Source organism: Microtus pennsylvanicus, chromosome 5, assembly GCF_037038515.1.
Source record: "Microtus pennsylvanicus isolate mMicPen1 chromosome 5, mMicPen1.hap1, whole genome shotgun sequence".
Classification (NCBI taxonomy): Eukaryota; Metazoa; Chordata; class Mammalia; order Rodentia; family Cricetidae; genus Microtus; species Microtus pennsylvanicus.
Window position 1 is genome coordinate 130,961,725 of NC_134583.1, and position 144,179 is coordinate 131,105,903.

Here is a 144,179-nt window from a genome sequence, read left to right on the forward strand (position 1 = left end):
TTTCAAAATATCTATGTTGGATTAGTTCAGCAGCATTTATAAGCAAATATCTTTTAGCAGCTGTTGCTCCTTCCTCAGCATTCAAACAATTCAAAGAGAGCATTATAGCATACAGTATCAAAATTCTCTGTCTATTTTCCATCTTTGTACAGCTTTGTTTTAACCTCTATTTCATTTATTTTTACTTTTAACTTTTTGCTTTTTGAGACAGGTTCTCTGTATCTTTGACCTAGAATAACTCTCTAGACCAGGCTGTCCTTGAACTCTCAGAGATCTGCCTGTGTCTGCCTTCCAGGCATGGGGATTAAAGGTGTACACTACTACACCTTGAACTCACAGAGATCTGTTTGTCTCTGCCTTCTAGGCACTGGGATTAAAGGCGTGTGCTACCACACCTTGAAGTCACAGAGGTCAATCTCCCTCTGCCTCCCAAGGGTTGGGATTAAAGGTGTGTACTACCACACACAACTACTCTCTTTCTTCCTTATTTTTGTTTTTTACTTTAAGAATTTTAACTTTTAGTCTGCATATATTTTAACACTGTAAATCATTTAAAATTTTTCTTTGTCTTTGATGCTCTCTTTACTGTATCTCTGTTTTTCTGACCACATGAGTCTTTAATGTACCAAGCAATATCAGTAGGACTAAAGCCGTGGCTTTGCCGGCTAGATGTAGCCCATTCCTTAGCTTTCCAGCCTCGTGGCTGAGGTACTGGCTGTAGCCATGTTTATAGCCACAACTCTATGGCGTTTCAAGGTCCCTGCCAGCCAGTGAGCTTCAGCAGCCTGTGCTTGCAAACCACACTAACCGCCTGCGTAAAAGAGTCAGAGTTTGCCCTGGCAAGATAGCCCAGAAAGCCGGCATTTTTAAACGGCGCAGCTTTTTTCCTGCTACGGCTGAAAACTGAAAAGCATGCGTTCAGCTTTTCATCAACACTGTTTAAGTGTTTTGTGGCAGGACCTCTTAATGAGCTGCAGGGTTTTGCAGCTAAAGCTGAGTCAGGAAAGCCTCTCTTAGATGAGAGCACTTGCTTGCCTCTAGCAAGCAGAGCAGACCCAAGAAATTGCCACAAGAAACATGCTTTACTCTATTCTTTTCCAAGCTTTCTCAGGCTTTCTGTGGACTCAGTTACCCACACATCTGGGCGGCCACTTCCCTCTCCTCGCTTTCTTCACTTCCTGCTCCGCCGGCGACTAGACTCCCTTCCTGGTTGCATAGAGGGCTGTTGTCTGGGACTGCGATCTGTAAGTTTTTTCCCCTTTAAATAAATACCACCCTATTAATCATAATTCCAAACTGGTGTGGCATTGTTTGTGACTTACGCCTTCAGTTGGCACCCAACATTTGGTGTTAGGACCTCTTCTTCCCCCGCTCAGCTGCCGGCCACGAGTTCGGCTTGGCGTGAGCCTCCCTTTCTCAGCCGCTGCCTTGTTGGTGGTGGCCTTGTGGCCTGTGTCTTGTGCGTGGAGCCAGCAGCTTAATACTTCCAGTCCCCACGCACCCTATCGTCTGCCTCCCCACGTGGATTTCAACTCCACATGCCTGCGTAGTATCTGCCCACGTGGTTTGCTCTTTTCTGAGTCGTTTTTAAATCTCCCTTGCAAGCACAGCTCTTAAGTGGCGCAAACCAGAGCATGTGGTTGCTGAAAGCTGCAACCCCTCAGGGTGACTTTGTCACATGGAGGCATAAGCGGCTTCCAGGTTGCTCTTCTCCACCCACCTGTGTTTTAACCTATGAGGGCCAGCCAAGCAGTTTCTTTATTTTTTTAACCAATGACCTTCCTCCATCATTCTGGCTTCACTGTATAGTCACCTAAGATCTTTAAATGTATTTATTTCAAGGAAGGGAAAACAATAAATTCTAGCAATGTTCTGAGATACCTGTGGTGCTCACACCAACAGTGACTTTAAGTCTATAAGTCACTACATTCTTTTGGGCTTGGGATAATTGAAGCAATAGTAGGGTTGTCTTTTATTTTCCATTAGTTGCAAGAGTAATTTCCATAACTAATACACCGCCAGAGGCAAATTCAGATCATAAGTCTAGTTTCAACTAGCTTGATATCCACAGCAAGACAGATCAATCAGAGTTATGGATTTTTAAATACTGGGAAAGAGCTCATTGAATTCCTATTCCAACATACTTAGTTTATGGATTGTATAATTTAGCATCTGCAATGGATTATAAAAGGACAAGCTAACTGATTGCAAGCTGTGTAGCAAGGTCACACATTTCTTGACTTGAAGTATGAGTGATTTTTGCACTACTCCATGTTTCTTCAGTAATGTATTAATAATCTGTTAGTGATTTTTGAGAAATGACCATGAGTTCAGAGTTATGAGCTCTTTTTGTAGATACAATAAATATCAGCTATTCAACTATTTATTTGCTATACCCTATTGCTTTGATCTTTGTATGTGTGAGAAATTATAAGATAGGCATATAAGGCATTGTTCCCATTCTCAGAGTTTACATTCAATAACACAAGGACAAAGATTCTACCGAATATCTACTAGACATTTCCCAGCCAGTTGAAGGCAGAAAAGGAGAGCCTCAGATTAGCAGCAAACTAGTCTGGCAATCAGGTAGAATTGATATCTGTCTCCCCTACCTACTACCACTTGACTAATCATGAAGTCCACGTGTGAGCATCAGAGAATCGTCTTGGCATCCTCGTTCTCTTCACCATAAACTTTAGCTCATGTATGCTTCTATGTAGAAAAGTTTCAACTAAGTCTTTTAGTACTTACTACTAAATCTGATTATTATTATTATTATTATTCACTGAATTAATGTAGCTATCATTATCTACATGATGATATATGTCTATGCTTAGTATCTTGAAACATATTGGATAAGACACTATATGGTCATAGATGCCAAGGGGTACTAAAGTTTCAGTTGTGGACTTTAGAATTTGCAGTTGTCAGCCTGAGGGGTATCTTTTTGCAAACACAGTTTGTGTGGTCCAAAAGCAATAGTCTTTTAAACATCCTAATTAACTTCCAAAACTTCAAACTTAGGATACTTTATGTGAAAGTCTGTATTTCTTTCTTTTATCACAACTCAGAAAATCTGACAGTGTATGGGGCTGCATGTCAGAAGGGGAGCATAAGTCAAAGACGGGTAATATCTGACAAGTTCAGAAAGATCCACCCAACCTCTGTGCCACCAGCCCTATCCAGTAAGATCTTTGTCTGACTTCTGCAGGTTCTGAAGTTTGGGAACTCAAATAAACACTTAAACTTAACAAAGATACTCTTAAGATTCCCCACTTTCAGAATACACTGACATATTTTAGGCACACACACGGGGGTTGGGGGGACAGTCTCCCCTTAGTCACGTGTTTAGGAAGTGTGTTAGTAAATCCTCAGCCACCTAGAATACAATGACCCATCCATGATACTAGAAATGCAACAAGAGAAAAACAAGTTCAAACTGTTTTAATTAAATGTTGCCCAAATATACTTGACAGCAAAAAATAAATAAATAAATTCCAAAGACTTGATGACACTATCTGTATGAGTGTTTTTTGAAAGATGGGAAATATCAGAATAGATTTTAAAGAATTTGTGTATTATACTCGAAGTGACTCTGCATGCTCCCAGAGAGACAGAGAGAGCCATCAACCCAGATACTAATCCTGCCCACAAATATCCTGGCGCAATAGTGGCACAAAAATCATGGAACTAACCAATCACTCTATGATTGGATTTAAGTCCCACCCCACAACATGAAGCCGCTGTCTGACACTGCAACCAAACGCTGTTATTCTAATAAAGAAACACAGCAATAAAATAACTCCTAACAGTGTTCTACTGAGCCCATAGGTCAGTATCTTGCTCAGACACTACCAGAGAAGCTTCCTACTGCAGTAGAAAGGAACTGAGACCAAAGAACCATAACTGGACAATGTTCAGGTAGTGAGAAATTTTGGAACAAATAGTTCTAAATGAGATCTTTACCAAACCCCTTTCTTCAGGACTCAGGTGTTGGTGAAGGTTGCTTGTTCATTTCCCAGCTGCCCAGACCCAAAATAATCACTCAGAAACTGTATTAATTACAATGCTCCTTGGTCTATTAGCTTATGCATATTTCTAGCTAACGCTTACATCTTAAATCAACTCACCTCTATCAATCTGTACATCACCACGAGGTTGTGGCCTACCAACAAGGTTCTAGCATCTGTCTCCTCTGGCAGCTACATGTTGTCCCTCTGGCTCCATCTACTTTCTCTCTACATCTCTGTTCTGAGTCCTGCCTGACTTTGCTCTGTTAAGCCATTGGCCGAAAGCAGATTTTTTTATTAACCAATGGCAATAAAACATATTTACAGCATACAGAGGGGAATCCCACATCACCTTCCCTTTTCTGTCTAAATAAGGAAAGGTTTTAACTTTATAACATTATACTTTTATATAACATATAAACATATAAAATTACATATAATAGAAACAGGTATCAAGCAAAAATTACAGTTACAATATTTATATCTACTTTATCTCTTATCAAAACTAAAGAAAACTATAACTATCTATTCTTCAACTCCATCAAAGACCTAAGAAGGGAGACAATATTACCTAAGTAAACAGAAAGTGCATTGTAAGCAACTTCCAAAACTCTAGAATTGACAGAGACATCTCACTGCCTGGATAGTCACCCAAAGTACTTCTGTAACATTGGAGCATCCATTTCAGCATACAGGCCTGTAGTATCTGACAGAATGTTCTATGAAGCAGGAAATTTTTAAAGACAGTTTTACCTATATTGGCAGTTTGCTGGTCACTTTCTTCTGTACCATACAGAATGTCTGGCAGACTCTTTCATGAAGCAGGAACCCCAAAGGACTGTCTCATCTTTAGGCAAGTTCAGCAGTCATTTTCCTGTGGGTCCTGCATGTCCAGTTCACACAGCATGCCATCAAGCAGTCCAGACAAGAGCAGTCAGTTTCTTGCCCAAATGGCTAACAAACTCCATAAGGAGCCTCTTCAGTGCCCATCATTTTCTTGAAGTAGATTAGTGCTGCCAGGAGCAGATGTGTTCCATTTTCATGAAAAAAATTCCTAAGTTTTTAAAACATTTTAAGTGCCATATTCTGTTAGTCTTTTAAAGGTTTGGAGAATAACTGTCCACCTGAAATATATCTTTGTACATCTGAAAAAACCCAACTAACATGACTATAACTCAACTATTATAGATGATTATCTATTAACCTGTATTTCTTAATTATACATTACATTTTTAAATGAGCTACACAAACACAATACCTTAATCAATAGCAGAAATATACATATAGCAAATTGACCTTAAATTTGTATTAGTAAACCAAGATCCATACCAATGCAAGGTATTCATCTTTATAGCATATCCCCCTTTGAATGTAAATAAACATTTATAAATAATCATTTAGAAAATTTGGACATAGTTCTCTCCAAATTGCTTCCTGCTTTTTGTTGGGCAAAGTATTTTCTTTTGGGAGGATTCACAGAGACCTTTCAGGGGGTCTTGATCCATCAAACCACATTAGTCTAGAAGGAATCCACAAGTTCTCATCCTCTGTGTAAACAAAAGCAGAACCCCTTTCTTAAAGAAACATATTCTTAGACCCAAATTTAAAATCAAGACACCTTTAAAACACATATGTTGATTAAGCTTAGCAGTCCATACAATGAAATGTCTGTCTGTACTTAGCTCATTCACAGCCAAAAAATTCAAAGAAAACACAATAATATACATAATCCAGATTCTGTGTATAGCCCATCTCTATGTGGCTTATTTTTCTTTACTCTGTCTCTTTAAAGACTTTACATTTTTTCAAACCATTTACTTCTTTTTATAACTATTTCTTCTCTCTCCCAAGCCTTCATACATTTGTCCAACACTGTGACCCATTTAGAGGTCTTTTCCATCTGGATGTGTTGTAATCCTTTTCTGACCAGGATCGCTTCCTTTTTTTAATTTTTATTTATTTATTAAAGATTTCTGTCTCTTCCGCGCCACCGCCTCCCATTTCCTTCCCCCTCCCCCAGTCGAGCCCCCTCCCTCGTCAGCCCAAGGAGCAGGAGGACCGCTTCTTAAAATGCTAAGTGGACATGGCTAGGAACAACTCCATGGCACTGCCTGTTGGCTCCACCCAGTCCAACATAGCAGAGGCATGTTCACTACCTCTGAGAGCACATTGCCCCAGCTCCATTAAGCAATTTGTAATAACCACATGCTGCTCACAGACCCCATTTAAGTGCTTAGCCTCCTGAAAGAGCCAGAGTTATTCCTGGAAGTCACTGTTTCAAAACCACATGGTTTTTTGCCAGTAATGCTGAGTCAGGAAGACCTCTCAAGATGTTGGCAAGGTTCCAGCATCTGTCTCCTCTGATGGCTACATGGCATCCCTCTGACTCTGCCTACTTTCTCTCTATATCTCTGTTGGGAGTTCCCACCTGGCTTTACTCTGGTAAGCCCTTGGCCAAAAGCAGATTTTTATTAACCAATGGCAATAAAACACATTTACAGCATACAGAAAGGACTCCCACATCACTCAGTGAGATGGGGATGAGGGGCCAGAAAGATTGAAAGAGCCAAAGGAGATGTATGGCACCAAGAAAACAGTGTCTTCCAGACACAATAGGACTGATACGCATATGAACTCACAGAGACTGTGGCAGCACACACAGGGCATATACAAATTCAAGCCAGATGGGATGTCAATGCTGAGAGGGGGAAGTAGACATAGTCTCTCATCCCCATCCAAGAAGCTATCTGCAATTGATACATACTTGTAAAGGAAAAAATTAGTTTTCTCCAATGTTATCTCAGTGGGTATATTAACTACACCTAAAGGTAGATTCCATGCCTAGCAGTATCTAGCCAACACAAAATTAACCCAATGGTATTTTTGCAGACTTTTTATCTCATATTGCTTTGTTTTCTGATGATGTACTTTTCTGAGTGCACATTTTGGTGTGTGAGTGTTTCTTGTGTCTTTTCCTTAGGTTTTGTTTTGTTTTGTTTTTGTTTTAATTCTGGTAGGTTTGTTTGCCTGTTCGGAAACAAACGAGATATTTATGAGAATATCTTTAGCGATCTCATAAATAATTTAACTTAATAAAAAGGATGCCATGGGGAATTAAGCCAAATAAATATCTGGCTACCATTTCTTAAGTAAAGCAATTACATGACAGTGATGTTCAGAAAGCAAAAGTTCTACCACTTAAAACAGAAATTGTTTTGATCTGTTTACTGCGTCTCTCCTCTTTCTCCATATGCTGTTCTGTGATGAGTGTGTGCAGAGTCTCCTTTTTCAAAAATTAGATGGGAAGATCCTTGGGCTGATGGTCCAATTTCTTTGGCAAACTCCTCTCAGGCTTATCTGTAAATATTCATTTAAATGGCCCAGCAGATGTCTCTTGTTTACTGACTTCCGTCTCTATGAGGAAATCTGCAGTGTGGTACGGCATGGCCCAGTGACTCACCAAGTATTTGTAAATGCCAACAATTTCCCTCTCTGTTAGTTTGAATCTATTATTTTATGAATGTTGTTTTATTCATATTTATTTATGAATAGATATTGGAGAAAATTAGGATTACACATAAAAGAAAGGCAACTTTTTATTTCTTAAAATTCTTTGAAAGTTTTATAGATTTATAATATTGTATTGTTCATATCACCTCACAAAGACCTGCCCCAAACTCCCTCTACCACTTCCCATTCCATTTCCCTCTCAAAGAAACATCACCTTTTGTTGTTGTTTTGTTACTAATAAACCCTTGGAAGAAAGGAAATTTTAAAAATCAGTTTGAGGTGTTATAAAGGAATAGTATTTTGAAATGTGCCCTACTCATTTACAGAGATATGAAACCTATGTATTCAGTATACCCATACAACATACATATGCTGAAATACAGATTCACCTTATATAATATCAGCTTTACCTTACAATTTAATAATTCTATAATAATTAAATTTATAATGCACTTTTCATCTTTATTTCATATAAATGCCCACCAATAGTAGACTGGATAAAGTGATTTGTTACTATATATGTGTATATATATGTGGGGGGGGTGTATAGTGTGGATACTGCATGTATTAGTACGAGAGGGTTCACCTCCTATTTAACTCACCAAGAAGCTGGTGATTAGTGAGACAAGAGATGTGCAACTGTCCCTTATGCAATAATTCCACTATGTTCAGTGAAATTAGGATCTGTGCTGTGACCAACGAGAATAAAATCCCCTTTTGCATGTTAATCCATGCCACACAGGATATTCAGCTCATTTTCAAATGAGAACATGTACATGCAGGAGTGATGTGGCCATAGACTCAGCTCATTTTCAGATCAGCAGGGCCCTGACCTCCCATGATGCTCCTGATATTGTGCTGTTCATAGCAGCAAAAGGCTACGCTCAGATGGTCTTTTCTTGCCTCCTGAGGCACTGCAAGAGCAGGCTAGGCCGGTAACATAAAGGGGAGGTGGCTGTGGCTGTGGCAAAATTGGTAATCATGGTGTTGATGAACCTGGTGGCAGTAGCAAACCATCAATAAAGGGGCTGAAAGGCTCTAGAAGGCAAATGGGAGCAGAACTGTAGAAAATCGAGGTAGTTGAGATAGCAAAGGATCGAGGAAGGTAAAGGGGGACAGAAAACCAAGAGTGTAGACGTGAAAAGCAGTAAAGAGCTGACACGGAAATGCAGCCCGTCAACAGGAGAGCTCTAAGGAGCTGCCGGTACCCGAGTCCCATCCTCTCCTCCTGGACATCAGAGCTACTGTTTTTCAGGATTTTGGATTCCAAGACTTCACACTAGCAGTACCGTGAATTGTCATCCTCCAAATAAGCTACACAGCCAGCTTCCCTGATAGTCTACCAAACAGACGGCATATCAAGGGACATGTCATCTGCTGCAGGAAGGTTACAGCTAAAGCCTAACTGCCTACTGGGGCGTGGCCTCATGGACTATTGACCCAGATGCCAAAGCGTGTCTGGCCCCTTCCTTCCTCTCTCTGCTTGCCCCTGGGCCCCGTTTTGGCTATTCGGTTTGCTTTGGATCTGATGCTCGTCCATTGTTCAAGCAGAACATCCTGACTTTGTAAGTCTACCCCTTAATAAACACCAATTTGTTTTCTTAGTTCTGAGCTAGTGTGAGATTCCTTTTTTGTTAAGCATCCGATCATTTCCGTCTTCAATCATCTGTCATCATACGTACAAATTCCAGTCCCTGTGTTTGAGAGTGTGTACTGTTGGAATTATTCTCTTGAGAACCTAACTCAGATGTGACTTTCTTTTCCTTTATTGAAAATAGTTTTCTGTCTCACATAAGGCCTGATTAGTATTTCCTTTCCTTCTGCTCCTTCAACTTCCTCCTTCCCTCCCTGCCCATCCACCCACTTTTTATCTCTCATTAGAAAACAAACAATATTCTATGAGATAAAAGTAATATACAATACAATAAGATAAAACAAAAACTAATACAGAGAATAGGAAATACAGTGAAATAGAATGAAAACAGCACACTCAAGAATCATTAAAAACACTAAACTGGAAAACATAATGAATATGCAAAAAAAACCTGTAAGAGAAAATGAATTATATACAAATGTATATTTATATGTACATATATATATAAAATAAAAGCAAAATTGAGATAAAATTAAAGCCAAAGGGGGAGAAAAAGTCCCAACAGAACATATGAGATGAGAATCCCAAGTGATGCCATTGAGTTCATGTTCTGTTGGGCATCTAATGCAGGGCACACAGCCTATCTATCTAATGCAGGGCACACAGCCTATCTAATGCAGGGCACACAGCCTATCTAATGCAGGGCACACAGCCTATCTAATGCAGGGCACACAGCCTATCTGCCGCGCACTGCGGCCCCAGTCTGCGCTCTATGTGCTAGACCCCAGTTCGAGAGCTTCAGGAAAGGAGCGGGAGGTTGAGTTTACAGACGCAGAGACAGACTGACACACGGACCTCCAAACGTTGGTTCAGAAAGCCCACTTTAATTAACACCATGTAGACTTAAATACACTGCAGTCAATGGTCAACGGGTGATAATCCCATCTTCTGATCCTCTAACTAGGCACAGCTTCTAGTAACTTATATTAGAAGGTTCTAGGAGGGAAAAGCAGCTAAAAGCCAGGACTCAATTAGTCCCAACATCTCCCCTCTAAATTTTTTATAAAACAGAAGACCCTCCTGTCTTAGGTCATCTCAGAAGAGTAAACCCTTACCCGTCTTAGGGAGGCCCCTTCCCTGTCTTAGGTCATCTCAGAAGAGTAAACCCTTACCCGTCTTAGGGAGGCCCCTTCCCTGTCTTAGGTCATCTCAGAAGAGTAAACCCTTACCCGTCTTAGGAAGGCCCCTTCCCTGTCTTAGGCGGGCACTCAGAAGTTGCCCGTATATGGAGGAGTCTTCATTGTTGGTGCAGTATTTGCAACCAAACCTGGAGTACTTTCAAGTTACTGGCTAACAGGCTCAGAAGGACTTGCTAAGTGACCATATGCTGCATTCTCATGGGTTGTCTGATCTTACACAGAATTCAGAAATGAATGCCCATGGCAACAGGCGTTAAGATTGCCAGCAATAGGGTCCCAAATTGCCACTGGACCCAGCCTCCCATTTGGGCTATGGTATTCAACCATCCCTTTGGCTAAACAGTTACAATCTGGTGTGCTAATTGTAACATTTCAAGGGCTATTCAAGTAGCCATTGAGTTGTTTCACCACATAAGAGGCATTAGCAATATTAACAGATGTGAACTAGACATTTGTTGTACTAGCCGTAAGTCCACCTGCTTTTGCAATAGGGCAGTCTCTTGATTTAAATTCAAAAGTCCAAATTTAATGTGGACGCTCAGGCCATTCTGAGTCTGGAGAGCATCGTTGACTTGTCTCGCCAGTTTATCCACGGTGTCCAACACGTGTAATAGCTAATCTTGTCAGCTTGGTGGGATTTGAATCTCCATAGAAACACACCTGAGGGTGTGTCTGTGGGCATGCTCCCAGAAAGGATTAACTGAGGTGGGATGACCCACCCTGATTGTGGGGAGCATCGTGCCCTAGGCTGGGATTCTAGGCTGGAGAAGATGAAAGAGGAAGTTGACTACCGCCAGCCTTCTCTCTCTGCCTATCAGTGCAGTGTGAGCAGCCAGCCACCTCATGCTCCTCTTGTCAAATAATGAGGCAAAACCAGCCTTCCTTCAATGGTTGCCTTGGCCAGGGATTTTTGCCGCAGCAATAAGAAAGTAACTAATATGCTGCATTATTCATTCCTTTATAATCCGTGCATTGTGAAAGCTCACTGCAGCTGGGCGTGAGGGATGCAGCACAGAGCACCTTGTAAGCCTTTCGGATGGTGTTCAACTGATCTGCGTCGTTCTTATGCTGGTAGATGCAAGAGTGTCTATGTTTACTAGACAATAAGCTGCACCTTTAAGGTGACTGCATTTCATTACAAATATATTAGTTGACTTTATTCCCAAAAAAAACACATAATTATCAACTACCAGGACAATAATCTTTTCCCCCCTTCAATTTGTTATTTATCTGTTTAGTTTTTAGACACAAACTCTCATAGTCCAGCCAAGGCTAGCATCCAACTTGCCACAATCCTGCTTCAGACTTCTTAGTGTGGAAATAACAGGCATGCATCACCATAACCCTCCTGACCTTCAAATTAATTCTCATTTCTTGTGTGGTAGTTGTCCTCCCTGAAGACAGTGTGTTACCCCCAATAAAGTCTCACCAACATGACTGCTTAACTGGGAGCTGAATAAGGAAGACACCAACAGACATGCCAAATGGAGAGGGATGACCATAATACCACAGCCCTGCACAATGAACTACACACAGCTAAGGAACACAGAAAGTGAGAGGGATGGTGTCCTCCAGGGAACAGTACACCAACGGGTTGGCCAACACCAGATGCTCAGCCCTGAAAACACACATGCAACTAACATTCTATAGACCAAGGAGGGGTTATAAGGGAGGGCTTGAAGGGAAGAAAGAGAAGATAAAAATGTGAGTAATTTACTTGCCAACATAACCAGCATCTTTTCCTGATGTCTGCAACCAGGGAGGCCTGCTTTTTGGCATCTCTTGAGGAGGCACCCATCATTAAATTTATTAGAATTGTGTAATAAAAGCTAGGAAATTGCACGCTGCATCCCCAGAGCTGTTACATCGCAATTCTGCCACATAAGCCTAGCAGTTGTCAACATTCATTAAACTGCTAAAACCCAGGCTTGCGTCTAAACGGCAGGTAGTTGCTCATAGGTGCCAACACAGGTCTAGCAATTATAAAACCAATTACTAAGATCAAAAAGGAAATATAGAATAAATATTCTGCCTGCAATTTTTTTTCACTAACTTCTTATCAAGAGGTAAATAGCTTAGCTGGCATCTACTAAGAGGTTATACAGTGCTGGAAAGGATTTTTACCAGAACATTTTAGACTTAAATTTATCAGAAATGTTGAGAAACAAAGCAGCCAAGAAGGAGTATGTGTAACAAGGAAAGCTGTTTTATTACTAAAGAATTCCATAGAACTCAGCTGTGCCATAATGCTCAACAAAGAGCACAATCCCAACCAGACTATGCAGAACAAAGAAAGGGGATTTAAGCCTACACACCAAGTGGAGTGGAGGAAGTGGGAGGAACCAGTTTCAACTTTATTTAAAAATCATGACCTTTAGAGTCAGAAGGAATTCTGGGGTCTGGTGTGGCACAATTCTGTATTCTGTCAATTATGTTTAAAATAAATGCTGATTGGCCAGTAGCCAGGCAAAAAGTATAGGTGGGACAACCAGACAGGAAGTAGAGGCGGGGCAATGAGAACATGTGTATTCTGGGAAGAAGGAAGCTCTTTTCCCAGTCCTGTCCAGACACTGAAGAAGGAAGATGTGACCTGCCCCACCAAAAAAGGTACCAAGCCATGTGGCTAATGTATACTAGAAAAATGGGTTAATATGAGTTATAAGAGCTAATACGAAGCCCGAGCTAATGGACCAATCAGTTTATAACTTATGGAGACCTCTGTGTGGTTTTCTTTGGGATTTACTGGCTGTGGGAACTGGGCAGGACAGAAACCCCAACAAGCAGGCCCTCATGTTACAGGGGTCATCTAGCTCTTTGATTCCCTACACTAAAGGAATGAGTTGGTGATGTCTGTGTGAACAATAGGATGGAAGCTAAGTCCATGCGTGCTGAATAACCACGGTGACCCGCAGGAGCCACGAGTGTACTGATTACTAGGCAGTGTCCTCTCCCTGGACACCCTCGTCAGCAGAACCCCTTCCCCTTGTCTTCCTAGGACTTCTTTATTCCCTGAATCCTGGTGAAGAGGACCACAGAGAAGGTCCTGGCCATCCACAAGGACCTTCTGCACTGTTTCCATGCTCCTCTGAGGTTTGAAGTATGGGTGTAGAAGAACCAAAGCTTAGGAATGAAAGAAAACATTTTGAAAGGGAGATTTTATTTCAAAGCATCGCTCTCTCTCTCTTCTGTGTTCTATTTAAATGGCAACAACTGCTCCCTTTTTACTCAAATAAGATGGGATTTTCCCCCATAAGCAGATAGGAGGCTTAGGATCTCGGAGACCTGGATGGAAAGACACAAGCTTCATGCATAAGGAGGATTTTTTGTGATTCCTTACTTACATTCTCTCTGTCCGCTTTATGAATTATGAATTATTAGGTCAGAATTATGAATTTTATATGTGTAAACTCACCACCAGGTGCCTCACTGTTTGTCATTTCATCTCCTCTTTTGCAACAGCTCCGTGGTGTTTCTTCTGTGCTGAGAAAAGCCAGCGGTATTTGCTATTCCAAGGGGGGGGGGGGAGACAGAATTCTCTACAGAGAACACAGCCTGAAAAGTCTGCCCGTGTTGGTTGGTGGAAGAGCTTGTTTGCAGAGCTTCATAGCAAAGAGAGTGGGAACACCCTGTCCAAGGCTCTACTACTCTTTAACAGGGAAGGGAGGGGAAGGGAAAAGGACAATTCTCCTTCCATAACATGACTCTCCCTGATGGGAAGTGGCCAGGATTTCCCAAACACACTGAACTTCCTTTCTAAATGGAATGCTTCCTGATCTTCCAAATGGATACTCGCAGCAAATCATCTCTGTTATTCTTGATTTTGAACAGCATCTCTTTGGACAAACCATTTCTACACAATAGCAAATTGCAGTAGTTATGATCATCATAATAGCATCACAAGAATAATCAAACGCTATTGAAACAAAAATGATCCCATCTAAGCTAGGCTTCAGCTACCGTGTTGTGCATTTGAGTTTATGCACATTTGTGATTGATGGTGAAATTTGTGCCCCTTTATGGCTCCTCAGCTGTTATGATAGACTGGCCTCTACAATCTCACTTTGTTTGGCAATTTATCTACCCTGTTCTTATCCTCCATTTGGAAGGAAGGAAACAGCATTCTTGCTGTAACCCGAGCATAAGCAAACTAAGAGCTAAGTCATAATGTGCTAATTGATAATTCTATTGGATCTGTCCTTAACTAACAAAAGCAGACTGGACTTTTGCAAACAACCTTCATGCAGCAATCAGTTCAGCCCCTTTATCAACTTCCTGGATTTGACTGCATGCTGCCTTCTCTTTCGTCCATGTGGGTTGCCTCAAACTGGTTACTCTGGTAGCTCTCAGATTCTTAAAGGGAAACAGTGCATTTCCTTTGCTACATAGAAGCTTTTTAGTTCTATGAGTTTTATTTGTTGAATGGAATCCTATTCAGAAAGTCCTTTCCAACCCTTACCTTCTGTAGACACTGCCTCTGTTTTCTTTGAGCAGGTTCAGCATTTCTGGTCTCACAATTAGGTCTTTGGTCAGCTTGGAGTCTATTTTACAGGTGCATGTGTCTCCTTGCATTCTTCTCTATGTGGCTATGCAGTTTTCCCAGCAACATTTTTTGATGATTCTGGTTTTTCCAGTGTTTGTTTTTGGCATCTTTGTCAAATCTCAGATGGCCATAATTATGTGCACTCATGTTTGCATTTTCTATTTTGTTCCAATAACCGACATGTCTATTTTGGCGCCAGTACCATACTGGTTTTATTACTATAGCTCTGTAATAGATATATCTTAAAATATGATAGAGTAATTCCTCCAACACTGTTCTTTTTGTTCAGGATTTCTTTGACTATTATAGTCCCATATGAATTTTAGGATATTTTTCTCTATGTGAAGGACATCATGGGAATTTTGATTGGGATGGCCTGGAATCTGTAAATTGTTTTGGGTAGTGTAGTGATTTGAATGAGAATGGTCCCTATAGGTTCATATATTTAAATGTTTAGTTCCCAGTTAGAATAGTTTTGGAAGGATCAGGAGGTGTAACCTTGTTGGAGAAGATGTGGTCTTGTTGGAGGAGGCATGTCACTGGGGGTGCCTAGAATCTCTCTCTCTCTCTCTCTCTCTCTCTCTCTCTCTCTCTCTCTCTCTCTCTCTCCTGCCTGAAGATCAGATTATAAAGCTCTTAGATGCTGCTCCAGTGCCATGGATGTCTGCTTCACACCACAGTGATCATGGAGTACCCCTCTGAAACTGTAAGCAAGTTCTCAGCTAAATGCTTTCTTTCATAAGAGCTGTTGTGGTCATGGTGTCTCTTCGCCTAAATGGAACAGTGACTAAGACAAGTCAGATGGTCATTTGGGTCTAGAGTCTCAAGAAAATCACCACACAATCTAAACTATGTCAGCAAGGCAAAGCGTTTCACTTCTTCATCAGAGTATGTTACCATGCTTAAGCTAACAAGCAAGCACACACAGCAGTGCTTCTGTTGAGTTTTGGTTCCAGTTCAAAGGGTTCCTGTGCCTCACTCTAAGTGCTCGGAGCTTGGCCTCATATTTTTGCATGATTAGATAATACAGGGCAGTGTGATTTCAAAATTGGAACATTTATTTTGAATACAAGAAGCACTAACCCTGAAGAAATTTTAATTTCTTCCAAGTAGCTTCTTTACTATTATTAATGAAATATCTCATTCAACCCTTTGGTAGAAAAGGTAGTGTTTTCATTCCCCAAGGAAACAATCTTGCTGGAAGGAGGGTGCCACAAGACTTTGCAAATGGCATCATATGTGCATGTCAAGGTGCAATGAGAACTTTCCCAGCTCAACTCCCAGTGGCACCAATCGCGCAGCACTCATTTGAAAGCTAATTGTTTCTCCATGATTGATTTTGTCCTTGGCAGCCCTGGTCCCCCTGTGTAATGCCAGCCACCGGTCACGTCTCACTGGCACTGAACAAGGGTGCAGGGCATGCAAACCAAACTTAAGGAGTGACCTTATGTCCAGGCTTGTGCCCGAAGCCACAAGGCTGTAAGGCTAAGAGAAAAGAGTTCCCTGTGCTAAGAGTGAGTTTAACAGTGTAATCCCCACAGAGGACAGCAGCTGATAGGGTAGCTGACACCCAGAGCCTTTCAGGCAAGTCAAGCTTGAGATTTGATTGGCGTCTGACATTTTCTCCTGTGACCAAGAGTCTGGATTCCGAGGGAAAATGCAAATTGGGCTGGACAGAGAAGCTTCAAACTAGAGCCTAGTCCCTCAAAGGTGAGGAGTCCAGAAGATGCCATGGCTAGGCCAAACATCCCAGCCACCTGGGGCAACTGGAGAACTTCAGTATCTTGCATTGCTTTGGGGGCATCTGGGGAACGGCTGTTTTCTAGCTTTCCTTGGTGGCTCAGGAGGGAAGCTTTGGAGGTGTTTTTCTGTCCTTATGCAGTGTTAGTTGATTATCCCACTGAATATTAGTATGGTCTGATAACATCTACTGAGAAAGACAGCTAAATCTGAGTAATTAATACCAAGGAACACAGCAAGCAATCAAGACAGGCACATTGTGTAAAAAAGAAACTATGACATGGAACCAAAAGAGAAACTGACCAATCGGAATAGATGCAGAGATATGGACAGGATGCTGAGTTCAGTAGGAAGAGCTTTAAAAACAGCAACCGTTAGAGACAAAATATAGAAAATTCCTCACTTAGCTGTATAAAATGGGAAGAAGGAAAAAAAAGGACAGGACAGAGGGAGAAAAGGTGGAAAGAAAGAGAGAAGGAAGGAGAAAAAGCGGGAGGGAAGAAGGAAAAGAAAAAGAGAATTGATGGTCAGAGAAAAGCCAATGACAAGAGAGTAAACTCAAACCCAATTAAAGGCAAGTGGAATAAATATTCTAATTAAATGGAGGAAGTTGTCCAGCTGGGTAGAAATTAAATTGAAAATAATCACATAGTACATGGCAAATATCTAATTTGACGAAGGTAACTGGTAAGAAAAGTTAAGTACTGGGAGACGGATCGTAACTTTTGTCTGGAGCCAAATAATGTTGGGTCATGTTGTCAAATCCTGTATTTATTATGAGTATTTTTATGCCATCTGTGTGCAAATAAATAGCCCAGCCTATGAGACTGGATGCGTGTTCGGAAGACAGGAAGAAAGCAGATTTACTCTGCAGAATGTTTCACGCTATCAAAGCAAATTCCTCTCCCGCCGTGGGATACTTGCCTCCCTTACACTGAATAAAACAGCTTTGACCAGGTATTTGGCTAGCCAGGCTCCCGGTGTGTAAACAAGCCAGGGAGTTACAAGAAGTTGTACTACATTCTACGACTCTTTCCTTTAAAAATGAAAATATGCTTTAAGAGTGAAGAAAGAAATAAGCATGGTCATCAGTTGTCATTAAATCAATGGAGAAATTAAAGCCATCCTTACTCAAACTACAGTTCTTGGAAGACGGTGAGCACCCTTTTTATTATTATCATCACCATGGTTGTTATTTCATTTTTATTGGCCGCTGTGTATGAAGGTTCCAGAGTTAAAAGCACAGTGAGATATAGAAAAGATATTGCTTTTGCCTGGGTTTCATGAAGCCGATATCAATCTTTTATTTCATAAACCTCAGGCTGCTTATTGCTTTAAATGAAGGCTTGGGTGCATTAGCCATGGCCAGGACAGGAACACGTCAGAGAACTCGCAGCGACAATACACAGTGGGGCTAGGAGAGAACTGATGTCCCTCCCGTGCCCAAGGAATCGAACACAAAAGAGGTCACAAAGCCACCAGACTTGGAGAGGCATCTGAGCTCAGCTGACTCAGGAATGACTCCAAGTAACAGTTTTTGCTGTCGTCTTCAGCTAGAGGAAGAAAGGACGGATGATTTGACTGAGCAGGACAAGATGTGGTAGAAGTGGGGTTCGATGTGCCCAGACTTCAAATCTAACACGAAGCATTTTGCAAATGAATCCCTAAAGTTACCTCTGGCTTAGAACTGTAAGGTCTGAGTTCACACCTATCAAGAGCAAATATCAAGAGTATTTGAAAATGTTTTTCAAAACACAATTGTCTTAGAACTAATCGTGAGAGGTGAACAGAGCACAGTTAAGTAAACTGAGGTATAACTGTACTGAAGAAAGTAATCAGCTAAGCAAGAAAATGATCTTGTCTGCTTGTCTTTGGTTTTTAATCGTAGGCTATTCCAAAGGGGAGGTGACAACAAACACTGGCAGGTATGTGGGAGAAAAGGAATTCCTATACACTGGCGGTGGGGTACGAACTCGTACAGCCTGTGTGGAAATCATCCTAGAGGTCCCTCCACAAACTCAAACTCCCACATGGTCCAGTTTTACCACTCAGGTTGCATAACAAAAGGAACCTGAGACAGCCTGCCACAGAGATGCCGCACAGCCGTGCTTACCACAACACTGTTCACAGTAACTAGCAAGATACAGAACCAGCCTAGGTATCTGTGAACAGACGAATGGACTAAGACGGTCTGGTGTGTTACACAGTGGGATTTTATTCTGCTATGAAGAAGGATGAAAGAGACTAGAAAGATGGTCCAGAGGTTAAGAGCATGTACCGCTCTTTTAGAGGAATCAGTTCAGCTTCCAGCACCCACATTGTGCAGCTTACAATCACCTGCAACTCCAGTTTTAGGGGTTCTTACTTACTCCTAAATCTGGACTATATAGGAACCTACATACACATAGAACACATGTAGACAACCAGGAAAACACACATATATACAACCAAATTTGTAAAAAGAACTAAATTGTTCATTTACAGAAAAATGTATGGAACCAGAGCCATCATGCTGAATGAAATAAGCCAGGTGCAGATAGCTGAGCTGGTGATGCTGGCCCTGTAACCAAAGACTCTGAAGGACAGTGCATGGGGATCACAGGCTTTCTGGGGTCACACAGGGAACCCAAGGGAATCCTGGAAAATTCAGTGAAGCTCTGTCTCAAAACAAAAAGTAAAAGAGAAGGTTGAAGACAGAGTGAGAGAGTGCTTCTCTTTGGGCAAGACCTTACTTTCAGTTCCTAGTACTGAGAGAAGAAGAAAAAGAAGATAGATATGCACCATACTCTCATTCTGAAATAAGACGGAGAGAGAGAGAGAGAGAGAGAGAGAGAGAGAGAGAGAGAGAGAGAGAGAGAGAAGAAGAAGAAGAAGAAGAAGAAGAAGAAGAAGAAGAAGAAGAAGAAGAAGAAGAAGAAGAAGAAGAAGAAGAAAGGGGACCACATGGGTAGAAAAAGAGAGAAATTGTCTAAAGGGAGGAGGAAGGGAGACTAAGTGAAGATAATGGGAGGGAAAAAGACAGACAAATGTCGCATATGTATATAAACCTGTATTTATTTATATAAAAATGAAAGTAGATTGGGAACAATTAAGGAAGAGGAAAAGGTACCAGCAGGGAGGAGTAAGGGTGACAAGAGGAGTGGCAGCCTGGCAGACAGGAGCAAAGTGCAATGCTACACGAGTGTACGACACACCATAAAGAATTCAAAAGCTAAGGGCTGACAAGGTGGCTCCATCAGGAAAGGCACTGTCTGCCGGGACTGCTGACTGGAGTTTGACTCATGGAACCCACGTGTTCACAGCAGAAAACTGACTCCCACAAGTGGTCCTCTGCCTGCTACACATACACTTCATCCTATGCACATAGACACACAAACACAGGCAAACAAATACGTGCATGTACATACATACATACATAGATGTGGAAATTTTTCCATTAATTTTAAAATAAACAGATCATAAGACAAGCCACTGGCATACATGCCATTAGTGTCTGAGACAAGAACAAGCTTTTATGTTGCTAGACATTTGGATCATTCCTCCATGGTCTACAAAAAAACGGATTAAAATCTTCAGCTTCTCAGACCCCAGTAACCTGCCTTGTCTGGCCTGCAGGCTAAAGCCCACCACCGTCTTTCATGCACTGTGTGCCCAGGCAGACCACGGACAGTCCTTGTCGTCCCTGCACCCCATTTGCTGGCTGTGCACTTCCTCAGCCCCTTTCTTTAGTCATTCTTGTGCCTCGTTCTTCATAGCCACACATCTCCACAATTCCAGGAAACATGCTCCTCTCCCTCTCCTGCATTTTTCATTTCTCTGTTATTGTTGGCTTGCCTTGTCTCCTCTCTTTTTAAAATTTTTATCACATTTATTTATTTGTATGTATGTGTGTGCACACGTATGTGAGTGTGCATGCCATGGCATGCATGTGGAAGTCAGAGAACAGCATAAGTGTGTCCATCCTCTCCTTCTGCCATGGGAGTCCCAGAGGTTGAAGACCTCTCCCCTCTTAAATCATACCTTTTATAGTGGTCTGAATGAAAATGGCCCTCATAGGCTCATAGGGTGCAGCACTATTAGGAGGTGTGGCCTTGTTGGAGTAGGTGTGGCTTGGTCGGAGGAGGTGTGGTCTGGTCTGAGGAGGTGTGGCCTGGTCGGAGGAGGCGTGACCTGGTCGGAGGAGGCGTGGCCTGGTCGAAGGAGGTGTGGCCTGGTTGGAGGAGGTGTGGCCTGGTTGGAGGAAATGTATCACAGGTTTTGAGGTTCAAGTGCTCAAGCCAGGCCCAGTGATTTAGTCTCTTTTCCTGCTACCCACAATCCGGATGTGGAACTCTCAGCTGCCTCTCCAGCACCATGTCTGCCTGCATGCTGCCATGCTTCCCACCATGAAGATAATAGACTAAATTGCTGAACTATATAAGTCAGTCCAATTACATATCATCTTTTATAAGAGTTGCCAAGGTCATGGTATCTCTTCAGAGAAATAGAAATCCTAAGACACCTTCTTTCAAGGTTTTCTAATGCAGACTTCCACAAAACATAGATGTAAAGAACCTAACCAGTTTTTGCATTTTGGTCTTGCCAAGATCTTCCTGGCATCTCAAACTGGGCATTAAGTAACTCATTACATAACGCACGATAATGCTTATTGAATTATTTAGCTTTTTTTAAGATGTATCATTTTAGTGTGTCTGTGAGGCAGAGGCTAGAAAGGGGCATCAGGTTCCAATAGAGCCACCCACTTGGGTGTTGAGAGCCCAGCTCAGATCCTCTGAAAGAACAGCGAGTCATCTTAACCACTGAGCACCTCTCCAGCCCCTATTCAGGCTTTCTCTATTTTTATTTCAAAACTACTTCTACATTAAAACTCATTTCCATGCTGCATTCGCTGTGGGGCGACAGTATCCCAAACAAATTAGTGAAAAGGCTGGGGACTCGTAACTATTTTAACGGGATTTTCTTCTAACAAATGGGTACACTGAAGACCGAGACCCAGGATCCCATTGCTCAGTTCTGAAATCCATAGCAAGAGCTTTGATCTTGGAAACAGAATTTGTCTGTGCTCTATGGAATTCCCACAGTTGGATATTTTAAGCCCTGGATGAAAACATGCTAAACTTGAAGGAGTCTTTTTCATGTCAATGCATCAAACCCTTACTCAGTCAACTACTATAACACACGCCTAATCATGGCACATGTTCAAGGCCCTGAAATATTTATGATACAATTCCTGAGAGACGGTGTGCTGTATATTGAGTATACAATCAGAGACATCTGGATACAATGACTCAAATTGATGCTCTCAAAATATCATGCCGGTACAAACAGATTTTCCTTTAAAAACAGCTCATCTCTAGAATTCGACTCCCATTCTGAAAGATGATGTTCTCTGGGTATATCTTAAGCAACATGAATAAATCAAGACTAGCGCTCTTTCCCCAGCCACCAAAGCACATTCTGCCTCGCGGCTGTACCACTCCTGAACATGGGAGACTATCCTCACTGCTCCTAACATTTAGAATTATCCTATAAAAGGCCAGGTCTAAGTACATATTTGCTAAATGAAATAAAAATTCTCAGTCAGATTCCCTGGGGTTCTGAACGGCTCCTTGTTGCTGTTTTGATGTCTCATAGGAAGCACCGGCTACAGCAGGAAGTTTGGAAGCCTTGAGAAACCACGGTACTTGGTGGTAGACAGGATTTAAGTGGGACAAAAGCCTTCCTTTGTCAGAGCCTGGGACTGCTTCGCTAACTTTATTTTTTTTCTTTTGGCTTTGCCCCTTTAAACCATGTCACCTCTGCAATTCTGTCTTTTTTCCCACGATCCACCCTTAACCTTTTGTGTGGCTTTTTTCCTCACTTTGTGTAGTGTAACCAGCATGCAAGCGAATGCCCAATAAGTTTTTTTTTAAGGAACAGAAAGTTTGTGAAACTTTGCTACCCTGCCATGTGTGTTAAGAGATTAAAAATGTGAGGAAAACAAGCATGACCTCTGACCTGTTGAGGTTAAAGGTCTAGTGGAGAAGGTGAAGCATCTAAAATCACCACAGAGCTGACACCAGGATGCCGCAAGTGCTAAGAAGCAGCTCATGTTGTGAGCTATGGTGAAATATTACCTTAGCTATGTAAAGATGTGTTACATTTGTTTATGCTGCATTTGTTTAACGATATAAAGATAAGTTGTTTTGCCTGCCTAAGGCACCTGATTGGTCTAATTAAAAGCTAAACAGTCAATAGCTGGGCAGAAGGCAGAGAGGTGGGGCTGGCAGACAGAATACGAGGGAGAGATCTAGGCTCAGGAGAGAGAGGAGAGGAAAATGAGGGAGAAAAAGAAGGGGGATCCCCAAGGTCAGCCAGGTAGCTGCCAGACAGAGACATGGAGTAGGGTGCACAGAATGAAAGGTAGAAAGCCCTGAGGCAAAACACAGAAGAAGAGAAACAGGTTAAGGTAAAGGACAAAACTAGGCAGAAATGAGCATAAGCTAAGACTGAGCATTCATCATTAATAATGTCTCCGTCATGATTTGGGACCTGGTTGGTGGTCTAAAAGAAAGCCTGCTACAGTGGGCAGATATGATCAGGGTTCTGTGCTGACCAGAAAGGAGGGCTTCCTTGATCAAGTGAAGCTTCCGCGCTGACTTTAAGCGTGAGTGTGAGGTGACAAGAGACAGAGAAGAGCAAACAAGGCAGAACAGGTGGCCCAGGAAGGTGACAGTGGGAAGAAACCCAGGAATTACCCTAGGTCAAGGACTGCGTAAGCCTGAGGCTCAGGAACAACTGCGGACGAGGGCTGGAAAGATTCTAAGAGCCAGAGGTCCCGAGTACTTACAGTTATAGATAGTGTCCCCTCGGCACAACAGGGAAAATACACCCATGAAATCCCAATGACATGGTTGCCTGAACAAGGCCAGCATAGTGACACCGCCAGCTGGTACACCAGGAAAACGCTACATGGTCCTGTCCCCATGTAAAGAGCTGCGAGTAGCCAGTAGCTGCTGGGAGAGGGGCGGTCAGTGTGATCTAAGGACAGGTTCCCACTTGAGTTACCCAGGTCCGCGGGATCAACAAACAATGACAAACAGACTCAGTTGTATATACATGTTCGCATATGTGTAAATGCATGTGCACACATGTATAGACATCCAACAATAATAAAGGAGATATTATGAATGTGGGAAGGAACATAAGGGGAGCTTGAGGGGGGAAGTGATGGATGTGATATAGATACAGCGTTCATAAAGGAAGTTCTCAAAAAATAAAATTCATAATAAGTGTTTTTAAAGATGGGTATGGAGTCAGTGAACGGATGGAGGAAAGTCTAGAGAGGAAAGCCAGCTTCGGGCCACACGGACCTCTACCTCCCTTCCAGAACATCAGTTTACGAGACACAGAATCATTGTAGGAGTTTAAGCAGAGACTTGACATAACTGGATTTGGGTTTCCAAACCACTATGAAAAATTAGTGGTGGGGGGGGCGGGAAGTGACGCCAGAGCTGCCTGGTGAGAGGGGGCAATAGTAGCCAGAAGGTTAACGACAATGTACTTTCTCTGTATGTTCCCCTCACGCTGCTAAAAAGGCACATCTGTCTCTAAGGGAACAGGATCACCACATTTAAAATCAGCTCCGAGAAGGTGCCAGGCAACCCCCCTCCTGTACCAGCCTTTGGGCGGGCAGAGGTTCTATCTTTATAACAAGACAATAAAAGAAAGATCATCCGCTCCAGTCTCAGAAAATACATTCCTCATGTTCAATCAGAGATCATCATAATAATAACATGAATGGAGGATTTGGGGAGGAAGGAACAAGTCCACCGAAACTCTCTGATTGTGGCTGACAATGGGGGCTGACTGAGAAACCATTGATAAAGACACTGAGACTTTTTTTTATGGCATGTTCTGGCTTTTGGGGACCCTAGTCTATATGGATGCACAGCTCCCTGGGCCTGGATGTAGCTAGCGGGGAGGGCCTTGGACTTCCCACAGGGCAGGATTCCCTGCCCTCTCTCAAGCAGGGTGGGAGAGGGAGGAGGGGGTGCCAAGCATCGCGCCCCCATGTCTGCGCTCGGTGCGCTATTACTCAGTTCGCGAGCTTCGGGCAAGGGGGTTGGAGGTTAAAATACACAGACACACACAGACAGAGAGACAGCGACACGGGTCATCCTTGAATTCCCCAAGAATGCCCCCTTTATTGTGTTCAGGGGCAGATTATATAGAGATAGCCACGCCCCAGCCAAACCCACCAGAAACCACTCTCCTGCCATCAGGAACTCCTGAAGATCTCGTGCTCAGAGCAGCTGTAGGCACTCAGATCAGGGGATTACAAGAAATTCAGGATCTGGGGTCTCACTGCTCCCTACAGGAGGTGTGAGGGAGCTGGAGGGGATTGGGAGGAGGGAAGGAAGTGTAAATAATTGAATGGAAAAATTAAAAAAAAAAATAAGTTCACCGAAGCTGCATCACCGGGTGCAGAGAGAGGCAAACCAGAATGACATCGGCTACACTGTTGGGATCTAGACGCAGAAAGTTTAAAAGGTCTGCTCTGGAATTTACTCTCTGGTCTACGGGTAACAGGGAGACACAATGTGTTTCAGAGCAAGAGAGTGGCATGATCGCAAAAGCCCAGATGCTTGGAACACAGAAAATGGATTCAGAAGGGAAGACGCTCATAGCAGGGATGACGGTGTGAGAGCATTTCAGTGTATCAGAAGGAAGACACCAAAGCATGAACAGCTAGGGCAGCTGCAGAAGAGAAAAAAATGAACCCCACATTCTTCAAGAAGAGAGTGGATCTTTAAGGAGTTGATTCAGGGCACTGAGAAGCAGGAACAGCAACAGCATTGGGTGTACACTGGATTCTACAAGACACTGGCTTAGCCCATGCAACCCTCAGGAGCACACTATGAAGCCAGCCTATCCCTGGCAAGGGTCATCACAAAGACACCAATTGTGTTGTGCAAAGACTTCAAGAGGTGACACACCATGCCCAAGTACAGTCAACTGATAAGGACAGTATCTGCCACTACAGTGCTTTGAGCTAGGCTGCCTGTCACATAGGCCCACCCTCCTTAGCATAAAGCAAAGCAAATCTCCAAGACCAGAAATCCAAGGGACCCCCACAGTTTAAGTTAGCAGAAGACTGATAAGATGAAGGGGCTGACCAAGACGAAATAAGTTGGTTGGCTTGCATTCAGTTCACTAGGACCCGTGCAAAAAGGCTAAGTTGCACATGCTAGTAGGATGTGAGGAGATAGGGATCCTGCAATACACGGACCAACCCGTCTAGCTGAAGCAGTGGGTTCCAGGTACAATGAGAGACTCTGTCTCAAATAAAGAATAAAGAGATGGGGAGGACAATATTGATCCCTAGTCTCTACATTCATACATGTTCACCCAAATTACACACGGGTACATGTGTGTTCCAACACATGCGTGCGTGCACGTACGCGCGCACACATGCACACACACACACACACAAAGGGGGGGCTAGAAGGCATCCAATAACAAGGTCAAATCTGTGGAAATCTCTTAGGTCAAGATCAAGAAGGGGGCTTCTGAAGGGTGTAGGAGTGGGGACCACCCTGTTTACTGAGTACTCTCGCTGCTCCTGGAGCCTAGTCAAACAGTTGAAGTCTTCCTCGGCACCCTGAAGCAGCCCTAGCAGAAAGCTGCAGTGTTGTTCCTTGGATTCCAGATAAAGAAACTGAGCTTGAGTTTATCTATAGATAAGGATTTGAACTCAAATCTCTGCTATCAGAGTCTGATCAGTTAACCAATAAATCCAACACGGGAATCAGCACACATGAGAAAAAGAAGAGACCCTGTGAATGGCTGCCTGGATGAGCAAAAAGCTTAAAATCCAAATCAGCACAGTACTCTAGAGGCAGAGGCAGGAAGATCTCTATGAGTTTGAGGCCAGCCAGGTCTGCAAGAGCTAGTTTCAGGAGACTCCAAAGCTACAGAGAAACCCTGACTCAAAAAAAAAAAAAAACCCAGAAGATGAAATGGAAGCTATAAGGTTATTACTAACTGTGGTGGTTGAATAAGAATGCCCCCCAACAGGCTCATCTGTTTGAATGCTTAGCCATGAGGGAACGGCACTATTGGAAAGGATTAGAAGAATTGGGAGATGTAGTCTTGTTGGAAGAAGTGTATCACTGGGGGTGGGCTTTGAGGTTTCAAAACTCTGGCAGGCATAGGCTCTCTCTCTCTCTCTCTCTCTCTCTCTCTCTCTCTCTCTCTCTCCTCTCTCTCTCTCTCTCTCTCTCTCTCTCTCTCTCTCTCTCTCTGCTTGCTCGTCAGGATATAGCTCTCTGCTACTTCTCTTGCACAATCCTGAAAATGGATTAAGTCTCTGAAACTATAAGCAAGCCCTCAATTAAATGTGACCCATTAATATAGTTCCTCATGCTATGGTGACTGCAACCATAAAATTATTTTTTGTTGCTACTTCATAAGTGCAATTTTGCTACTCTTATGAATCATAATGTGAATATCTGGCATTCGGGATATCTGACACGTGACACCTGTGAAAGGGTTCTTCAGCCCCCAAAGGGTTTGCAACCCGCAGATTGAGAACTGCTGCACTAGAAGAGCTGGCGGGAAAGTAAATAAATAAATCCTAAGGTGGTATAAAATAGTAATGGTGACAAGAGCTAGGTGGTAGTGAATGGGGTAGAAGGTGAGAAGGGTTGGGGAAGATGAAGATGGACTCAGTGTCATGGAAAAGCTTGTCGATGTCAACAGTCACCTCAGAGGGGCAAGATCTGCTAAACTTGAACAAGGTAGCATCTTGCACACCATCCAGCCCCAGTGTAGGCGCTTTGCGAATAACTGCTGACTCACTCACTAGGACCAGAGAAGGGATTTTTTTTTCCAAAAGGAAAAGATGTAAAGCATATTTGTAGTGACACAAACAGGACAGGCTCCAACGCTACAGAGAAACCCTGTCTCGGAATAAATAAATAAAATAAATAAATAAATAAATTTTTAAAAAAGGACTCTCCTGGAAGGAAAGATTAAAGATGCAAATGTCAGAGTAATTCATAGAACAAGGAGGGTTGGGAAGCCTCAAGAAGGCAAGGGGATGGAGAGCCTTCCTTGAAGAAGGGAAGAAGTCTCTCCTCCTAAAGAAACAGTGAAAACTCAGCACTCATAAGAGGATTCACAGATGGGAAGAGGAGAGAGAATGGGGAGCCTCAGGCTGGTGACGGTGTCAGCAGCAACCATTCCAAATTTTCCAAGTGACTTCCCGAGCTCCCGTCTCCCACGAATCCTTTACTAGAACAGTCTCCAGCTATGTGTCTACCCAAAGACTAGAAGCCCCTGAGCTAAGCCACAGACATGAGATCTATCTCCAGGTTGGCCACTGTCTTATGTTGACTTAGAAAGAGGACATCCCTAAGCAAGCTTTCTCATAAGACTTTCTTTTGGGACCTCCAGCTCCCTTAATAATGACATGGGGACTTATTAATTATGAAAGCTTGGCCTTAGCTTCCATTTGTTCCCAGCTGGCTCTTATAACTTAAATTACCCTACTTCTATTAATCTACATCCTGCCACGTGGCTTTTACCTCTTTCCCATTCTTTACGTCAGACTTGCTCTAGATCTCACTTGCATCTCCCTGCCTCTCTTCTTCTCAGAGTTCCTCTCTCTCCCCAGAAATCCTGCCTATTCTCTTCTGCACAGCTATTGGCCATTCAGCTCCTTATTAAACCAATCAGAAGACACCTTAGACAGAGACACATCTTTACAGTGTACAAGAGATTAACCCACAACACATTCCCCTCCCAGGGGCTCAGAGCCTCCTCTGTGAAGAACTAAGCACCCAGATCAGATAACAGTGTGCACCCAGTAACTCAGAAGGAGTTACTGCCACCTTTCTGCCTTCCACTTAACAGGCACAAGAGTCATCCAACAACATAAATAACTTGCCTTTGAGTCGCCTCATAAGATATCATGTCTTAGCTCTTTAATTTTAAAGTCACTGGGAACTTTACATTTTTCATTAATGAGCCATGTTTTGCAAGGCGGTGAGAAGCATTTCTGCCAATTAGCATTAGGTCGTGTGTGTGTGTGTGTGTGTGTGTGTGTGTGTGTGTGTGTGTGTGTGTGTGATCTAAATCTGTACTTGTACCGCAGGTGGGTTATTCATATGGACTTTGTCAGTCCACTGTGCTCACTCTTTGCCATCGACCTGTCGAGGGACAACTAGAATATCAACACCTGCTCTCCCTTGACCCAGCCGTGGCAAATCCAATTTCCTTCATAACAGTATCACCCAGAGTGCCACCTCTGCTTGCCAGGCCTTGCAGCCAAGTTTGAAAATGGCAGTTGCCTGCGTGAGACTGGCACCCATGATGTGGGGTGAGGGGTATATACTGCCTCTTGGATTCCAGCCCAGTCCCCAGAGTCAGACTGCCAGCTGAAATTCCTGGCTCCGTCGTTTCCTGGCTGTGCAACCTTGAACACGTCATGTCTTTCCTCTCGCCTCTAACTTCTCGCTGTGTGAAATTGGATGGTGGTTAACACTCACCTCACTGGAGTTTTAAAATGATCAGATGAAACTGGAGTGTGTTTTAAAGGACCTGGATTCTTGGGAGGTATTCAGCAAGGTAAATGACTGCTAAGGTTCTGCTTTTTGTATGCGCACTTTTGTAGAGAGCGCAGGGGAGGAGGCCAAGGCCACATGGAAGGTGAGCCAGCTTAACACCCACAAGCTTGGTACCTCTGCCACAGAATCCCACAGTCATCTGAGGAGTATTGAGCAGGAGACCAAAGCCGATGTCACGCAGGAAGGAGAATTTGGATGTCCAGGCTGTTTCTTAGCATGGACACCATATCAGGAGAACCAGGGTGGCAGAATCAACTCAGAATTGACTCAGCATTCAACCTGACAAAGGATGGACATGGTCCTGGGATGATCTTTCTGTACGCTGTGAATATGTATTCCTCTCATTGGTTAACAATAAAAGCTGTTTGACCAATAACCATACAGGATAAGGTTAGGTAGAAAAATCAAAATGAGAACTCAGAAGCGGAGGGGCAGAGTAGGGAGAGATGTAAGCCAACTGCTCAAGAAGCAAGATGCCAACAGACCGGTAAAGTCATGGCCACATGACAATACATAGATTAATAGAAATGGGTTAACTCAAATGTAAGAGCTAGTTAGTAATAAGTTTGAACTATAGGCCAAGTATCTTGTAATTAATATTAAGTTTCTGAGTGATTATTCAGAAGTACCTGCGGGATGGAGAGGGACAGAGAAACCCCCATTTACCCTGGGGCCTGGTTGGAAACAGTTCTAAAGACAGACAGCCAGCTCAGGAAACTCATTTGGGGACTAAAGAGGTAGGAATAGGGGAAGCAGACAGACCGGGAATGTCATGACAACAAGACCAAGGTTAAAGCCGGTGACTGACCGTAGAACACAGGCCACCCGTAGGGTTGCTGAGTTTCCAGCAAAGGATTATGACCTTGTTGGTTCTGAACACAAGCACACTAAACTAGCAGGACTACCCAAGACTACGGAGCAAAAAGCACACCAGGAAAACGCAGAAAATGATTCTGCAGCTCCCTAGCTGCACTGGAGAGACGGCCAGGGGCTAAGAGCCCTTGCTGCTCTTCTCGAAGCCAAGTTCAGTCCCAGCACACCTGTCTGGCAGCTCACAGATGCCTGTACCTCCCTCTCCAAGGGACCCAGCGCCCTCTTCTGGCTTCCAAGGGTACTGTGCATCTTTATGTAAAGAGGAGAGAGCACAACAGAAGAGAGCCCTCAGCCCTCTTCTTCTCATTGTAGGGAATAGAGTCCAGCCCCGGTGTCCCAGTTCAGATAGAAAGGGACAAAGGAGTCTCAGAGGAAAAGAGAAAGGTGATATTGTTGGTGATGACAATAAAAAGGACAGGGAGCAATGCTACCCTGACTTTCCATCATGGTGACCATTGTACACAGAGTCAGAGGTGGTCAGTCTGTCCTCCCAGCTAAACGGACGCACCTGTTACTGTGGCAATTCTAAGTAAGCCACGTGCAGTGAATGTCAGTGTGGTAGAGCACCAAGACCCAACCAGGACACACTAGAGAGGTTCTGCACATGCCTCCCAGTGACGATTTACATCATAAGCCCTGTGCTACAGCTGACACACAATGAGAGAGGCCCAACGCGGTGCGCAGCTCGGTTCCATCACACTCGCTGAAAGGCCCTTCTGAGCCGGCACTTCCGTCCAGCTTATTAAATGAACTCCTCTCAACCCGCCTACAGTCACGGGCTGCGCACAGTGAGCTCTCGAGGGACACTGAGTGGCAGCCATGTGGCAGCCCCAGTGTCAGAGATTTCCTGGGGTCTTCCCGGGGTCCCACCGAGTATCTGTAATTCACCTCTTTCCCGGCAGGCTAGTGGTGTCTGCTCGCTGCAAAGAACCACACTGCCACCTGCTGGCAAAACAGGAAGGTGGCCCTGGGATGCTATGGGATGTCCTGGAAATTCCCGGTGCCTGTCTCTTGGGATGGTATCCTGAGCCCTGGTGGTCTACCGGCTGTTGTGGGAAAACCCTGTCTATTCCCTTTGGTTTCCCCTGCTTTTTCTCTTCTTCTTCTCTTGTTGAGAAAAGTGCGTCCTCCACCACCCCACCTGGGATCGGGGAGCATGACGGTGGTAAGAGCCAGACGCCTTGGTCCCCCCCCACACATCTCACCTCTTCCCAACGAGATTCACTACAGAACTTAACACCAGGTCACAGCACCCAGAAGGGCATAGTTGGATGCTCCATTATGAGAGTTTCTATGGTTGTTTCGCATGTCAATAATCAGAACGTATTTTACAGTCGTGATGATGCCGGGTGAAAACCTTTGACATCTGAAGACGCCAAGCAAGCACTACTGTATTGGTCAATAGTTGGATGGCACAGTACGTGAATTGCATCTCAGCAATGCCGCGGTAAGATTTTTGTAAATGTCTCAGGTTGGGCTGAAAGACGGGGTGACACAAAGCTTTACTATGCAGCAACGTGATCTACAGGTGCTTTCTCCTTGGGCCCTCACAATCAAACAGGAGGTGGGACCAGCAGTCTGTATAGGGAACAGGGACCCAAAGGTTTGTGCCGCCCAACAACACGACGGGGCTCAGATACAGTGAGGTCTGCCCTGGAATATGTGTTCCTAACCACTGTAATTCTCTCTTGTTTTGTGTTACTTCTAGAACAAAAAAACTGAGATCAAATTTTCTCTAGTAAGGGAAAAAAAACAAAGCCTTCTCTTTTGAGTTTAAGAAAAAATATACTGGGACTAAGTGCTGGGAGAGTTGACAACTCTCCTTAGAAACTCCTTAGAAATGGCTGACTCGATGATTAATCAGGAAATAGACTATACAAGTAAATCTGAAAGCATGGTGTAATACCAGGAATGAGGCAAGGGACACAGAAAGCAATGGAAAGAGGATAACGAAAGATGGAACAATTTGAGAAATAAAATAAAGTAATGTAAATTACCCTCCAAAATACAAACTATCAACAGGTCTATGTGGAAATGAAAAAAAAAATGTAAGAAAAGAGATAAGGCCAAGAGGTGGTGGCACACACCTTTAAACCCAGGACTTGGAAGGCAGATGCAGACTGGTCTATGTGAATTCAAGGCCATCCTGGTCTATAAGAGCTAATGCCAGGACAGACAAGGCTATACAGAGAAATCCTGTTTTGAAAAACCAAAAGAGAGACGGGGGAGAGAGATCTCCCATGTGGAATATTTTCAAACGAGTTCTGTAGATACTCACTCTTCAAGAAGGCTAGTTGTAACTCTGCATTCAAGTCTGGTCTACACGTAGTGACTTATTTCAAAAGAATATAATACCGAGGAGGGAATTAACTGTACAGTGAAGAAATGAGCAAACCCTCCTCAGTCCGATGGCCAAGGCCCACACCAACAGTGACAGGCTGCCTTGCTGCTGTGTCCCTTTGATCTGATATTGTAAAATGGGTACTTTATCTTTGTGGAAAATACAGAACCACAGGTCAATCATATTAAAATCTCAACATAGGTACGGTCCACAGAATAGCTGGTCTGTATTCTTCAGAACTGTCAATATCGTCAAAACAACGAGAGAAGATGTCACAACCTACAGGGACATGACAGCTGGGTGCTGATTTTTGTCACCCCGATATGAGATGGCATCACATGGGAAGAGCGGGAACTCAAGGCACTGCTGCATCAGATTGCCCTGTGGGCAGCCTGGGTGATGTTTTCTTGCTTGATGATATGTAGAAGGACCTAGTCCAGTATGTGTGGCGCTGTCCCTGTGCAGGTGGTCCTGGACATAGAAGAACCTGGGTATAGAAGAAAGCAAGCTGAGCAAGTCGGGAAGAGTAGACCAGTAAGAAGTGATCTTCTGCTTTAGTTCCCACCTCCAAGTTCCTGCCTTGGCTTCCCTCAATGAACTATGACCAGAGATGAGAGCAACATAAAATAAATAGAACAACAGCAATTACTGGTCTAATCTTCACACCAGAAATAAGTACAAGAAAATTTGAAGGAAGAATGGTCTCTGGTTATTAATAATGCATCAACATTTGTTCGTTATGATAAAAATTAATCTCTCTGAACTGTTTTACAGTAAATCTAAGACTGTTCTAAAACACATTTGATTCCTTTGAGGTATATTTTTATCTCTATATACTGCGCCTGGAAGTATGAGCCCGTGATTGCGAGTGCTCGCAGAGACCAGAAAAGGGTGCTCATCCCCCAGCACTGGAGCCACGGGAAGTTGACCAGAAGAGGGTGCTCATCCCCCCAACACTGGAGCCACGGGAAGTTGACCAGAAGAGGGTGCTCATCCCCCAACACTGGAGTCACAGGTAGTTGACCAGAGAAGGGGCTCATCCCCCCAACACTGGAGCCACAGGTAGTTGACCAGAGAAGGGGCTCATCCCCCCAACACTGGAGCCACAGGTAGTTGACCAGAGAAGGGGCTCATCCCCCAACACTGGAGCCACAGGTAGTTGACCAGAGAAGGGGCTCATCCCCCAACACTGGAGCCACAGGTAGTTGACCAGAGAAGGGGCTCATCCCCCAACACTGGAGCCACGGGTAGTTGACCAGAGAAGGGGCTCATCCCCCAACACTGGAGCCACAGGTAGTTGTGAACCACCAACATGGGTGCTGAGAACCAAACTCAGGTCCTCTGCAAGAGGGGCAAGCCCTCTCTACCACCGAGACATCTCTCCAGCCCCCAACAACATTTGGTTTTTAAAATAGTGATATAGGAATGAAGAGGAAGGGATAAGGAACAATAGTGAGAGAAGCCAACACAGAATATATTCCTCTCCTTCTTGACTGAAACACAGGTGCCTCTCATGATACTTAGCTTTATTGGGCAGCACTGCATGTCCTAAAGTAGGCTAAGATTTGTAGACATTGTTTTGCTTCATCCATAAAAATAAGCTATCAAAGACATCATTACTGCTTCTATTTTATAAATGGCAGAACTGGAGGTCAGAGATAATAGATATTGCCAGACTTTGAAAGCAGTGGGAAGATGCCTATTCCACGCCCATAGCCTGTCATCTGCAAGCCTATTTGAAAGATCTTCACCCATTATGTCAATAAATAAAAATGTTTAGTGATTATGCTCCTAGTTGTGGCCACAGATTGTATTGATTGTGAGAAAGCCATAAGTCTAGTGGAAGAGACATGGGGAAAGCTAAACTTTCAAAGGGAAATTTCTTACAGTGTTTGAATGCTATAGAAAATTGGCATGGGGACCTTTGCAGAGAGACATGTGGAATTCGAGCTAGGTTCTCAAGAAGGGAAGTAGAAGGATGAAGGTATGGAGGGCCCTCCAGGCAAAGAGGAAGCTCGAGGTTCACTATCTATTACAGAGCACAGGTTGGGTAGGTAGCATGCCCTAGTGCAAGAGCCCTTGATCTAAAGCCCAGCAGGAGCTGCTATGGTATTAGTCTCAGCCTTCAATCTGGCCCTCATACAGCCTTTATTTGCTAAACACAAACAAACAAAAAACTCTTTAGAGTACCCTGTAATGATTAAAACACAGAACATTCTAGTTGAGAGACCCTCAAGTAAGTAACCTAGTATCTTTTGCCCTTTCAAAGTGTCATTTCAGACTTTTATTCTGAAATCTCAGGGATGTTTGCTTGAATGTTGTCAAATATTTGTGTGATGTGGGATTCCTTCTGTATGCAATGAATATGTTTTATTGTCATTTGTTAATAAGGAAGCTGTTTTGGCCTATGGCAGGAAAGAATAAAGCCAGGTGGGAAATCTGAACAGAGATATATATAGAGAGAGAGTAGGCAGAATCAAAGAGATACCATGCAGCTGCCAAAAGAGACAGACACAGGAGTCTTACCAGTAATCCAGTCTTGGATTAGAAATGGGTTAATTTATATTTAATAATTAGTTAATAAGAAGCTTGAGCTAATAGGCCACACAGAGTTGTAATTAATATAGGTTCTGTGTGACTGTTCGGGTCTGGGCAGCCAGGAAGCTGATGTGCAATTTCCATCGACAAATGGCAACCAATGTCGGGCAACTACGTCTACATAAAAGTTAAGAGAGTTTGGGAAGGAATTCTAGACACAAAAGAACAGAATTAAGCATGGCTTCTTGGTGGCAGCATTGTCTCAGGTGGGCTCTGTTTTCTAGAGGGGAGCAGAGGCGCAGCTCTTTTAAGAGAGGCTTCCTGACTCAGCATTAGCAGGAAAAACTGCACAGCTTCTTTAAGAAAGTGCTTCCTGGTTTGTGCTGACAGCACCCATGGCTCTGGCTCTTTTGGGAGGTCCTGCTTGAATAGGGTTTGTGGGCAAGCTATTTGATGGTGGCCTGGGCCAACTGCTTCCCAGAGCTGAGGTGGTGAGCACGGCTCCTACCTGGCAGTCCCAGAGGTGGTGGTGAACATGCCTCTGCCATGTTTAAGGACCAAGAGAGGCATAGCCAGCATCCATGGCCATCATGACCACACTGCTTACCATTTTAAAAGTGCTCCTTGTCAAAAATGGATTTCAGATACACAATAGGACAGATTCAGGCATAAAAGACCTCTAAACAAGACACAGTGTGTTTAAAGAAATGTACATAGGCTTGGGAGAAAGAATATAGACACTCATAAAAAGTAAATAGTTTTTTAAAATAAAACAAAGTCTTTAAAGAGACAGTAAAAGTAATATAAAAGAGTACAGACAGTCATATATTAAAGGAGCAAAGATAATAAATATTAAAAAGTAATAGGGTAAAAAAATTTTGGGAGCTCCCTGGGCTCTGACCCCAGCCGGACAAATCTCCTTCATCTCTGCCTGTTCTGATCCTGTTTGGGTCTATCCTCAGGATTGACTCCTGTTTGGATCTTTCCTCAGCAGTTGCTCTTGTAATATGGAAAGTCCTTCTGTATATGTGTTGTTTTTATTGATTAATAGAGAAGCTGATTTCGGCCAATGACTTAACAGAGTAAAGCCAGACTGGAAGAGATATAGAGAGAGAGTAGGCAAAGTCAAAGAGACACCATGGAGCCACCAAAAGAGAAAGACACGAGCTGCATGCAGATGGAACCTTGCTGGTAGGCCATGAGGCTTGTGGCAAAACATAAAATAATGTAAATGGGTTGATTCTAAATGTAAGAGCTAGCTAGCAATACGCTTAAGCTACTGACCAAACAGTATTGCAATTAATACAAATTTCTGTGTGATTATTTCAGGAGTCTGAGTGGCCAGGAAACAAACAAGCAGCCTCTGCCTACACTCCTGTTTGGGTCTATCTTCAGCACTGTCTCCTGCTTGGGTCTATCCTCAGGATTATCTCCTGCTTGGGTCTATCCTCAGCAGTTGCTCTCGTCTGGGTCTATCCTCAGCAGTTGCTCTCGTCTGGGTCTATCCTCAGCATTTTCTCCTATTTGGGTCTATCCTCAGGATTATCTCCTGTTTAAGTCTATCCTCCGCAGTTTCTCCTGTTTGGGTCTATCCACCACAGTTTCTCCTTTTTGGGTATATCCTCAGGATTATTTCCTGCTTGGGTCTGTCCTCAGCAGTTGCTCTCGTCTGGGTCTATCCTCAGCAGTTGCTCTCGTCTGGGTCTATCCTCAGAAGTTTCTCCCGTTTGGGCCTATCCTCAGCAGTTTCTTCTTGCTACAGGGCTTTGCCCTGCCCATTGCCAGAATTCTGTCTGCTGGGGCTCCTGCCTCTCTTCCACAAAACCCACACTCATCACCGAAATGTACAACTGTTCCTTTCCTTGATCACACCTCTCCAAACAGCTCTTGAAGACTGTGTTCCTGGTCTGTTGACAGGCTTGTTGAGCACGTGGCCACCTCCTTCACCACAGAAGTGGAGAGCACAGCTGTTGGGCCTGCCACCTCTGTTGGTTGTCGCTCTCAGCCCTGCATTTGCTTTCCCAGCTTCTCTGTTCTATAGAGTGATTGGGGGAGACAAAACTACTGCAAAAGTCAGAAGCTGCGTTTTTAACTCTGGATCCTGTGAACTTTCAGACTTTGGGGGTTATTGTCTTTGTTTTGTGGTTTTGTTTTGTTTATTAGTTGGTTTTGACACAATCTCTCTATATAGCCCTGACTGTCCTGGAACTCACTCTATTGACCAGGCTGGCCTTGAACTCCTTAGAGTTCTAAATCTGTATTCTGACTAGTTAGTGGCCAGAGCATGGGCTTGAAAAAGCAGGAAGCTCAACTGGTGAAGAGTTTGTCATTACAAGCATGAGGACCTGAGTTTGGATTTCTGAGAACCACATGAAAAGCCAGGCATGGCAGCAAACGCCTATATCCCTATGCCAGGAAGCTGGAACAGGGGTCTCTTGGGCTGGCTGGCCACCAGTCTAACTAAACCAGTGAGTTAGTTCCAGGCTTAGTGAGACTCTGTCTCAAAGACCGCTGTGGAAAACACTGACCTCTGACCTCCACATAATACACATGCACATACGCATGAACATAACATGTACACACGGAGAATGAAAATTGCACCTCCTCTCTTGAGGCCCTCCAGAACCACTACTAATCTCCCCAGAAAGGAAGTGCTTGGAACACTGAGAAACACAAGATACTTTACGCTGAGCCTCTAGGTCATCAGCAGGATAAACTCCCAGCCACCCAGAAACCACCGTAGCTGGTCAGTAGTCGTGGGTCTGCCTCCAAATCACTAACACAATCCAGAGTTGGCGGGACAAGAAACAACTGAAGGTTGTTACTTGGCAGTTAGATACTAGCCGACCTCCTAGCCTAGAGATCTTGGGGAGGGGCGGGCTGTCTCCCAGGAGCCAGCATCACTGAAGCACCAGAGACTGAAAAGCACCCGGAAGCCAGCCCCCTGGGTGTCCGATGCAGAGGCCGTGTATCTGCACCATTCCTGGATCCAGGGGACAGAGCAGGCAGAACAGCACTGGGGCTGGGTCCCCTGGAGTTCGAGTGTCGCAGCAATGCCGGTTTCCCACTCGGTGTCTATCACTATTTAAACTGATCTTCGGTTCTCCCGTTTCCTCTCATCTCTTCCCTCGAGCCCTGGCACATTTCGAGCCGGATCTGGTCCTGTCTTTATGGAGCTGTCTCACCTAATTTAGGTCTCAGAGGCTTAATGCTAAGCCAGTACAGCCCGGCCGAGGCTTCAGGCCCTGGCACCTGTCGGCTTGGCTGGAGCCAATTAAGCCCAACTGCTCCGAGGCAGCCTTGGGAAGCGGCAGGCTGAAGAGGCTGCCGAGGGAACGGTGGAGCTGCGGTCACACTTGAGCTATGGTCTGTTTAAACTGAGTCAGCTGTGATTCACGGTTCCCATTTCTACAGACAAGGAAGCTTTCGGGATATCAGGAGACGACAGACAGAGTCCTAAGGGGATGCCTTCTGCCTTCCGGAGGGATGACGGATGAGAAACACGCCTAATCCGTTCCATCCTTCGGGAAGAGACTTTTCCTCTAAGCCTCACTTTACGGTACATATTAGAAATATGATCAGGTATGAGGGAGACAGTCTAGAACTCTTCGGGGGATCAAAATGTATCCTGCTGTTCGTTGGCAAGCACCACTTCTATGCTTTTCTGATCCTGTTACAAAAATATCCCGAGGAGCAGATCTTGTTCCCACCACACGGCAGGCTGGAATCCGAAACTCTAAAAGAAAGCAGGCCATACTGGCAAGCCTGTCAGTACTTTGTGGATCTGGGCTCACGCTTCTAGTAAAACTTGTCCTCAATACCACCTTGGTTCTAATAGTAATAACAATTAGTTCTTTTATTTTCCACTCCCCGAGTTGGCAAAAATAACGGACACTGTCAGCCATGCTTTGATGACCAGCAAGTATACTTACATTTGTCCATCTGTCAAAGTCATTCAGACGAAAGGTTCGGTTTAGTCCCGAGAGTTGTGGGACAGTGGCAAAGTTAGTCACCTCACCTACACAACACCTACACTGGCGGGACCTGACGTGACCACTTGGGAACTGCGAAGTCAACAGAAGGCTTGGAACCTGCAGAGGGCTTGACAGCAAACTGAGGTTAATTTTGGCCAATTTCAGCCTTTCGCCCTGCAGCGGTTACCGGCCCGACCTGTCTCATGCACCAATGTCTCTCCCCATTGGCAGAGAGCTGTGCATATATGTTCCTAAAGCAAACTGCAGAGCCTGGGGGAGCTTCAGTGTGCAAATAGACTTTGGATTAGATGAAGGTGTGCTCTGATGGGTAATAATTGCTGCCTCTGAAAAAGTGCAGAGGTGGACAGCTGTGTCACATTTCCCTGAAGAGTTGAAAGACCGCCTCCTTCAAAGTAATTTCTATGATATTTGAAGATCCATTAATGTTTTTTCTTTGTTTTTCTTTTTCCCTTTGGGAACCATCCACTAAAAACTAAAACCCTGGGAGGGGGGTTGAATCTGGGAGACCTTGCAGGGAATATCACAGTGTAAATATCAAAACACATGATATACATGTAAGAAATTTTGAAATGATAGAAATACATTTGTCTCAAAAGCAGATTGGAAAACAGCGGCACTATGGGTAAAATTTGAAAGCAAATTCATATGCCCAGGAAAAGCTCAGGTTCCTTCAGAACAGACTGGTAAGTTTGTTCCAAGCTGGTCCTTGGCCTAAAGCCTGCTACAAAGGTAAACAGTAATCAGCAACAACAAAAAAGGCTGCCCCAAGGAAGAGTCTTAACTTATAAATAAAAAGGTCACAGGACACAAAGAGAACAGAAAGTGGGATACTTTCAAAGGGGGGAAAATACTGCATGCACTAACAAACCTGAAGAAAACGCCTGGTGGCAGACCTACAAGATGCCTTTAAACTAAGCGCCTTAAGACACCAGGAGAGCTGAGGGGAGTGCATGGAAGGTCAAGAGCATGTGTGGACAAAATGCAAACAGCAACCTAAAAAAATTCCACAGCTGAAAATTACGGTAGCCAAATGAAACCTGACGGGTAGGACTCAAAGGTGTATCTGAGTAAGCAGAAAGCAAAACAACGGAACTGTGGGAATTCTGAGTCTGCGGGACAGAAAGAGAAACCTACAGGACACCCTAGAACAGACCAACACACACACTGCTCCATCCCAGACAACAGAAGTGGAGGGGATATCTGAAGAAGTGGTGTCTATTTGTATTGACAAAATACATAAATATAAATCTAAGGTCATTGTTACAGTCTAAATCAATTACTAAGTTCAGTAAGATTAACTCAGAGACTCTCACTATGACACATTATTAGTAACTTCCCAAAGCTAATCTTCCAAAAATACCTGAAATCGGTGGAAAGCTGACCTATCAGCTATGAGGAACCTTCCTAATATTAGCTGTCCATTTCTCATGAGAAACTTTCAAAGCCGGAAGGCTGTAGGTCACCATATCCTAGATGCTAAATGAAAAATGAGTCAACCATGAAGCTTCCATCAAGCAAAGCTGTTCCTGAGATCCTGAGAAGTTTAAAGAGACTACACCTACCTGGCAAGAAATGCTTAAGGGGTCCTTCAGATAAAATGAGCACCAAGACAGAAACCGGATTGCCACGTAAGAAACCAAAGGAGTGGGCAAAGAGCAGGGGCAACATTAAAGTTGGTGTTACTCCAACAATGGTCTACAATGACTGACTTCATTTTTTCTATGTGAGACGACTGTGTTGTTATCAGTCTATTGTACGTATGAACTCGGATACTAGAGTAGCATGCACAAGGTCAAGCCAGATGAAGTCTCGGCACCAAAAGAGGAAGTGGACATGGGATCCCACCCCTAACCACGAAGCTATCTGCCATTGATACCTACTGGGAAAGGGAAAATCCACTTTCTCCAACGAAGTCTCCCTGAGGACAGTAACCACAGCTCAGGCAGGCCCCATGCCCTGAGTCACTGGCCAACACAAGATGAACTCAATGGCATTCTGCAGACTGCCCAAGGCCTAAATCACTGACCCACAAAAGTGAACTCAATGGCATCCAATGGCATTCTACAGAATTTCAGTGTCTTGTTCCTTGTTTGGGCATTTTTTGACTTACTGATCTTTTGCTTATTTGATTTTCATTTTGGTGTTTTTGTGGAGTGGGGGTCTGTGAGTTTATCTTGACCAGCAGCTGTGGAAATCAGCTTGCCTGACTTACTGGGAGAAGCACCTTGGGGAAAGACGGACAAAACCAAGCAGAGTTTAGATGTTTTTATTCACTGACCGGAAGAGGGTCTCAAGGACATCAAGGTGACCATGACTGAAATACTAGCACCTGGAGCGAGACCATCATGGAGCACTCAGTGTTCGCCATCACTGGCCAGGGGTTCGGGTGCCTCCCCCTTGTCAAGTCTTCAGTTTTGTAGGGCCCCTCCTTCTGGTGTAGCAATTTTATTCTTGGCTCAATCTCAACAATTAAAAATTCATAAAAGACTGTTTGCAAGAAAATATCAAAGTGGGTAAGAAGAGTTTCAGTTCTTCTTAGTGTCTAAAAGTAAAAAGGGGAGTCGGGAGGAAGAGGTAAGGAGAAAGAAGTCGGGGTCCGCCGTGTTTCCTCCTTCCCCCAGAGCATCCTCGACACAACTGCAGGGCGGTCTCAGTGCTGCTTGGAGATAGGCTCAGTCTCTCTGAGGAGCCACTCGAGAGCTTCCTGGCGGCCCTGCATCTGCAGCTCCTTCCCGATCACATCCCTGCAGGTCTGGTGGTAACTGTTGAGCCAGTCACACTGCGGGGAAGAAGAAGGACACCACACTGTCACTAAGAAGCTACACAGGCCAACAGGCCTAGGTGCTATGGTCACAGCTGAGAGGAGAGACACAAAACCTTGTCCTTTTGCTCCTAAATTCCCCATGTCCATCTGCTTCCCCGGGAACAGACGGGCTGCATTGCTTCTGGTGAAATGATCCGTCAAGAGTATAGTGTGCCAGCCTGAACTAGCTATGACTGTGAGGGAACCAAAAATAACCTGGCAGCAAGCCAAGGTACTAGGCTTGGCAGAGCGATGCATAACTGGGGCTTCCCCTTGTCAGGACACCTGGAAGCCATGTCCACAGATGCTCACAAGGGATGGGATTGCATCACTGAGCTAGAAGCCATGTCCACAGATGCTCACAAGGGATGGGATAGCGTCACTGAGCTAGAAGCCATGTCCACAGATGCTCACAAGGGATGGGATCGCGTCACTGAGCTAGAAGCCATGTCCACAGATGCTCACAAGGGATGGGATTGCATCACTGAGCTAGAAGCCATGTCCACAGATGCTCACAAGGGATGGGATCGCGTCACTGAGCTAGAAGCTCCTTACCAAGCCATGCGGACTTAACCCTGACCTACCTCAGGGTACTGACAGACAACTGTAAAGATGCCTGCCGAGACCAGATGCTCCTCAGCTTCCTGTCCTATACCCTCCAATGCTAAACAAGTGAGCATCAGCTAAGCCCAGGTGGCTCTGGTCTGCAGTGTCTAGAGGATACAAAGCCTTTGGTGGTCAAGGACGATGGTTCTTCAGAGCGGAGCTGGAAACACACTTTGCTTTACTTTCAGCCCCTGTACAATATGCCACCATAGCCAAACTTTTTTTTTTTTAAAGAATTAAAGAGTAGATGCTGACAGAACTTGGTGCCGGGAAACTGCTACCTCCGGACCTGTATTAGAAGGTCCGTGGCAGGCACAAAGGGTGAAACCCCCTCTGCTGGGACTGGTGGGAAAAGGAAAAGAAAATAAAGGAAGTGAGGACAATGTCCACAGGATAGAGTGGACCATACACCTAACTGGACCAAGGCTCGTGAGGCTAACACTAACACTGCCTTTGGTCTGGCTGCAGCAACTAAGAAACATGATGTTCAGGGAGGCTGTGTTATTACAACAAAGGAGCTGGCTTCCAGGAATAGTCTGAAGCAGGTACCAAAACCTGCCTGAGAGACCAAGGTGGACATATAAACCAAAGGGAACAGATAGGGTACTGCTGTCAACAGACTCTCAAGAGCCAGGGCCATAATGCCCACTGATAAAAGCAAACCAGCCCTGCCACAAGCTGGGGAAGTAGTAGTGAGGGTGTCTGCGTTTGCAGCAAAGTCAAAGAGCCATAGGCTGCCAGCAGTGGATCAGCTCAGTAGTGAAGGGCTGGCCTGCTATAACCTTAGGGAAAAAGGGACACTCCAGAGCCCTTTTGGTTGAGGGACGAGAGAGACAAGACAATGCAAACTGACTCAACAAGACCTGGGCAATACCCCATGGCCCTGCCATCTGCAGGTGACCAAATTCACATCAGATTATGGTCCTCTGCTGCCATCTGGTGAAAAAAGGTAGACCTACTCCGAAGAACCCCTAAAGGACTGTCGAGGGCAGGCTGATACCAAAGTACAATGAGCAGGTATTTTAAAAGCACAAAGGACAAACCTTGCTTTGAGCTATTACCATTTCTTCAGAAAAAATGGTGTCCTAGCCTGTGAGGTTCTATATAAGAAAGGGGCTTTTGCTAAAATAGTGAGACAGTCCTCTGCCTGCTATGACAAACACTGTTGGCTATATCCACGGAAACGTGCTTATGACCCAAAGAAAGGGAGGCTGTCCTCAATAATTATTGTCCACAGCGATTTGGTCAAGCAAGGTGTATAAATAGTCACTGGACATGGTAGATCCCAGTGACCTGTGTCCAGTGTCAGGAAGTGGGTTGTGAGTCTTATTAGTAAAACTCTTTCGGAAAAAAACAGCCTTGCTTAACTTTTCCTCATCCACTACTTCCCTGGATAAAGTGGAGCATCACCTGGGACAAATACTGGTCACACGTGGTCAGGGCAACTGTGCAACCTACGTACCTGGTCATAAACTAAAGCCTTGGGCTTCAAGAGTCCCTTAATAAGGCCGCGGAAACATAGCCAAAGGATGCTACAAGAGCCACGGTCCCTACAGGACACAAAGCTTCTAAGCAGGCAGCTCTCAGGCCACTGCATGCTCATGCTCCCTTGCCCCCACCGCATCACTGGGGAGCTAGGGCTCCTGAGCTGCAGATGGGCTCTTCCCACTAAGAGCACAGGACGACAGGCTGCTGTTTAGCTGAGCATCCTGTTCTAAATCTAGCTACAGTCTGAATAAATCAGGACCGCCAGGCCCCTTCAGTGTTCTGTAAACACAAGTGCCGGCTGAACCACAGGCACCGTGATCAGAGACGAGCCCAAGCACACAGGAAAGTTAAGCTAAACAGGAAGCGGATGAACTTCCTCAGTAACGCACATGTTAAATGAAAAACAGGTTTCTAGCTGGGTGAGCCCCACTCTACAGCCTCCCTGGAGAGTGAGCACCTCAGCCCTCAGGTTCCCTCCTCTTCAGTGCCGAGGATGCCCAAGCAGACCCCACTGAAGAGCTGCCCTGCGTCCGTCCAGAAGGGCACCGGTGCCCTGGGGAGGGGCCGGTGGCTTCTCTCAGGAACCAACCGTTGTATTCCTCCAGCGACTTTTCATGCTTTTCCTGACTCATGTCCCCATCTGTCACCTGATTTTCACTGGGACTTCCACCTTGCCATGGGGTTTATGTCCTGCTCTCCAACTTCCTGGGTGAAAACCTGTTTGTCTCTGTCTGGCTAATTGTTTCTACCCTCCCAGGCTCCTGCTGTGACTGTTCCCCAGTATGTGGTGTTACTCTCAGAGGCTAGGGACCCTTTAGAAGATGGGGTCCACTGACAGGAGCAGGTCATTACGGGCAGGTCTTCAAAAGTCATGGGCTGGTCCCTGGATCTAGTCTTTCTCACGGCTTCCTGGTCCCGTGACAATGAAACCTCTGCTACGCATTCCCGTCATCATGAAGTCTGCCTCCGCTCCTCACCCTCATGGACCATTCCTCCGTGCCCTCCCCACGGGATGACCTGAAATCTCCTGAAACTGAGCCAAAGCAAACCTTTTCCAAAAGCTGTTTCTGTCTTTTCTTGAGGACACAAAAGTAGCTGGTACCCTGCCTCAGTGCACCTAAGCAGGACGAGTGGAGTTGTTTCTCGTGAACGGCAACAGCCCACTGTGCCTACCCATGAGCACTAGGGCCCCACAGTCCGTGGAACGGGACTACCGCTGCTAAGAGCCCAGCACACACCAGCTACTAGCCCGGCGGGACTTGACACGTACTTGACCTCTAAATGGTACCATGGAAAACGGAGCAGGGGACAGTCTCCACCCCTCCTACTAACATTTCCCCCAAACTTGCACCCCAAAATGCCCCATTACCTCTTTATCAGTAAGAGAATCCACATCTATCATTTTGGTCTGGATGGGAACCAAAGTTAGAGGTTCAAAGGTCAGGCTTCCTCGGTTATTGAAATTATACTGCAGGACGAGAGAGGAGACAGCAGGTTACCCTCCCCTTAGCGCAGTGAATGGCTGGGCTTCCCCCACCATGCCCGGCGCCCCTCAGAGAAATGTGTTCGTGGGAGCTGACACTGAACACCAGGGCACCACCTTCACACAAGACACACAATGCAGGTAACACCACTTGCCACCCACCCATGGGCACATCTCTGAGTTTCAAACAGCGGTACTGAGCGCTCCCGCTCAACAGGCCCATAAAGCTACTGTATGTTTTGATGGAGAAGGCAGGGACAGGACATGACAGTGTCTGGACTTAAGAATTCTCTGGTTTGAGTTCTTGAGATTCTACTGGGATATAAACCATCCAAACAAGCTAGCCGTGTGACCTATGTTGTCCTATTTATAAGCTTTTTTTTTTTCCAATTCTGTGTCTGTGTGAATAAGACAACTCCCCACCATGTGGGTCCCAGGGATCAAACTCAGGTTGCCAGGCTTGGTGGCAGGGGCCTCTACCCACACCCATTCACTATGATTTTTTATTATTATTCTTTGGCAGTGCTGTGGACTTAGGACCTCGTTTGTGCCTAACCAGGGCTCTGCTGCTGAGCTATAGCCTCTGTCCCCTTCAGGTTTTACAGAGGAGAGAAGCTTCCAGTAAATCCCCTGGTCTGGATGAAAGGAAACTCCATTTTGGACCAATTATGGTACATTTTTGGTTCCAAAGAAAAAAATATTCATCTCCCCACAATAAGAGCAGGAAATCTTTAAGCAAATAAATGAACACCCACCTTGGTCTTCACGGGAACCACAAGAACAACATTCTCAATGCGGATCCCGAAAGCCCCATCTTCATAATACCCTGGCTCTAGAACAAACAACTCAGTGAGAGGCAGTCCACAGGAGACGCAAGGAGAAGAGGGGGGAAGGACCCATCCCAGCACACTGAAGGAGAGAGGGGGAAGGGGCCTACCCCATCCACTCTGAAGGAGAGAGGGGGAAGGGGCCTACCCCATCCACTCTGAAGGAGAGAGGGGGAAGGGGCCTACCCCATCCACTCTGAAGGAGAGAGGGGGAAGGGGCCTACCCCATCCACTCTGAAGGAGAGAGGGGGAAGGGCTCATCCCATCCATCTTCTCCCGCTTAGCCCCATCCTACAGGCTCTTAGGTATAAGTAGACGGGTTCTCAAGTCCTGAACCATGACCACAGACAGAGCACAATAATGGGGATCTGCTACAAGACACACACTGTGTATCCACAGGACACAGTGATGCAGCCCTGAGTTCGCTTTACAAACACTGGGAAATAGGAGATAGCAGAATAGGGCAGATCCAGTATGACCTTGAAGGCAAACAAAATGTCTATACCTATAAAAGACCATACTTCTTAAAATCTTATCCAGACCTCAATCTTTCTAAAATGAACCCAAATTACTCTGATAATTGAAAAAGACTGTATCAATTCAAGATGATCTGGGGTGGGGGGCTAAGGAGAACCTATTACCAATTTTCTTTAAAATAACTGAAAAGCATATGCCCTGTGCCCAAGGGGCACCTACCATCAGTGACAATCATGCATATGCCCTGTGCACGAGGGGCACCTACCATCAGTGACAATCATGCATATGCCCTGTGCAGGAGGGGCACCTACCATCAGTGACAATCATGCCGGCTTCCAAGGGCTCATCGGAGAATGTTTTATAACTAATGCCACAAGGACCCTCGTGAACGTTCAAAAATGACCCAACACCGTGTCCTGTCCCATGCAGGTAATCCAGGCCAGAGTCCCACAGAGCTGACCGGGCAAAGGAGTCTAGCAGGTGACCTGGAAGACAAAGGGTCACCTGATATTCGCAAAGCACTTTAGAGATTAGATGTACTATGTTTGACTTCACGAAGGTGAAACAGAAACCAAAAGTTACTGAAGAGTTCAGGTTTAAGCTCAGCACAAGGAAGAACTTCCTAACAACAGAAAATACTGACAAGCCAGTCAGAGCTCAGTCCAAACCCAGAGGATCATTTGCACCAGCAGCTTGGGGGATGGACACCTTCTTACAGGTTAAGGCTGCAATGGTGACGTGGCCAATCCTTTCTGGGAGCTCAGGGTGTCAGAATTACAGACACGAGAGTCTTCCCAGACTACAAGCATGGCAGGCATGAACAGTGAGGAGAACAAGTCTAAGGGAGGTAGAGAAGTGAATGCCCACCCGCCAGAGTCTAGGTCTGAGTCCTGCAACTGCAGTCCAAGGCCCCACCCACCAGTAACTAGAGCGGAATACAACTCAAGTCAGGATCTTAGCAACATAAACCCAACAAGGGCCATCAAAGGAGGCGTTGGCCCCAAGCTGAAGACAGACAGGAGGCTCCCCACGCCAACCCTGAGGCCTCTGTGCCCGGCTTGCCCCCAGGTGTCAACTGCTTCTGTTACTGGTCAGAAGTGACATGGGAATCACCATAAGCCTGGCTCTTGGGGACGAGGGGTGGGGGCACTCACTCCATGTAGTATCCTGCATATCCTAGCTGGGCCAGACTGCACTAACAAAACAAAATGAAGGATACATTTTTCTCCACCCAAATTTAGATGTATGAGTCCTACACCTGCTGTGTCAGAGAACAAACCACCTACCTTTGGTTCCCGTGGGGAAAACGGCTGCGCTCACAGCTATGTGACCTTTGAGGACATATGTGAAGCATTCCTACCAGAGAGAGAAAAAAAAAAACTGAAACCCCAGAAGGTAGCTACAGGAGACAGGTTGAAACCCTGCAAGTCCTCCAGCACTTCAGAACCCCTTGCCTGCTAGTGTCTAGCAATACTACAGAGACCATCAAAGTGATTTCAAAAACAAAAACACCACCTTAACGGCCCAGTCTCAGACCAATCTGCCAGAAAAATCATAAAATCAAACTTAAAGCAGCAGGAGAAAGACCTGGCCTTCCCCTGAAGCATCTGACACAGCAGGTCCAAGCAGGGTCCAGAGCCCTGGCAGGGATCTCTCCACCTCAGTTCTACGCTGCCTTCCTAACCGGTCAAAGCAGAAACGGAACAGTGTCCACCGTTCCACAAAGCCCTTGCGAGGGGAGCCGTAAACAGGAATGCTGACCTTGAGAAAATAAGAGGTGGCTTTCAGAATCGTGACATTGCTGATACCCTCCCCAAAAGAGAAGGCCAGAGCTGTCTGAAGCTGTACTTGACTGCTTTGACCTTAGCAGCATGCTTTCAAATTCCCTCCAAATGTCTTACCTGCCAATAATTACACAGATCTCATAAAGCCAATAAGCCTGACTCCACAAATATGAGCGCTTCACTACCCACTTATAATTTTCATTTATTTATGCAGCCCCTTTGATAAATGCGATGTGTTTTTAGGAAGGCGGAGGCCTGGAGCTTCTCCTTCACATCACCTTCTCGTAGGCCGTAGGGGTCCCAAAGTGCATGGTCCGGGTCACATCTGTGGTTCCGTCCCTTTCAAAAGTAGAAGGAAAAAGAAAGTTTTTTCAGTCAAAGCAAGCTTTTCTCAACCGCGAAACAGATGGGCACATGGAGAAACCATACACACAGCACTGACAAGAACAGCACAGGAAAAACCCACCTTGAAAAACCACTTAGCCTGAAAGGTTAAGCAGGCATCATCTGAATCACAGCCCGACTCCTAGACATACCCCAGGAGAACCGGAAAGGTGTGCCTGTACAAACACTCATACACGGGTTGTCTGCGCAATGGCTGAACAACCTTACAGATACATAAAAAGCTGAGGCTATACTTTGAGTGGGTGAATTACATCTCAATAAAATTGTTATAAAAAAAAATAAGAGGGGCTGGAGAGATGGCTCAGTGGCTAAGAGCACTGTCTGCTCTTCCAGAGGCCCTGAGTTCAATTCCCAGCAACCACATGGTGGCTCCACACCATCTGTAAAGAGATCTGGCGCCCTCCTCTGGCGTGTGGGTATAAATGGAGGCAGAAAGTTGTATATATAATAAATAAATCTTTAAAAAAAAAAAGAAAGAAAAAATAAGACAAAGTGTGAAGGCAAAATTGGCTTGCTAGAGTAGGAAGCAAATGGACCCTGACAGACACTATTCTTGCTCATACAGTGAGGCACTCCATGAGACAGCCATCACCGGGTTATGACAAAGACCAAGTACACAGACGCTTGTAGCAAGAAAGCCAAAATCCATTTCCTTCTACTGGAGAGCAAAGAGATTATTGAACCGAGACCCTAAAACTGCCCAGAGGCATCTCTTAGCACACACTAGCTCACATTAACCACACCAAAAACATAATTTCCAGAATCTTCTCATAAAATTCAGAAAAGGCAGGAATTTCTGCTATGACAAAAGGATCCCAACATGTCCCAAGACCAGTCGCAGTCCCCCGGAACTGGCTTGCAGCTGCGGTGGGGAAAGGCCTTTCTAAGCACACAGTGCAGTGTCTACTCTGGCTGCTCTCTCTCTTGGGTTTCAGCAATGAGATGCGAGCAAAGTTCAGCTTTCTTCTGGGAAAAAGAAAAAATGCTGAAGAGGATGGCTGTAAAGGTGGCCAGACAAGTTTAGAGTTGGAGGGGCAGGTCCCCTTTTCACAGTCTTACATTCAGAATTAGCCTTCCTTCCTCAGGCCCTTCCAAGACTACTCCGAGCAGGAGCTGGCAGGCCGCTCTCTGGAGTGGAGCAGAAAACTCCACAATCGCTCCCAAGGCTCATGTTAGTCCATGTGCTGATTTCATAACCTACCAAGTTATAGCCAAGGACTGCATAGTATAATGATCCTTCATAGAAACAGCCACAACTGGGCTTTCTCAATGAGAGGTCACAAAACAAAGAAACACAACAGAACCCATCCATCAGTGACCAGCGAGGGATGGGGGAGCAGCTGGGTGCGCTCAGCTAGAGCACAGCTTGTCCACCTCCTCAAAATCTGGCCTTGAACTGAGGAACTGAGTCTCAAGTTTGACAGCAGCCTTGGTTTACTTACTTGTATTGAGCACCCGAGTCAATGAGGTACACCTCATCCAGGGACAGGGTCCTGTTTGTCTCAGGAACAGGCCTAATAATCAAAAAATTAGTTATTCCAAAAACCTAATCACTTGGTAAACCTGAGAGGGTATGAACATTGTAAGCTACTCTTTCTTTTTCTTTTTTTCTCTCTCTTTTTTTTTGGTGTTTAAAGAGGAACAGAAGAAGAAACAGTTGTATTTATGTCTAGAACAATAAGTGAGAGATGACTTTAAAAGAACAATCAATAGAACCCATGTGACTGCAATCCTCAGAAAGTTGAGGCAGGAGGACTATAAATTAAGACAAGCCTGAGCTACAGTGAGGCCCTACCTCAAACAACAAACAAACAGACAACATACAAAACCTGACAGAGGAAGCAATGAGTTTAAGCTTGGGTTCCAGGGATGGGAAGGAAGCAAGAGCCAAGGTCCATGAGGGGCTCACTACTTACTCTTAGGACTCCATACCCTGCCCAGGAATCTCGTTGCTAAGAGACCCTACCTTCCCCTGAGAGGAAAGAAGCGGGTGGGGAAACTTCTACACTCTTCAAAGATCAGGAGGTTCTTTGTGAAAAGTGACCCAGACAGGACCACTGTGCTGGGAAACATCCAAAGAAAAGACAGCATTCTGGGCTCCCACTCTGCAGGCAGCACCAATCCCTTTCCAGCAATAACAAGATAAGCAGACACCAGCCCAGTCTCTAGGCAGACATCTAACAGCCTGCAATGAAGAAACACTGGAATAGGAGCAAATGGTTTTGAAATTTGTATTACTCTAATCATATGGGGGAAAAAAATCCACCATGAAATTCATCGTTTCAGTCAAAGTGAAATCCCTTTGGTATCTGGAGCTGGAGCGTTCGGTGAGAGAGTGGTCGTCACATCTGCGAGGATCTCCCATACTCCCACACACAGCTTTGAACTCTATCCCAAGACTAACAGCTCTAAAACAATCATTTAAAAGGGAGAAGAGTCTAACCCAGCTAGAGCCCAGAGCCCTTCCTTTACTGTACATGAAGACAGAGGAGAACGGGTGCCAAATGCCCTACACAGAGCGAAAGCACTGAGCTGGGTAAGCTGATGTCCACACCTAACTACATTTCCTACATCACCAGCAGGGCCCAGATCCGGAGTACAGCAATGCCCCTGTCTCAAGAGTTCAGGGAGGCTCAGCTCTGTGGGTCCATGGACTCTCACAGATCATATGCTAGAGAGGAACAGCGAAAGAAAGAAAGAAAGAAAGAAAGAAAGAAAGAAAGAAAGAAAGAAAGAAAGAAAGAAAGAAAGAAAGAAAGAAAGAAAGAAAGAAAGACGAGCCTGGGATGTTGGCTTCAAGGCCAGAGTCAGGGAAAGATGGCTCTGCTCCCCAGCATCTCATGACCCACAACAGGCTGGCCCCACAGTTAGCAGTGCACTTTGGACGTTGGCTGTGGTGATCACAGAGGATAGACAAGAACATCAACAAGCCTGCTGTTACCAGAAAAGAAGCTCAAGAATTCAGTCAAAATACAAGGGTTATAGAGATGATTTCTGAGCCTCAGAATGGAAATCTGGTTAGGTGTGGTAGCTCATCCCTGTCATCTCAAGCTGATGCAGGAGGATCACCATGAGGTGGAGGGCAGCCTAGACTATATAAAAGTTCTAGACCAGCCTGAGCTATAGGGTGAGAACGTATCTCAGAAACTGTTAACAATAACAGCAAACAAGTAAGAGGAAACAAGAAAAGGCAGAGGCTTGAGGACTCGGGAAACATGGCCTCTGGGATCTTATCTCCCCTCCTTCAGCCTCCACACAGCGGTGGGCACGAGCTTCCCCTGCTCCGGCTGCTGTGCAAAGCCAGGCCTGTGCTCCTGCCCGTCTGCATGCCTTACGCATAGTGAATGATGGCGCCGTTGGGTCCCGTACTGGAGATGGTTGGGAAGCTCAGGTCCACAAAGTCAGCCTGTTGCCTGGAGCAGACACAGAGCAGGGTCACTCAAGGCTTTCACGGTGCTCATCCAGCACATGGTCCACGGGTCTTCTCCACAAATACTCACCTTCGAAATTCCTCGGCTTTGTCAGCAGCTGAGATCTCAGTTACACCACCTTTGGGAACCTACAAGAAAGCGTGCTTATGACTCATCACTGAGGGAGCCCGTGCTTCAGTCATGGGAAGAGCATACATTCGATGCTTGGCTTTTCCTCAATTCCCACGCCCCAAAGGCCCACGCTTCAGGATATACTGTGTCTCCTCTCTAATAAGGAGAAAACATTGGCAGGCTCTTGAGAAAGCTATCTAAAGAAGAGTTCCTAGTTAACTTCCCCCTGAACTATTTTGTCACAGCATTATATCCCCAAATCTCCCAAAATGCCATACATCTAAATTTAAAATCTCAAAAGCATCACCTACTAAGCAACTATCCTAAAGCCAATTATCCCAGAGGAAGAAAAAGGATAAATGCAAAGATACTATAGGTTATAACAATAAAACCAAGAAGAATACATAAGTAAAACAATCTAGCACTGGATCAAAGCAGGCGCCACGTGGAGTTTTTCTTAAGACAGCAAAGCACACAGACAATGCTCACACTACATGGTTCTAAGAGGAAAATATACAAAACACAAAAATCTATCTGTATACTACAAGAAAAACAAAAAAATGATTTCCAAAGAAGACTAGCTGGCAGCATGGAAGAACTCAGTAGAATCCCTGCTGATGACTAGGGGCCATACGGAGGAAAACGATCACACTAGGACTCAGTAGAGTCCCTGCTGATGACTAGGGGCCATACGGAGGAAAACGGTCACACTAGAACTCAGTAGAGTCCCTGCTGATGACTAGGGGCCATACGGAGGAAAACGGCCACACTAGGAGAACTCAGTAGAGTCCCTGCTGATGACTAGGGGCCGTACGGAGGAAAACGGTCACACTAGGACTCAGTAGAGTCCCTGCTGATGACTAGGGGCCGTACGGAGGAAAACGGTCACACTAGAACTCAGTAGAGTCCCTGCTGATGACTAGGGGCCATACGGAGGAAAACGGTCACACTAGGACTCACTCAAGTCCCTGCTGATGACTAGGGGCCGTACGGAGGAAAACGGTCACACTAGAACTCAGTCGAGTCCCTGCTGATGACTAGGGGCCATACGGAGGAAAACGGTCACACTAGAACTCAGTCGAGTCCCTGCTGATGACTAGGGGCCGTACGGAGGAAAACGGTCACACTAGAACTCAGTAGAGTCCCTGTTGATGACTAGGGGCCGTACAGAGGAAAGCAGTCACACTAGGACTCAGTACAGTCCCTGTTGCAGGTCTACTGGCTCCTGTCATTCTCTGGAGCATGGTGCTGTTTAACAATAGTGCTAAGAAACCAACCTTTTCTCAGCTCCATGTATGGTTGGGCAAGAAATTAATGGCAGGAGTCAATTTAATATAAAAAGTTTCATGGCTTAAAGTTCAAAATGTACACACTAAGACAGCTTACGCCCAGTATAAGTAGGTGGCCTGTAATTCAGGAAAGGCTACTTTTCCTCCCAGTGAAATTCCACTTAATTATCACTCTCTACACAAAGGAGCTGCCCTCTACAACACCACAGTGGTGGAATTCTTTCTTTTTCACAGAATTTGTCAACATTGTGCATGCACAAAGTTACAGAACACAGTGCCAAGGAGAACACTAAAGCCAACTAAAGCCTTCAGCCACAAGAGCCAAGGGAGGTAACGGTTGTTATCAAGGAGTGTTGATATCTAGGAGTGTTCTAGAACCACGTGTTCAACAAGGACAAAAACCAACCTCTTTCTCCAGCCAGTTGAAGAGTTCACAGAGGGCAACGGCATCCTTAATCTGCGTGAACAACGGAGAGTCAGTGATCAGACTCAGAGCCCAGTCCTGTGGCCACCCTCCCAGGACTGCGTCCCAGAGCCAAACAATCCAGGGGCACTCAGGTTCCCAGAAGCCCTCTACAGGAAGCCTTTCCCACTACTGGGAGAGAAAAACTGAGGCACAGTCAGATGTGGCCATACCTGAGCACGCGGGCAGCTCCTCTAACCAGTGAATTCCACCCTGCATGGGCCAGGAGCGATGAGCTGTGGCCAGCCTCCACCAACCTCAGATCTCGCTTCCTTGACCTGGCTTCACATAAACTGTTCCTTTCTCAATACACAACTGCCTCACTACCCATACTATCATCAAGGACTCCTCACAGTGTGTGTGTGTGTGTGTGTGTGTGTGTGTGTGTGTGTGTGTGTGCGCACGCACATGTATGCATTGTGTGTTTAACATTTATAGATTTTTTGCTTCGTGTATGGCTATGCACCATGTGTGCCTAGTGCCCAGAGTCGAAAAGAGTGTCAGAACCCCTGGAAATGCAATTACTGACAGTTATGGGGATGACATGTAGGAATCAATCCTAGGCCCTCCAAAAGAGCAGTCAGTGCTCTTAGCCACTGAACCATCTCTTCATCCTCCTTCCTTTGCATTTTGTATTACACTTCATAAAAAGTTAACACATCCAATTTTATTGTTTTTGTTTTTTGAGACAGAGTCCACCGTACACCTGATACTGGCGTCAAATTCATAATCCTCATTACAGGCCTGCATGCCCAACATAATAGTTTATTTCATTCTCCCACTGACTCTGGAAGACCAGAAGGACAGAGGTCCAGAGAGATTCTGAACCTGTGCCAGGCCCGGGACCTCACAGATGAGGAGGGAGCAGGACCCTTCTGACCACCCCATCCTATTTCCTGGACCAGCTGCTCTACTCACATGAGCCCGCCTCATGCCTTCCGACTCAGTGGGGTTCTTCACAGCTTTGGCAATGCAAATGGGTGTATAAGGCATACAGCAGCGACGATCCTAGGGCACAGCACAGGAAGATGAGAAACAGTCTGCTCAACAGCCACAACAGCACACACTTGGAGGCAAATCATCTGAAGAGCTCCACTCTGGACCCGGCAGCTGTCCTCTGGATCCTGGAGGCCTGCCACTTTGGTTGATGCCCTGAGCATGCTCAACACAGCTTGAGCTCACCCAAAATAAGTTAAATACATCAAATGGGGCATCTTCCTCCACTCCTGGCTCTTTGCGGCTGCCAGCCTGTCACAGCAGAGGACTGCTGTCCAAGCCTCGTAGCTCTGGCTGGAGCTCACTGTCCTCTCAGAGCTGGGGAAAGGACCCATGTTGTTTTGGGGGTGGAGAGGGCATCTGCAAAAGGACTCCTGATCTCCCGCTCATCACTGCTTACTCTCAGCTTGCACATTTTGCCCACACCACCGTCCTCACGCACACCTCAGGAAACGGACGTTCAGCTCTGAGGACAGAGACACCGTGGCGCAGTGGCAGGCCTCCTGATGACAGATCTGCCAAGAGAGCCCACGGCTGAGCTTGCCCAAGCCCTCTTATCTATCAAGGGTCCAGGGCCCAACAGGAGAATGAGCAGCTGAAGGGGTGTGGGGGCCCGTCCTGCTCCAGATTCTAAACAAAGTGAAACAACAGGTCCTGATCGGTCCCCAGCAGGGGCTCAGTGAAGGGCAGGGCTGCCACGACCAGGTGTTGTTCTTAAGACAAATCCTCCACTCCCCAGCCTCTCTGGGCCTTGAGTCTGTATCTAAAACATAGGGAAAGAAAAGAGGTGTGTGCTGGGAAGTGTACCCCAAAATTCAGGTTCCTATGCTGCCTTCACCCTGGCCACTTACCACCTGCACACCTCACTCGTTCTGTACTTTATGTGAAAGAATTTTCACGATAGCATCGTCTGCACTACTTAGAGCTTTTCCCCAGTTACAGTAACTGCTGAGAACACAGCTATATTTAAGTAAGCCTAAGTACCAATGTGTGCCTAAGTACCTAAGATCACCTTTCACGCCACACCCTGGACGAGTTTAAAGGGCCTTGCACATTCCACGCGAGGCTCCAGCTCTGGGCTCCAGCTGTGCATGACATCAGAACCACAAAGGGGCCACCATGTTGAGCCGGGCCTGAACAAGGCCACTTACCTTGGGGATGGCGTCGCTGACAGCATAGCTGGCTTTGTCACTGATCCACACTTTCTCCCGTGGGGAGAGATCAGAACACAGGGTCCTGAGCTCACTCAGGATGGACTTGTAAGGAAGCACCTGGATTTTATATTCGGCCTCCAGGCCCACGTCAAGGAGCAGGTGATGCTTCACAGCAGGCGCATCGATGCGGTCCCCATCAATGAAGAGCCTGCCGGGGCCAGGGGCGGACCACAGACAAGGGCCACACATGAGAAGGTGAACAGACACTAGGCTCACAGCAAACTCAACACCAAACAGCTTCTCCTCTTTCTCCGCTGCCTCCCCAAACCCTGCTATCCCATCTGCCCTTCCTGTCCCTGTAAATGCTGTCATCATCCATCCAACTCTCTAGGCCAGCAACTGGTCCACGGCGTTGATGTCCCTTCTCCGCACTCTGCACCTGCATTAACTCCTGAGACCTCCAGCCTCCGCATCACATCTGTACAGCTGTCTGCAGCCTTGCCCATCACCACCTCTCAGCCTGCAGAGGCCATCCTATTCTACAGCTACCCCGTGCTTCCTGCTCATCTTCTGCCCCTACTTTACACAGGGACCAGCTGAACGACTCCACGTCCCCACACACTGCTCCTTGCCACGGCCTCTCAATACCGCTCCCTCTGTGTGTCCCTCTTATTGTCCAATCCTCCTCACCCCAACATTCGCCAAGACAGCTCACCTACCCTTCATTTTCGATTCAATATAATTTTGCCAGCCATCCCCTCTTACACGTCTAAGCTGGGCTCTTCATAGGCATTTCTATCGGCTCCTAAAGGGCCGGTCCCATTTATGCGCCTGAGTCCTTCAAGAAAAGGAAAGCTCACCTTCTCAACTATAACCCAGGACCCTGCCACTCACAATAGCACCTAACACCAGCCCCTGACACAGTTTGCATCCAATAAATGGGATGCCCAAATCTGAGCAAGGTACAATGATACATGTGTAAGAATGTTTTAATGAAGCCCACTATTTTAAACAATTAAGTAAAAAAGAAAATAGGTAAGTATGGTTTTGTGGTTGTTGGTTGCTATTGTTGCTGGCTGGTTAGTTGGTTGGTGGGTGGGTTTTTTGGGACAGGGTCTCACTTTGTAGCCTGGGCAGTCCTGGGAATATGTAAACGACGATGACCTCAAACTCAGAGCCTCTGCCTCCCAAGAACTGGAATTAAAGATGTGGGCCAGCATGCCTGGTCCTGCCCTAGCTGTTTTAGCTCTTACCTGGCACAGCCCACTATCCGAGACGTGCATCTAACCTGAGGGACTACTGTACACACAGACTGCCGATTGCCAGTGGCAAGTATCTGGGGGCCCAGCCCTCTGCAGGAGGCACCACTCCCTGGGCAGTGGTCCTGTGCAGTGTAAGAAAGCCAGCTAAGCAAGAGCCTACCTCAAGCTCCTTCCTGAGTCCCTGCCCTGACTCCCCTCAATGATGGGCTGTGCCATGCAAGTAGAAGGCAGTAAATCCTTTCCTCCCAAGTAACTTTGGGCCAGTGCTTCAGCACAAGAGAGAAGAACTAGAACCCCATTCAGTAGAAAAGCAATGCCAGGAAGCCTACAAGCAGTGCTCTGAAGAGATAGACTGACAAGTCAACAGAGTAAAGCACAAGGGTTTCCCGTATCCTCGCTGACTCAGAATAACTGGGGTCAAGAACTGCACAGCTGAGTCTACACAGCTCCCTCTGCCTTCCAGAAAACCTGAGATCAAACATGGCCTGGGGAGATAGTGCAACAGGAACCTCTCAAAGAGCCTCATGCGGCTTTGTTCTGCAGCCTCATCTACTCACTTCTCAGTCTCCTTCACTATAAATACTTTGTGGATTCCAAGACATTTGGAGGTTCAGAGGGAAGGCAGGATAAAAACAAACACCTGTTAAGGCAGGCCAGGGTGAAGGGAGCTCCAGAGAAAGGAATCGCACTGCCATGACAGTGGGGTGACGAACAGAAGGCGGAGCCTGGGGAGGATGCTCAGGTGGGAGTCGGACACTTACATGATGGTCTCTAGTCCTACAATCGCATAGGAGAAAAAGACTGGATTGTGCTCCACGTCTGACCCTCGGAGATTGAACAGCCCTAAAAAGGAAAGCATTTTCTTAAGAATGGTTTTGGTCAGCTGTCTAGCTCCCAGGTCAAGCTTAGCAGGTAGCTTTTGGGGAAAGGAAGAGTTTCTGCTTAGAATGTGGCTATCAAAGGATCCCACATCTCTCAACAAGACTGGGCTGCAACTGCTGGAGCCTGCCACCTGATGGCACCAGAACTGTTCTCTAGTTGGCCACATGGCAAGACAGAGGAGAAAGTAGGATCAAAAACCATGAGCAGTGTTCTCCCAAAGCGCCGAAATAGCTAACCGAGTTGTTGGGACCTGCCAAGCTCAGCTCTGCTGCATACAAACTCTGGCAAGTCCCCCCTCCCAAAATAAAACCAGGATACAAGCATTCTCTCTATTCCAAGGCAAATGACCTAGAACAGAAAACTGAAATGGGAGGGAAGGGGGTGCTCCACTGAGCAGAGGACCCAGGGATGTAGAGCTTCGCATTAGAGGCAGAGGAAAAGCAGTGAGTCACAAGCCTGTAGCTTAGCTACAGCGAGCTGTTCCCAGGCTGGGCGGAGGACCTGCCTTGAGCCAGGGCCAGAGTCTGATGAGGTCACAGCACATTTGAGAAGCCTGATAGACAAGTACACAGTACAGCTCTGGTCCTGGCTGCCAGCTCTAAAGCTTGCTCTCAGGAAGGTAAGAGAGCAAAAAGGGCCAAGTACAAAATGTTGCTACCTCCATTTTAAAATAATCATTTCTCAGCCGGGCGATGGTGGTGCACGCCTTTAATCCCAGCACTTGGGAGGCACAGGCAGGTGGATCTCTGTGAGTTCGAGGCCAATCTAGTCTACAAGAGCTAGTTCCAGAAAACGCTCCAAAGCTACAGAGAAACCCTTTCTCAAAAAAAATAAAATAAAAAATAAAAAAAACATTTCTCAAAGCAAAGTAGAAAGGCATCTATTTACCTCTCATACTGACTCCTTTTTGATTTTTTAGTTTTTGGAGACAAGGTCTCTCTGCACAGCCCTGGCTGATGTGGAACTTGCTATGTAGACCAGGCTGGCCTCAATCTCACAGAGGTTCACTTGCCTCTACCTCCCAAGTGCACCACCAAACTGGGCTTACCAGCTCCTTTTTAAATGAAGGTACTTGGAGCTGCTGAGGTGTGAGAGGATGGATGGGTCGAAAGTCCTCCCACACAGTCACCCTTAAACTCACAAGACTATCCCTAAAAAGTAACCAGAAATACAAGGCGAAATGATCAAAAACTAAGACATAACGTATGAGCCACGATCGTGATGGAAGGATCATAATAAATTACAGAGAAACTGGAAATAGCCCAAAGGCCCTCCATATGGAAACTGTTAGGCAGACTGTCGTATAACCATTTGATGGATTTTTAAAGCTTAAATTACGATTATGTTTGTTCCTAGCATACTGACACATTTAGAACACCAGGCTGAATGACAGACACATAGAAACATCAACAATGGTTGTCACTAGGTAACAGGATCATGAGTGATTTTGGCTTTCTTCCACCCTCTGTAGTTTGCAGGTTTCCATAATGGGATGTGTTTTTCTTAAATTGAAGGGGAGAAACCGTGTGTGTGTGTGTGTGTGTGTGTGTGTGTGTGTGTGTGTATTTCCTCTGGCGCTGGGTTAATTAGAGACAGCAATCACTGACATCTGATAAAGTCTGACAGACTGAAGAGGCAGGGCATGTGGAGTGGGCTTTCTTCCTCCAGTGGGAAGACGCACAGGGGCCTCTTCCAAGCTTCCCTGAATCAAATCCAGTCAAAATGAGACAGGAGGGAGCATTTCCATCAGATTCCTTCAGATTCTGAACAATTACCCGGGACAGGAGGGGGGGAGCTCTGAAGACTAAGGGAAAGGGCCTTGAGAAGAATTTTCAGTTCTTGAGTTTTCTGAGGTAAAAAATTTACTAGAAGTTTCTTTCTCTGAATACATTAGGGAACTACCTAAGCATAAAGAAAGAACAACACAGGAAACGTTCAGAAGAAATTCTTCCTCAGAGACCACAATCCTAAGAGATGGGCCAGAGGTAGGCACACACCTGGATTCACCACAGCCCCTGGCTGTGGACTGCTGGTTGTGGCGTCTGTGATCCCCTGCCCACCTCACGGTGATGCATTCTCCACTGGCTAACTGGCATCTGCTCTCTCATTTGGAGACACAGTCTCTTACAAATTCCCTCACCATTCAGAAAGCACACAGATTCCCAGAGGCCCAGGGACGAGATCAGGTAACTCCCAAGCACTGAAACCAGAGAACTCACATGCAATCTCATCTAGGGCAGTGACCACAAACCACACGATGTTCCTCTCGGCCATTTTCAACCGAAGGTCTGCAACCTTCTCCTTCCAGGAGATGCCTGCAAGAAACAAATACGCTGTGGCTCCAGCTGAGATCCCGTGAAGACGGAGGCCACAGAGAGGGCCTGTGCCAGACACTTAGGCAGTACCATTCTTACAGCGAGCATGCGACCTGCACAGCAGGCAGCCGAGATTGAATCCACAGAAGAGAAATAAATGCCTCTGCAAAGCGCCTTGCCTATTGTGAGCCCTGACTGCCTCCCCGGTACAGTGTGTGTCCCACGGCATCTGTGAAGCACCTACACTTGCCAAGCAAAGGTATCTACCGGGGGTCCTGCTGCTCAATGCAGTTATGGCTCTGAAAAGACCCAGGCCTTACTCTCTTTGGACTTAGGAGCTACAAGGTGATGCATGCAGGTAGATCAACAATTAAGTGCTCTACTTTTCAATGCTGGTCTACTGAGCTATAGGAATACATACAAATCTCTCCGGCACTGAGATCTTGCCTGTGGAACTCACTTTACATTTCTTCGGCCCTGAGACTTGGTGCTATGACCAAAGAGCCACCTGCAACCTAACTCACTGTGGATATAACTTCCAAATTATACTGGCCCAGTTAGGCACAGCCAAGGCCTTCCTGCTGCCCCCAGAATGCAATGTGGCACCAGAGGACGTCAGCATGGTAGCATCTGTAACTTGGCTCCTCACTAGCTCCCTATGAAGAGCATGGACACACCTGTGTGGTACCCAGCAGTGTCCTGCCCATAGCAGGCACGCAATTGTTTGCAAAACAGAAACTTTGGCAGCATATCTGAGATCTCTTCTCCTACAGTAATAGGCCAGAGGCTCTGTTTCAGTTAATAAACAATTTTAACCGTGCTGATGGAAAATATTAAGCTGACCGTGGGTCACTCACTGTACCCATCCTCCCCAATAAACCACACCCAGTGAGGGTGTCCCGCAGGAAAGCAAGCCTGGGGCTGCCCAGAACCAACGGCTGCTTTGAAGATTAGCCCAGGAATGCTGTTTAAAACTTGGCCCGGTGTCTGAGCAGTGATACTTTCTTCCCAGGACCCCTCTGGCAATCTGCCTACATTCCAGATGTCCCCCGTCCACCTCCCTGTTTCTACTGCAGGGCTCCCTCCCCTGCAGCCCCACCTCCAGCCTTCTCCCTCTGTCCTTCATGTCCCAACCAATCCACACTGCCTTCTCCTAAACAGGTTCACAGACTACACGGCTCCCCACTGCCGCGGGCCAAGGAAACAAGCACATCTAAGCTTCACAGCATAGGTACAGATAGTGAGGCCGCAAGGCCACCCTGCAAACGCCAGCACGGAGGAAAAGCAGCTGGCGTCACTAGATGCTGCTCCCGGTACCAGACCCAGAAGAGTGGCAGTGGGCAGCCATGGAAAAGCTTCAGTCACCTCCCGGGTCCTACAAAGACGCCCAGAGGAGCACTGCAAAGACGGGCTAACCAGACAAGCAGGTGTGCATGCGGCAGGCAGCAAAGCCCCAGCCTTGTCAATGGCCCTCTCCACCGGGTGAGGCACGATACTGTGCTCACGCTAAAGGCCCGTGCGAGAGACATGACTACATACATGTGGCCTACCAACTCCATGATGACAGGGTCTTAATATGACCTTTGACAGGATGGGTTGGCAAGCCAGGGTCTCAGGGTCACAGTTATAGCTCTGACCTGTATAATCCAGGCCCAGTGTGAGCAGGGGCTTGCAAGGGCGCTCTGGCCGGTCTGTCCAGATTTTGTCCACAAGGTTCTCCTTCACAGGTACGAGGTGGTGACCAGCACTTCGAAGTACCTTGGCCATCTTCTTCCAGTAATCTGAAAAAAAACACATAGCCAGCCATGAAACAAGCACCTGTCTCTTCTAAGGCAAACAGCAGGGCCTTGGCCAGGCCCTTCTGGAAGACATTCCTGAGTGCCAGGCACGCAAAATGAAGAACTTTGCCACCCTGGCCTCCCCTGCCTCTGTCCCAGAAACGTCTGCCAGCTGAGTCTTGGTTGTAACAAGTCATATTGAGTCCCAAATGCCCCAGATCCAATGCAAAAAGGAGGACACAGAGAAGTCTAGAACCAGATCACTCACCTGTGGGAATAATGAGTGGGTCTACACCAACCCTGGATCCTTCTGGAAGCACACTCACCAGCCAGTCCTCCTGAGTTGGTGTGTCCTTCAAACCTAGGAGGACAGAACTGCTAAGTGTCTCTCTTCACCTCCAAGGCCAAGACCAAAGAGCAAAGCCCCTGCCCACAGACAGCCTCTGATGAAAGGACCGAGCCTAAGTCTTGGCCACAAAGAAATCTTTCTGAGGGAAGATCCTAAGAGGAATGGACACACAGGAGCCCGCTGCAGCCCTGGAACTCCCAAGCACAACAGTGGACGGCCTCTCACTTCTACAACACTGTGATAAGGAACTAAACCATTCCAGAAAGAAACAGAATTATTTCAATAAGCCAGTGTTTCTGCAATCAAACAATATCTGGGGATACAGTTTTTTGAGCGCCCAGGAGGGATAAGGATCCCTCCGTGCCATGCAGCTGACATAATACCACTTTAACAGGCAGACAGGATTCGCTCTTCTGCTGCTCTGACCCCTCAGTGCTACCACACCTTACAGCCGTAGCTCAGGGAGCCCAGAGTCAGTTTGCTGTCAGCAAAATGAACCTGGGATCCCTCAACAGTGAGCATGCACTAGTGTGCACACAGAGGCACACGCACACAGAGGCACACGCACACATGCACACAGAGGCACACACCCATGCACACAGAGGCACACACCCATGCACACAGAGGCACATGCACACAGAGGCACACCACTTTTTGGTTTTCCTTGGCTTTTCAAAGGATTGGAAATGTCAGAAAAAAAACATTAAGATCCTAGATGCCGGAAGCACTCCACCCCTGCCCAGACCGGGCCAATCACAAAGGCAGGTTAGTCAGTCTACTCGTCCACCCACCCATCTTCATGAGAGTCCAGTTGTTGTCCATTTGCTTGGCCGCTTGGAGAAAGTAGCGCCCGTCGGTCCACATGGCCGCATGCTCTTCTGTGATAATGGCTGTGCCTAGAGAAAAGCAGCAAGAAAAGACCAGCTCTGACCGCTGAGAATCTGTACAGAACATGGCAGTAGGCAGCCAGGAAAGCGAGGAACACCTGCTCTCACTGGGGCAGAGGGGTCCTAGACCCCAAGGCAACATCCGGGTAAGACAATGATGCCATGGCGAATGCGGGTCAGGCTCTGTGGGAGCAGTCATGAGGCCAGGACTACCAGGATGCTGGTCTCTGCACACTGTGGCCTGAGTCAAGGCTGGAACAGAGGACCATGCAGCCAATCTCATAACCAACAAGACTGGGTGGGAAAGGTTCTGCTCCAATGGAAACCCTCAGAGAGCTGCTGCACTTCCCCCAGAAGCAGCAACCCGGACCGTACATGTCCACGGTGACTCAGCAGGCAGCAGCAGAAAGTCCATGCCTCCCACTTCTTCACCCTCAGTTCCCACAGACCTGGCAGCCCTGGGAGCTTTCAGCAGAGGTGACGGCCAAAACCAACCCAGATGTGCCAACCAACACAAGCACTTAAGCCAAAGGAAGCAGAGGTGAACCACAAGTTGAGAGGGGCTCCCACCTCATCTAGTTTGTTTAAGGGATAGGAGCTCAAAGGGGAAATCACCCAAAAAGTCAAGAGTGAAACAGCTTTGGGAAAGTTAAGACCTAACACCAAGGGAGCTCGACATTATCCACTGCGATCTAATGCCACTGAACACGGAGACTCAGCAGTGGAGGACTTACTCAAAGAACTTCACAGGGCCAGGAAGCTAGAAGCTCGCAGTTCATGTTTGGGGCACTACCTAGGCAGCCATGCTCAGTTTAATTAATACTCTTTTCTGTGTGTATTGTCAGAAGCAGTACAAAGTTCAAAACTGCTCCTTATAGTAGAAGTTTGATTTGCTTTGTTTGAAAAAGCAAAGACACAGAAAAGAACAGATGGTCACTAAAAGGTGGCACTGAAGAGCAGGGAAATTGGAACCTACGCCAGTTACTCTGGGAGGGGAACAAAAGCAAAAACGGAAAATTCAGGAACTCACCTGCAGAGCCATCGAATCCAGAGACAAAAGCCCTCCGGCAGTCACAGGGCGCAATGTACTCACTCTGGAAAAAAAAAGGTGAGAGATGGACCTTGGCTGCTCATGCCGTGTGCTAAAGCTTGTGGGTATCACAAAGTGGGAGGGTTCTCGGTACCACTGCTCGTACAGCCAAAGGTACACATAGAAACCCAAACCAAACATCTTTTCAAAACTAGCCAGGCATGGTGGCACATACTTGTAATGCCAACACTGATGCAAAAGGATCTCAAGTTTGATGCCAGCCTGGGTTACACAGCAAACTCCTGTCTCAAAAACCAAAACAATAAAAGTTAACGCACACACTGTGAGAGACGGACTGAAGGCTACAGAGTTGTTGCCTTTGACTGCACAGCGCCCTTTGAGGAACAAAGCAAGTACAGAGAACTGGCTCAGAACTGCTTCCCTCAATAAGATCTTACAAACACTGATCGCTTTCTCCCTCCCTTGCCTCTGACATTTGGGCATCTGTTATTTTTCTGGAAAGTGGAGCTGCATTTCTGTTTTAATAAGTCACTCCTTGAACATCCTGTCTGTGTCCCCTCCGCGCGGTGGTATCAGTCTCCCACACAGGCCCGCCCCTTCCTGTCAGGCAATCAGAGGAAGCACTTCCTCTGATCCAAGGGGCTCCAGCAAAACCAGGCCCCTCTGCTGAGAATCCCCCTGCCTCTGTGAGGAAAGGGGATGGAAGGTACCGGGGGTGTGAGAAACCACCATGTGGCAGCCAGAGAAGCAGTGTTCATGTAACTGGCACAAAGTAAATAACAGAGGCAGGATTTGAACCTGGGCAGTCAGCCCCAGAACCTCAACTTTGAAGCCTATGCTAGGCTACCTTCTACCACACAGTATCTCTCATCCTCAGGACTCTCTAGGAACAGAGCAAAGACAAGCAAGAAAACAGAGCGTGATGGCTGATACTGTCACCTGATAGGCTCTAGAACCACCGAGCAGACAAACCTGGGCATGTGTGTGAGGGAGGACTAAGGTTAGGCTAATTACGGTAGACTGACCCACCCACCCTAACTGTTGGCGGCACCATTCCATAGGCTGGAGTCCCAGGCTGAATAAAAAGGGGCAAGTGTGCTCAACATCCACATTCATCTCTCTCTGCCTCCAGCTGCAGATGCAATGTGAGCAGCCGCCTCACGCTCCAGTGACCACGCCCTTCCTGCCACGGTGGAGTGTATTCTCAAGTCCTTCCTTAAGTAGCTGTATCTCTCTATAAACTGTGTTCCTATGGCCACATCTTTCCTGCCATGAAAGAGTGTATCAAGCCCTTCCTTCTGTAAGTAGCCTTTGTCAGGTATTTTTTGCAGCAAGACAACTAATATACTAAGGTTCAAAAAGACAGTCTGTCAGTAGCTCGCCCTCTGTCCGGCTGGTAGTGAGTAGACCAGAATCCAAGGTCAGCTCCGCTTGCGTCCAGAACTGAGTCTCCTTCCACCAGCAGCTGATTTTTCCCATGCTGAAGGACTTAGCACGGTAAACAATGTTGGGCATGCTAGCACACGCTTGCAATGTCAGACTGAAGAGGCTGAGGCAGGAGAATTATGAGTCACGAAACAGTCAGGCTTACATGAATGGCAGACCCCAGAGGGAGGGAAGGACCTTAGGATAGAGAACGGGGCCTCTGGCCAGAGCCCAGAGTCTTTGGGGACAGTGAGGACAACTTCAGAGAAATTACCCTGTTCCTCTCCTGCTGTCTGCCCTCTCACCAAAGCTGCTGTCACATTTTCTGGGACTCAGGGAGCTGCTCAAAGGACCTGCTGTGAGACGGGAAGCAGGAGCCACAGACCACACCCGGCCCAGCCCAGGTCCCAGCTCTGTGTCTCACCCAACTCCTCATCTCTGAAGTGTGTCATTCCCCTATCAAACTCAAAAGAGTACACACAGCCGACAAAGCATAGAGACCATCACTAGCCCTGCAGAGACAGAAGACATGGCAGAATCCTTATTCACTAACCCAGTGACTACAGGGTAAAAGGCTGTTAGAAGAGAGGCATGGGAGCACCCGGCCTCGTGACACAGGCCTCCATCAGATCTCAGGAGGTCGAGGCAGGAAGATCTTAAGTTCAAGGCCTGCCTGGACCACAGAGCAAGTCCAAGGATAGCAGTGGCATCTTAATTTAAAAAAAAAAATTAATTAAAAAAAGCCTGTAAAAAAGCAGTTACGGAGAAAGTGGCACCGGAGAGGACAAAAACAACATCTTTCCTAGGCCCACTGGGAAGGACAGACAGAATACAGGGTTAGCCTCAGCAGCCCCTGGAACCTACGCAAGTGCACAGAAGAACTGCTAGCCCATCTTAGGAAGCATCTGAGGAACCAGGGCAACAAAGCTAACAAATAACTCATCCTCTCAGCAAGGATGCTCTCCGCTGACATCATAGCTCCCTGGATGGAGCCCTCAGGCCCTGACAATGCTAAGGACTCTAGATCTCGCTCAGAGACATAGGGATCCAATGTGACCCCATTACTCTGTGGGCAAGCCTGGGGGTGAGGGAGTGCGCAGGAGACCACAGGTCCCATCCAGTCCCCACCAGAAAGGTGAGGGGGGGCAGATTTCTCCAGCAGATGTCTCGTCTGGGACCCAGACAAGGCCTGGGGCAAGAACCAGACATGACCTAAGTGGTCAACAAGCCAGAAGGACACGGCTAGCGGGGCTGGAAGCAGCATTACCTCACAATGAAGGCTTAGGAGGCCAGAGAGCAGAGTCCTGGCGTGTGCTCTGCCCAGAACAGGCTAAGGAAAAGACGCACAGAAGCAGACACAGCCGCTGGCTTGTCCTCCGGAATTTCCCACTGCTCTGCATTTCTCTTAACAGGACTCAGGCCCAAGCCTCATCATTTCCACCTGACCACTGCCCCAAAACCCACACTTCAAACACTCTGAGCATTTCAAGCACATGTACATTTTTAATATTAACACACCTTATTACCACTCTCCTTCAAATTCTCTAATGGCTGCCTGCCATGTTTAAGATCAAATGCAAATCCTAGTCCAGTCCCCAGGTTACCACCTGACCAAGCCCTGCTGTCCCCTGGGCTCCATAACCACCCCGGCCAGTGCCTTCTCATCAGCGCATTTGGGCTGAATGTCATCTCCACAGCGAGACTGCCTGAACCACCAAACAACACAGCCACCGGGTCACTCTGAACGCTCTGCGCAGAAGCAGCTTCTTCTCAGGGAAACTCTATACTTATGCTGCACTGGTCCTTCATGCCTCCCCCAGACTGCCCCTCAAGATCAGAGTGCTCACAGCTGTCCCTGCGCACAGAACAGGTACCATGCAGTGGGTCCCCAACCAACAGTGCAGAATGAACAGAGGAGCTTTCTCCCTCTGCCCAGGGAACCTTAGCCAGCTCTACAACAAGGAGGACGAGACCGTGAGCCAGGAAACAAAGGTCACCAGAGGAGCTAAAAACCAAGGAAGTGGGTCCTCCTGAAGCCTCCAGAAGTAACAGCCCTGCAGTTCACTGGAGACCTGGAGCCCTCCGGAGCGCTGGGGGAATGCATCTGTGCTTTTGATGTGTCCTAGCAAGGGCAGGAAACAGGAAGAGGGCTGGAGGGACTTCTCACAGCTGAGGCTTCCAACCCATGTGCTTATAGCACCGCAGGAGGCCAGCAGGCAGGCAGGACGGGTATCTTCTACACGGAGCAGCTGCTCACTCACGTTGCCACCACACTGGGCTGCAGGCCACACGACGCCCGCCTTCAGTATTCGGGGAAGCTAGAACCACGAGAGTTCATGAGAACTCCCCAATTTCTAGATGCTAGCGACTAACTCCAACAACATAAACAAAGCACACCTACAAACCACAGACAGAACCTTAGTCATCTCTCAAAACCCAGCTCCAGAAGCCTCTGACACAGCGCTTCCTTCCCGACTCCAGCTTGCAGCAGCCTCCCCCATCTGCGGGTCCTGAATGATGGAGACAGAGAACACTGGCTGAGGATTTGGCTCAGTCCCTATTTGCTGCCAATGACTGTATTAATTTCCTTCAAATACCACAGCAGGTCCAGAAGGAACCACCTCCCCCAGCTACAGAGGGAAAAAGCAAACTGAAGCTCACATGGCCAATTACTCCCTTCCACCAGAGGAATCGCCATTACAGATGGGGGAGGAAAGATTTGAACTCCAGCCTGACTCAAAAGCCCTCTCCAATTCTGAACTATGTATAATATGTACAGTACAAATGGGTCATAAACTCAGAAGGAACAAGGACTACAGATATGCCCCAGAGACCTCCACCTTCAATAACCACACAAACGACAACTCAAGCCTTTGACCAAGAGAGTCTTCGGTTTGTGTTGCTTTCATTGGTTAATAAAGAAACTGCCTTGGCCCTTTAATAGGACAGAAAATTAGGTAGGCGGAGTAGACAGACAGAATGCTGGGAGAAAGAACGAGTCAGTCAGTCGCCATGATTCTCCCACCCAACACAGACAAAGGTTAAGATCTTTCCTGGTAAGCCATACCTCGTGGGGCTACACAGATTATTAAAAAATGGGTTAATCGAGATGTGAGAGTTAGCCAATAAGAGGCTGGAACTAATGGGCCAGGCAACGTTCAAAAGAATACAGTTTCTGTGTAATTATTTCGAGTAAAGCTAGCCGTGCGGAGCTGGGCGGGAAGGCAGTCCACCGCAGCTCCTCCAACACCAGGGCAAGGAAAACTAATGCCCGAATGCCAAGACATCAAGACTAAAGTTACCGGAGCCCACATTGAAGCATCTCCCCCAGCCCCACCCTGCAGGCCTTCCTATAAGCATCGTATCTGGAACATGCCTCAGACAACATGAAATTCTCAAGAGAAGTGAAACTGAGTGTCTGGATGTCTATACACAGAAAACACCACGCGTTGTTGAGAACAGAGACATAAGCTCCCTACACCCAAACACTGAAGTACTCAATGCCCTGCCATTGGCCTTCTCTCCTAAATGGAACAAAGTGAACATGAGGAAGATGTAGAGCTGCCCAGAGACTAGCACTCCAGCCGCAGTGTAGATGGGTTCTAGAACTTCATCTCCCAGGTGCCCCTGCTACTGTCACATGATAGGAAGGGATGGCTGCGCCAAGAGCTAAAGATATGCTCTCTCCACACTCTTCCTCCCTCTGCTGGTTGGAAAGGGGGCACCTCAGAGGAAGGAGCCGTCAAGTCCCTCATCAACCGGGAGCTCTGTACTACAGAACAGAGCGGCACCAGGTCCCTGAAGCTGCGTGATGTGCTGACCACCACAGGCATGGGCTCAAATACACTAGTGGGGAAAATCACCACTCTGTCCCAGGATTAAATTAAGAGACAGAACAAAACAGGAGGCTGATTTCAGGAGGGATAGAAAAAATACAGAGTTTAGGAAAATCTGATTCGTGTCTTCCAGGAGAACCACACATGGCCAAACACTCACATTAGCAGATTCGCCCTGACAAAACATGGCCTTCTGACCAAGCCACACCAAAAAGCAGAACTCAGGACCTTTCAGATGAAAAGGATGAGGAATTGGGATTTCTGAAAGAAAGCCCTGGCCCCATTCAGAGACTGCCCTGACTTGAAGCAGGGGACGCCCGGGAATCCCAGCGTCTGCCTAAGACTGTGCATGAGAGCATCCAGATTACCACTGTGAAAGTCTCCTGGGCCTTGTTCCAGGATTACAGAGAACCCCTACGCCGACAGAGGACAGAGAGAGGCCGGCCACCATAGTGCCAAATCCTTGCACAATCATTGGTGTTATCTATTTCATCTCTGACGGGGGAGTACACAAAGTACACAAAGAACAGAATTCAAGATGGCCCTTCAGAGTTCGAAGGCCCTCCGGTCTCCACCCTAGGAGGAATTCCATCAACCTTGAATCAGGCTAAAGTGAAACAGTCAGGATCAAGAGCCACAGAGAACAAAGGCTCTCTATTGCTGAGGAGGCCGCTGAACAAGTCACAGTCCTCCCTTCCTGTCCTCAAAGTCCTGGCAAGGACCCAGAGCCCCATTCAGTGGAGTGACCCCAAGTGTACAGCCTCTCGCAGGAACTGAAGCGAGGAGCCTGGCTCTGCTGCCACCATCTTCATCACCCATGGAGCCCAACACCTGCAGATTCTCTCTGTCACCCACCTCCTGCTCACCCTTAAAGCATGCCCTGTTGTTTCTCCTCCCAATCTCTGTGCTCTCTACCCGGACTCTGGGATTCTACCTGGGTCTTCCTCCTCTAACCCATACTCAGTAACTCCCCTACTGGTCATGTTACTTTCTTGTTCCAAAATTCTTCCTAAAAATAAATAAATAAATAAAATGAATTCTTCCTGAGCGCTAACAGCCAGACATGGGTGTACACTGTAACCCTTGCAGGCAGCAGCATCAAGCACTCAAAGCTACCCTCCACTGCAACACCAAGTTTGAGACTAGCCTGGGCTATATGAGAATCTCAAAAAAAAAAAAAAAAGTAAACGCTCCTGACTATGGGAATCAAGGTTATGAACAGGAATGAATGACTGACCTAAATGTGCCCATGGTGAATGTCTCTGTCTCTCTCACTCTTTTCCCTCTCTACCTCTCTCCTTGCATCCAAATTCTAACTGCGCACAGTCCAATTAAATGTTCTTCTTCAAGGACGCCTTCCTGAATCCTCTGTCTTAAAGGTCTCTCACACCCGGAATGTGTTCCATACTTACACAAGCTTACGCCGTGAATGGCAGCAGCTTCCAGCGTCGTGTGGCTACTAAGCACTTAAAAAATTTGACTAAAAATTTAAGTATTTAATTTTATTTCGCTTTTATCAATTGCAATGTCATTTTTTTTTTCTGAGACAGTTTCTCTTCATGGTCTTGGCTGTCCTGGAACTCACTCTGTAGACCAGAATGGCCTCAAACTCACAAAGATCCACCTGTCTCTGCCTCCTGAGTGCTTGGATTAAATGTACCACTATCAGGCAAATTGCAATGAATTTTAAAACAGATAATCAATTATTAGATTCAATTATTAGGAAACCTTTAGATATGCTTAGAACAACTTGGATCTGTGAGTCTACTTTGTCAACTATAAATTTAAAGAAAGTACAGACCAAATACTCAAAACTATGTATTCAAATTGAGGTGTTTTATAAACTACCATATTTGAATGGCTCCTATAAAAAGTAATCTATACTCTTTATACTGATATATGAAAATGTTAATTCTTCCAATACACTGGAATAAATAATTTATTAATATTTTATTTCCTTACAGTGTGTCTACAGAGTTAAAATTACACACACCTCACAAATTTCTCCTGGGTGGTGCTGGCTAAACCCTTCCCCACGACACATGGGATTTTATATTTGATTTCCCATCTCTAATTGCGGCTCGTCTATTTCTTTACTCAAGGGGACTCTCGTTAGCTTCTACAATGCTGATGACCAAAACAGAAGTGGCTCACACAATGAAACCTGAAGATAAACCTGCTTTAAGCATTTGCTGACAATGGCCCTGTGACTCACATGTCACAGTCCCCTTTCTGCAGGCAAGAAAGGTCCCCTTTCTTCAGCTGACCGAAGTCTAACACTAGTGATTGGTTCAATGGCAAATCTGACATCCAAGCACTTGAACAGATAGTCCCTCAGGCCCACATGGGAGTCGCCTGCCTCTGCATTTGTCCAGTATCAGTCCCTGGGCAGGCAGGCAGAAACGGCAGACAGCTCAGCCTCCCCTACAAATTCCTGACAGGTAGCTAAGCTACAGCAACAGAAAAACAGCCAGTGCAAAGGGAAAAATGGCAGCGGCAGAGGGGTGGGAGGACGGGAGGACAGCGAGAGCCAGGGAAACAGCTGGCATAGCACCGCACCCTGTGATCCCAGCAGTCCAGAGGCTAAGCCAAGGGCTGAGGATCAGAGTTCAAGGCCAGGGACTAGGCAGACAGCTCAGCAGTTGAAAGTGCTGCTCCTTGCAAAGGACCTGAGTTCAATCCCAGTATCCACGTTGGGCAGATCACAACCATAACTACTTGTAACTTGAGCTCCTGGGGCGGGGTCCGACACCTCTGGCCTCTGTGGGTACCTGCACTCTTGTCCATACATCACACACACACACACACTAAAAAATAATAAAAAGTTAACTCGAGACTAGCCTGGGCTACATAGTGAGTTCCAGACCAGTTAAGGCTGTACAGTGAGACCTGACCTCAATAAAAAGAGGAAAAAAAGGAATATAAGTATTTAAGTTTATGAATTCTAGACAGCAACTTCCTCAATTAGTGACTAGCACTGAGCAATTGTCACTGACCTGACTTATTGTTTTGAGTTGCCACTATATGATGTGTTTTCCTGGGATTTGAGCCTCAGCCCTCAATAATGACATTCCAGTAAAAGCTGAAGGCTGAGTAAACCTGCATCAGCCTGTCCTCTGGGCAGTCTTACTACCATTCCCGGAGGGCATATTAGGCTACATCTAAAGTCAGAGGCAAAGGCATCTAAAATTCAATGAGTTTTGGGAAAAGACCAGCTTTGTGATAGTTTCTTGTGAACAGCACCCAGGACTAAAAACAGCAAGAAAAACTTGGGTTGGCTTAGCTGCAAGAGTGCTCTCTACAGATAGAACAGAGTATAGCCTAACACTGGGCTAAAGAAACAGAAACCCAGACAGACACACGGCTGCACACACAGCCTGAGCCAGGCCCAGACAGACACACGGCTGCACACACAGCCTGAGCCAGGCCCAGACAGACACACGGCTGCACACACAGCCTGAGCCAGGCCCTTCGACTTTTAACTGGAGGCGTACTGAGGCTCAAATTTTTCTGCACTAGGCCACCCTTGGAGGTAATGGGTCACAAATAAAGTAGAAGTGTTAGGAAGAAAGAAAAGGGGAGGAGAGCAAATGGAAAAGGAAAGAAGGGGATGAGAGCAAGAGGGGAGAGGGGAAGCCCTTATCACTGGTCACCTTCTGTCATATTCAGTGGGGCCCTGAGGACTTAGGGAAAGCAGTCTAGTCACAAATGGCAAGAACACGGACAGGAAGCATCTGAAGCAGTCAGACTCCTAGAGCCTGAAGAATAACGGTGGAGTATAGGCGCAGGGAAGAAGGGAAACGGAACCGAGAGGTCCTCTGATGGACAGAGTTTGATGAAAAACTTGTAGCAATCTGCTATGTAAACAACATGTGCGTGTTGCTAACATGACAGCAGGCATTCTAAGTGAGTGTGCTGTAGATTCTGCGTGGTCAGTTTAGATCGCATAACATGCGTCTGTGGCACATCTGACACACGCCTCAGAACACGTGGAGAGCACGTCTAAAGAGCGCGCACCTCTGTATGTGCTGGATCTCAGCAGCTTACAACCACAGCCTCGCTTGCCACCTGCTCCCTCATGGTAGACCAGGAGGGGGGACCAAGGAGTCACAGCAATCACATGATGGGGAGAGGGAGGACCAAGGAGTCACAGCAATCACATGATGGGGGGAGGGGGATCAAGGAGTCACAGCAATCACATGACGGGGAGAGGGGGACCGAAGAGTTACCTCAATCACATGACGGGGAGAGGGGGACCAAGGAGTCACAGCAATCACATGATGGGGAGAGGGAGGACCAAGGAGTCACAGCAATCACATGATGGGGAGAGGGGGACCGAAGAGTTACCTCAATCACATGACGGGGAGAGGGGGACCAAGGAGTCACAGCAATCACATGACGGGGAGAGGGGGACCAAGGAGTCACAGCAATCACATGACAGGGGGAGGGGGACCAAGGAGTCACAGCAATCACATGACAGGGGGAGGGGGACCAAGGAGTCACAGCAATCACATGACAGGGGGAGGGGGACCAAGGAGTCACAGCAATCACATGACAGGGGGAGGGGGACCAAGGAGTCACAGCAATCACATGACGGGGAGAGGGGGACCAAGGAGTCACAGCAATGGCGCTCTCACTTGGGACTCTGACCTGGGATGAAGGCTGCAGCTCAGTCTTGGAAGTGGGGGATAAGGAAATGAGGGCCTAGCAGTTTATACTCCCTACTCCATAGCCTGCCATTGGCCCAGAAAACGATGTAGAGCAAGGGGGTTGTGACCCGCACATCAAGAACCTCGTCTAAACTCTCGCAAAGCAGCTTCAGTGTCCATGGTGTGTCAAAACAGCTTCTGCCACTTGCACGTGAGGAATCCTCAACCGAGCCTTAATGCACACGGATGCTTGGTTTTTACTTCCCTAAAACTTCACCAGGAAGCTGTCTGCCTCCCTGGATGTGCTCCTAGTAGCCCTCCTGCCTGGACCCCCTGCCCTTCTCCTCCCTATTTCCACAACCCACACTGTATGTACCCTTCATCTCACAGATCCCCCACGATCCTCCTCGCCTCTTCCCGCGGCCACAGCCTCATCTAGCTTTCCTCACAGGAGTTACCCACTCTCGGTCTTATGAGAGACGCGTGCGCGCGCATGTGTGTGTGTGTGTGTGTGTGTGTGTGTGTGTGTCTGTCTGTCTGTCTGTCTGTGTGTGCGTGCGTGTCTGTGTGTGCGTGTGTGTTTGTGTGTGCGTGTCTGTGTGTCTGTCTGTGTGTGCGTGTGTGTCTGTGTGTTTGTGTATGTCTGTGGGTGATTATGCACACATGCATGGGTACCTGCAGAGGCAATAGATAACCTAGAGCTAGAGTTACAGGCAGTTAGAAGCCACCTAGTATGGAGCTGGGATGGAGCTTAACTCTGCCGGAAGATCGGCTACTGTTCCTAACCACTGAGGCACCGCCCCTGCCCCATACATAGACATCTTGACCCCACTACTAAAATGATTCTTTTCCTTTGGCTTTCTCCATGTAGCCTGGCTGTCCTGGAATCACTCTGTAGACCAGGCTGACTGCCTTTGCCTCAAGTGCGGGGATTAAAGGTGTGTGCCTCCACCACCCAGCTAACTGATTCTCAAGGCAGAGAACAATTCTCCTCTTGGCATGTGGCACAACCACTGAAGTAGTTGCCTTGCACACAAGCAGAGGCTGGAAAAAACAACCACACAGAGGCTTCACTGGGAAACTAAAGCACTTTGTACACCAATTCTTCTCTCATTAAAACCAAAACCACGGTGACGGCAGGGGACCAACCTCCCATCTTTGTAGCCTTTAAGTCACACGTCACAGGGTGGACATCACACCTGCTGGCCTGCCTACATCGAGTTAGTCCCAGACTTCACTCATTACCACTAGGATGGAGCTCAGGACGGCTTTCTACCTATCTTCTAGCAATGCCAGAAGCTGGCAGGACCATCTCCTTAGACACGGGGAGGCAAGAGACAATTCTGATGGGGACAGAGCATAGCAGAAGCAGTAGATAGAAGACATCAGCAACGGAAAGATCCTCAATGGATAGCCTTAATTTGCCCGCTGATTTCTTCACAATTTACTGAAAGCTAAATTCCCTGAGAACAAGGAAGCAAGGGTCAGTGCATTCCGTGAGACTTAATCAGGGGTGTGTCAGGCCTATGTCAGGCCCCAGATGACACACTTACTATGGCTCACAACTAGAATTCTATAAACGTAATAGAGCCGAGGGAAGACGAAAAGGCAAGGGTCGATTGGCCCTTTCTTCAGCCATCTCCACTTGGTACCTGGTGGGCATCTCCTGACGGGATGATATAGGCCTGGATTGGTTCTGCCACATACTCGGCGTTCCTCATAGCTTGTCGCAGCTGCCGCAGCAGCTCTGATGTCACCTTTGGAGCCATCCTGTGGACTGAAACAACAAGAGAATTTGTTCCAAAACCAGTCTGTGCCCCCGCAACTGAATTGACTAGTAGTTCAAAGCAAGCTAAATGAGGGTACCTCCCACATCCCATCCTCCAGCGACTTCATCTTCAAACTGACGACTCCACCATCAGACCAAGACTGAAGCAGCCAGAGACACTTATGTTTATAGTTATTAAATATTACTTCTAAACAGCCATTAGGTGGCAAGAAAAAGTGTACCACTAAGACACATTTCCTGATTATCTTGCACTTCTAGGACATTATTCCAAGAAGATAATTAACAGGTATATAAAAGTATAGGTGTCAACCTTTGTTTATAGCTGTGGAAGAAACAGTAATTATTGGTTAGATAAACAATAATGCATAGAACACTAAGAACCACGAAGAACTATGTAGACCTAAGAAATTGTTACATACACAGGTGTACGTATGCAATGTATATTGGAAGATATCTAGGCCTGGTGGGTAACTAAAAACGTTTTGCAAGGGCATACATAGATTGCTCTACTTTAAAACTGTATTTTGAAATGTACACGTGCTAAGAGTTTTTACTTTGAAGTGCCTTAATTTGGAGACTTAATTTAGAGGTTTCCATTGTTGTGATAAAATACCGTTACCAAAAGCAACCTGGGGTAGAGGTTTATTTCAGCTTAGAGTTGCACATCACAGCCCATCACTGAAGGAAGTCAGGGCAGGAACCTGGAGGTGGGAGCTGATGCAGAGGCCATGGAGGATGCTGCTTACTGGTAGGCTCCTCATAGCTTGCTCTGCGAGATGCCAAAGTGCCAAGGACCATGATGGCAAGTGCTCAGCTCTAAATGGGACAACTGTGTCACCCACTCCGAAGCTCAGAGAGCATCGTACAATAGGAAACCTAAAGCACATAAGAGCCAGAGGATGGAGAGCAGCGTGGCATCCGACGTCACTGTCACACTCGGACACTGGAGGACGGGGCGTGACATCCGACATCACTGTCACACTCAGACACTGGAGGACGGGGCGTGACATCCGACGTCACTGTCACACTCAGACACTGGAGGACGGGGCGTGACATCCGACGTCACTGTCACACTCAGACACTGGAGGACGGGGCGTGACATTCGACGTCACTGTTACTCTCAGACACTCGAGGACGGGGCGTGACATCCGACGTCACTGTTACTCTCAGACACTCGAGGACGGGGCGTGACATCCGACGTCACTGTCACACTCAGACACTGGAGGACGGGGCATCCGACGTCACTGTCACACTCAGACACTCGAGGACGGGGCGTGACATCCGACGTCACTGTTACTCTCAGACACTCGAGGACAGGGCGTGACATCCGACGTCACTGTCACACTCAGACACTGGAGGACGGGGCGTGACATCCGACGTCACTGTCACACTCAGACACTCGAGGACGGGGCGTGACATCCGACGTCACTCACACTCAGACACTGGAGGACGGGGCGTGACATCCGACGTCACTGTCACACTCAGACACTGGAGGACGGGACGTGACATCCGACGTCACTCACACTCAGACACTGGAGGACGGGGCATCCGACGTCACTGTCACACTCAGACACTGGAGGACGGGGCATCCGACGTCACTGTCACACTCAGACACTCGAGGACGGGGCGTGACATCCGACGTCACTGTCACACTCAGACACAGGAGGACGGGGCATCCGACGTCACTGTCACACTCAGACACTGGAGGACGGGGCATCCGACGTCACTGTCACACTCAGACACTCGAGGACGGGGCATGACATCCGACGTCACTGTCACACTCAGACACTGGAGGACGGGACGTGACATCCGACGTCACTGTCACACTCGGACACTGGAGGACGGGGCGTGACATCCGACGTCACTGTTACTCTCAGACACTCGAGGACGGGGCGTGACATCCGACGTCACTGTCACACTCAGACACTGGAGGACGGGGCGTGACATCCGACATCACTGTCACACTTGGACACTGGAGGACGGGGCGTGACATCCGACGTCACTGTCACACTCAGACACTCGAGGACTGGGCGTGACATCCGACATCACTGTCACACTCGGACACTGGAGGACGGGGCGTGACATCCCACGTCACTGTCACACTCAGACACTCGAGGACGGGGCGTGACATCCGACGTCACTGTCACACTCAGACACTCGAGGACGGGGCGTGACATCCGACGTCACTCACACTCAGACACTGGAGGACGGGACGTGACATCCGACGTCACTGTCACACTCAGACACTGGAGGACGGGGCGTGACATCCGACGTCACTGTCACACTCAGACACTGGAGGACGGGGCGTGACATCCGACGTCACTGTCACACTCAGACACTGGAGGACGGGGCGTGACATCCGACGTCACTGTCACACTCAGACACTGGAGGACGGGGCGTGACATCTGACGTCACTGTCACACTCAGACACTCGAGGACTGGACGTGACATCCGAAGTCCCTGTCACACTCAGACACTGGAGGACGGGGCGTGACATCCGACGTCACTGTCACACTCAGACACTGGAGGACGGGGCGTGACATCCGACGTCACTCACACTCAGACACTGGAGGACGGGGCGTGACATCCGACATCACTGTCACACTCGGACACTGGAGGACGGGGCGTGACATCCGACGTCACTGTCACACTCAGACACTGGAGGACGGGGCATGACATCCGACGTCACTGTCACACTCAGACACTGGAGGACGGGGCGTGACATCCGACGTCACTGTCACACTCAGACACTGGAGGACGGGGCATGACATCCGACGTCACTGTCACACTCAGACACTGGAGGACTGGGCGTGACATCCGACATCACTGACACACTCGGACACTGGAGGACGGGGCATGACATCCCACGTCACTGTCACACTCAGACACTCGAGGACAGGGCGTGACATCCGACGTCACTGTCACACTCAGACACTCGAGGACTGGGCGTGACATCCGACATCACTGACACACTCGGACACTGGAGGACGGGGCGTGACATCCGACGTCACTGTCACACTCAGACACTGGAGGACGGGGCGTGACATCCGACGTCACTCACACTCAGACACTGGAGGACGGGGCGTGACATCCGACGTCACTGTCACACTCAGACACTGGAGGACGTGGCGTGACATCCGACGTCACTGTCACACTCAGACACTCGAGGACGGGGCGTGACATCCGACGTCACTGTCACACTCAGACACTCGAGGACGGGACGTGACATCCGACGTCACTCACACTCAGACACTGGAGGACGGGGCGTGACATCCGACGTCACTGTCACACTCAGAGACTGGAGGACGGGGCGTGACATCCGACGTCACTGTCACACTCAGACACTCGAGGACGGGACGTGACATCCGACGTCACTCACACTCAGACACTGGAGGACGGGGCGTGACATCCGACGTCACTGTCACACTCAGACACTGGAGGACGGGGCGTGACATCCGACGTCACTGTCACACTCAGACACTCGAGGACAGGGCATGACATCCGACGTCACTGTCACACTCAGACACTGGAGGACGGGGCATCCGACGTCACTGTCACACTCAGACACTGGAGGACGGGGCGTGACATCCGACGTCACTGTCACACTCAGACACTCGAGGACGGGGCGTGACATCCGACGTCACTGTCACACTCAGACACTGGAGGACGGGGCGTGACATCCGACGTCACTGTCACACTCAGACACTCGAGGACAGGGCGTGACATCCGACGTCACTGTCACACTCAGACACTCGAGGACGGGGCATGACATCCGACGTCACTGTCACACTCAGACACTGGAGGACGGGGCGTGACATCCGACGTCACTGTCACACTCAGACACTGGAGGACGGGGCGTGACATCCGACGTCACTGTCACACTCAGACACTCGAGGACGGGACGTGACATCCGACGTCACTCACACTCAGACACTGGAGGACAGGGCGTGACATCCGACGTCACTGTCACACTCAGACACTGGAGGACGGGGTGTGACATCCGACGTCACTGTCACACTCAGACACTCGAGGACGGGGCGTGACATCCGACGTCACTCACACTCAGACACTCACTGTGGCTGTGGTTATCCACATAAGAGCCGCTCAGGGCTGGGCCTGCCAGCAGTTCGTCCCCAACAAGGCCCCACCCGTCTCCGAGGGGGACCGCCAGTTTCTGGGAGGAGCTGTAGTTTTCTTCAGTGATGCAGCCACTGATAGCTGCCTATGCTTCAATAAGTAACTCGACCACACTTGTGCAATCAACCCCTAATTAAGCTAAGTAGATCACAAATAAGTACAAAGTAGGAGGTGACTTAATGAGAAGAAAGGTTTCAATGCGAAAGTGGGGAGGGGGTGTAATGGTGGTAATAATAACCAAAATTCATTTTATAAATGTATAAAACTGTCAATTTTTTAGATTTATTTATATATATGAATGTTTTGCCTACATGTATGTATGTGCACCATATACATGCCTGGTGCTCTTGGAAGTCAAAAGAAGGTGGCAGAACCCCTGGAATGGGACTTAAGTCAGCTGTAAGAGACCATGTGCATACTGGGAATCAAACATAGGTCATCTGAAAGAGCAGCCCGAGCTCTTAACTGCTAAACCATCTCTCCAGGCCCTGCTTAGTAGGTTCTTCAAAAAGATCTTTACTCGACAGATGCCGACATCATCCACTAGATAAGCCTTAGTCAGAGTCCTATGGCAACCTAACCAATGACGTCACAAAAAGCCAGCAGAGTTCTGGTTGAGCACAGTCCTCAGCCCATGCATTACTAGCATAAAACATGCCTAGAATGATAAAAGTCAAAGTGGAATGAGAGGGGATTCGTTTCTTGGAGTTGCTGCTGCTGCTGCTGTTGAAGACAAGGTCTCATACACTTAATGAATGGCCTGGAACTTACAACTCTGCTCAGCCTTCTGAGTGCTGGGAAAAACAAGTACCACCATACAGTTCAAAATCGTCCTTTTAATTTCTAAATTACATTTGTTTGTGTGTGCGTGCACATGCATGTATATAAGCTGGCTGGCTGAGCAAGAGCTAAAAGGAGCAAGACAGTAAGCAGTGCTCCTCCAAGTTCCTGCTTCAGTCCCTGCCCTGACTTCCCTGGATGACTGATTGTGACCTGGAAGTGTAAACGGAAATGAATCCTTTTTTCCCCAAGTTGTGTTTGGTGCAGAGTTTCCCCAGCAACCGATAAGAGAACTAGAGCACCAGTGCTTGGCTTTGGGGACAGGATCTCTCTAGATCTCAGGCTGATCCAGCATTCACTATGTAACTCAGGCTGGCTCGCATTTGGAGGCAAGTCCCACCATGTCTGTACACACAGTATTTTCACTGACCACCCCCCCCCCCCGCGCCAAACATCTGTGTTCAACCTACCCATCCCTCGCTCTCCCCCAGGCCCTGGCAATCTCTGATCTTTCTCACCATCTCCAGTTTAGACTTTCTCAGAATATTATTCAGCCAGAGTTATATGGTAGGTAGCCTATTGGCTTCTCTCACACAGCAAGATGAAGTACCCCCATATCTTTTTAAGGGGTGCTATCTCAACCCTTTAGTTTTGAGTGATATTCTAGTAACTAGCTGTCATTCACCTGTTGAAAGACATCTAGGTGGCTTCCAAGTTTGGTAATGAAGCTGACTAAACAATCATGTGCAGGGCTCTTGTGTGGATATACTGCTTCAGCTTATGTGGGTAAATACCAAGGGATGTGACAGTTCAGTTACACGACAGGCGTTTATTAGCATGTAAATAACTGTCAGACTGCGTTCCAAAGTGGCTTGGCCATGGTTCACCAGCAATGAACAAGATTTCCTGTTGCTCCATATCCTTGACAGCATTAGACATTGTTGGTGCTTGGGATTTTGCAACTCATTTTAAGCAAGTAATGAAAGATCTATTTATCAAGACACAGTCTGACGCACAGTTGTGCAACAAGGGGGGTGTTCCAATGAGGCCGCTTTATTAGGGGCTTTTCAAGGACCGACATGATTGCTGCAGCCTACCCACACTCTGATTCTGTGAACTAATCCCTTGTACATGCCGAAGATTTGTCATTGTGATTAGTCTGATAAAGGAGCTGACTGGCCAATAGCTGAACAGAAAAAGATTAGGCAGGAGGGTCAAACTGAGAATGCTGGGAAGGAGAAGGCCAGAGTCAGGAGTCACCAGCCAGACACAGAAAGAGCAGGAGATAAATGTGTCATGCTAATAAAGGTACCACCACGTGGCAGCGCGTAAATGAGGAATGTGGGTTAACTTCAAATATAAGAGTTAGCTAGTAACAAGCCTGAGCTATTAGTGGGGCATTTATAAGTAATATTAAGCATCCGGCCGCTGTATATTAGGGAACAGGTGGGTGGGAGAGAAACATCTGATTACACTCTAACTTGTCCCTGTGTGTCTTTCTCTTCATCCCCATCAGCACCTTGGGTTCTCACATTTCAGTTCTTACGGCACTCTCAATAGACTTCCCTACAAGCTTACACCAGTTGTATGAGTCACTGAGAAACTGAGCAGTTCATCATCTGCACAAGGACACCTTTTCCAGCTGCACTTCCAACTCAGAGGAGTCTCAGAGCAGACACACAGAAGACTTGCCGGAGACTGTCCTACTCGTCACTCATGTCCTTACTCCTTACGTTACAGCTGCTTCCAAACACTGTCTTCCAAGGGCCTTCCCTTCCTGTTTTCAAATCTGCTTAGCCGATATCAGCTCATCTCAGAGAAAGAGTGATCAGAATATCTGAAGCCAAGGCTGGAGGCCCAGACCTGTAAGTCTAAAGGAGAATAAGGCAAAAAAGGACCACGAGCTCCTGGCCAGTCTGGGCAAATTAGTGATATGATACACAGCTTCAACATAAAAAGAAGGCTCTAGATGCGCTCAGGGGGTGTAGCTCAGGGGGGTGCAGCTCGGGGTGGGGGCACAGTGCAGTGGTGGGCAAGCATGCCTAGAATGCGCTAGGCTCTGGATTCGATGCCCAGTACTGCAGACACCCACAGGAAGCATCTGAACTGCTATGGATTTGTCTAGAACTAGGAGAGTCGCTCAGTATTAGGCACTGCATAGCACCATGGAGCACTAGGTTCAATCCCCAGCATTGCTCCACTCCCTAGAAGTCCAACTCCCTGTGCAGATGCTAGCACCTCTCCTGGAGCCACAGTAAAACCCACCGTGGATTCAGAATGTCTGAAAACTTGGCTGTGACACTTTCCTGAGTTTCAGAACAGATTATTATGCTTCTAAACTATATTCTGGAGCAAACTAAACCCCATCCCATGTGGTCAGGAGAGGAGTCTCTCTCTGTTGCCTATGCTAGTCCAACTTGTTGAACTCAAGAGCACCACCCAGTGCAGCTTTCTGACAGTTGGGACTGCAGACAGGCACCATCCCCACCCACCCCTCCACCCCTGGCCTACACCTACCCACCACCATTCCCCGACTCCCGGACCCTCCCATCCCCGGCCTATGTTAACATTTTCATACCAGGCCAACATAAAGACTTCTTCTGAAGCACTGACTCACCCTTGGCTGTACACTAGAACTACCTTGGGAACTTGGGATTTCACTGGCCTGCAGTGCAGCCTGGGCATATGAAACCTTGAAAAGCAAACCCTGAAAGAGTCCACCGCACTTTCTTTTGAGACCATTAACTTTCTTGCAGAGTTTAGCTAATTCGGGCACATTCCAGTGTAAGGCTTTTGTTGGCCCCACCTGGGAGTTTACAGCACAGCACCAGATGGAGCAGCACTGGCGACTACGAGCCTCTTGGACAGCAGCAAACATCAAGACCAAGTGGGTGTGGTCAAAGCCACCTTCGGCTTCCACCTCCTCAGCGCCACACCCTGGACTTCACACTATTTCCTGCCTCACCAGTGCAGTCTCTCTCTTTGACCGTCACATCAGGCCTTCTTAAAACCATAAGCATCACAGTTTATTACAAAGGTGAATTTCCTTCCACCCACCCTGACCTCAGCCCCCAACCCTATTCTCAACATTCCCCTTCTTCCTGCCTTCTTATCCTTCAGCCTCATCACACCGGTGGCTGTTTTGGGTCAAATGCAGCCACTTCTTTGTCATCTGTGTCCTTGAACATGATGGAAAAAAACTCCCAACAGTACAACCAAGAGATAAGGTGAAGGCAGGAAAGGTAGAGACCACAACATCAGTCAACTCAGTCAAAGACTACTTAGACTGGGGTAAGGACACCAGGACAATGGCTGGATAGCCTTAGCCATGGAAAACAACAGCCTATGGAAGTGACTGGTGGCTGAAGAGGTGACGCTCAAGGGCAAGACCGGCACAACTGTGAACCCCAGCAGGACAGGCAGCAAGGACGTGACACTCATGGCTGGAAAGCCTCAAAGGATAGTTCTGATGAAAACCAGTTATTCTAGAAGCATTATGAAAATCTGCAAGTATTAGAGTCTGATGCAGAATAAATTAAGAAGAAATTCAATGGGCTGAATCGTGTAACGAGAATGTATCCTGATTTTCTCTAAAGCAAACGCCAGATCATTTCTGCATCCGTGCTTAACTATGCACATTTAGACGGCTGAATATCACAATGTTGTGTCTATGATCTTCTCAGAAAAAGCTAAGAACGTGAAGATGCCATATTATAGCATCTCACTCCACATCCTTTTAATTTTTAGAAATGTTAGCAGCTGCCAAGAGCTGAGCAGTGTGCAGGGAAGTGGAAAGCCAAGAGCAACAGACTAGGCCATGATGTAACATTAGCCTACACTGCCAGGTATTTTTAAATCATGCCTCAGAGAGAATGACTCACTGAAAAGTCTCCTGCATATGAAATCAGTTCTTAGACCTGAAGCCTTTATCACAAAAGCTTTCCCTGCTCACACTGAAGGCACAGCACATTTCCCTCAGGGGGTGGCGAGCACAGAACACAAGAACAAATGTGAAAGGGCCGCACGAAGGAGCTCACCAAACACGTGAACCTGGACCTGGGCTCCGACTGTGACTCCCACCCATCCTGCTGGAACAACGGGACACACACACACACACACACACACACACACACACACACACGCCTGACACCCTCCAACTTCAGCATCCTAGACTATGCCCAGATGTTCCTACAAACATCTAGAAACAGCAGTCTGTGTTTCTGCCTGCATGGCTGAGACAGCTGAGGGCTTTGTATGTGTTAATGCTTATTTCTCACAACCATTCCTCCAAGGAAGATTCCATTATTCACATTTAAAGAAACAGGGTGAGAAGCAGTTAAGGAGTTGCCCAAGTCAGCTGAACCATCCAGAGCCAGAATCCAAGGTCTGCACGATTCTCTAGTTCATGCTCCATTACCAACATTGCTAGGGGACTTACTGGAGGACTAAATGAGCCTCTGACTAGCAGAACCCATACCTGGGCTGATCTCCAGCTGGCATCTACCTCCTTAGCTCCCAGGAGCTACCCTCATACAGTTGGAAGTTTTCTTCCAATTCCAAATTTGATCATTTGAGCCCCTTATGTCCTCCTTTCTTGTCGTCTTCTTTCCTCTCTTCTTCCTAATAGAGCTCAAAAGGAGCTGGACAATCTGTATTTTTAGATGTAAAACCACACGATTCCCACAGCCACTTCAGGGTGGAGGGCACACTGCAGTGCTGCTAGGGCGGCCACAGCAAAGCGAGGCTGCCCTAGATGGGTACGGCGAGAAACTCCTTGTCAGAATTCAGCTTCCTAGCAACCACTGGATGAGGAACTAACAAGTTCTAAGAGAAAAGGGCTGACCTTGGAAATTTTCAAAGAAAAAAAAACACTTTTCCTAATTGCATACTCAATTTATACAGCACAGTAATATATTTTCTCATCTTAGAATCTGACGAAAGGTTAAAAGCTGATTTCTAAGATCATCAATAGGGACTGTATTAGAGATAAAGGTTGATACTAGAAAAAGCAAAAGACATTTCAAAAGCACGCTCCCCCATCTATCACCATCATTTTCTGCTTTACCAAGTTTAAAAAAAAAAAAGATTGGGGCCAGCAAGATGGCCCAGTGGGTGGGTGCTTGCCACCAAGCCTGACGAGTTCCAGTCCCAGGATCCACATAGTAGAAGGAGAAAAATCAACCCCACTAAGTTGTCGCTTGACCCCCATACATGCGCCATGGCATTCACACTCTTACATATAAACAATAAACAAATACAGTACGATAATTTAAGTGGTAAGTATATAGAAACAGTAACTGATCACCCAGAAAGCCAGAGGGCACCATGATTTTCAATTTCCAGACCCTCATGTTAGCCTCACTCAGTGACAAATCCCTTGACCTCTTCCCAGTCAACCTGAGGCTGGGACAGGCATTCTTGTGATATTCCATCTAATTTATAAGCAAAATTGTTGTTACCTCTTTCCACACTCTTGTCTCCTGAAGGTGTCACCTCGTTAGGTTCAATTATTCTTAAATTTCTCAGCTGGAAATCCTGGTGATTCGCCCTTAAAGAGAAAAAGCAGAATGCTGCAGACTTTGGCCCCAGGAAACGTGGCAAGGCTCAGTCAAAGGCGGCGTCAGCTAGGTTGAGCAGTCTTCCCGCGTGAGTCACAACTCTTACCCTGGTATCAGTGATGGCACACCAGTTTCAGATAAACCACCTCTGCTCTGTGCACCCCAGAGCAGGGAGCACTTCCCCATGGGGCATGTCAGATTGCCAATGTCAAACACCCACCGCAGCCTGACCTCCTCAGCTCACCACCAATTCATGAATTCTCTTCAATTCCATCTAATCCCATACTAGACGAAGATTTCTTTCCTATAACTAGGCCCTCAATGACGATTTCTCACTTGGACAAGGTTCTACTTAGCTCCGTTCCCCTTTTCTGTGATCATTTCAGGCATTTACTTTATTTCCCACCTTGGATAGCGACTCTTGTTCCTTTGCTGGCTGTGCTGCTTCTCCCTCCCTGTTGGTGCCCCACGGGGAGTTCACCTTCATGGGCTGGGGATGCAGCTGAGTTGGCAGAATCCTTGCCAAGCATGCAGGAAGTCACGGTCTCAGTCCCCAGCATTGCACAAACCAGGCACGGAAGAACATGCTCAAAACTGGAACTTCAAAGTTACCCTACACTACTTAGTTCAAGGTCAACCTGGAATACGTGAGCGTCTGTCTCAAGGAACTGAAATTTCTTCAGCCAGGCATGTGGTACCCAGCTGATCCTGTGATCCCAACTCTCCTTAGGAGGCTGAAGCAGCAGGAGGGAGAGCTCAAGTACACTCGGGCCTACAAAGTGAACACCTATCTCAAAAAAATGGAGGGGATGTAAACTTTTCTTGACCAGAAACTGTCTATGAAAAACTCGGTCCTGGTTCGTACAAGCACTTCTGCCACAGTTTGCCAATTTTTACATTAACTTTTTAGGCAAATCCTCCATGGGGACCCTGGATCTCAGGCATAAAGACCTCCATCTGAATCTGATACTTTCCTGGGCAAGTTCACCAGCATCCCAGGCAAGCTTTAAGTCCCTCTAAATCCCTCTAAATCTACGGCACCTAAGAATTCTCTATCACATTTGCTCAGGGATTGGCTGAGAAGCTTCCAGTACCTAGATGTTGGTGTAGACCCTGCGGGGATGAGACATCTGACTTGTGAAGTGGGGCAAGGGAGACTGACAGGGGAGAGAAAGCAACAGCGGGAAAAGGAAGGTCAGGCAAGGGAGAAATGGCCTCCGAGAGGTAGGAGGAAGGCCGCGTCCATGTGAAACCACGCAGGAGGTCTTTCTGATAATACTCGCCATTTTAGACAAGGATGAGTTTAAAAAGAAAAAGTGGCAAAGCTAGCCACATGCAATTATAGAGGAAGAACATGCCAGAAAGGGAGTCTAGCAAATACAAAGGCCATGAAGCCTCTACTGGGACAGAATGAGGCCTTGAATTTGCTGTCCAAAGTAAACCATGCCAGAGATCTCATAGGTGTTAGAGTGTATGGCCCAACAAAACGCCAGAAAAGAGCAAACCCAGGTTTCATTCCAGAAATATAAGGTTAGTCAACATAGGAAATGTAATGGAAGACACCAGATCAATAGAATAAAGAGCAAAATCAACATCTCAAGACAACTGCAACCCCCAATGAAACTAGAAAGAAATTCCATGAGCTGGAGATAAGCTGGCTCGGCAGGTCAAGGAGCCCACAGCTAGCTCTCCACGGCTCACTCAGTGGAAGGACAGGCATGGCTCCCCAAGTTGTCCTCTGACCTCCATATATACACACACACAGACAAATAAGTGAAAATTTCCCAACCTAACAACTAGAAATTACTGCTCTCTATGCGCATTTGTGATTCTGGCCCAAGCAATTAGGCAAGAAAGTGAAACAAATGTCTCCAGATCAGAAAACAAGCAAAATTCTGTTTGCAATGCCACTGCTTTGAATAGAAAATCCTAATGAATTCACAAAAAAAAAAAAAAAACTAGAGTAACTAAACTCACCAAAGACATACTATGTAAAAATTAATTATACTTCCATACCCTTGCTCTCAACATGATAAAGAAAAATCCATGCTCAATAGCATCAAAAACAATAAAATATTTAATACACTTAGCAAATGAAGTGTACAATGTATACTGTAAAACATACAAAAGATTGGTGACATGAGTTAAATAAAATCTGAATATATAGATTTATGGATTTGAAGACTTACTTATCATTAAGATAATACTCGCTGGGTGTAGTGATACACTCAGAGGCAGAGCCCAGTCAATCTCCGTGAGCTAGAGGCCAGCCTTGTCTACACAGCAAGTCCCAGGACAGTCAGGGCTATACGCAGAATCCCTGTCTCAAAAAGAAAAAAAAAATGTTAATATAAGATTGAACATTCTTTATCAAAATCTCAGCTGGCTTCTACACATAAGCTCATAAGCATATCCTAAAATATAGGAATACAAGGGACCGAGATTAGACAAAAGGGCCCCAACTATCTCAACTCACCAATAAAAAAATAGTCATAATTTGAAAAGTCAAAAAATATGAACAGACTTTTCTTCAAATGGTCAAAGATACATACGATGTTCAACACTACTGAATGTGGTGGATCACACAGGAGGTCCCAACACTCAGGAGGCTGAGGGAGAGGACCACCATGAATTTGAGGCCAGCCTAGACTTGAGTGTGCAACTCAACCTCAAAAATCGAGGGCAGAGGGAGAAGAAAAGATGCTCAACATCATTCAGCACCAAAAGTCTGCAGAACAATGATGGGTGGGGCTGTAGCTCAGGAAAAGTAAGTGACTCTCCCAGCATGCTTGAGGGCCTGGTTTCAGCCCTAGCACTAGAGAAAGAAGGGAAACAGAGGCCACAGGATATCACTTCTCACCCACAAAGTGCAGAGTGCTTACTGCTCTTGCAGAGGACCCAGGTTCAGTCCCAGCACCCACACAGTGGCTCACAACTGCCTGTAATTCCAGTTCCAGAGGGTTCAACAGCCTCTTTTGGTCTCTGCCAGCTCCTGTACATACACACACTCACTCACTCACACACACACACACACGCACACACACACCAAAATATACTTTGCACACATGCACACACACATAAAATATACTTTGCCTGAGGCAGGGTTTCCCTAGGTAGTTGATTGGCCTGGAACTCACTGCATAGACCGGACTGATATCAAACTCACAGGATCCACCTGTCTGCGTGTCCTGAGTACCAGGATGGTATCAAAGGACGGACCACTAAAAAACACCAACAAGAACAAGTATGGGTGTGGATGTAGAAAGTTGGACCCACCAGGTATCGCTAGTGGACATGTAAACTGGTGCCGTGGCTTTGGAAACAATTTGCTAGCTCCTTTTAAAATTAAATATGAACCGGATGATGGTGGCACATGCCTTTAATCCCAGCATTAAGAAAGGAGAGGCGGATGGGTCTCTGTGAGTTCAAGGCCAGCCTGGACTACAGAGTGAGTTCCAGAACAGCCAGAGCTATACAGAAATAAATAAATAAATAAATAAATAAATAAATAACTGTCTCAGAAAAAAAAAGTAAAGAAAAGAATTAAAATTAAATATGGTTATCCAACCCATGCAATTCCACTGGTAGTCATATACTCAAGCAAACTGAAAACACAGCGTCATAAAACCTTGTTCACAAAACTATATGTATAGCTCGGGGTAGAGCACTTGTCCTGCATGCAGTATACGTAAGACACTGGATTCAACCCCCAGTGCTGTTGAAAAAAAAATGAGGACAAAATTATGCTAAGAGAAAAGCTGTCACAGGTACCCAAAAAAAATTAAACGTATGACTCTATTTGTATGAACGAGAGAATGGGCAACCTACAAAGACAAAGTGAGCTTTTAGTTGCCAAGGGCTGAAGGGAATGGGAAGTTGGGGGGAAATGAGGACTGAGTCCTGAGGACATGATTAGAGTGGGAGCCACTGGCTGCTCTTTGCAGAGGACCTGGAATGGATTCTCAGCACCCACATGGCAGCTCACAACTGTTATTCAGTTCCAGGGGATCTGGCGCCTTCTCCTGGCCTCCAAGGGCTCCTGCACACATGCGGTGCACAGAAAACTCATGCATGCACACACATATACAAAATTAAAAAAAAAGTAAACCTAAAAAATTTATTTGGGGGTAAAAGTGTCCCAAACATCAGTGGCAGTTACACAACTCAGTGATTACTAAAACCGTCCAACTATTCGGTCACAGTGGTACAGAATCAAGAGTCCAGGCTCTCAGAAGGAGAGAGAGCACGAGCAAGGAACTCAGGACCGCGAGGGGTGCACCCACACACTGAGACAATGGGGATGTTCTATCGGGAACTCACCAAGGCCAGCTGGCCTGGGTCTGAAAAAGCATGGGATAAAACCGGACTCGCTGAACATAGCAGACAAGGAGGACTACTGAGAACTCAAGAACAATGGCAATGGGTTTTTGATCCTACTGCACGTACTGGCTTTGTGGGAGCCTAGGCAGTTTGGATGCTCACCTTACTAGACCTGGATGGAGGTGGGTGGTCCTTGGACTTCCCACAGGGCAGGGAACCCTGATTGCTCTTTGGGCTGACGAGGGAGGGGGACTTGACTGGGGGAGAGGGAGGGAAATGGGAGGCGGTGGCGGGGAAGAGACAGAAATCTTAAATAAATAAATAAATAATTTAAAAAAAAAAGAGTCCAGGCTCTCAACGCCTCCCTCCTCGGTGTTCTACGCGGCTAAGAACTCGTGAAGCCCACACCTTCTACAGATCACGAGCCAAAAGGACCTCCATGGGAAACAGTGTGCACAGCTCTCCCTGCTGCACCTTCATAGACGGTGGTTATGGCCAGGACCACTTAAAACCATACATTTGCCTCCCTTTCTCCCTCTCTTGCTAAAAAGAAATCACAACAGAGTTCTAAGGATGCATCCAAACTCCATTCCCAGTCTGTGGGAAGAATCACACAGTTCTAAAGCTGGTGCTGAGGCCAGATAACCAAGTGCTCAGTTTACCCAGTGACATGAAACAAACGGGACAACGCTGTCCTCCGCCACACACAGCCCACCCTCCTGATTTGAGGACCGCCTTCTCCATTCTGGTCCAACGTTTGGAATAGTTCACTAATGCGCCATATCCTGGATGCAGGCTTGGTCAGTACAGTTCTCTGGTCATGACGGCTCGTTCAGATAACAGTGAAAATCAAGTGAATCCGGGGAGAATAAGACCTAAGAGTCCCGCTCCAACCATGCCGAAATAAGATTGCTTCTACGTGACGGTCAGCCTAGACATCTCTATGTGATGGTCAGCCTATAAGCCTCATCGCCTGCAATAAGGAAAAAGTCTGCCCAGGCAAGAGCTGGGCAAACTGGAGCTGGAAGTGAAAAGGGGAGGACAAGTGTGACGTCAGTGTCGGCTCGTCTGGCTAAGTGTGACGCCAGTGTCGGCTCTTCTGGCTAAGTGTGACGTCAGTGTCGGCTCGTCTGGCTAAGTGTGACGCCAGTGTCGGCTCTTCTGGCTAAGTGTGACGCCAGTGTCGGCTCTTCTGGCTAAGTGTGACGCCAGTGTCGGCTCGTCTGGCTAAGTGTGACGCCAGTGTCGGCTCTTCTGGCTAAGTGTGACGTCAGTGTCGGCTCTTCTGGCTAAGTGTGACGCCAGTGTCGGCTCTTCTGGCTAAGTGTGACGCCAGTGTCGGCTCTTCTGGCTAAGTGTGACGCCAGTGTCGGCTCTTCTGGCTAAGTGTGACGCCAGTGTCGGCTCTTCTGGCTAAGTGTGACGCCAGTGTCGGCTCGTCTGGCTAAGTGTGACGTCAGTGTCGGCTTTTCTGGCTAAGTGTGACGCCAGTGTCGGCTCTTCTGGCTAAGTGTGACGCCAGTGTCGGCTCTTCTGGGTAAGTGTGACGCCAGTGTCGGCTCTTCTGGCTAAGTGTGACGCCAGTGTCGGCTCTTCTGGCTAAGTGTGACGCCAGTGTCGGCTCTTCTGGCTAAGTGTGACGTCAGTGTCGGCTCTTCTGGCTAAGTGTGACGCCAGTGTCGGCTCTTCTGGCTAAGTGTGACGCCAGTGTCGGCTCTTCTGATCTTAGCTTCACTAACACCAGCCCAGCTCTATTCACCTCCTTCTATGAGTTCAATTGTACCTTCTAAACTGAAAGGAGTCCTCGTTTGTACACTGGATGGCACTGGAATGCTACCACTTCAGGAAAGCACCCTGGAACAAAAGGCCTCCTTCTCTCAGTCTGCCAAATGAGGTTCAAAGGCAACCACCCCCCAACACTGTCTCTCTATGGATCTAGCAAAGACTATGGTCTGGTCGTCAGTGGCTCCTCTCAGCCTCTGGAATCACATCATTATCCACCTGCCTGACCTTATTTCCAGCAGAAAACTTCCAGAAGGTCTATCCATGTGGACAGTTACCCACAGGGCACATGTGAATTTCTGGTCACACTTAGCATGCTACCACAAGACCAGCTCAAGGTAGGATTGAGATCTGTCCACTCACAAAAAACAAGCATAGGGCTGGAGAGATGGCTCAGTGGTTAGGAGCATTGCCTGCTCTTCCAAAGGTCCTGAGTTCAATTCCCGGCAACCACATGGTGACTCACAACCATCTGTAATGAGGTCTGGTGCCCTCTTCTGGCCTGCAGGCATACACACAGACAGAATATTGTATGCATAATAAATAAATATTTAAAAAAAACAAGCATAATGCCGGGCGGTGGTGGCACACGCCTTTAATCCCAGCACTTGGGAGGCAGAGGCAGGCAGATCTCTGTGAGTTCGAGGCCAGCTTGGTCTACAAGAGCTAGTTCCAGGACAGGCACCAAAGCTACAGAGAAACCCTGTTTCGAAAAAACAAAAAAAAAAAAAAAACATAATATGGTCAGGATTCCACGAATAAGTCAGGCTGCGGGGTCTCGTGAGTTCAGTCTAGCCTCGGCTGGTCTTAGAGGATGGGTAACCTCTATGTGGTAACCCTATGTGGATCGCCACAGTTTTCATTCTGGCCTTTGTGTACTTAGCATTTCCCACTTTTAATAGCTAAGTGTGCCTGGTCTGGGGGGAGTATAAACTGCAACATGTTCAACATGAGGAGGCTGAGGAACATCTTCGCACTTCCTATGTCCAAGGAGAACCCAGAGCAGGTTCCTGGTGGGATTTTCCGGAAGGTTATGCTAATCTATTCCTGATACAGCCCCAGAGATCATTTGTGTGGGGAGGGCCCCACGGCTGCCTGTCTCTGTGATGGGATTAAATCGAGAGGTAAAAATGCTGACATCAGAATGGTCAGGATTGTAACTTTAGATTGCTGCTGGGGAGGAAAGATATGAACAGGGGCAGAACCACCTCTGGGTACCCGGCGTAGATTCAAGAGGGACCAACTTCCTGCAACAGGAGGACCTTTCCCCCGTCGGGGTTGGTGAAGATCGCGGCCCGCCTGGGTCGGGCGAGGCAGTTCCTCCTGCACACTGGTCCCAGGACGGACTCCGGCCCGGAGGTGCCCGCGGCCCCGCCGGAAGCGAGCTGAGTCCAGCCGGGCTGCACGGATCGATCCCCGGCTCCAGTTCGGAAAGCTCCCGCCAGTCTCGGCCATCCCCCGACGGCCGCGGGCCCGCCGCTCCTCGCCCTCTCTTCCCTACCCTCCCGGGTGTGCAGCTCGCGCGCCCGGCCAGCCGGCACAGTCCCCTCACCTTACTCGCGGTGCCTTTCTGGAGGCTGCCATTCGGCGGTGACGTGCCCCAGCCCACGTCAGGGGAGCGCAGACCAGCTGATCACCGGCGGCCAGGCGCGCGCACCGGAAAAGCCACGCCCCCCTCTGTGGCGTGCTCACGCAGGACCCCGCCCAGCTGTAGGCTCCACCCATTTGCGGGAAGAGGCGTGGCCACATTTCAGAAGTCAGAACCCCTGCAGGCAGGCTGTTGCTTAGAGAGGGTGGTGCCCTGGGCAACCAGTTGGGAAGAGGGCGCCCTTCTCCTGCGAGTCGCAATCCTTTCCCTAAGAGGAAGGAGAAGAGTTTTCCCGCTAATGAGGCTGCAGTGCTTCCCGGGTGTGTTCCAGCCCTCAGGTCAGCTAAGACGAGTGGGGTCCCGAAGACACTGGATCAGGATATAACTTGCTGAGATCCTAGAGATGTCACCCAAATGATTTTTTTCAGACAACTTAAAGTCCTGCTGCTCGCTTCACTTGGATAACTACTGAGCCCTTCAAGGTTAAAGCGTTCAAACCTAGCCCCTAACCCCATACACAAAAGCATTCTCCAAAGAGCTTTCTCATCTCAATCAGTAGCTATTGCATGCCCTCAAAGGGCTAAAATCTTGAAGTGATGTCTGCCTTCTACCCAGCCTACGTCCCATTTGCCCAAAATCCGCTTGGTCCTGGCTTCAAAATTAGATCCCAAACCCACCCACTTTTCATCATCTCTTCCTGTCCCCTATCTGATGATGTCACTTCCAGCGCACCTGTATGACACCACACAGCAGCCAGAACGATCCTATCCCGAGGTTCCCTGCAGTGTTTACTGTAGTCAACTTGTCATGCTCTAGAATTTCCTGGGAGAAACACCTCTAAGCCTGTCTATGAGAATTGTTTTGAGTTGTTAATTAATGTGCTAATTAATAAGTGAAGACCCATCTTAATTGTGGGCAGAACCACTCTCTAGGCAAGGGATCCCAGACAATATAAATGGGTGGAAACAGCTCTCTGCTCTTGACTATGGGTGTAATGGCACCCGTGCTCTCTTGCTTCTGTCCACTGTGACGTCCCTGCCACGATGAACTATAACCTGGAACTGAAAGCCAAATAAACCCACTATCCCTCAAATTCCTTTCTAGAATATTTTTCTCCCAGCAGCAAGAAACTAAGACATTCCCCCATTCCATTCAGGATGAAATCACAGCTCACACCTGTCTCACTGCTGGCCTTCGCCATCCCTGGAAGGGCTGAGCACAATCAGGATCTCTTCCTCCAAGCGTCACCTCCTCAGTGAAACCTATGGAAAACTGTAAGGTCCTCTGACACATCGTCTCCCAACACCTGCTATTTTTCCCACAGCTTTCACCATTGTTCCCATGACTTTTTCTTTTTTTCTTTTTCTTTCTTTCTTTTTTTTTTTTTTTTTTTTGGTTTTTCGAGACAGGGTGGCTCTGTAGCTTTGGAGCCTATCCTGGAACTAGCTCGTGTAGACCAGGCTGGTCTCAAACTCACAGAGATCCACCTGCCTCTGCCTCCGAGGGCTGGGATTAAAGGTGTGTGCCACCACTGCCCGGCTCACGTGACTTTATCTTTTAAAAGTATATTCTGCCCCCTTTCTCCCCACCCTACACACATGCCATAGCCATCAACGCAGGAGCTGTTTCTTTTCTTTAAAAATGAGCAATAGCGGGCATTGAGTAAATTCTCATGTTTTCTGCAGAAATGAATGTGCCCGGATTGCACACTTCTCAGGATCAGGGACACTGGCTCTCTTCTTAGTTGTTACATCTCTAGTGCTTATAACAACACTCGGTGCTAAATGAAATTTGCCACATTTTTTTCAAAGCTGATCAGTACCCCCAAGTCCTAATACATCTGCGTCGAATAAGTTCTGCTCTCCTCCAGTACTGAAGGTTCCGGTGCAGGCTGAGGGAGCGCCTGGACAGCCAGAAAAGATTGTAAACAAAGTGACTGGCTCCTGCCCACACCCAAAAGAATAGCTAGAAAGAAAACCAGAGGTACCGGTAGGGGTTGTAAGTGAAACCCCAAGGCGGTGAGCAGTTTCATAGTCTTATTGCCAAGGAGAAAGGAGCTGGCTCAAAATTTACGCCATTGGCTTTCTGGGCAAGAGAAAGAAGCGCTATTCCCTGAACTAGACTTGAATTCTTGTTTGTAAGACAGCAAAGCCACCTTCGTGATCTTGAAGTTCTCTGGGGAAATCCCAGGAAGAAGACTCTGAGAATAATTGCCAGAGGATGAGAGCAGGAAGGGTTAAGCATGGCTTGGGTCTGTAGACCTTACGTCTTTGTAGGTAGACACGCGACCACGAACTGATCGCTATCTGTCTGGCCCACGCAACCCTCTGAACCAGGAGGACTCTCTGTGTTCCTTTTACTGTTTTCAAAGACGAAGGTTTTCAGCGGTCAAGTTCATTGCCTAAAGCCCTTGAGCTCATACATGATGAAAATCACAGTGTACTTTCTGGCAGTAGGATGTTCTTAGCTCCCACACACAAAACCAACAGTTTCTAGGTAAGGGGGGGGGGTGCTTGAGGTGACCTCATCGAAACTGCTAGTGTACTCAGTGGAAAGAGGGAAGCCACTGGTTGTAGCATTTGAGTACAGATCAGATGGGCCTTAAATGCAAGCAGAAACAATAAGGGCGTGGAAACATTGTCAACTGAATTGTGCCCACCCCTACCCCAAAAGAAATCATAGATTATTTCCAGTTCTTCTGATCTTCTTTGGGCCTGTAATTAATTAAAATGAATCCTTTCAGAACAGACAGGTTCCTACTCTGATATGACTGATTAAAAAAGGAATCTGGACACATGGTTCCTGCGGGAAGAATGCTGTGTGAACGAAGAGGGGGAGTCAGAGTCATGCACTGAAAGCCGAGCACAGAGATTGCCAGGAGCCACACAGAACCAAGAGAGACGTGCGACCAGATTCTTCCCTAAGAAAAAATTAAGTGACCCCATAGATACCTTGAACTTTTTGGCTTGTTTGTTTGTGTTTGTTTTTTTTTTCAAGACAGAGTTTCTCAATGTAGCCTTGGCTGTCCTGGAACTCCCTCTGTAGACTCCCATTGGCTGGCCTTGAACTCACAGGTATCCACCTGCCTCTTCCCCCCCAAGTGCAGGATTAAAGGTGTGCACCACCACCTGGTGATACCTTGCTCTTACACGTCCAGATTCCAAAACTTTGAGACAATAAGTTTCTGGGTGTTGAGCCACCCGTTTATGGTAGTCTGTTGTAAAAGTTCTAGAAAACTAACATAACACAAGTTCTAAAAATCCTAGTGTGTGTTTTGTATGCTGTTTTGGCAGCCCAGCATTCACTCTGTAACCATGCCATTCATGGGGCCCATCTGTCACCCCCGCCTCCCTCTTGTTTTCAGTCTGTGTGGTCCAGGTGAGACACTGAATCCCAGGGAGCATGTGTAACCCAGACCCAGAACCCACAATAATAGGCGCAGAGATTGCTAAGGGCCCAGAGCAATCTAGTAAGGTTTGCATGATAAGGCTGGAATGGGAACAAGCTCCCCTCTGCCAGGCAACAGCAGAGGCTATACTCCTGAGCTGCTGGCTCTGCAAGCCACCTTCCAAAGGTACAAAGGCAGCAGAAGGAAGCAAGGACAGAGGAGAGAAACAGACCTCATAACAGCACCTGAGCCCTGCTTCTTGCTGGGCCTTGGACCACGTCTCCCAATTCACCTTTCAGACGTCAGCCAAAAAAATTTTCTTTTGATCTTAAGTCATTTTGACATGGGTTTTCTGTCACTTTTAATTAAGACTCCTTACTGAATCATTTAAATAATCACTTGCACAGTTGGATTTTATGCATGAGTGGTTTCAACTTTATTAATAATGGCAAACTAACAAATTAAAAAAGATTACAAAACATGGTGTCCCAGTTTTACAATACATTTAGGTTCAAGCTGCTATAGTGTCAATGCTTTTTCAGAATCAACGCAGAGTGATCGATAGCATCTTGGAGCTTGTCTTGGGGGGACAGCACTGAAGCAGTTTCTGTTTTCCCTGTTTTCTTTCTTTTTTGTTTGTTTTGTTGTTTTTTTGTCTCTTTTGTTTCCTCTTTCTTCCCCCTTATATCTGGCTAGAGAGAGAGTTTATAGAGTGAAGAAATCTACTTTAAAGCCAGATGCTTGTGTTTGATCCCAAGGCCCAACCTGATGGAAGGAAAAAAAATGACCCCTTCTTAACTGTTTCTCTGACCCCTGCGCATACCCAGTGGCAAATGCACATGTTCACACGTACATAGACTTTTTTTATTTTCTTTTTTTTTTCTTTTGGAAAGTAAAAGGTTGGGAATTTATCTCATTGGTGACCCTGAGTTCAATCTCCAGTGATGCCAAAAGAAGAAAGAGGAGGAGGAGGAGGAGGAGGAGGAGGAGGAGGAGGAGGAAGAGGAGGAGGAGGAGGAAAGAAGAAAATAAAAGAACTCCTCCTCATCTACCTATCTCTTTGGAAGGCAAAGTGGGAGAGATTTGCTTCTTTCAAACTTAAGCATTCCATTAGTGATTCTCCAGGAGTTGCTAAGAGGTCGGTATCCTTACTGCATGCTGATGGGGGCTACAGCAAAATTCCTTCAATAAACTCTCACTCTGAAAATGAAATCCTTGCAGTAGATGAAATGAAAATACAGCTGCTGAGAAGCTTTTCAACTTTTCCAAATGTTTCTATGTGCTCTAGTGAAATTGATAGTCATAGGACGGGATGAGCAAGGCCCTCGCAAATTGATATAATATGCTCTCTTTTGTTGTGAACTGAACTAAAAGATAGGCTTATGGTTACACCCTAGAGAGGAATGGGAGAAGAAAGCCAACTTTCAGAATGGTAGAGTCTGCCAACACAATGCACTGTAAATTAAGGGTGGGGGAGCACACTTGGCTCAGTGCGCAATCCGCTCACCCTTGGTCTTCAGTGAAAACTGAACTCAGACCTTTTGATATCTGAGTTCCATTTGCTCTTGGCAAAGTTCAATTCTCTGGTTCAAATAAAAAAAAAAATCTCTTAAACCTTATGAGGCCCACAGGGTTTCTTGGACATCAAATGGCTGTTGTGAAAACAGCATTTTGATGAGCTAAGTGTGATTGAATCCCAAACATACAGAGTAAGTGTTTTCTGGAGCAAACGGACCCTCCTATGCTGCTGGGGGGGGGGGGGGATAAGGCTGGGGGAGGTATGTTGCCCGTCTCTTCCCTTTAAGGGGTATCCTTCTTTACAATATTTTATCCTCTCCTCAAAAGTCCTTCGAGTGGAGGGAGGAAAGCCTTTGCCAAAAAGAGAGGGAATCGAGCATGTCCATCTGTTCATGATGCTGAATTCTCACAGTCCCTTCCTGGTTATCCTTAAACACATGGCTGTGCACAGTTAGTACGGCAAGAGCAAAGGTCGGGAGATGATCTCCAGCCCTGGTTCTGCCGCTAAACGGAAGGAGAGCTTTGAAGCAGGCATAGCCCTTCTCTTCCCCGATTCCCTAAGCAGTCTGTTCCTGGAACCCTTCTAGACCTTCTGTGCAGAGAATCTGGAGTTGGGAGAAAGGCTATGTGTGGCCGTCACTGGATTCTTTTGTAACCATTTTACTGAGGAAATAGTCACATACCGTGCAGTTAGCCTGTTTACAGAGTGCCGCTTGGTGGGTTTGGGATATTCACAGCCATCACCACAATCAATTTTAGGCAATTTTCTTCATCTCAGAAAGAAATCCATACCCTTTGTACTCACTCTCCACTCTATACTCACATCTTTCACACCCTAAGGAACTGCTAATCTATCTGAGTAAATTTGTCTTATCTAGGAGCTGTAGATAAATAATATTTGATAGAGTTTTTGACTGGCCCTTTTCATTTAATATGTTATTTTTAAGACTTTGGGGTTTTGCTTTGTTTTGTCTGGGTTTTGTTGTTGTTGTTGTTGTTTGGTTTTTTTGTTTTGTTTTGGGATTTTGTTTGTTGTTTGGTTTTTCATGACAGGGTTTCTCTATGTAGCTCTAACTATCTTGGAACTCACTCTATTGACCAGGCTGGCCTCAAACTCAGACCTCCGCCTGCCTCTGCCTCTGCCTCTGCCTCTGCCTCTGCCTCTGCCTCTGCCTCTGCCTCTGCCTCTGCCTCTGCCTCTGCCTCTGCCTCTGCCTCTGCCTCTGCCTCTGCCTCTGCCTCTGCCTCCTGGGTGCTGGGATTAAAGGTGTGCGCCACCAGGTACAGCTAGGTTCTTATTTTTAATTGCTTGTGCGGTGAGTCTGTGGCGGGGTATGTATATATGAGTGCAAGTGCCCTTGAAAGCCAGAAGAGGGCATCAGATCCCACGGAGCTGGACTTTCAGGTGCCTGGGAACACCCTAAAATGGCATTTTAAAGTTTATCCACGCGGCAGCATGGACCAGTACTTGATTCCTTCTTATTCCCAAACGCACTAAATAACATCCCATTTAATAGGGATTATCTTTCACTGAATGGACGTCTGTGGTGTTCCCACTTCAGGGTACACGAATGTAGTGGTTTGGATGAGCATGCTTCCCCATAAGCTCAGGTGTTTGAATGCTTCAGCACCCAGTTGGTGGAGCTGTTTAGACAGGTAAGGGAGGTGTGGCCTTGCCAGAGAAAATGTCACTGGGTGGAGGGGGGGCAAGCTTTAGGATCTCAAAGCCTCACACCATTTCCAGTGCTTCCCCTCTCCTCTGCTTCCTGCTTGCAGTTTAAGATGTGAGCTCTCAGCTTCCTGCTCCAGCCACCATGGCTGCCACTTCCCTACCACGATGGCCTCCAATCCATCTGATACCCTTACCCCAAATAAACTCTTTCTTCTCTCAGTTGCTTTGGTCGTGGTGTTTTAACACAGCAATAGAAAAGGAACTACTACAATGAGCAAGGCTGGTACTGAAATTCATTTACGGCTTCTTATTTACACGTATGTTTTGATTGTTTTGAGTAGACAGCTAGGAGGTAAAGTGTTAATCACACGCCGTTTCATTTAGCCCTTTGCACAACTGCTACTCTGTTTTCAAGAAGACTAAGTCATCTCATGTTGCCAGCATCACCGCGAGGGCTCCTGTCCCTGTCCTCAGCACACCCATTGTCTTTCTTTTCTAGTCATCCTAGTGAGTGTGAAGTCGCGTCTCACTGTGTTTCTCTTTTCCTGACACTAATGACATTTGCGTGTCTCTGCAGGGTCATGTGTCTGTTCAGACCCTTTTCCAAGTTTAAATTCAGTTTCTTTATCATTGTTATTGTCGTCAGTATTGTTGAATTACAAGCACTCTTTATATATTCTAGATGCAAGTCTCTTATCAAGTGTGTGATTTGCAAATAATTAGCTCCCATAAATTGCTATAGGTCATTGCACTTCAAATTCAGATTAGAGGAGCCAAAGATGACTCAGTGGTTAAGAGCACTTGCTATCCTTGCAGAAAACCTAGATTTGGCTCCTAGCACCCACCTGAGATGGTTCCTGCACAGCTACCTACGACACCAGTTCCGGGGAATCTAATGCCCCCTTCAGGCCTCACAGATACCTGAACGCACACGGAGCACACACACATAAAATAAAATTAATAAATCTTGAAATTCTGATTAAATGGCAGCGCTTTAAAAGGAAGCCTTCCGTATGTAAGCATTGTTATGTTGGGTTTCCTCTGAAAACTCATGCTGCTTTGGAGACTTTGCCCTTCCTTCTGTTCAGTACCAGGCAGCTCCCAGGGAGCAGCCCCTCCCCGCAAGGATGAGGCCGGCAGCCCTCCATCTGCTATTCTTTACCTGTCCAACATCTGATTTGTGACCCCTCTTCCCAGAGAACCTAACAAAGTGTGGCCTGGGTTTCAACCCCACTGAAATCGTCCTTGCAATTGAAGTAAACAGCTCCTTGCCAGAATGTTGTCACCTTTGGCACCCGAACAAACTTCCTCCCCACTTCACACCAGCTAGCAAGTCCTCCACGCCTGCTATTTTGCAATTTCGGTTTTTCAAGTCCTAGGGCAAGACACTGGAACTCGGCAGAATTTTGGCTGCTCTGCTAGTACTGATGTCATGAGTGTCCCCGGCCATATGCATTCTCATTACTAACTCAAACCAGCCAAACAAACAAATGAAGCCTGGGCTTCAGAACTACATTAAAATACTCAGAAAAAAAATAAAAGAGTTTAGTGCTTAGGCCCACATCCAAAGATGAAAACCACTATTTCTCATTATTAACCATCACTTGTCCTGGTCACAGTTTGCCTGACAAAAGTCCCTCTTGAAATAAGCTAGGTACCCCTAAATATATGTTATTGAAATAGTTGTGAGTGTGTGTGGTATGTGAGCATGTGGGGGTTAGCACATGGCAGGGTACACCCATACACATACATGTTGAGCGTCTTGTCCCATCACTCTCCCCCTTACCCCCTAGAGACAGAGTCTCCCTGAACCTAGATCTAAACTGACAGCTACAAACCCACACCATCTCCTGTCTCTGCTGCTGACAGTATTGGGTTACAGTCATGCCCAGTTCTGTATTTGGGTGCTGGGAATTTGAACATCAAACACTCTCATCCCTGAACCTCTGCCCAGGTTCCTTATGAGTAACATTCCTATTCCTGTTTCTCACTAGCCTTTATCTTTTTATTTCTCTCTTGCTTCTCTTAAATATAGGATACAGTTCAGATGCCTTACAATGTGTTCACTAAAAGATTGCACTTCAGTAGGGGTTTGTGGGTTTGCAGAGCTGCACACTCATCACCACAGCCCACTTTGGACATTTTATCAGCATGAAAAGAAACGTCGTATTGGTAGCATAACCCATTGCCTTCACCCATCCCAGCCTTGAGTACCCTCCGGTACTGTGATCTCTTTCTTTGTTGCTACCTTGACCACATCATGAACAGAATCACATCATATGCCGCTCTGGCCAGCTTCTTTCACTTGGCACAGTGTTCTCAGGATCAATGAACGGTGTAGCATGGGCCAGAACTTCTTTTATTGTAGAATACTCCATTAAATAAGAATGCCACTTTTTTTGTGAGGTTTCGTTTTATCGTATACAACAAGGAGGGGACCGTTTGTTGATTCCTTGCTGCTTAACCCTGAAATAATCACACAGAAACTGTATTAATTAAATCACTGCTTGGCCCATTAGCTCTAGCTTCTTATTGGCTAACACTTACATATTAATTTAACCCATTTCTATTAATCTGTGTATCGCCACATGATACATGGCAGGGTACACCCATACATATACATGGAAGCCAGAGGAGGATGTTGAATGTCTTGTTCCATTACTCTTACCGGCTAAGGTTCCAGTGTCTGGCTCCAGCAGGGCTACATGGCTTCTCCCTGACTCTGCCTCCTTCCTCCCAGAATTCAGCTTAGTTTTCCCCACCTAGCTCTGTTCCCCTATAGCTCTGCTATAGGCCCAAAGCAGTTTCTTCATTAACCAATGGTATTCACAGCATACAGAGGAAAATCCCACATCAGTTGTGTGTGTTCTGTGCATGCACAGGTGTGCACATGGCAGAGCATGTGTATGAAAGGCAGAGGACAACTTTTAGAGTCGATTTTCTTCTCCTGTGGTGGGTGCTGGGTATGGACATTGGTCTTCAAGAGTGTGCAGCAAGTGTTTTTACCCACCAAGTCACCTCAGCCGTCCTCATTTGATTGTGTTTTTGAAGACAGAATCTTGCTGTGCAGCTGAAGCTAGCCTCAGAATCACTGTACACCTCAGACTCACAATCCTGCCTCAGCCTCCCACATGCTGGGATTACAGATGTACACCACCACACCACGCTACATTTTATCTGATGGGGGATTTCCCTCTGTAAACTGTGAATATGTTTTGTTACCATTGGTTAATAAAGAAGATACTTTGGCCTATGGCAGAATATAGCTAGGCAGGAAAACTAAACTGAATGCAGGGAGAAAGAAGACACAGTTAGGCAGACGCCATGTAGCCACCCAAGAAGCAAGATGCGAGGTAGTAAACCACGAGCCTTGTGGTAAAATGTAAAATAATAGAGATGGGTTAATTTAAGATGTAAGAGATAGCTGGGAATCCACCTGATCTGCTAGACAAACAATGTTGTAATTAATATAGTTTTGTGTGATTACTGGGGTCTGGGCGGCCGGGGAAACGAAAGTGCAGTCTCCGTTTACATTTATCTATTCATTCAAACAAACAAACCTTAGGGATTTTCTACTTTGGGGGCACCATGAATAATGCTGCTATAAACATTTGGGCATAACACATCCGAAAACCACATATCTCACTAGGGATAGACTTGTTGGGTTGTGCTGTAGTGTCGTGCTTAATATTTTGAGGAACTGACAAGCTTTTTTTTAAAGTGACGGCTCTGCTGTGTATTCCCAGTGCAATGGCCCAGGGTCCAGTGTCCTCAGCATCATTGCGGCTCTTGTCAAACTTTGTCAATATGGATTCCAGCCTTCCGGGGTTCAGATGAAATTCCTCGTGGCATTTGCCATTGGGAAATCATAGTGGCGTCTAATTTTAGGATGACCCTTATTTAGCCTCTTCTTCTAGGAAATCTATTGGAGAAAAAAGGCCTCCAGTGACAATTTACAACCAATTATGTTTCCACAGTGCAGCGTAAGCCTGCAATTCTAAGCACCTAGTCTGGGCATGTTAAATACAAACAAAATAGAGCTAAACTCAAGCCAAGGATGTGGAATTTTAGAAGTAGAAGTCCTAAGGATTCATTCGCCAACAGTTTCCTTCCATAGATGAAGATTCTTAAATCAAACCAAGAGACTCGTGTGAGCAAGGCTACGCAGCTATTTATTATAGAATAAGACTGAAACCTGATCTTATCAGTCCACACTGAAGTCCCAGACAGCTCGACTCAGCAAACACAGGAGCAGTTATAATCTCCAGAGCAAAGGTAGCGTACATACCCACACACAACCAAGTTCATAAATATCTGGGCGTAACATATTCTAAAACCCAAAAGGAAAGCTGGGAGCTGATTCTAGCCAATTGTTGTATCGAATGCATGTTATGCAGCATTTTAAGATTTTGCTTGGGGGATAGAGAGTTAGCTCTGTATTTAGGAGCACTCACCTCTCTTGCAGAGGACCCGAGTTCAATTCCCAGCACCCACATGGCCACAAACCATAATCTGTAAAATCAGCTCCAGGAAAACCATTGCCCTCTTCTGGCCACCTCTGGAGCTGCAGCCACAGGAACATATACACAGATACATACACATAATTTAAAACTCATTCTGTAAAAGGACTTTGCTTAAATAGTTGCTGCTATGGTTTGAGTATGATTTATTCCCCAAAGGTGCTCAGAGATTGAGTGCTATTCTTTAAGTGTTAAGAGGTTGTGTGACCTTTAGAAATTTGATAGCTCACTGGATATACCTGTGTTCATAGGGCTGCAGATGACTCTCCAGGACCCTGGGGAGTTCTTATAACAGCCAGTTTCTATAAGAGGGAGCCTGCCTGTCTGTACTTTCTTGCTTCCTGTCTCACTGCACAGTCAAATCTTGCACACCCTCCTGTTGATGTGATCCATCACCCACAGGCCTTCACGATAGCTGAAAAGAGGTCACCATGTCCTCCAGCCTCTGGGACTCTAAGAAAAATAAAACTCTTATTCTTTATTGAAAAACACAGCTTTGTGTATTTTGTCATAGAAATGGAAATTTGGCTAATATAGCTTGCCAATTCATAGAACAGAGATTTCATACACACATCCACTGACATCAAGCCTACGGCTAGTGCTCAAATTTTGCAGCGCCCAGACAAGTGGTGCATTTCTGCAGCTCTATCCTTAGAGGTTGGAGGCAGAAAGGTCGTGAGGTCAAGGTCATCCCTGGCTGCACAGTGAGCTTGGGGCTGATCTGGGCTTTGTGAGATTCTGTTTCAGAAGGAAAAGTCAGCTAGAGACGAGCAGTTCAGTCCAGTGTTTGCCCGATGGGATCGTGCATTGTCCTCTATGCCCACCGTTGCCTGAAAGGATCTGAACTCAAGACAGTTATCCCAGATGACTGGGACGCGTGTCAACTGCAGTACTCTACCATACGGAGCTTTGGGAGAGAGGGGGAGACCAAGAGAAGGGAGGAAAGCAAGAGAAAGGGAGACAGAAAGAAGAAAGATTTGGACAAACACCATGGACAACAGATCTCTGCCTGGGTTGCAGGCCTGTCAGAGAAACAGTGGGGGAGGGTGTCTCCTTTTGGCCTACATTCACAGACAGAGCAGCAGACACAGCAAGACTTATGCAGAGAAATAAAGACAACGTGTTGCCCAAGTTCCCTCAAGGGAAGGTCTGGGAACAGTGTGTATTCTTTGAACAGAAACCCTTCTCCTCCTCTCCTGCGAGAAGCTGGCCGTGTTTCCAGAATGTGCTCTGCTGTGCAGCAAGCGCATCAGCTCTCACCATCGCTAGCAGGTGACCTAGGCCACGCTAGTCCACAGCCCCTGAGGATGCCGGATCCTGTGGAGCGCCGCCGGCAGAGTGCCGTGGGCAGTGTGCGCACCAGACTGCTGCTGGCTGGGAGTGCGAAAGGGAAGCTGCCCATCTTCAGCTTTCTTTTGGTCCTAGGAAGTGACCAACGCTTGGCCTTCGGTGGGGTCACACTCACTGAGAAGAGTTCAGAGCACCAGAATGCTGGAACGGCTTCTTACTGTCTGTGGATGCTTTGGTAACTTTGTTTACTCTCTCAGGGAAGCAAGGGAAAGAATTCGGTGGTGGCTCATGAATTCGAGACCAGCCTGGTCTACAAGACCTAGTTCCAGGACAGGATCCAAAACTAAAGAGAAACCCTGTCTTGAAAAACCAAAAGAAAAAAAAGAAAAAAAAAAGAAGGAAAATCACTTTGCACTAGCTACAGAAAGAACTCTGTTCCCACAAGGCATTTTAAAAATCTCAAGTCTTTACATCTCTGTAAATCAAATGCTGTCACAGCAGGAAGAGTCTTTGGAGACCATCTATTTCACTGAACTTATGAGGCAAGCAGTTTGCTCTCCCATGACATGAGGTGATGGCCCTGATCAGTGTGTGGTCCCATCAGTCTGAGGCTCTGTCAATGCCCTCATTGTAGAAAGCAAGGCACACCTGCACACAGCAGAGTAGATGTGCCCCTCACCCCGGGGGCGGGAGGCCCTGCTATTACCCTAAGCAGTAAGCAGTCACCTTTCCTGCAGTGTGGGCTCACTATTCCAGCCAGCTTCAGAGGCCCCTGGGTGAGACTGGGGGTGCATGAGATCAGAACACACACAACCCGTGGGAGAGCAAAGCGAGACCTACACTCTCCACTCTTTCTCTTCACCAGGAAGCTGCGTATGTGAGGCACAGGACCCACAGCTCTGGGCTTGGAGCGCAGGACAGCTGTGAAAACAACCTGTCCCAGGCTTCACCCAGCTCTGTCACAGAGAGGCTCCAGCGGCTTCTCGCCAGGGAGGAACTCCCAGCCTAAACAGAGAGCAAAACAAACGCAGCGGCTGTTGTGTGTGACCTCGGCCCAGCCAGGTCATCGCTCCTGCCTTTGAAGTTAAGTGGAATAGAAAACACGTGGCTGTAAAGTAATGTGGGGAAGATTTTACTTGGGGCTGGGCAGATGATTCCGTGGATAACACATTTGCCACCAAAGCCTGAGAACCAGAGTTCAAATGCCCAGAACCCACGGGTGCTCATGGTGATGGACCTATAATCCCAGTGCTATAGAGAGAGAGAGATGAGGGAGCCCTAGAGCAAGCTAGACTAGTCATAAGGATGCATTCTGGGTCCAAATGAAAGCCATGGACTCAATAAATAAGATGGAGAGTGAGCAAGAAAGACTCTCCACATCAGTTCCCGCCGCCACACACAGGTGCACACACATGTGAACTGCACACACATGTGGACAAAAAAGTGCACCTTCACGTGAATGTGCACACATGTGCACATACGGCACACCCACATGTGAACATGCACACACATGTGGACAAACAAGTGCACCTTCACGTGAATGTGCACACACAGGCACACCCACATGTGAACATGCACAGACACAGGTATACGCACACATGAATGTGCATATGCACACGCACATGCATACACATGTAAGAAATGGTTTCTCATCCACCCAGCCACTGAAACTGGTCTTAAGCTTTCAATATAAGTTAAGGAAATACTGACAGATAAATGGAAAAAGAAATTGTGGCACTATGCACACACATAGTATAATATCATTCAGTCTTTTTAAAAGGGCATTTTTCCATTTGCTGTGACATAGATGAACTCAGAGGACATGACCAGACATGAAAGAAAAATACTACATACTCCTTAATGTCCAGAATCTGGAAGAAAAAGATGCATAGAAGCAATAAAATGGCAGTTGTGGGGGCAGGGTGGGGAGCAGGTAGGAAGGAAAATAGGGAAATGTATGTCAAAGGTATTGCAAAGCAGGTCTTTGGGATGAGTAAATCAAAGATGCAATCTGCAGCCTGGGGACTGTCTTCGGGAAATTTCTATTGCTGTGATAAAATACCATGACCAAGGCAGGTTACGGAAGGAAGCGTTCGTTTGGGCCTTCTGGTTCCAAACGGATGCGATTGCATCACGGTGCAGCCAGGACGTGGGGCGTGGGGCGTGGGGCGTGGGGCAGCACTAGGCACCGCAGCAGGACAGCTGAGAACTCACACCTTCAACCACACCCAGGGAGAGCACCCTGGGACTGATGTGAGGTTCTGAAACCCCAAAGCCCACCCCCAGTGGGCTTCCTCTAGCAAGGTCACACCCCCAAAGCCTCCCCAACCACAAGGACGATCCATACAATAAACTGCCTACTATAAATTTTCTGAATGAATAGATTTGATTTGGTGTTTGTTTGTTTCTTTGTTCGTTTTTGTTTTTTTATTTTTTGGTTTTGTTTTTTTTTTTTCAAGATAGGTTTTCTCTGTAGCTTTGTAGTCTATCCTGGAACTCGCTCTGTAGACCACAGAAATCTATTTGGGTAGGAGCTCCATTCCAAGACCCCTCCCCCACCTCTCTCCAAACCCTGATGTATAACAGAAAGTCCACCTGATCCTTCTCCCAGAGATGCGCAAGACCACTCCCACAGGGTACTTAAACTGTCCCCCAGAAAACAGACACATGGTTTTCTAGTATTCTTTTCCCATTTCCTCCGGGGGGGGGGGGGAGCTGGAAAATCATCTGAGAGCATTGTGTCCATTAACACTTGGGTTTTTCTAATTCAGTTTGATTCGGTCTGATTTGCATTGTTGTGTCAGCAGAGAGGCTTATCGGGGTACAGAAACAAATTCCGCCTGCCTCTGCCTGAGTGCCGGGATTAAAGGTGTGTGTCACCAGCCGACTTGCTTTAGACATAAAGGGTGACTAGGTGAAACAACAGGTGTGTTATCTGCTCAGTTATAGCAAGACATCATTGGGGGTGGCGCTGGGGAGATGGTTTCGTGGCTAAGAGCACCTGTTGCTCTTCCAGGGGACCCAGTTTTGAGTTCCAGCACCCGCATGGCAGCTCACAAGCATTTGTAGCTCCAGTTCCAGGAGATCTGACCTCTTCTGGCCTCTACGGGAACCAGGCATGCATGTGCTGTGCAGACACACATCTAGGCAATACCCATACATATAAAATAATTTTTTAAATCATGTGAGACAGCAAGATAGCTCAGTGGGAAAGGTACTTACCTCAAAAGCCTGGAAATTTAAATTTTATCCTTAGAACCCAGAAAAACCTACAAGGGAAAAGCTGATCCTACAACATTGTCCTCTGACCTCCACACACATACCATGGCACATGCACCATGGAGCTAACGACCACACATCGAGCCCCCAGAATTACATACTAACAATAATATAATAATAATAATAACAACAATAATAATAATTTTTAGTCATTTATTTGAAATATATACAGTTAAGTAAACCTGGAGACAGAATTTCAGTCAGCTTTCTACCACCGTAACAACAAACCTGCTAGAGGACACTCAGGAAATAAAAAGAGCTTTATTTTGGCTCTAGTTCCAGGGGATCAAGTAAAAAATTGGGTGACCTCATGGATTTGGGGTTCTGTGGAAGCAGCACTTCATGGGGCCTTATGAGCTCCTCCCTAATCCATGATGGAATGTTGAAGGTCTCAGTCTTGTAAATACCACATCTGAAAGGCCCACAGCATGCACGTGTGTGCATGCATGCACACACACACACACACACACACACACACAGAGAGAGAGAGAGAGAGAGAGAGAGAGAGAGAGAGAGAGAGAGAGAGAGAGAGAGAGAGAGAGAGAGAGAGAGAGAGGAGAGAGAGAGAGAGAGAGAGAGAGAGAGAGAGAGAGAGAGAGAGAGAGAGATACACATACCCATTTTGACAACCCAGGAACCGAGCTCTTACACAGAGACCTTTGGGAAATACCCATTTAAACCATGGCTCACCTTACACTGCTGTGCAGGACAAGGCTCTGTCCCACCTCCCGCCCAACCATGCACCCTCTCTAGGCTCTAGCCTCACCTTCATTTGTGCACACTCTCCTCATAATGAACCCACAGCGGCACTTCCATCCCAACCCTTGTGTGACTTCTCTACTTTAGCATTCAGGTGAAATGTCCCTGCCATCCCAGTGACATTGCCTTTTGTGCCAACATACCATGCCTGTACGTTCTTACACGGAAGGGCCGGTGGGCCACATCCCTCTATCCCTTGTTCTGAATTCACAGGGACTAGTATGGTTCCCAGGGGTCCTTTTCATCTTCATGAAGCTTATCCTTTTTATATTATTTTATTTTTTTAAAGGCTTTATATTATGTTTAAACTATTTTTCTATGACTGTCTATACCTATTTTCTTTTCTTTTATAAGACTACGTACATGTTTTAAAGACACTGTATCCTGTTTAGAGGCTTTTCCAGTCTGGATCTGTCTTTATTGAGCATCTGCAGTATTCTCTGATCACATGAGACAAATCTTAAGTTGCTATGTCAGTCACAAGCGGCTCATCTTAATGCATGGTGCTGGCAGCTGGCTCCAGCCCACAGCCGTCTCTTACACCAGGCCTACCCAAGAGACCTCGCTCACCAGGAAACCGTGCCAGAAAGTCACGTTTGACTCTGTGTTTTGAGCTTTTTTATTTTAGCTTTCTTGGGCCTTATGTGGATATATGTGGTTGGGCGTTGGGCACCATATGCAGGCAGATTTTTCTTTGGGCCACCAACTCACAAAAGATGACATGGAGTCTTTCCAACTTTTTGTTTTGTTTTGTTTTTTGTTTTGTGAGACAGGATTTCTCTGTAGCTTTAGAACCTGTCCTGGAGTTTGCTCTGTAGACCAGACTGGCCTCGAACTCACAGAGATCCACCTGCCTCTGCCTCTGGAGTATTAGGATTACAGGTGTGCATCATCACTGCCCAGCAATGCAGTCTTACTAGTAATTATGAAGGCTGTTTATCGCTTAGACTTGTTCCTCTAGTTCTTATAAGTTAATCCATCTCCATTCATCTGCATGTTGCCACATGAGTCGTGGCTTTTACCTCTCTTCCTGCATGTCTGTTCTTTCTCTACATCGGCTGGCGACTCCTCCTTTCTTCTTCCCAGAGCTCTCTGTCCCCACAAGTTCTACTTAACCTCTTTGTTCCTAGCTAATGGTCATTCAGGGGTGTGAGGGTTAGAAATGCTAGGTAGGAGGAACGGAGACAAGAAAGAATCACAGCGACACAGAATAGTACCAGGAGGGCATCTCAGTCTCGCCTGCATACTGAATTCTGAGTACTGAGTTTGTCCTGTGTTTAATTTTCCGTATACTTCTATACCCCAAATACAGCAAGGGGGGGAGAAGCAAAAGACTGCTTTAGCATGATACAAAGGACAATTAGAACAGTTCCTTGCTTCAATACTTTGAGACACCAAGCCATTAATTCATGAGAAAAGCATTCTGTTGTTTAGGCAATGAACCCACCTAGACAAAGTATCCCAAAGAGAGTCACTCTCTAGGTCAAACCTCCTAATTCAAAAGAAGGAGCAGAAGTATGCTTAAATTCTCTGACCTTTGGTCAGGGTGGACAGGACACACCTCTATGGGCCATCTCAATATCCAAAACGCCAAGTAACCACACCCTAGGTCAGGGTGTGTATCCACACTTGTTAACAACTTTGAGCAAGCTGAAACTCTCTGACCTTCAGACAAGGCTCACATTTTTGGACCTCCACAAGTAATACTTCATTGTGCAAATGTACCATGCTTTCTTTGTCCATTCATTCATGGATGGATATCTAGGTTGTTTCCAGTTTGTGATTATTATGAATAGAGCAGCAATGAACATGGTTGGCCAAGTGTCTCTATAGTAAGATGAAGCATTTTTTGGATATATTCTCAAGAGTAGCATAGCTAGGTTTTAGGGTATATCAATGCCCATCTTCCTGAGGAACAACCACACTGTTTTCTATAATAGCTGTACAGCTTTGCCCAGCAAATGGATGAGTGTTCCCCTTCTTCCACATCCTTGCCAGCAAGAACTGCCCATTGTCTTATTGATCTTGGCCATTCTGATGGGTGTGAGATGAAATCTCAAAGTAGTTTCGAGTTGCATTTCCCCAGTGACTAAGGACATTAAACATTTACTTAAGGTTTCTTGGACATTTGACTTTCCTCTTTTGAGAATTCTATGATTAGATCTGTGCCCCATTTTTAATAGGGTTATTTGTTTCCTTTATGTCCAGTTTTATTTTATGTGCTTTGGATATTAGCCCTCTATTGGACGCAGAGCTTGTAAAAATCTTTTCCCATTCTGTAGACTGTTGTTTTGTCCTTCTTATGGTATCCTTTGCCATACGGAAGCTTTTCTGTTTCATGATGCCTGTGTTATCGGTGTTCTGCTCAGAAAGTCTTCTCCAGTGCCAATGCATTCAAGGCTATTCCCCACTTTCTCTCCTGTCAGGTTCAGTGTACCTGGTTTTATGTTGAGGTCTTTGGAGTTTTGGGCTGGGTAATAAGTATGCAACTGTTTGCATTCTTCTACATGGGGCCATCCAATTTGGCCAGCAGCATTTGTTAAAGATGCTGTCTTTTTCCCCAGTGACTATTTCTGGCTTCTTTATCAAGATTTGAGTGTCCATGGCTGAGTGGACTTATTTCTGGGCCTTCAATTCTATTCCATTGATCAACATGTCTGTTTTTTGCCAGTACCATGCTGTTTCTATTCCGATAGCTCTCATACAATTTTGAGATCAAGGATGGCGATGTCTCCAGCAGTTTCTTTTTCGTTCAGGAGTGTTTTGGCTGTCCTGAGTGTTTTGTTTCTACGTGAAGCTGAAAACTGTTCTTTTAAAATCTGTGAGGAATTGTGTTAGAATTTTGATGGGGGATTTTGCATCGAATCTGTAGATTGTTTTTGGTAGGATGGTCATTTTTTTTTTTGTTTCGTTTTTCAAGACAGGGTTTCTCTGTAGCTTTGGTGCCTGTCCTGGAACTAGCTCTTGTAGACCAGGCTGGCCTCGAACTCACAGAGATCCGCCTGCCTCTGCCTCCGGAGCGCTGGGATTAAAGGTGTGCGCCACCACCGCCCGGCCGGTCATTTTTACTATATTAATCTTACCAATGCATGAGGGCTCCTGACTTCTAATGGCATTCTTTCTTGATCTGGCCTTGTTACAAGAATGTGTCAACTGGGTAAAAAACTCACAACCTGTGCCATTTCCTGTAGCTATATTTCAGAGGGGAAATTCTTTAAGACGCTTTTAGAAGAAAATACAAGAGGAGATCATAGACTGACTCCTGTTCTTTCTTTTTGTTCTTCTCCTCTATATTTCCGGGGTTTTTCTTTTCTTTTTTTTTTTCTTGTTTGAAATACTAGGGATTAATTGAACATTAGGTCTTATGAATACCAAACAAGAATTCTACCATTGCACGACATCCTCAGATGAGGACTTATTTTCATTTTTATTTTCAAGGTAGGATCTCACCAAGTTGCCCATGCTGCCTTGAACTTAGAATCTCCCTGCCTTGACCTCCCGACTAGCTGGGATCACAGTCTCCACTACTGGGCCCATTTGAAAGGATTGTTGGATCTGGGCTTGGGATATAGCTCAGTTGGTAGGATGTGAGCCTTCTCATGCAGAAAGTCCTGGATTTGATTCTCATTACCAGTAACCCAGGTATGGTTGTTATGATTTACAATGTGAGTGACTCTAGGGGATCCCACGGCAGTTGGAAGACTGTGGCGGGTAAGGGACAGAGAGATATGCTGTGCAGAGAGAGCTGGATACGGTACACAGAGATTATTTAATGGGTATTGGGAGAGTATTAGGAGAACAGGGTTGGGGGGGAGGAGAAATAGAGGGACAGAGGGGCAGGGAAGAGGAAAGAGAAGAAGGAAAAGGGGGAGAAAGACAGAAAGCTGCCTCTTCAGAAGGACGAGAGAAAGAGAGAGAGAGAGAGAGAGAGAGAGAGAGAGAGAGAGAGAGAGAGAGAGAGAAGAAAACGGGAGGGAGAAGAGACCAGTTTGCCTCAGCAGGAGGGGGGTGGGAGATTGGGAGTGGGCAGAGCTTGTCTATTAAAGGGACAGGGCACACAGGTAACTGGGCAGGCCAACATAATTTTGATTGTAACAATGGCAACACACGTCTATAATCTTAGTACTTGGGAAGCATGGCAAAAAGAGGAATTTTCCTTATTTTTTATATGATACAAAAAAACATAAATCCTTAAATGTTTGAAGAATTCAATTGCAGAAAAATATAATTTTTAAGGATTTATTTATTTGTTATGTATACAACTTTCTGCTTCCATTAATACCCATACGCCAGAGGAGGGCGCCAGATCTCATTACAGATGGTTTGGAGCCACCATGTGGTTGCTGGGAATTGAACCCAGATCCTCTGCAAGAGCAGACAGTGCTCTTAACCACTGAGCCATCTCTCCAGCCCTAGAAAAATATTTTAAGTGAAGAAGGAAGCAGAGACAACAGCAGCAAAGCCTCCGTAAACATTAGATGAAATGATATCATAAAGCCACTGCATTCTTTTTGCCAGGATCTGTACCCAAGCCCTTTGTAAACGTTGTTCCCTGGACCCTTGTGACTACCTCTGGGGAACAATGTTATGATCATCCCTGTTTTGCTGATGGGCAAGCTACTATTTGAGGAAATTCAGTTACCCACTTGCGGGCATTTCACAGTAGGAAGTAAGAGCCAGCAGAAAACTCAGGAGGGTCTGACTTGCAGGATTTTGTCCTCCACCAGGTACACAGAAGGATAGAAGTCCAAATGGGGGAGGGGCTGAGGTTGGGGTCATAGGTTGTGTTCCAGATTCCTTTCCCCATAGATTCCAGCAATGTTCTCCATAGAGTAACCACATGGCACCGCTGCTGCCTTGAGATCACGGTTAGAACTCTTTTTTTCCTGGTTGATTAGCACAAGCGAGTAATGGGGGAGGGGGGAGGTTAGGGGTAAGGAGGGGCCGAGATTCACTCTCTGAGCCTGTCACCCCTAGACCGATGGCCTTCACAGCCACTCTGAAGCAGCTCAGCACTCTGACTGACCCTGTCCTCTGGGAGATGGATCCCACATACCTGGCCCATTCCAACCCCCAAGCACAGCCCCGCCCACCCAAGAACCTTTCCCTTCCTCTTTAATTTGACCAGGATGGAGCCATACCTGTGCTCGGTAGGTGTCATTGCTACCCCAGGCTGTTCCATGAGACTTTCCCCAGAGTGACTGTTCATTTTACCCTGTCCAACACAGTAACCACCGAGCCACACATGACTTCGACACCTGCTATGACAAACATGGCTAAAAATGGCTGCCTGTGGCTAGCAGCTACCACATCGGACAGCACAACTTTAGACTACATTGATTAAATCACTGCTTTGATTAGGTTTCTTCCAGAAATGAATACAGTGGTTGATTGGTTTTGTTTGACTTGTGGGAGTCTTGTCTTTGGATGTGAGCCATTAGCATAAGAAAAGAATTAAAGACAGGGAAAGTCTACTTGTGTGGTCCTTCAAGTTCAGTGCTGAGCACAGAGGAGAGTCATCACAGTGAATTCCTATTAACAACAGTTTCTGGTTCAAGCTAACAGAAGTTGAAAACACAGCCTGGGGCATTTGGAACCCTAAGAAGCAGATGTTCCACTCTCAAGGAGGTAGAATATGGATTCCAGGAAGAAGCTAATAGCTTTATTGTGACAGAAGCCAGCACCTAGGACCCAGCTGAGGGCGGACGTTAGTGCTGGTCACATATTCAGAGTTCTCTAAGGCCTCTCAGCCATTACCTACAATCTTCTGCAGCTCAGTGGTGGCTCAAGATTCCACAGTGGGTCCCAGGCAGGGTCTGGAGAGGCGATAAATGCCACAACCCAGAGGACGCAGCCATGCCTGGGGGGGTGCTAATTATAGGCATTGAGTGTGGCATTCCCCGAGGGCCGTGAGTCTGCTTCCCATAGCCCAGCCCGACAAGCACAGTTGCAGAAATTTCCCCTGAAGTTACGGCAGACTAGCAGGAGGTGAAAGAGAAGAAGCTGAGCTGGGAACACCTTTGACCTGTGCCCTATCATGGAAGCTCATCCCCTAGTGCCTGCACAGAGGTCTAGGCTGTCTCCACGAGTCAGGAGTTGAGGGAGGGCAGTGTCAACTGGGGCACTACGAGCAACAGACAAAGGGAGCTGTGGTCACCTTGAAGCAAGAAGACTTGGTGGTAAAGGGCTAAGAGAACTCTGAAAGAATGGTCATCAGGTCTTCTCAAACCCCAGGTCTAATAGCGAATCTCAGATGACAGTCACGTTGGGAGATAAAGTTAGCAGTAAACTAGAGATTGAGGGGTCTGGGCATTCCGCTCCGTGATCTGTCTATACATTAGGTAATCTGGGAGGTGCCTGTATGGACTTTGGAGAGACTCTGGCTCCTTTCTTTAGGGTAAGGTACGGGAGAGAGATAAAGAAAGATAGCCTCTATCACACCGGATGTCCGTCTGCTCAGGGAAGATGTCCCTAGGCTGGGTTAGAGTGGACAGGAAAAGCAGGAAGTTAGCTCGATGCCTGAGCAGAGATGACACCCTGACACGACGTCAGCCCTTCCTGGTATAGGAGGAGGAAGTGTCTGGGGTCCATATGCTGCAGCTAACATGTAAAGTAGACCCCACAACTGCCCCCTACACACACACACACACGCACACACACACACACACACACACACATGCACGCACACAAAGCCAAAAAGAGAAGCCTTCTGAGGTAAAATGTCCTGTGAGAAAGGCACTGTAAGGCCCTTCCAGGAGACAAGCAGGACCCTTCCTCTTTCCCGACTTCTCCTCTCTTCTCTCCTTCACCTCCAGGTTCTGCTTCAGTCACATGATCCCCTTATCTATAGGTCCACTGATGTTGGTGACCCTCGACCCTTAGATGCCAAACAACACTGAACCCACTAAGGGCCCATCTCACTTCTGAGACATCTTTCAAGGACTGATATTCTCATGAAGCCTTCCTGGAACACTTTTGGGGTCCCGAGTCTCCTCTTGTTCCTCCCGTCTTTGTAGGTATGGGGACCTTTTCTCACTCAGCACACACCACCCTAGGCTTTACCTTGTACCCACTCACCTCCACCACTTTGCAATGTCCACATCTGTATCCCCAGCCCATCTGGATTTCTGAGGCCTGGTTCCTTCCCTCTTTCTCCTCAAGAGCATTGTCCAAACATTCAGGCATTTCAAATACAATAGATCCAAAACACAAATTCCCCTCTCCTCTTTTCTTGAGACACCATTCCCTTGTTGCATTTTCAAATATTTGGTATAAGCCTACTCATTAACAAAAATGCAACCCCTAAAATCTCTCTGTCTCTCTCTCTCTCTCTCTCTGCCATCTCTGTCTGTCTCTGTCTACTAAGAGCTTGCTAGGAATACACTAGAGTCATTGGCCAAAAATTATTTCAATTAATATAGTTTCTGTGTGGTTATTTCAGGTCTAAGTGGCTGGCAACAAAACACCTACATAAGGGCTTGAGTTGGATTCCTAGAAACTTTAATTTAATAAGTATATAAATAAGTAAATAAAAATAAATTTAATAAATACATAAATAAGTAAATAAAAAATAAATAAACCTTTTATGGTTTTAATCCTGTCGGAATTGGAGTTATTACTTGGAACCAAAGTCACCCTTGATGATACATTCACTAGTAGGGTCCTGAGTAACTATTTGTTGAAGTGAACTCAGCCCTAAAAGATTTTTAGCTTTGCAGCTGTTCTGTGTAGTGAAGCTCCACCATTTAGCTAAACTACATTCATTCAGGAAGCACCCCAATGTCAGTAGCTAAACTACATCCATTCAAGAAGGACCCCAATGTCAGCAGATGCTTATTTTAGAGGCCTTCAGGAATAAAAAGGTCCATGACACACCTCAAATCATGCCACGATGGTAGGCAACTCTGAAGCCTACCCGTGAAGTTGAGTCTTATTTCAATTTCCCTGTCTCTAAATCCGGTTGATGAAACATACTTCCTTCTACCATCTCTGTGGTCCTGTAAAAGTGAAGAAGTCAAAAGTATCCAACTTAGTGTGGTCTTGTTTTCCACCTCTGGAAGCATGGGCTGTGTCTTTGCAGAGCAGGCCTCCTCACCTTCGGAAGGGCAATGTCTCGTGAGAAACGTGTGAGAGGCCTCTGTGTTGGCTCTTAACATTGAGAAAATCTATAATGAGGTGTCAGAACCAGAGGTCAAACGTCCACTCTTTATTCCCAAAGCAAACATCTTAAACAGTAACACCTTTAAAATGAGTGTTGAATTAGATGGGTGACCTTTTAGCCACGCAATTCTTACACTGGTAAAGCCCAGCCCACTGGGAATGTGGACTGGAAGTGTGCGTTTACCAATCATCCAAGCTCCTCATTAACTATAGTGACTGTCAGCATCATCTACTTAGATTTCTTCTAGGGCTGAAATGGATCTGAGTGCTTAGGCATATTTTCTGTTTCTCGGACCTGAGCGTGGTTCCCAGCCCTGGTACCAGGAGTCTCACAACTGCCTGCGCCTGCCTGTATCTCCAGCTCCAGGTAATCCAACACCTTCTTCTGGCCTCCACAGTCACCCACACCATACCCCCTGACCGAGTCTGGCCTCCACAGTCACCTGACCATATCCCCTGGTTGCACCTCCACCTACTAGGATTCTGCCAAGACCCACTCTGCCTAACCCTCCCATACAACCTCCAATCTTTCCACCCAGCAAGATCTATCCCCACACTCCAGCCTTGTACCAGGGCTCTTATCCTGTTATACCAGCCCAGTCTCCTCTGTCTACCAGTTTTATTCTATCTAAGCCCAACCCACTTATTCATCCTCCCTTCTGCCCCAACCTGCTCTGTCCATAACAGACTCAGAACTGACAAAAGAAGTCTACATGGCCAGGACACAGAATTTAAAGGAACAATCACAAATGTCATCAAAGAATTCAAGGAGTTTAAAAGAGACACAACGAAACAGCTCAATGAAATTAAGGAGAAATTAAGAGAATAAATTCCTGAATGAGACTCAAGAAAACACAAGTAGAAGGCTGATGGAAATGGCAGAGACAACCAAGAACTTAAAAATGGAATTCAATAAGGAGATAGAAATACTGAAGAGGACTCAAACTAAAATGAAGACGTAGCTGAAAAACTCAATAACCCAACCAGAAAGCTCAAAGTTTACAAGTGGAATGAATCAAGCACGGACAGGATATCACGACTCATAGACAAGGTAGAGGATTAAATCAAAATAAACAAGGGATGTGAACATTAAAAAAAAATAGCTGTGCAGTAGTGGCCCATGCCTTTAATCCCAGCACTTGGGAGTCAGAGGTACTCAGATCTCTGTAAATTCAAGTAAGGCCAGCCTAGTCTCTAGAATGAGTTTCAGGACAGCCACAGCTACGCAGTAAAAACCTATCTCAAAACAAAACAAAAGTAAGTAAATAAATAAACCTTAGACTCCATTCTACTTGCTATTTCTTTTTTTTTTTGGAAAGATTTGTTTTTATTTTTAATTCTGTGTATACAAGAGCGTGGAGTGGATCTATACATGTGAGCGCAGGCGCCCTCCAAAGCCAGAGACATCAGACCTCCTTGAGCTGTATTTATAGATGGTTGTCAGCCAACCAACTTGGGTGCTGGGAGTTGAACTTGTAAGAGCAGTACATACTACACTCTTAGCCACTGGGCCGTCTCTCCAGTCTCTCTAATTGCTCTTAACATTCTCTCTGTTCTCCTCTAGGGAAGAGCCTCTGTCCACGTGGCTCCAATGAGGGTGAGTCCACTTTTAACCCTACCTCTACCCTTAGAGAAAGCAACGGAGAAAAGAAATAGCCTGAACTAACCACATGCCTATTGCCTGGAAAACAGTGTCTGTCCAGGCAGGGATTCCAAGTCAGTCCCAGGAGTCTTAGTCCTGGAACTTAGGTTGAAGTCATTAAGGAACGAAACCTCTGTTTTCTTGGAAGGTGGTAAGATGTGAAGATGCAGGCCTAAGACTACTCCTGGGAGCCGTTTATCACTCATGAAGAGACTCAGCAATGCCAGTGCAAAGAAGAGCAGATTCAAGAGATGGACAGAAAGAAGTCCCGAGGAATGCACTGGAATCCCTGGATCACCTCATGACTGAAGCCTGGACTGCTACACACCCATTTATTTCACAAGTCGATAAATCTCATATTCAAGTCGGTTTCGGTCAGCATTTTGTTACATACACAAATCCAAAGTTTGTATTTGCACAAAATAAGTTGGAAACAAAACTGTTCTCATCATAGCATCTTTCTTCTTCATTCGTGTATAGTTTTGTGCGTGAAAGTCAAGAACAAGCCAATACCAGCAATTGCTTGATCTATATTTTAGGCATCTGTAAAGGTGAGAAACAGAAAAAAAAATTGAGTCTACCAAAGTAATGTATGTGTCTAGTCCACGTCTTCACAAAGTAAAGACTGAAAATAATTTTTTCTAAGACAGTGTTTTACATAGCCCAGGTTTGTCCCAAACTCTCTACGTAGCAGAAAATGGTCTTGAACGTCTGGTCCTCCTTCCAAGTGCAGGGATTGCAGGCGTGGACCGCCGCACCCAGTTTATACAACAATCTCTACTGTTCCATTGCTCATGCTCCTTCTGCCTCTTCAACTTCTAGAGTGTGTAAACGGCTGTCCCCGCCACGGTCTGCTTCTACTCACAACGCCTCGTATTCTGCAAAGCTGCCACTTCTGCGCTCACACAACCCTGAGCACCCAGCAGTGATTACAACACCGTTTCACAGATGGAAAGACCGGATCTGAGCAGGGTGAAGTGTCCTGCCCTGAAACAGAGCAGGGAAACCTGCTCCCCATCCTCCTCTTGTGAGGGCAAAACGGGATCACAAATAGGAAAGCACTTTGGAAGGAAAGGAAGTCTATTGATGCCAGATGTATTATTACAAAGCCAAACCTAAGTACACGGTGACCTTGTTATTACCCCTGGAGGTGGAATGCTTACAGATCAGTCCTGCTCAATCTCTTCTACCCTGGGGAAAGTCTGTGGGACTTTCTCCAGCAAGGTTAAGCCTTGCATATGTCTGACATCACCTTCTCCAGAAAGGACCATCAGGAAGAAGAGTGACATCTCCTTTATTCGTTAAGAACATCGTCCTCCGATTATATTCGACCCAGGCCAATCCACACGCCAGAGGATAATTGCAGAGCTGTCAGAACTCAAAACTTATAGACAGTGGGACATACGTGATGGTTTGTTGGGGGAAATGGATTTGTCATGTGCACAACCCATGGCAGCAGATAAAATACCCTGACGATATTACACACTTGGGGGTGCAGGGCCTGAGCCGATCATTTTGAAAGCATGCTGTTATGACATCTGGGAAATTCCAGAGTCAGGGCTGAGCAGATCCAGAGGCTAGAGCAGTGCTCCACTATGCAGCTGCGCAGGACCACAGAGAGCCATTCATTTCCCCACACAGACTGCACTTTCTCGTTTCCACTCTGCCAAGTCGTGGAGTTCATTAAAGGGATGTTTCATAAAAATCTGATTGAGATGTGTTTAAAATAAATTAGTATGGCAATAGTGATACTCCTTTTTGAGGTTCTTAAAATAATATAAATAACCCTACTTAGTTCCAAATTCCAAAATTTTTAAGCTGAAAGCCCAACAAACCATAAAATCTACTTATTTCTCTCCAGCTGGCCAATATAAGTGCATGCCGTGTGTGTGTGTGTGTGTGTGTGTGTGTGTGCATGTCTGCGTGTCTTCTTACTCAAAAGAGTGTGTATATGCATGCATGTATGTGTGTATATGAGCATTTACGCGTATGTGTGCATGCAGAAGCCAGAGGAGGGGAGCGTCTGCTGCTCTCTATCCTGTCCCTGCCACCCTGTCTCCTGCAGCAGTTCCTCCTCTCTCTCCCTAAACCTTGAGCTCACCTTTGTGGCTGCTGTTCATTCGTTTGTTTTGCTAGCCTGGTGACCAATAATCTCCAGCAATCCTGCTGCTTCACTCCCCCCCCCCCAGTCCTAGTGCTACAATTGAGTGTGCCCACACTTGATTTTTTTTATTTTTTAAGTGTGAGCAGCCCTGGGGAATCTGAATTCAGGTTCTCATGATTATACAAGAAGTATTCTTACCCACTGAGTCATTTTCTTAAATGTCTGCCTTTCTGTCAGAATGAACCTTGTATCCTGAAATGCATTTGATTTCTTCTTGGAAGAGGTTAAAATATGCAACTTCCACATCAAGCTCAGCTTCTTCCCACGCAGTGCGGTTCATGTCTCAGAGGGCTTGTTATGTATAGACTTTCACACATCTGCTATTCTGAACCTCACAACAACCCAGAGAAGCAACTCTCACTCTCTCATCTACAGGGGAGCAAACAGAGACCAGGAAGACGGCGTTGCGTGCCCACAGTTAGTAAGCAGGTGGTTTTAGAGTCAGAACTCAGTGGTTTCCACCCAAGGCCTCAGGCGTTCAACCTGACATAGGCAGAGGGTATTTGTGTATGTTTTCACTGGTCTCCAAGCATATACCAGGCCCTGTGCCAAGCACTGGTTTGATGGGCGCAAAAAGATGTCATAACCGAGATTTTTCATACGTAGGCAGTGGCGCATAACCCATGTCCAAAGCTCCAAGCTGGAACCAGAAGGTGTTGGCATTTGAAGATTGGCTTGATGCTACATGGAGGTGGGGGACATGAGAATTCGCTTCTTCTGGTGGGGCACTGAAGAGCGCAGCACAAGCAGACTTCGGGGGTGTGGGGAAGAATTCTCCCCAGTGAGGTTAACTCAGTCCCCAAAATGATGGCAACTGACTCTGAGGACAGAAACAGAAATAGGAAAGGTCAGCCAAGGAGGCAGCTCTCCCTGTGAACCAAAGAAAAGCTAAACACCAGACTGGTCCAGCTGGGCTTCAAAGCGCTTGGGTCCTAGTCTGGGAACAGGACGGCTATGGTTCACTGCCCGCAGCAGACTGGCTCCGGACGGCCAGAACTAGGACTCTATGGTCTCCGGTGTCCTCACTGCAGGGCTCAGCAGTTCCACCTCCGTCTCTCCCTCAAAGTACTTCGGATGCCGCTGAACCGCCCTTGGCACCGCCCTTGGCACCTTCCCCCACGCCAGAGCTCATTTGCAGATCCTCTGCTGAGCTGTGAACTCACCTTCCTGTTTCTTGCTCTCTGTGTGTCTTTTGGCTTCTATCCCTCTGACTAATTCTCTCACGTGATGGGTTCGGACTCTTGAGACAAAACATCTGGTTGGTTGACCTCATCACTGTTTCCCTTCCATTCAGACATTTGCACCAGGCTCACTGATAGGCTGTGAGCAGACCTGTGGACTAAATGTCCTGTCCGCAGTCAGGTGTCCATCAAAGATCAAATCAGCGATAGCTCTGGAGAGGAGGGCCGGTAGGGTCCTATGGGACAGATTGTGACCACATCTCCCTGTGCATAAAGAAAAGCTTTACTGGGCTGGGCTGTAGCTCTGTGGCAGAATGTTTTCCAAGCTTCTATGAGGCCCTGTTCTCCACCTCCAGTGAGACAAAACTAATTAGTTAAAATTCAATAAAAAATTTAACGCTTAAGTCCATGATTTATTTTCTCTCAGATTGGCTTTTTCTGTGTAAACTTGGCTGGCTTAGAACTCTCTCCATAGAGCAGACTGACCTCAAACTTATGAACGTCTTCTTTTGCCTCACAAGTGATAGAGCTTTATAAATATGTACTACTCAGCCTGGCCTATTTCAGTCTATTATCTCATCAAGGAACAATAAGCACAGGATGGTCAGATAAAATTCAAGATCCTTAAGTAAATCTGAATTTCTGATAAAGGACATAAAAATGTTCTCATAGTGGTGTGCACCAAAATACTGCATACTACATACAAATTTTGTTCATGCGTACTGAAAAGTCTGTGGAGTAACCTGCATCCTGACCAGTAAAATAAGCAATGCTATATGAGGGGAAAAGGAGAGCGCTATCATGACCCACCAGGTAATTGAGTTTAGAAAAACACAGCTCAGTGAATGCCAGGGGTTGGCCAGATGACTCAGCTGGGGAAAGCGCTTGCCCACGAGCCCGGTGACCTGGGTTCAGTCCTAAGAAACCACATCAAAAAGCCAGATGCAATGCACATCTATAATCCCAGCATTCCTATGGCCAAACGGGGGTGGGGGGTGGGGGGGGAAGCAGGAACAGGAGCACCTAACTAGCTGGAAGTATACAGAGAGGCAGAAATGAGAGAAACCCTGCCTCAACCGGTGGGAGGAGAGAACAGACTCCCGAGAGCTGTCCTCTGACCTCAGCAGACGTGCCGTGGCACAGGTCTACATGACACACACGTGCGTACACACACACACGCACCCCACATATGCATAACAGTAATACATAAACTTTTATGTAAAATAAAAATTTAAAAACAGTGACGTAAGCCCTGACTGGAACCATTAAAACAGAGCCAGCTAAGACGGCGCACACAAGCAGCAGCAGGCCGTTTTGTCAGGGACGCCTCCAAACATCTTCATGGTCTTTGCCGCCAAAATTACCCAAGATTGCATGTTCGTCCCTGGACATCAGCTCATGCTGGTTAATCTGATCTGGTTGGTCAGAATGATAGTCCTAGTCTTGACACCATTTACCACCCACTTCAAAACTGCATACCGGCCTTTCGATTTGACCGCCTGCAGTGGTCCATAGCCTGGTCGCTACAGAGTCTCTCTGGCATTCACATTGACTCTACTCTGGCTCCTTGTCAGAGGAATTTGGCCACTCTACTGTTTTCTGCATCTCTGCTACCTGATACAACCGCTGAGAGCATGATGTCTCTGGGTACTGAAGATGTTAATGGCTGAGAAGGAAGGGCTGAGAGATAGACGGCTTCGTCAGTTAAGGGCTTTCCACACCAGCATGAGTGTAAAGAATCCAGGCACAGGGGTTTGCACCCATAACCTTTGCATGTGGGGAGTGGGAGGCAAATGCGGGACTTCACTAGGCAGCCAAGCTAACCAATCAGTGAGCTGGCGAGCTAGCTAGAGTTCAGTGAGAAACCCTGTCTCAAAGAGTAAATGGAAAGCAATGGAGGACGGCACCCAGCATCAACTGCTGACTGCAACACACACACACAGATACACACACACACACACACACACACACACACACACACACGCACACTGCAAAGGGAAAAATGATAAAAACGGAATAAAGAATTTGTAATTTGATAGTAACAACTACCAAGGGAAACTGTGACGAAGTAAAGCCAATAAAACCGACGTAGCATGTGGCTTTATTGATATATAATAAGGTTTGACTATGAAACCAAACCAGGGACAAAAACAGTGTACATTGCAAGTTAATGGGAGACCAAAACGGGGAAAACATGCCTTGCAGGTTAAGGCTTCTGTTTACAGATAAGACAGTTAAGAATAACTTCCTGATAGTTCTATGTTTGTTTGACCCATCTACACCAGATGTGCTTGATCACACGTGGGCGGGAGGTACGTAGGCAGGAAATATGTCAGGATGTATGCTTGCCCACGATTGGACCTGATGAGATATGAGAAGAATTATGGCTTTCTAAGCTCCTTTAACATGACTTGTGGTCATTTCCTGGGAAAACAGGTATGGACCTAGCCAGAGTCTATCCACCTGGACAGTCTTTAATTAAAACTTGCTTCAAATCTGGCTTTAAACTGTGGGAGTGGTTTTATTTTCAACCGGCAGATTAACACTGACCCGTGGAAAGACTAGAACATGTTGGTCTATATTAATGGCATAGCTTGTTTATGACAATAGCTGCCTTTACAACTCAGGATTCTGTGTGTTCCCAAAGTTAAAATGAATCTTTAGCAAATGGAGTCTTAGTGGACAGTTGAAGGTCTATTAAAGTTCTTCTGGACACTAATAATCCATTACCACCCTTCTGCCCCCACGGAGGCCACGTTCATCCCATCTGTCAGACAATAACCAACAGCACTCATGTTCAGTCACCGTGGCTAATGGAAGCACTACAGCTTGGATGAAATGTACCCCAATAGTTGGGAGCCAAGGAATACCACAGCATCACACCACACAACAAACCTCACACATGAGATTTATTGGAGGGAAAAACCCAGGAGTGTGGTTGCCTCTGCTCAGGTGAGACACAGTAGGGAACCGAGCAGAAGGCAGGGTTTATGTAAAGTTTCTTGGGAGGGGAGGTGGAACTTTTCAGGGTGACTTGGGATTGGTGGGATTGTGTGGCCTGATCTTGGGGCAAGCTCAGGGATTGATGCGAGTGGCCTGGCCACTCTCCCACCTGAGGACTGAGCTGTTAGGACCAATAGAGAAGTCTGGGGGCTGGGGCTGGCCACTTGCGCACCTCAAGGGCTAACAAAGTTTATGAAGTATACAAAGTTTACAAAGGGAGCACCTGACCGAAGGAGTTGGCATGAGGAGTCAACATCTAAGTCAAAGTCTAGATACTAGACTAAGAGGATACAAGCTCTTGGTCAGTTTTATATGTGGCTCCTCTTGGCTCAGCAATTTATTGGCTAAAGGGTTAGTTATCTGTCCCTCTAACACTGGTTCTCCACCTTCCTGATGTTACAGCCCTCTAATACAGTTCCTCGTGAAGTGGGGACCCCCCCCCACCACAAGATTATTTTTGTTGCTACTTCATAACTGTATTTTTGCTATTGTTACGAATTGTAATGTAAATATCTGTATTTTCCAATGGTCGTAGGCAACCCCTGTGAAAGGGTCATTTGACCCTCAAAGGGGTCATGACCCACAGGTTGAGAGCTGCTTTTTTATCAGATCTACTATCCATGATTGGAACAAGAACTTGATAACAGCAATTAAAGCACTTGCCACACAAAGCAAAAAGAAGGAGGAAATATATCACTTTTACGTGATGATGAGCACTGTAAAGGTCTCTCTCTGGCAGGTCAAGTCCCTTGTTATCCCCTGTCCTGCTCTCTAGAAAGAATTCCGTGTTGAGTTTTCTTCAGGGTCTCCTACTCTACTCTCTAAGGGATTCCCTCCTCACTCATTACCAATGGGACTCCTGAAGACCGGCCAGCCTCCACAGCCCACTTCCTGCTCAGACAAATTTAGGACAAAAGGATAAGGCTTGGCCAATCAGAGATTATTTGTCTGAGCTTGAGATCTTTGTAATACAATCCCCTCAGTAACAATAACCTTCCACTTCTTTGCTTCCAGTAAATTCCAAATACTGTGACCGCACCCAAAGTCTTTTCCTAGACCCAGTTCTGAAGTCTAAATTATTTGCTTTCTTGTCTCCATAGCTTTCTTTGTACCTAGCAGCAGCTACCTTTAGACCATGTGAACTAATGGCTTTGGTAGAAAAGCTCCACCCTTAATCTGAGCCTTGCTGCAGGGTTAAGTTTCAATATCTACTTCTCTTTTTCCTTTTTTATTGTTTTTATTGAGCTATATATTTTTCTCTGCTCCCTTCACTTTTTCTCCCTTCCCTTTCTACCCTCTCCCATGACCCCCATGCTCCCAATTTACTCAGGAGATCTTGTCTTTTTCTACTTCCCATGTATATTAGATCCATGTATGTCTCTCTTAGGGTCCTCTTTGTTGTCTAGGTTCTCTGGGATTGTGAATTGTAGGCTGTTTTTTTAATTTGTTTTTGCTTTGCTTTATGTCTAAAAGCCACTTATGAGTGAGTACATTATTATATTTGTCTTTCTGGGTCTGAGTTACCGAACTCAATATGATGTTTTCTAGACCCACTTGCAATTTTCAAGAGGTCATTATTTTTTTCTACTGTGTAGTACTCCATTGCATAAATTTACCACATCTTTTTTTATCCATTCTTTGGTCAAGGGTCCTTTAAGTTGTTTCTAGGTTCTGGCTATGACAAATAATGCTGCTGTGAACATAGTTGAGCACATGTTCTTGGATCAAAGACCACAACATAAAACCAACTACACTGAACCTCATAGAAGAGAAAGTGGGAAGTACACTTAAACACATTGGCACAGGAAACCACTTCCTAAATATAACCCCAGTAGCATAGACACTGAGAGAAACAATTAATAAATGGGATCTCTTAAAACTGAGAAGCTTCTGTAAAACAAAGGACACAGTCAACAAGACAAAATGACAGCCTACAGCATGAGAAAAGATCTTCACTAACCCCACATCAGACAGAGGGCTGATCTCCAAAATATACAAAGAACTCAAGAAATTGCTCATCAAAAACGTTATGGTTTAAGTAAATTCCTGCGGTTCCCCCTAGGGGTGCAGTGGGCAGCAGGTCCCGAAACCATGGTGGGCCACAAAGGCAGCTGCATCCCAGGCAGGGAGCCCCCAAGTGGCCTGTGGGTCCTAGGCAGGGAGCCACATGGCGGGTGAGAGACCTCAGTGGGGCAGCCAGTCCCATGTAATGGCGTAAAAGAATGCTCAATCATATCAATATCTAATTCTTAATGGCCTTTTCCCCGTGTGTGTGTGTGTGTGTGTGTGTGTGTGTGTGTGTGTGTGTGTATACTTTCTGATCCTAACCCCAATCTGGGATCCAGAATCAACAAGCTTCTCTAAATCTTAGAACTCTTTTTATTCTCTATTTTTTTTCCTTTATAGTTTATACTGGTAATTTATTGCCAAAGATGATCATTTTCTAGTAGTAATTTGTCACAAGCAGCAAGGAGTACAACTCAAACACACATGAATTCTGAAATTCTGTCTCTCTATAAAGACTTTCTCTAGAAAGGCAGATGCCTGGGCAGACTTACACACGATGGCAGAGAGCCGATTTCAGACAGACTTTGCTGCAGCATACTATAACACACCATTTTTCTCTACCCCCTCTCTTTTTCTGTCTCCCACTTTTTAACTAGTGAGTACCCCCGTTTAGGGTTTTTCACATATTTTTTATCTTCACACATTTCCATTCCTGTTGAGAGGCCAGTTTCTCTCAATAGGAATAAGATAATACTTAGGGTTGATAATCTGCTGTTAAAAAGAGACCCGAGCTATATCATGACTCTGACACAATAGAAATCTGTTTCCCACTTTCCTGACTGTCAGGCAGTGGCCCTGCTACATACAATAAGTGAGGAACAGGACTCCTTTTCCTGTCCTCTGAAGCTGAGTACCCCATAGTTCTACCTGTGACACCTGGCAACCCTGTTTGTTATTAGAAGGAGGTTTGGATATCCACCCAAGGCCTGGCTGGTACAAAGGAGAGAGGAAGTATAAAGGGAACTCCTTTTCTCTATTAAGGGAACACCCAAAATTGACACCAAAACACGAGGCTAGAAAACAGGAACAGAATGCCATAAGCATGGAACCACAAGCCATGACTCCAGGGAAGGCACGCGCAGGAAGAAGGGGAGACCTGTGGACATGGAAACAGAGGAGCACGTGGGAGCAGACGATGGAAGTCAAGCCTGTGTCCCTTCATGGTCAGACACACAGAAGGAATTTAACGAATGCTCATCAGTAGAAGAGAGGATGTAAGAGGGATGTTGTCTAGAAGACAGAACAGCTTGACTTTTGATAATTTAGGTAGATACTGAACTTCTACAGAGATCATGGAGCAGGAACCATAAGGAGAAACCCAAGGGCTTCCATTTTCTCTGAGAATAATTTCCTGTTTCTCTCTCTGAGACGAGCTCACCAAGAAAAGTGAGCTTCTGAATCCATGTGTCTATAATAAGATGTTTCCAACTTGAGCCTATCTGATTGGACAGGAGTGGACAACTGACCCTAAACAGATGACCAAGTGTTTTCCTACCAGGAATGTGGAATTGGGCCAGCGAGAGATGATTAGTGAGTGGTAGGTGGTCCTTGAAAAAGGCATATGGTCACGTAGCGTGTAATCGATGTCACTTTAGGGATTACTAGCTATGCACAGTATTCTATACTTCTAGAGTTACATAACACACAATTGAACAACTGAATTTAACAGTCCTACTGGAGCGGTAAGGCTAAAATGCCCACACTTGATTATATACTTGTAAAAAAAGTATATATTATATAATACATATTTTATAAAGTTATGCCAGTAATTCATTTGGGGGAAGGAGTTTTCTCTGTGTGGAAAAGTACCTTGCTGATCTAACCAAAGAGTTCTCCAGAAGCAAGCACGTGTTGGTGCCATGACATCAGAAACAGGGAAGCCATTCTGCTTGAGACAAAGGAAAAACTTTCAATTTCTGGGTTTTTTCCTGAAACAGGGAGAGAAGTATTTGAACAACACTGTTTTAGGTGTAGCTGACAGCCTGCTACCTGGAGTATCCACCTTCAATCAGGAGTAAAGGCTCCTGGGGTAATAAAAAAAAGTCACTGAAAATGTCAAGGAAGTAAAAAATATCGGGTTTCTAAAACTCTTGAGACAAAGAAAAAAATATTTGTGAGGGACGCGTTGATAAGCTAGCTGTACCACACTCAGATAAGCCCCATGGGACGTGGTTGTATAAAAACAGACAGCTGGTTTTGATTTAAGAGCTTCAGCAGGCCTTCCCAGAACCAAGGGAAGAGAGCACAGCCTGGAAGTGAATCCACACATCTAAAGCCATCTGATTTTCAACAAAGAACTGAACATACGTGTTAGAAAAAGTGCAAACTCTTCAATAAATGATGCTGAGGAGACTGGCTATCCTTGTAAAAATCCATGACAGGAGACCACTGTACCTCTCCAGCTCCAAAACTCAACATGGGTTGGATCTAAGAGTGTTGGGATAACTTTTGGTACATGGGTTAAAGATGTGTCTCTATTTTACCTCACCTGTCTAACACACCTTCTGATTGGTTTAGTAAAGAGCTGAAATAACCAATAGTTAGGTGGAAAAGGATAGGCGGGACTTCCAGGGAGAGATGGGAACTCTGGGAAAAAGAATCTGAGGTACAGAAGATTCGTCAGTCAGATGTAGAGGAAGTTGGACATACCGTACTAAGAAGAGGTAACAAGCTACATGGCAGAATGTAGGTTATTATAAAATGGTTAATTTTTTTAAGAACTGGCTGGGAACAAGCCTAATCTAAGGCCAAGCCTTCATAATTAACAAAAAGTCTCCATTGTCATTATTCTGGAATGGGTAGTCCAAAGAAAGACCTCCTACAAAAGATTTTTTTTTAAATTATGAGTATGTGAGTGTGTGTGGGTGGGTGTGAGTATAGGCTTGCACACATGAGTACAGTGCCTGCAGAGATCAGAAGAAAGTGCTAGAGTCCCTGGAGCGGGAGTTATAAGCCATTGTGAGCTGCCCTGTGTGGCTGCATGGAATGCAGCTTCGGTCCTCTGCAAGAACAGTATTTGCTACTAATTGCTGAGCCATGTCTCCAGACTGAATACTGAAATGTAAAACCTAGCAAGGAACAAGGGAAGTTGAAATAGAGACCAGCTGTGTTGTTGTATTAAGCAGACTCTGATGCATCAACAAGTATACAAAATGTTACAATTGCTCAACAATACAAGTTTATGAGGTGGTGGAAGACTATAACACACAGCAGGGCAGTAGCTGCTCACAACAGTGCAACAGTGTGCACAAAACCCATGCAAACTCAAGCTGCGCAAAACCCTCCATGGAGCTGGTAGGTGGACGCAATGTCCTATCTCTAGCTGAGGAGCTATTAGAAATTGATGGCTCCTGGGAGATGGAAGGTCAGCTTTCTTTAAGGGTGTAGCCCCTGGTAGATTGACCAGGCTCCAGCATAGCACAAATTGGACTTGATGGGGAGAGGGGCTAGAGACATGGCCCAGCAATTAAGAGCACTGGCTGTTCTTCCAGAGGATCCCAGTTCAATTCCTAGCACCGTAGGCAGAGACTACTTGTTCATTTCCTGGCTGCTCAGATCCAAATAATAACATAGAAACTATATTAATTACAATACTGTTTGGTCAATAGATTATGTATATTTCTAGCTAACTCTTATATCTTCAATTAAGCCATTTCTATTAATCTGTAAATCACCATGAGGCTGTGGCCTACGGATAAGGTTTTGGTTTGCAGCTGGCATCTTTCTCCATTGACAGCTACAGTGTGTCTCCCTAACTCTGCCTTCTTTCTCCCAGAATTCAGTTTAATTGTCTTGCCCTGCCATAGATCAAAGCAGCTTTATTCATTAACCAATAAAAGCAACACATATACAGAAGGACTGTGATGGAGGAAGGTCGTTGGTTAATTAATAAAGAAACTGCTTGGCCGGGCGATGGTAGCACACGCCTTTAATCCCAGCACTCGGGAGGCAGAGGCAGGCGGATCTCTGTGAGTTCGAGACCAGCCTGGTCTACAGAGCTAGTTCCAGGACAGGCTCCAAAGCCACAGAGAAACCCTGTCTCGAAAAACCAAAATAAATAAATAAATAAATAAATAAACAAACAAACAAACTGCTTGGCTTCATAGGTTAAGAACATAGGGGGGTGGAGTAAACAGAACAGAATGCTGGGAGGAAGAGGAAGTAAGCTCAGATGCCAGGCCACTCTCCTCCAGGGCAGACGCAATGAAGCTCCGACCCAGGATGGATGTAGGCTAGAATCTTCCTGGTAAGCGCACGTTGGGGTGCTACACACATTAATAGAAATGGGTTAAATTAAGATGTAAGAACTAACCAGTAAGAAGCTAGTGCTAATGGGACAGGCAGTGTTTAAATGAATACAGTTTGTGTGTTGTTATTTCCGGGTATAAGCTAGCCAGGCGGCCAGGAGCCAGGCTGTGGGAAAAGGCCCGCAGCTCCTACAACAGGACTGCCCACACCATTTCCCCTTTTCTGTCCAAAAAAGGGAAGATTTTAACGTCAACATAGCAAGATTACATAAACAAAACAGTTATCAAGCAAGAATTATAGTTACAATATTTAGTTCATTTACATTTGGCAAATTAAGGAAAATATTCTATCATCTCTTATCTTCGTGAGTCTAAAGTTTTAGTTAATCTATCTTTTATAATTATAACTTACTTTCTTCAACTCCATCAAAGACTCCAGAAAGATATAATATTACCTAAGTAAACAGGAGATGCATCATAAACAACTTTCAAAACTCTAAAATTGACAGAGACATCTCACCTGGACAGTCACAAAGTTCATCTGGGGCATCCATCTTCAGCCTACAGGCCCATACTATCCAGCAGACTTTTCCATGAAGCAGGAAATTTGAAGATCTGTTTTGCCTTGAAATGGCAAAATTTATCAGTTGCTTTCTGTGTCCTGTAGAATGTCTGACAGACTTTTCAGGGAGAAGAAACCCAGAAGGAATGTCTCACTTTAGGCAAGTTTAGCAATCATTTTTATGTGGGTCCTGAATGTCCAGTTCATACAGCATACCATCAAGCAGTCCAGTAAAGAGCAGTTTTTTGTCCAAATGGCTAACCAACTCCATAAGGAGCCTCTTCAATGGCCAACTTCCTCTTGAAGTAGATTGGTGCTGCCAGGAGCAGATGTATCTCATTGTATTGAAAAGTCCTAATTCTTAAACATTTTAAATGCCATATTCTGTTAGTCTTTGAAAGGTTTGAAGAATAACTATTCATCTGAAATATATCATTGTAATCTAGAAAACCTAACTAATGTGACTACAAGTTTGGCTATTATAGATGACTATCTATTAACCTGTATTTCTTAATTACACATTACATTTTTAAGTGAGTTGCACAAACATAATACCTTAACCAAGAACAGAAATATACATGTAAGAAAATTGACCTTAAATTCATTTCAATAGACCAAAATCCATACGAACACAAAGAATTCATCTCTATTTCATATCCCCCTTTAAATTTAAACAGACATTTATAAACCATTTTTGGGAATTTGGGCATAGTTCTCTACAAACTGCTTCCTGCTTTTTGTTGGATGAAGTGCTTTTGGATGTTCATGGCAATCTTCCAGGGTGTCTTTGTCCATCAAACTACATTAGCCTAGAAGGAATCCACAGGTTCTCATCTTCTGTGGAAACAAAAGCAGCACCTCTTTTACAAAGCACCATATCCTTAGACTCAAATTTTGAAATTAAGATACTTTGTGTTGGTTTAACTTAGCAGCCCATACAATGAAATATCTCTCTGCAGTCAAAAAATTTGAAGAAAGCACAATAATATACATAATCCAGACTCTGTGTATATTCCATCTTTATGTAGCTTATTTTTCTTACTCTATTACTATTTCTACAAGTTTAATATTTATTTTATTATTTTTACTTCTTTAATCTATGACTGTCTGTACTCTTTTATATTATAACTGTCTATATTCTTTTTCCTCTCTCTCCCAAGCCTACATACATTTACCCAACACGGCGACCCATTTAGAGGTCTTTTTTTCTATCTGAATTGTTTTTATTACATATCTGTAATCATTTTCTGACCAAGAGCACCTTTTTTTTAATGCTAAGAGGGTATGGCTAGGACCAAGGCTGCTTTGCTTTTTGGCTCTGGGCAGTCCAACATGACAGAGGTCTGATTACCACCCACTTTATGAGTCGTGCTCTCTTCCCCAACTCCAGGGACGCAGTGGGTCCACTTCGCCATCAATCAGCCTATAGTAATCTGCTCACAAACCCCATTCAAATGCTTGGCTTCCCAAAAGAGCCAGAACTGTTTGTGCAACTAGCACAAACCAGGAAGCCTTCTAAATGAGACACACAGTTTTTGCTGCTACTGCTGAGTCAGGAAGCCTTCTCTTAAAAGAATCATCCCTCTGCTCACTTCTAGGAAACAGAGTCCACACAAGAAAATGTTGCTACCAGACGCTGTGCTTAACTCTGTTCTTTTGTGTCTAGAATTTCTTTCCAAGCTCTCTCAGGTTTTATGTGGATGTAGTCGGCCCATGTTGGCATGCCATTTTGTAGTCGGAGGCTGCTTGTTTGTTTCCCAGCTGCACAAACCCAAATAATAAAACAGAAATTATATTAGTTTCAATACTGTTTGGCCAGTAGTTTATGCATATTTTAGCTAACTCTTAACATCTTGGATTAACCCCATTTCTATTTAATCTGTTAATGACTATGAGTCTGTGGCCTACTGGCTAGGCTCTGGCTGGCGGCTGGCATCTTTCTCCTTTGACAACTGCATGCATCTCCCTGACTGCACCTTCTTTCTCCCATCTTTCAGTTTAGTTTTCCCACCTAGCTCTATTCTGGCCCATCATAGGCCAAAGCAGTTTTATTCATTAACCAATAAAAGCAACACAAGAAGCAGTTTTATTCATTAACCAATAAAAGCAACACAATAAAAGCAACACAGAAGGATTTCCCACACCAAGCTCCCACAAGGTCAGAATCATCTATAATTCCAATACCAGGAAATACAGTGGATGCTTTCTCTGGCCTCCAAGGGCATTAGGCATGTAAGTAGTACACAGACATAAATACAGGCAAAACATTCATGCACAAATGATGTGGGATTCCCTTCTGTATGTTATGAATATGTTTTATTACCATTGGTTAATAAAGAAGTTGCTTTGGCCATATATATAGATATAGGGCAGAATATAGATAGATAGGAAAACTAACCTGAATGCAGGGAGAAAGAAGCCAGAGTCAGGCAGATGCAATGTAGCTGCTGAAGGAGAAAAACACCAAAACCTTACCGGTAAGCCACAGCCTTGTGGCGATATACAGATGAATAGAAATGGGTTAATTTAAGATGTAATAGCTAGCTAGAAAAATGACTGAGCCATAGACCAAACATGTTGTAATTAATATAGTTTCTGTGTGATTATTTGGGTCTGTGTTGCTGGGAAATGAACGTGCAGTCTTCAATTGCACATATATAATAATTTTAAAATTATTTTTTAAAACAGAGAAGAGGGGTTCGGATCCCACTCCTGACACCAAAAAAAAAAAAAAACAGAGAAGAGGACATGAAATTGGGTGAATAGGGAGGTGGATGTGGATCTGTAAGGAATTAGGGGAGAAAGGGTGAATGTGATAGAAATATAGTGTATGAAATTCTAAAAGAAGCGATGAATTTTTTAAAAAAATAGTTTGTTTCACTCACACATCAGTCAGAGGACAAGCTTTCTCTGAGTGATGACTCAGAGCCCAGACTCGTTTCACTTTGGGGCTGCACTGTCCCCTAGGACTTCATCTTTATTGATACCCAGCCAGCAGAAGACATGGAACAAAGGGGTAACACACCAGCTTCCTGGCCTAGAAACAGCGTCTATCACAGCCATTCAGATTCTCTTAGCTAAAGCTGACTCATAGAGCCACACCTAACTGTGTAAGGCGAACTGTGCTTGCCCTGGGTTACTCCATTTTGTACAGGAGCAACAGCACTACCCTATGCCAGTTTGTTTCTCGGTGTCATTGAGCAGCACTTTGCTGAGATGCTCCACTTTTAATACAAGTGCTAACACAGAATTAATTATAATAATTAACACAGCAGATAACTAACGGGCTTTAGATACACATAACTTATGGAGAAGAATAGCCACCATCTGAATGGCACAATGATAAGGCACAGAATGATCAATAATGCCATGCTAATAAAAGATTACCTGTGAGCTTACTGAATTAAATCAGAGTTTCATGGATGTATGGATTTACTGGACTATATCCGAGAGACAGGCACATGAGCTTGTGAACGACACCAGCACAGGGAACTGCAGAGATGACTCGGTTGGTAAAATGCTTGCCTTGCAAGCACAAGAACACAAGTTCAATTCTAGAACCACATAAAAAAAAATAGAAAGCCAGCCTGGGGGAGTATGTTTGTAATCCTAGCACCCAAGGAGGCAGAGACAGGCACATCCCTAGGGCTGGTTCCAGACCAATGAGACGCCATGTCTCAGAAAGGAAAGGTGGGCAGAATCTGAGGAACAACACCTGGAGGTTGTTCTCTGGCTTACACACACACATACACACACACACACACACATACACACACACACACACACACACACACACATACACACACACACATACACACACACACACATACATACACACACACACACACACACCTGTACACACACATCTAAAACAAGAGCAGTGCAGTACAACAAGTCTTCCATGTAAAGCATCTGAAAAGAGAGGTATGTTACCATATGGGTCACTTCTGGAGTGAACCCCCATGAAGACTGTCCAGCCTCCATAACCTACTTTCTGCTCAGACAAATTTAGGACAAGAGGATAATAAGGCTTGGCCAATCAGAGATTATTCGTCTGAGCTTGGGATCTTTGGAATAACATCCACTCAGTACCAATAACCTTCCCACTTCTTTGCTTCCAATAAATTCCAAATGTCAGTGGCCACACGTAAAATCCTTTCCTAGAGCTGGCTCTGGAGTCTTAAGGATCTGCTGCCTGTCTCAATATCTTTCTCTGGGCTTAGTGGCAGCTGCCTTTACACCCTCAGAACAATTGGTTTAGGTCGCTTTCGACCCCACCCTTTTGCAGGGCTAAGTTACTACAGTATTGTGTGTCTGTCTGTCTGTCTGTCTGCCTGCCTGTGTCTTATTCCCAACTTGAGGTCCAGAATCAACAAGATTTTCCAAACTGGAGGCTGTGTTTCCTTTCATTTTGTCAGTTATTTCCAAGAATCATGTTTTTCTTGTAATCTGTTAGGAGCAGCGAGGGACTCGACTCAAAGCGAGGGATTCGACTCAAATGCCCACAAACATTCTGCCACTTTTAAGGGCTTCTCCTGGTGCTGTGATCTCATCAAGTGTCTCGCTGTACTTGCAGAGTTCAGTAGTCAACAATTTTAAGAACTATGTTGGTACTAATAACATGAGACACCATCTTTATAACCTTCTCTGGGGTTTTGTGGTTGTTACTGATGTTTTGATTTTTTTTGTCTCCCATTGTACAACTGGATGCCCCTTTTTTTGGGGTATTTTACACATTCCTACTCCCTTTCCTACACCGGTTTCTACATTATTTAAGGTAGGTAAGCTGCCTTAATCTCAGACACATTGGAAACCTGTTTTCCAGTTCCTAACAGTATGATACAAACGCGGTGTGGTTGCCCATCTCCACACAGCGAGACCCCTTTCCTGTGGGAAATTCCTTGTTCTATATGCCCATGTTATATATGCAGGTGAGGAAGATGTAAAAGAGTGTGTTTGCTGACTTCAACTTCTGCCCCAGAAAATGGCCACGTAACTTCTATTTGTGTCCCACGGGCATTAACTCAGTCATGTGACCCCTCCTAATTATAAGGGAAGCCAGAGAATTAGTCCCTGACTGAGCACACTTTTCCAACAACAGCTCTGTACTTCCAGAGGTCAGGCTGTCTCTGGCCCACTGCCTGCTTTTGTAAATAAAAATGTCTTGGAGCACAGCCATGCTCGTTCATTTCTGTGTGATCTATGGCTGCTTTTACGCTATTACAGGGGAATTGAGAAGTTGCAACAGAAGCCATACGATCTTCAAATCCTAAACTATTTCCTATTTGGCACCTTTACGGAAAACAAAAAATGTCAACCTCTTGGCTGTAGTTTGGATCTTGACTGTCCTCCAAAGGTCTGTGTGTTATGGGAACCAGCCTCCTGTGCTATTGGAGTAGTGATTCTCTTAAGAGATGGGGCCTACACTGGGAGCCTTGAAGGTCATATTGAAACCCTGATCCCTCCCCTTTTCTGCCTGGCACCCGTGAAATAGGCAGTTCGGCACCATGTGTCTCCACCACGACAGCCAAGAGATGGCGAATTATTGAAAACTCTACAGCCATGAGCCAAAACCAACCTTTCTGCCTTAAAAATGGACCCAACACAGGTTTTTCTTGTACTCACAGAAAGCTTCCAACCATACCTGCCCTTCCCCTTGGGGTCTGGAACTTCTAAGGCAGTCTTGCACCACAAGGGGGAGTCTGGAATTGCTAAGGCCCACCACCTGGAATCCAAAAATAAAGCCAACCTAACAGAAGGTAAACGGAAAAGATGGAGAGAAACCAAGTCCCAGTGACCTCATGTAAACTCAAAGCCAAGCTAGCCTGGAGCTTTTCAGTTAGGTGATCCAATACATGTCCTTCTCCATTTAAACTACTGTGAACTGGGTCTCCTGTCTCATCAGAAGGGGCCCTTCATGATATCCCCTCACTCTCTAGCGACGGCAGGCAATGTAAGAAAAGTTTCCTTATAATTAAGACATAGAGATAGAACCAGTTTGATGTAATACCCCAATGGGTCTGACAGGGACCATGGCCAAGCCGACTGAGGCATGCAACCAACACATGACACTCGCCTGAATTAACCCTACGAGCTTTTTGAGACCCGGATGCCTGACAGCTTGCCTCTAAATGTTTTGTGTCTCTGTCTGAGTCTATCAGATTTCTCAGAGCAGGTGAAGTAAGAGTAAGAGACCCAGATTCAGTGAGGCAGCTGCTCGGTGATCCCAAAGCCCTAGGAGACCTTGGATAAAACTTGGCTAGGAAACAAAGGCAGAGATTTCTAGTCCAGTCTGCCCTGGAAAGACACTGTCATCTCACACAGTGAAACATAAGACGCAGTCTCTCTTCCAGGCTGAGCCCTCGGAGCTCTCTGCAGGTGTACTGGCAGAGCGTGGAGGGGCTGGCAGAGGCCAGGTGGCTTTGTTCCCCCGGTGCCTCCTCCTTAGAAGTTGCTCATGACTGCAGGAGCTGGTGGTGTTATATAACACAGGCTTAGCCTGATTCCACTAGAGCCCTAGAGAGGAAATACCCAAATAGCTTAAACACACCGCAGACTAGGAGACCACATATAGACTTCGACAGACAGGCAATGCACTGACATCCTTGTGTGCTCTAGATCTCCTGTGAGGTGCCCCTTCTAAAGACAAACACTCGTTCCATGATAAGAGTCTTCTAGAGTAGGGCCAACAATAGTAATGCCTGTGTTTCTAATAATTCTTGGCATGGGCTACGCAACTTCCTTTCGTGGATCTCTAAGAGCTTTGCAAACATTTGCTGTGAAATTAACTACACACACACACGTCTATGCTTACATTCAAAAATAGCCCCACAAATAAGCAAAAGGTGATTACACACACACCCTTTTAATTAACAAACAAATCCACCTGTAGCCAAATGTCCTGAGACATGAATAAGAAACTCAACACGCAGGAAATAGAAATGAGCCCAATTGTTTTTTAACTCTTTGTAAAAGTCTGAGAACACTGTGTAAAGAATGTGGTTTCTGAGCTCAGGTATGTAGGGCAAGAATGTTCTAAGAGACTGGAGTACAAAAGGACAGAGGTTCTGAGCAGGTAGAAATCTGTGCTGGTACGGAGCTCACCAGACTGATCAAAGTCCCTCTGGGTCAATCCCTGGGGTCACAGGTTGGAGGCCCACCAGAGGAAGTTCTCCTCACAAAAATAAAGAGCATCCAGGGGTGAAAAGAAAGTTTAAATGACAGTCGTCTATGAGAACAACACAAGACTGAAGCCAGACCCGTCGAGCTGAGGGGTGAGCCAAGTTTAGATAAACAAGCCAAAATCTGAGAAGGTCAGGTAGAATGGTCAAGCACAAGGTAAATCAGGCAAATGGTTCTGGGACAGAGGCATTCTTTTCATGTGTGGCTATAGGGCTGGCAGATCTGAAATCTGTAGGGCAGGCCAGCAGCCTGCAAATTCAAGTAAGAGATGGCATTTCTGCCTTCAGTCTGAAATTTATATAAAGTTGGCCAACCAGATTTCAACTCTAGCAGAATTTCTCAAGTGTTAAGACAGAATTCTTCCTCTCTAGGAAACCTTTGTCTTTGCTTTAGAGGATTTCAGCTAACTAGGTGAGGCCGTGGACATCATCGAAAAACAAAACCAAACCCCTGCTTTATTTAGAGTCAATAAATTTTAAATGTGAACCCTATCTACCAAGTGCCGTCACCTCAGCATTTAAACAAGAGTGGCCAAGCAACTCAGCCCAGCCTAGATGACTGACAGAAAATGAAGTATCTATTGTATGGTGTTTAAATGATTGCTAAGTTCCTGATTTACAGAGACTTGGAGCTGGAAAGTGCTCTAGAGATGGGAAATCTAACAACCAAAACAATGGCTGGAGGAAATCTAATGCGACAATCCCTAGGGCCACCCAAAGGAGAGAGTAAGGCTTGAGCCTCTCAACTCCAGTTCTGCTCTTTTCAAATCCTCTCTCTGGGCCTGGAAAGCTCCAGTGTGCCAACTCCCACGCAGTTTCTTTTTTGATCAGATTTGGTGGCTGTGAAACGTCTATGCGTCTTTCAGTGAGAGCCAGCTGGATGACATTCTCGTCACCCAAGTCTCTCTGCTGGAATAGCCGCACTAGGAAGTCAGGGATGGCAGGAGGCTAAGTAAGCAGAGCATCACAATTCAAGATTTCCGAAGGACTGGAAAGCGTAGGTGGGTGCAGAGCCTATTTTTTTCCTTCACTGGCTACATCTACCAGCAATTGCTTCGGGAATTCTCATTTGCACCTATGTCTGTGTTCATCTACTCGTAGAACTGGGTTGCGTCAAGACGGGGCTATTCGCTTTTCCATTCCCCAGGCCTGAAATCGCAGGCTCTGCTAGTTTCTGACTTTCTGTGAATGAAATAACAGTGTTTGCTGGGTAGAGCCATCTGGCCTCGCACAGCACGCCTTGTGCGCCTCGACCCTACCCCCGCCTCCCAGCATCCCTCTGAGGTCGGAATTCTCCTATGGCTGGGGTGGTTCCAGGATGTGCTTAGAGCAACAAAAGACTTGGCAAAAAATGATCCATACGAGTGTCGTCAATGCGAAAAGTCTTTCTGCAACAGAACCGTTGCCAGAGCAGTCTGGTCCCTTTCTTTCAGTGGAGATCAGGGCGGACTTGAGGGCATCACGGGAGACTAAGGCACCAAGTGACAATCTACGCCATCCTCGCCGTGTGACCTGCTTTATGTCTCTAAAATCACTTGGCAGTGTGTAGTTGCTGCGCTGCCCCTCTCACCCCTGGCAGAAGGACAACCAGGAAGACCTCTAGCCTTCAGTTGAGCAAGTGCCCAAGGACTTAAGTGGTCTGTAGAGAATCGAACACTTACACGCTGGGGAATGCTGGGAGCATTTTCCACGAACCAAGCCCCTGACTCATCGCAGCTGCTTCATGAGGCAGGATCCATACAGGTTTTTAAACAAAGAGATGAAACAAAGTTAGAGATTCGGTTTCCTACACAGACACCATAGTCTATAAATGCTAAGACAAATGTTTTTGTCTGATTTCAACATCTTTTCATTGCTGCTATTTTCTAGGATAGGGTTTCTCTACAGAGCCCTGGCTATCCTAGAACTCACTTTGTAGACCCAACTAACCTTAAACTCAGAGATCTGCCTGCCTCTACGGGGACTAAGGGTGTGTGCCACCACATCGGGCAAATCTGAACATCTTTGAAACTGGGATGTGCCCTACAATTGGTGGCATACTATTGTGCCATAACTGGGCATGCAGCTTTATGTCTTTCTTATTAATGCTGAATCTCACAGTCAACAGTCTCTTATACTCCATGAGACATGCTATGTGGTGAGCAGAAGGGGACCAGGGGGTCTGGCCCTGAACTTTGTATCCCCAGACTGCGCAAGGGCATTCCCATCCAACCTGGTTAGAACACTAAGGAAGAAGCACATGACGCAGAATTTTTGAGACCATCTCAGCATTTAGCTCCTTCTGCATTGAGCCATTATTAAACAGAAGTTGTAGGCTGAGTTGGCTCAGGGGCTGAGAGCATTTGATAAACAAGGATAATGGTCAAAGTTCGAATCCCCAGAACTCACATAAAAAGACGGGTGTGGCTATGTGGTCACCTGTAACCCCAGACTGTGGTAGGCAGAGACAGGAAGAGTGTTCTAGCTGTCAGCCTGGCTCCAGGTTCAACCAGAGACTCAAGAGTGATAGACCAGGATACGGCCATCTTCCTCTGGCCTGTGCACACATGTGCCCTGCTCCAAACTCAAATAAAACAAAAACAAACAGGTGAAAAGCGGAGCTGCATGCAGTTACTTGGGAAGTGCAGTAGAGCCAGGAGGGCCTATGGCAGTTTCTGAGCCTTTTGCTTTTCACCCCTAACTGCTTTTCATCAACAAAAATTTCTGGTTCCCAGTCCACTACTTGTGGGAATTCTGTCCTGTTTCCACCATGGTTAACCCACGCAGAATAAGGTTATTAGCCCAAAACTGCCCCAAATTTCCCTATACTGTGTACAACTGGGAGTGGTATGTGTGCATGAATGTATGTATGTATGTATGTATGTATGTATGTATGTGTGTGTGTGTGTGT

General features: G+C 46.2%; 1 protein-coding gene across 3 annotated transcripts; it reads right to left on the reverse strand.

The window, feature by feature from the left end:
* Window positions 1–41,201: 41,201 nt before the first annotated feature.
* Window positions 41,202–94,749, reverse strand: Xpnpep1 (X-prolyl aminopeptidase 1). 3 transcript variants are annotated; one of them, XM_075974366.1, is made up of 22 exons: window positions 94,621–94,749; window positions 89,156–89,290; window positions 86,868–86,956; window positions 76,355–76,479; window positions 64,772–64,835; window positions 63,646–63,750; window positions 62,774–62,866; window positions 62,365–62,508; window positions 60,632–60,727; window positions 58,292–58,373; window positions 56,266–56,476; window positions 55,037–55,126; window positions 54,062–54,112; window positions 52,325–52,383; window positions 52,160–52,237; window positions 50,267–50,338; window positions 48,698–48,758; window positions 47,922–47,991; window positions 46,947–47,120; window positions 46,087–46,163; window positions 45,218–45,316; window positions 41,202–41,730 (listed from the first exon to the last, which is right to left on the reverse strand). In XM_075974366.1, the coding sequence occupies exons 4-22, from the start codon at window positions 76,469–76,471 to the stop codon at window positions 41,602–41,604; spliced, it is 1,872 nt and encodes a 623-aa protein (XP_075830481.1). In that variant the 5' UTR covers window positions 76,472–76,479; window positions 86,868–86,956; window positions 89,156–89,290; window positions 94,621–94,749; the 3' UTR covers window positions 41,202–41,601. The 3 variants fall into 3 exon arrangements, with proteins under 3 accessions (XP_075830481.1, XP_075830480.1, XP_075830479.1); XM_075974365.1 differs by having other exon boundaries at window positions 89,156–89,286; window positions 94,621–94,741; XM_075974364.1 differs by lacking the exon at window positions 89,156–89,290 and having other exon boundaries at window positions 94,621–94,743.
* Between the last annotated feature and the right edge of the window lie 49,430 nt (window positions 94,750–144,179).

What these genes read in the sequence shown, in the direction of transcription:
- Xpnpep1 (XM_075974364.1), bottom strand. Translation starts at nt 94,652, where the DNA reads ATGGCAGCCTCCAGAAAGGCACCGCGAGTAAG. An exon ending in CCCCTACGGCCTACGAGAAG is followed by an intron (nt 47,992 to 48,697) that starts GTGATGTGAAGG and finishes TCTCTCTGGTAG; the next exon opens with GAATGCTTCACATATGTCCT. An exon ending in CGGCATGATTGTCACTGATG is followed by an intron (nt 46,164 to 46,946) that starts GTAGGTGCCCCT and finishes TGTTTGTTCTAG; the next exon opens with AGCCAGGGTATTATGAAGAT.